This window comes from Dermacentor andersoni, chromosome 6 (assembly GCF_023375885.2).
Source record: "Dermacentor andersoni chromosome 6, qqDerAnde1_hic_scaffold, whole genome shotgun sequence".
NCBI classification, from domain to species: Eukaryota; Metazoa; Arthropoda; class Arachnida; order Ixodida; family Ixodidae; genus Dermacentor; species Dermacentor andersoni.
Window position 1 is genome coordinate 65,427,883 of NC_092819.1, and position 144,179 is coordinate 65,572,061.

General features: G+C 47.6%; 5 protein-coding genes and 1 long non-coding RNA gene across 6 annotated transcripts; 1 reads left to right on the forward strand and 5 right to left on the reverse strand.

The window, feature by feature from the left end:
* The first annotated feature begins 10,990 nt into the window (after positions 1-10,990).
* On the forward strand, positions 10,991-12,213 carry LOC126522725 (very long chain fatty acid elongase 1-like). Its single transcript, XM_050171512.3, has one exon. It carries the CDS (start codon positions 11,040-11,042, stop codon positions 12,012-12,014), a length of 975 nt encoding a protein of 324 aa, XP_050027469.1. The 5' UTR covers positions 10,991-11,039; the 3' UTR covers positions 12,015-12,213.
* A 20,969-nt stretch (positions 12,214-33,182) lies between these two features.
* Positions 33,183-36,757, reverse strand: LOC126522720 (neprilysin-like). Its single transcript, XM_072288934.1, has 2 exons — positions 36,707-36,757; positions 33,183-35,222 (listed from the first exon to the last, which is right to left on the reverse strand). The coding sequence occupies exons 1-2, from the start codon at positions 36,755-36,757 to the stop codon at positions 33,183-33,185; spliced, it is 2,091 nt and encodes a 696-aa protein (XP_072145035.1).
* Positions 36,758-39,390: 2,633 nt separating this feature from the next.
* LOC140218749 (uncharacterized) lies at positions 39,391-72,351 on the reverse strand. Its single transcript, XR_011894921.1, has 3 exons — positions 72,164-72,351; positions 66,447-66,557; positions 39,391-40,163 (listed from the first exon to the last, which is right to left on the reverse strand). It is a non-coding gene; the product is annotated as an uncharacterized lncRNA (long non-coding RNA).
* An 8,319-nt stretch (positions 72,352-80,670) lies between these two features.
* LOC126522722 (endothelin-converting enzyme 1-like) lies at positions 80,671-82,672 on the reverse strand. Its single transcript, XM_050171510.3, has one exon. The coding sequence runs from the start codon at positions 82,630-82,632 to the stop codon at positions 80,671-80,673; it is 1,962 nt and encodes a 653-aa protein (XP_050027467.1). The 5' UTR covers positions 82,633-82,672.
* A 19,521-nt stretch (positions 82,673-102,193) lies between these two features.
* Positions 102,194-104,044, reverse strand: LOC126522723 (endothelin-converting enzyme 2-like). Its single transcript, XM_050171511.3, has one exon. The coding sequence runs from the start codon at positions 104,042-104,044 to the stop codon at positions 102,194-102,196; it is 1,851 nt and encodes a 616-aa protein (XP_050027468.1).
* A 32,971-nt stretch (positions 104,045-137,015) lies between these two features.
* LOC126522721 (endothelin-converting enzyme 2-like) lies at positions 137,016-138,992 on the reverse strand. The gene has a single exon (XM_050171509.3). It carries the CDS (start codon positions 138,990-138,992, stop codon positions 137,016-137,018), a length of 1,977 nt encoding a protein of 658 aa, XP_050027466.2.
* Positions 138,993-144,179: the final 5,187 nt, after the last annotated feature.

A 144,179-nucleotide genomic window follows, 5' to 3' on the forward strand; every position in this document is an offset into this window, starting at 1 on the left:
AAGACTACGCATCTGTTCTCAATGCCGTATATTTACTGTTCTTTTATGGAGAAGTTTGGTACCACTGATTTGCATGGTTTCGATCTTCATTGCTGGCGGTGTATGGCCTGCCTGCTACGTGCTTCATTTCATTGTTCTCTCCTGGATATATATTTTTTTTTCAATCAGCCCCATTTACATAAGCAAATGTCGTGCCAAATTGTGCTTGTTCGGTCGGCGTAAACATTCACGTTATCTCTGGGCGTTTCATGGAGAGCTGTGCATTCAAGATTCTGGCCATTAAGTATGCCCCCAAGCGTTCCCCGCACAAATGAATATAGCATTTAGGCGGGTGTGCTAAAAAAAGAAATGTGGGGTTTTACGTGCCAAAACCACTTTCTGATTATGAGGCACGCCGTAGTGGAAGACCCCGGAAATGTCGACCACCTGGAGTTCTTTAACGTGCACTTAAATTTAAGTGCACGGGTGTTTTCGCCCCCATCGAAATACGGCCACCGTGGCAGGGATTCGATCTCGCGACCTCGTGCTCAGCAACCCAACACCATAGGCACCGAGCAAACACGTAGGGTCCGGTTCTGCTGCTGCTGCGTCTGCTTATCGCCATCATGAACCGCCAACAGGGGAGCGGGCGCCAATCGCTCAGCCAACGCCTTCGTCACTGGCCTGTCGCCTTGTAATCGGCAGCATGCTCTGCTATGTTCGTTTGTACGCGGACAGTTTGGGAGCGGTGCAATCACGGCGCGCAAGCGGGTGTGTCACGTGGTATGTCTTTTTTTTTTCTTTCGCAGGCATCCGCAGTAAGCTGAAGAACACTGATACATAACAGACAGAAAGTTAGAAACTGTCTAATCGGACGTTTTGCAAGGCGCTCTACAACTTTCTATTTGGAATTTTTTGACTAACTTCGTTGCTTCAGAAGTTGGTTAATTAATCTTGAATAATTATCTAATTTAGCGAAATGCAAAAACTAGCATGACACACTACATACAAAAGTGAGCAACATGCATTTGATCGCGTCCTCTGGAGTGCATCGGCATATTTTTAAACTCTGGCTAAAGTTAGCTGAAACACCCTGATGACCTAGAACAAATAACTGACTGCAGACGTACTCCTGTTCGCCGACGACACATGTGTTATTGCAATAGCGGATGATGTCGATTAACTTAGTAAAAATGGAAACATGGAGCTAAAAAAAATTTAGGCCTGGTTCTTAGGAAACAGGTGAACAAAACACAAAAAAAACTAAATATGTGGTATTCCCGTCTCGCTTCAAAATTGTAGACACCACAACAATAAACCTCGAGATAAACAATGTCTTACTGGAACGAACTAGTTCATTCAAGTACTTTGGGGGTGATTTTAGATAAACACTTACAATGGGAAAATCACACAAACAGCGTTTGCTCCAGGTCAGCGTCTGGGTGCTACGGCTTAACTCAAGCTTGCGAGTACTTTGACGCCCAAGCTGTGCGCCTTACGTACTTTGCTTTTATAGAAAGTCATTTAAGTTACTGTATAAACTCTTGAGGCTGCTCATATAGAAGCATGGTAAATCCTATTAGGAAACATCGAAAATGAGCGATTAGACTTATGTCTCACACGAAACATTCTGATCGCATGGGCCCATTGTTCAACCAGTATCACGTACTACCATTTGATCTACTACGCGAATAGAGCATATCAATTTGCGTTTATAGGGTCGTGAGATACAACCGCCCTTTCAACGCGCTTCAATATTTTATTCTTCACGCGGAAGCAGAAGTGCTAATGCAGGACATCTTAATCTTGTGCCATGTATAATGCGTATGGAGAACGTCTTCTAGAACTTACCGGTATAAAAATTTGGAATTAATTGCAAGAGGAAATCATTAATTCCTCAAACCTCCAAAGTGCTCTCAAACAATACTACTTAACCTTGTTAACTTCGAAATAAAACATCCAGATGCCATAATCGACTTTCAACGCACTGAGCCAATAATCAAATTTTTTAATTTATCCTGTGGTCATATGGAGATACACTGGTGTGTTTGTTGCGCTAATGCTCTAACAAATTTTGCGTTTTGGTATCGATACGCTTGAACTATAAACTTCATTTTCTACTGTACACAGCATAAAAACTTGAATCACTCTTCTCATGTGGTAGGTAATTCACATAACATATGTTATCGTTTGTTATTTATTCGTAATAGATACTATTCTGTATCCCATTCTTATTTCATTCATTGTTGTCATGACATGCGTTACTTCGAACTTTGTTTGTTTGTTTGTTTGTTTGTTTGTTTGTTTGTTTGTTTGTTTGTTTGTTTGTTTGTTTGTTTGTTTGTTTGTTTGTTTGTTGCTTTCTTGGTAAATTCGTTCTAGTCATTTTCTTACCTATTATATTGCTGCTATGCGAGGTGTTGCCTGTATTTTGTTTATCGGACCTTCAACTAGCCTTTGGCTACAGAATCAACACGTGCTTGTTGAGTGAGTGAGTGAATAAACTTTATTGTAGGTCCGGCGAGGACGCGAACTCGTCGCGCACCCGACTAGTCCCACGTCGGGACCGGCAGGTCTAGCCCACCGGCCCGGTCGCGGGCACGCCGGACGGCCAGGATTTGCTTTTCTAGAGCGGGGCTACGCAAAAGCGAGTCCCACTCCTCCTTGATGAACTTGGGGTATGTCGACCCGCACTCCCAGAGCATGTGAGGTAGAGTGGAGGTCTGGCCGCAGGACGGGCAGGCGTCGTCGCGATACACGTCGGGGTAAGCCTCGTGGAGAGCGGACAGACACGGATATGTGCTGGTCTGTAGGAGCCTAAGTGAAACGGCTTGCGCCCTATTCAACTTGGGGTGAGGGGGTGGAAAGACCCTTCTGGACATGTAGAAATATTTAATAATCTCATTGTGAGTAGCGGGAGCGTCCCTGTGACCGTAGAGAGGAGGGGAGTCAGTGCTCCTTATAGAGGAAGCGCGGTCGGTGAGGTCACGCGCAGCCTCGTGGGCAGACTCATTGAGGTTCGGGGGAGCACCCTCGACCGATCCTACGTGAGCGGGAAACCAGTGAATTGAATGGTTTGTGAGAGCATGTGGACTCGAGCCGCTAAGAAGACGAACAGCTTCCTTCGCGATGCAACCCTTTTGAAAAGCCCTAACTGCCGTTTTGGAATCACTATAAATTTCGGACCCACGACCGTCTAGCAGGGCGAGGGCGATGGCGACTTGCTCGGCGACTCCGGGGTCTGAAGTGCGAATTGAGGCGCTATTGGAAATGTTGCCGCCCGAGTCGACCACAACGACGGCAAAGGTCTTCCCGTCACTGTACTCCGCAGCGTCGACGAAGCTTGCGCTAATGTCGTGTCGCTTGATCTGTTTGAGGATGGCGGCTGCTCTGGCCTTGCGTCTGCCCTCGTTGTGGACGGGATGGACGTTTCGGGGCACAGGGGCGACTTCGAACTTGTCTCGAATGCACCTAGGGATCGGGGTACTGACCATCGGGAATCCCGCAGGGTGGTAACCCAGCTCTTCGAGGATGCGTTTACCTGCTGCTGTGGTGCCCAGGCGAGTGAGTTGCGCGCGTTCTTGGGCTTCGGCAATCTCCTCGGCGGTGTTATGTACCCCCAGCTTCAAGAGATCCTCGGTATGGGTCCTGATGGGTAGCCCGAGAGCCCTCTTGACTATTTTGGGGATAAGAACATGCTTGTTTACCTACGTTTTGTGATATGAAAATAAAGAAATCAATACTTCTAGTCTGGAAAGGCTAGAGGCAAACTTGGAAAGAGAGAGAGAGAGAGAGAGAATGAAGATGAAAGGCAGGGACGTTAACCAGATATGAGTCTCCGGTTTGCTACCCTACACTGGGGATGGGGGAAAGGGGTTAGAAAGATGACAGAGAGGAAAACGAAAAAAAATAAAAAATAAAATAAAGTAAAAAAAAAGGGACGCGCACACACGGAGACACACACACAAAAGGCGTTCCAGTTAAAGTCGTTCACACAGGCCGGTAGATCGCAAGAAGCGCAAAAGCGCTTGCACGGCCTTCTTCTGTGAAGGTAGGTCCTTTCGATGTTGTAGAATTCTTTTTTCGGATAGCGGTTGGTCGTCCAGTTGGTCAAGTTCGTGGCTAAGGCATAACCTCTGTGTACTGTACTGCGCACAGGCGCACAAAATATGGCCAATTGATTCTTCATGGCCACAGTGGTCACAGGTTGGTGTGTCGGTCATCCCTATGCGGAAGGCATAGGCTTTAGTGAAGGCAACGACCAACCAAAGTCGATATAAAAGCATGGCGTCTCTACGGCGAAGCTGTGATGGCGCTCGAAGACTTAATGTTGGATCAAGTGAGTACAGTCGCGTATTTCTTAAATGTGGCTCATTCCATTGCGACGCGTCAAACTTGGAAAGACTATGCTACTCCACGGTGTGAAGGGATTTGGCGGAATAGCAAACATAGGATGTGAAACGGAAGGAGTGTGCTGTTACAGTGAATATGATAATGAGTTCTGCACAGCATACTTTTTTCTGTGCAATGCGTACGTGCGCGCTTCAGAGCACAGTTATCTTCGCAGGCATAGGTTAGTGCAACGTGACTAGGAGACTGTCTATAGCTAGCATAATTTTCGCAGCTGTTAGTATCACTGGCGTTCTTAAACCATGCAGCAGCGACTGCAGGGCCTCGATTATTTGTAACTGCTAATGCCATAATTAGTCCGCACATTTTTAACCTCGCCTAGAAATTGCCATAACCTACCTCTAATTAAAAAAAATTAACGAGGTGTCTTGTTTAGTTCACCGAGGGCACCAGGCCGACCTACTAGTAATCTCGTATAATGCCAGAAATGTAATTACGGAAATGTAATTACATATAAGTAATATGTAGAAACGTAATTAAATGGTAATTATTTACATCGTGTCCAACTAGGCCAGCTTTACTGGTGTTTCGCCACACTATGTACTTAACATGGACCCCAATTGCGCAAAATATAAACTTTGTGTAACGTACAGTTATCCAGGGACATTGATAAGTATAGCTGAAAAACGCTGTACGAGTCTTTCAAACCCTTGCTGCAGGCTTTCTTTTTCAGAAGCTACAGTCGATCCTGACGCATTTAACTGCAGACTTAGCATATCGGTAGCATTCCACCCATTTTCACTACACCCGACCTCGATGGCAATTGTCGCTCTGCCAGGACAACGAGATCAATTCCGTGCGGTTCGTAAAACACAACGCTGCAGAGTGCTTGCGTAGAGTAATTTACTAAAAAAGATGAAATTAACCAACATACTTCAAATTTTGCCTAACCAGCCGTGGTTGCTCAGTGGCTATGGTGTTGGGCTGCTGAGCACGAAGTCGCGGGATCGAATCCCGGCCACGGCGGCCGCGTTTTGATGGGGGCGAAATGCGAAAACACCCGTGTACTTAGATTTAGGTGCACGTTAAAGAACCTCAGGTGGTCGCCGGAGTCCTCCACTACGGCGTGCCTCATAATCAGAAAGTGGTTTAGGCACGTAAAACCCCAAATTTTTAAACACATTTTGACTACACATTGCCCATTCCCTGATACTTACATTCATTGAACGTAACCAAGGTCCCCCCTTTATTTCACGGAGAATATTGGAATAAGCTCGTATAACCCATAGCAAAACCGACAGAACGATGCTTCAATAAATATTTTTGACGCTCCTAATTCAGCCAGAAACCTTAAAATTTCGCGACACATTGTACTTAAGATAGCCGCCATTTCAACGGAACGTAAATTTTTTACAGCAAAGAATTGTCTCAGGACATTGGGAAACGTAGCTAATAATAACGATACTTGCATAAGAAAGCTTTTTGCAAGTATTGTGTTTGAATCGCTGGCATTAAAATTTGTACACAGATATGTCATTACAATCAGCACCAGTTTTTTGTTTGATCTTAGCGACACACTTGCATACCTATTTTATTGCAAATGCAGCGATTTACCTAAACATTTTGAACTTGGCCTGTACATTGCTCAAACCATGCCCCTTATTTTCGCTTAAACGCAAACGAAGTGTGTTGTCTAATTCACCGAGGACACCAGAGAAACCAACTCAGAACTCCTCAGGACCCATCAAAATAGGAAAAAAAAAACGAGAGCTCAGTAATGATTTACAACACTTTAAATTAAGCTAAGAACTAGGAACGTTTGGAAAATATTAACAATTATGTTCCCCCATATATTCTCGCTAAATTTGAAGTTTATGTCTTCTAAACGTGTTCGTGAATTCTGCGAAATACTGCAGATAACGGCAGTATGACACCTTTAAACACCTGAATCGAACGTTGTTTGCAAAGGCAGTAATTAACCTGCAAAGCTTAACCATTTAAGGCTCGTCGCGCAGAACATGCTTTCTTCTTTAACAAAATATAAACACTGTGCCTAGGATATTTAACCAAGGAGCCTAAGAAAAGCGACTACATGCCTCGTATAAGGCAGAAGACGTAACACAGTAACACTTGTAACAAAGAAACTAAAAATTCGTTAACATAGAAACTAAAATTCGGCTGAATACATTGTGAGGGCGCTACAAAATAATGTCAGAGCATTTGGAGGACAATAGCATGCGCAAAAGATTGTATCTCGATGATCAATGTGAATACAGGCGCATATGACTTCTGGAGAGGAAACAAGTGGCATGTATGAAGACTGCAGATAGTAAGCGAACGCTACAAGAACGCCTCCTCCTGTTCGGTCACCGCGGTCACATCGATATGTAGTGGAATTCTTTTCGCACTTTAGTATTTCACCATCAGATATCTTAGAATTCAGCCAGGTGTCTGTGAGTATCACTATGCCTGCACTGCACGTGTCAACAAGATTACACAAATCATCACGCTTATTAACAATACTACGAATGTTAGAGAACAAAACACGTATGTTATTTGTAGGTTCAGCACCTCAAACAGATAGCTATGCATGGGGCTGTTCGGCTGGCAGGTTGTTACCGTCGAGGCTGTGTGAAAATGCTTTGTTATTTGTGTGATATTCACAGGCCCTATCTGATGGTGAAATGAAGAGGTAACACTTATTCTTGATGACGAACTAGTTCTGACGAAGAGCAAGCTTCTCCCTTCTTGCCTGTCTAAATTCGAAAAAGTTTTTTACGCGAAGTCCGAGTTGCCACGCAAAAACCTTCTGTAACCTTTACCCCAAAACTTTTCATTTTGCTTCTGTTGGTAAAAATAGTTTCCCGGATCTTGAGAGTTCGAAAACTTTACTATGACAGGACGAGATAGATTGGATGAAAATTTAGCTAGCCGATGCGCACGAGCTATTGCCTCATTGGGTAGCTGAAGGCTCATTGCAGAAAGCAGCATCTGACACACAAACTGTTCGGACTCGACCCACGTTTCGTTGATCGTGTCAGTTAATCCGTGGGGAATTAGACTATTCGCCTTGTGACCTGTCTTCGGGTTTGTCCAGTCGTGTATGAAACGCCTCTGCTTTATTCTGCATGACATCTGACACTTCCTTGGCATTGTCGAGTGCATAAAAGGCTTGCGAAGCAACTACTTTTTCTTCAACGGCAACAAATTTATCGTTCATACTAGTCATCAGTTCACCAGAGACATCGTGCGCAGGATGCTGTAGGGACTTTTCAGAACCGAGCTGAGTTTGCCTTTGTTTGGGTGCCGTGGAGTTTCATACACTGCTGATTCTCCGATTTGAAGGCCGGTGGGAATAGACTTGCGGTCGAAGATGATCTTGTTTTTGCCTTGGTAAGCTAATAAGTTTGTGACTGCCTTGTTCGTTGTCTCTTCAGCGATCTCGTTGGTATTTTGGAGGAGTTGAGGATATGACGGAATTCCGTACAATAGAAAACATGGAGGGCAGCGGGTTACCCCGCGTGGAGTCTTGTATCTTCAATTACATCAGAAAGATAGTGCGTCTACGCTCTTTGAGGCTGTATATTTATCGTGCACTTAAGGCGGGTGACTGTTGAAATCGACGATGGTGGAGATATGGGCTTGCTGGTCGGTCATCATTGAAAGGTATCTGCATAGCGCAACAGAACGAGGACACAAGAAGAAACGAAGACGAAGACAAGCGCGAACTATCAACAACGAAAATTCACTTCCGGGATTGGTCACACACCCCCAAACAACCACGTGTACAGCGATATCAACCATGAAGATACACTTACGTGCATGACGGTATGAAAACAATCTAAAACCGGTACATCAAGAAAACACAAGAAAACATAAATGACATATCGCAAATGCGGTCAGCCTTCATACCATGCGCAAATAATCGAACTCTTTCGCGGACAATGATAGTGACAGTTTGCTGACGCATTGGTCAGCGGCCGAGAGGATTTACTCCGTTCTTATTATTAATCTTACGCACTCGCGCTTATCCATATCTATAACAGGGGTGTCTTCTAGAAGTGGGCGACATGGCTGACATAGGCAGGTTTTGCAACGGAAAGCAAGAAAACCGTCGCCTGATACACTGTGACACTTTTTTCAGTGTTTGCTTAAGCGCTCATGATGCATCTTCCTGTTTGGACAATGTAGCATTTACCACATGACAGCGGAATGCGATAGACCAGCCCTACCGCGCATCCTACGAACTGATCTTTGTGATTCTTATCACACACCAGCCTTTTCGTCCTCATTGGTTTAGTGGTTTACGCCAGGTACTTAGCTTATTTGGAGCTGAAGAAACAACCCGTACGTTAGCGCGACCTCCTATCCTTTTCAGGCTATGTGACACCTGGTGTATGTACGGAATCAGAGTGGTTATCACTTGGCAGTTTCTCGAACGTTCCACAGGAATAGTGTGGAAGGGGGACGAAGAAAACGTAGAAGATCATAAATAGCCTCTGATAACGTGATAAGCCTCGAAAGGTGGATTATTACCTTTGCTAACAATAGGCATAAGCTAACAAGCGAATTCTGGTGAATTCTGTGCCTAAAGAGGCGTTGTATTTTGCTTTATCTGCCCGCTAAATATTATTTCTGAATGTTACTAAAAATGCGTCACCTGTAAATCTTCAAGAACGCTGCAACGATTCCTCAACAAAGTAACAATCCATGCATTTCACTGTTTTACCATGCTTCTTTTATCACATCTTTGCCCTCAGTCTATGGTCTATTGGGTTCCGTTGCTTTGTGTAAGTGCGTATGACGAACAAATAAGTAGTTGTCCAAACGGTATATTACGTCAGCTCAACCATAATGTTAAACATTATCGTGATGTCCATCTTTCAGTACATTACCCTGATGCAGTACAGCTCTGTTTGCCCAATGAGTTGCACCGGCGCGCCGCAAAGGCAAAACGGTGCGTGAAATAATTGAAGTGAACTTCATCAGCAGTTCAGAATCGTCATGTGTCCGCGTCACGTCCGCGGTTGCATGATCGCCTAAGAAAACGCCACATTTCACGCCAAGTTGACGAAGGGGCTTCAGTAACTAGGAAAAGGAATTAGGCTAATTGAAGTACCTCTGTTTTCCGCAATAAATCACTTGCAAGTGCAGCATCGTAGTGTTTTTTCCGCCTCCTTCTGTAGCCGTCCTATTCGCTGTCAATGTTTGTCGAATTACGAGTGCTCACAAAGCTAACTATCACTTGTCGTGGCGCCAGCTGTCTGCTCTCTTAAATCCATCACACTTTGTTTTAGCTTAGCGATTACGGTGCTCAGGAGACTACGCCCGTACGATCACTTTCGTAGAATATTTTTAGCTCGCGTGACATTTGGGGTCCAATCCACGCTATGCATAATATAGCGAGAGCATATTGTCAATACGCTTGACGGCTGTAGGCCACATGAAGATAGCGCTGATAACGCCCTTACAATGCCCGCCTTGAATAGGTCGTCACTCTGCGCTGCTGGGCAAGGTCTGGTAGTTTGATCTTTTACGAAGTTTGTTCACTGACTAATTCCGAAAAAGTCAATTAAGCTTCATCAATGATCGATGGTTTCCCCTATGATTGTGGCTGAAATCGGGCCCCCTAGCTCTGTTTGCCTTCCTCCCTTTCATCGACGCGAGGACCACAAGGATGCCTCAGACTGATTCCCGGCTTCGGAACTGCTTTACCACTTCTTTTTTCTCGTAGTGCTTATACTCTGTGTGTCATGTGGTGTGTTGTGCTGTGGCTTCTTCTTGCTTCCCCACTCTTCATAGGGGTTGGTGTGGTGTCCCTTTCAGAAAATAATTGCTAACCTGTTTCACTTGCTCTCTTATGTGTTGTTAATTTGTTTCCACTAATAATAACTAAACTTAACAAATTAACGTGCGCTAACATTAAAAAAATCGCAGAAAGTGATCGAACGAAGATACGGCCCCTGCTACTCAGCAGGAAGTCATGAGTTCCATTTATGGCCACGCTTATGTAAGGCCGGGATGCAAGAACACTCCTGTATTATAAAGTATCAGTTCATTAGAGGAACATCAGGCGGTCAACATCCCTCCAGAGCCCTCCACTACGCAGCCTCTCAAATCTACAGGTGTTGTATTGGGACGTTGTGAGCTCCGTCAACTGCCCACAGAAATGGAAACGACAAAGAGTAACAGCGGCACGGTGCCCCTCAATAACGCGCACCGAGTCCCGGGATTAGCGTACGTCCCGGCGACGCCGCACTTTACGACGGCAACCAGTTTGACCATTACTAAACCATATGTTTCCGTCGCGCTTTAAACCTCGCAGAGGCCGGTTGTTGCGCATGCTCCTTGTTTGCTACCGCTAATCACGTTCGGTGTACGGGAATCCCCGCGAGCAAACATTACTTGACATATTTTGCCGACAAGACGTGTTTCTGCGCGCACGTCTGCAGATCCTTCGCAGAGCACTCTTTTGCTGGACGGCAGCGTAGCCATCGCGAGGGGATGAGTTTTACTTTTCCACATTAGTGCAGCGCGATTCCTTCCGTTGGCCTCGAGAGGAAGGGGAAGCGATGGAGAGAAAGGGGCAGTGATTCCGAGCCTTCGATAACAGGCGCGCCATCAGGAAGGGGAGAGGGTGAACGCGAGAGAGAACGCAGTGCCCGGCACAAGGCGTTGCATAACGACATTGACCCAGGAAGGGTCTATAAATGGGCGGCTGGCCTAGTTCGGCAAAAAAAGAGGAAAGCCCGGCCTTGGCTGCTTTCTCCGGCGCAAGGTGCATTGACTTCGAAGGGAGAGGGTCCGATCGCTGGCGCACGCTCGCGCCGTATAAGAGGCGCGGGGGGCCCGATCTGGGCCAGTCGAGCATGGCGAACTCCGAGGACCTACCCGCGCAGCACCACTCGCTGTCGTCCATGCTGTTCTCGGGGGGTGACCCCCGGGTGCGGCATTGGCCCCTGATGGGATCACCGGCGGTCATCGTGTCCATCCTGGCCGGTTACCTCTACTTTTCGTTACGCCTCGGGCCGGCGCTCATGAAGAACCGGAGGGCCTTCCCCATCCGGCCTGTGGTGGTGGCCTACAACGTGGTCATGGTGTTGCTCAGCGTCTACTTCTTCTGCCTCACGCTACGGCTCACCTACCTGCGCGACAGGACGCCGTCCCTGCAGCCGTACGACCTCTTCTGCCAGGGCACCGACACGACGGCTAGTGCGGGACCGCTGCTCTACCACGGCTGGTTCTACATGCTCATGAAGGTCGGCGAGCTGCTCGACACGGTGTTCTTCGTGCTGCTCAAGAAGAACAGCCACATCAGCTTCCTGCACCTGCTGCACCACTCGCTCGCGCTGTCCACCGTCTGGATGGACATCAACAACGGCATCACGGGACAGGTGGCCATGTTCCCCATCCTGAACACTGCAGTGCACATGTTCATGTACACCTACTACGGCCTCGCCGCCCTGGGGCCCTCGCTGCGGCCGAACCTATGGTGGAAGAAGTACGTCACCCAGCTGCAGATCATCCAGTTTTTTATGCTCATGGTGCACGGCGGGATTCCCATCTTCTATGACTGCGGCTTTCCGCGCATCATGTCTTACTTCATGGTGCTCGAGACGGCCCTGTTCACGGGACTCTTTTCGGATTTCTACTACCGCAATTACCTGCTACGCAAGGACGAGTAAGCGCGTCGTGGCAGCCCCTGCCCTCAAGGACCTACTGTCGCCGGTGTTACGGTGTGTCGCCGTGTCATGGCGTCTCACTCTCCCCCCGTCCTCTTGTACATAGTTCACCGCGCGCGCGTGCATGTGTCGTGTTCCATGTTCCGGTTTATTTCGTTTATTTTTTAGCCCCATTACAATAAACCAGTGCTTGTACATTTTTCGTCATCGTCGTGGCTGATGGATATTAAGCCACCCGTGCTGTGGTATCGCGTGTGGTCTGCCCAGGCCTCGTCCCTCCAGATACGTCACGGCGGTAAGATCATTATTTCTAGCCATCTGCTGGTATCATCTGTTGGGTTCGACGCGTAATCGGCCAAGGCCGTGTGCTCTCTTGCGCCGCGCTCCTTTTTACCGCCGATAGGAAACGTCGTGCCGCGGTGCGCCCATGTGGCTTCTAGGCCAAGGAGGCTTCCCAACCCGTGCTGCTGCTGCCGCCGCTGCCTTGGGCGTTCCTCGGTTTCCCCTGTCGTTGTCGGACAGCCGGACTCGTCGGTCGCCATACTGGGTCAGGGAGTGGTGTTGTATATCCTGCTTCCCCCGATAGTTTTCTTCGCGCAACGTTTGGGCTGGAGGGGGTAGGCGGTGAACGCGCTGGCAAAAGGGGGGTGGTTGGGGGGGGGGGGGAGAGGCGCGCTTCGCGACAGCGGGTGGGCGCCATATATGCGTACATGGCGCCCACAGTGGTACTGGCGCACGTGTAGGCATCCTGTCCCGTCGGTCGGTGGACAGTCTCCCCGTTGTAGGGCCTCGACATTCCACGCGCAGTCCACCGGCGGCGACCGGAATGCGCCTTTTCCCCCAGCCAGGGGGCCTCCCTTCCTGGTCGTCGGACCAGGTGAAGAAGAGCCCACGGTCAGACACGTCCACGCCGGAGCAGGAAAGGGCGCCCGCAGACTCCGTTCCTCCTCCCAGAAGAGCTGCCCCGAGAATGTTGCCAAATTTATCGCGTCACCCGGCGCGTACACGACCACCCGCCCCTCCCCCCATCTCGGCGCGTTCTCAATCGCGGCAGCAGGAAATCCTGAAATAGAAAGCGAAAGCTGCTTCAGAAAGTAGGCTAGAGAGCCGCCAAGGAGGAAGGAAGGATCGCCGAGGAAGGGAGAGGCCCCCGTTTTTTTCGTTTTTGTCAACGGCGGCGGCGGCAGTGGCGGAAGAGGAGGCTGGGCGCGGGACGATCGAGACCTCGTTCTGCGCTGCGCCGGCGGCGGCCGGACCTCTTCCGACAGCCGCCGGCGAACTTGCAGCGGGAGGCTGCGTCGCATCCCGCACGCTACACCTAGCCGCACCGCTAGCAGCCGGTTCTGGGCGGCGCACTAGGAGCTCGGCGTAACCACGTGCGTACCGCCAACGTTTCCGCGTGACGGCCAGGTTCGCCGAGGTGCACCTCGGGCGGCGCGGCCTGCTTCGGCCTGCTCCAAGCTTTCCCTTCCGGATTCACTCACTGCGGCGATGACCGCGGGCGTTTGCCACCTTGAAGGCCGTACGTCACGAAGACCTTGACCTTTGATCAGAAGAGAAAAAATAAATAAAACGTGCGGAACTTGGATTTCCAGTGCGACATCACGAGGTAATAGGTGTCTCAAGTAAAAAAAAAAAAACGCTACGATTCGAATGGTACGCTGCGGGCGATTATGTAAGTCACGTCAAAATTTCGGGCTGACAGATAAAAGATGGGGAAGGTAATAAAGAAAGAGAGGGTGATGATTTAGCCCCAGAAATATCCTGCGTAAATTGTGCAGGCGCCTGACAGCAGCCTGGCTGTTGCGCAGTAAGACGCACTTCAAGCTGCGTGCGCATGTGCAACGAGGGATCCTCTGCAGATAAATAACACCCAGCTAAAGGCATCTCTCTAATAACTGATGGTGACTGCGGACTGCTCCGTGGATAAAAATCTTGGTAAGGTTTCCCATTGCCAAATAAACAAACTTGGGCAAGGTCTTTACACGCACGGCGCTTGAACGCCGCGCTGTGCATCCTGAACCTGAAGCTGATGAAATTTGTGCTCATCGCGGTTGCGTCAGCGCCGCCTTGTAAAGCCGTGAGAGTGTAACTATTACACGGCCACAAATCGCGCGATCTTATTTGCTTTAGCTTCATTTTTCATTTTCTTACAGCCTGCTCCCAGGGTTTACGTAATAAGACCGTTCGTTCGCGCCACCGAAGTTATGCGAAGTAGGCATGCAAATAGGAGCACAGATGCAAATAAGGTGAAAGAATTGAGAGAAGGTACAGACCGCACAGAAGTTATCTGATGTTATATTAGCACGTAACTGTTGCGCTGGAGCAAAGCGAATCTGCGTGGAGTCTTGGTTCATAGCATGTATGACAGCCTGAACTGGAAAAGTGCCACGAGATAATTACGAAGAGAAGGGTGCATCGTTACCTAAAACATTACTACTTGCTCTTGCGAGGTGTCAGCATTTGCATATTCATTGCGTCATACCTTTCGGGCCTTAGTTTTCTGTTCTCACGCCACTGAGTTTGTACCGAAGAACCGGAAGTTTCGTGAACGTGGCGCGCGAACCGCCTGGAGGGTCGCTATGAAAATTGCGTCATTTTTCTCTGCACATAAAGCAAGTAACGGGTACCCGGTAGAAATAGGAAGCGTGCTACATGTCTCTCGTCAGAGGAGGGTTTGAAATGTACGTTGCATTAAGAGGGGCAGGCACGGGAAGAGCCATCTGTTTTTCATGCGAGCTTCTCAAAAGAACTTGATCCTGTCGCGACCGAATCCCCCGGCAACCAACGTTGTCGATTCTTCTTTCCTGACGGAAAAGCCATATCGCATTGAGGCCTTGCGGCCGGAATGGTGCATGTCGTTCGTACATATAGGTAAGTGTATGTAAGGTAAGTGCTATGTGGTTTCATCAAGTCGCTTGTGACTGACGCTAATCTTGAGGCATCGGTGTCCAGCTTGTTCCGAAGATTAACTAGTATGCGCGCAGCTCCCTTCTTGGCGGAGCTCGAACGCGTTCGCAAGCGACCTGCACTTACATAGGTTGCGGAAGCGGATCGTCTGATTTCCATCGGAGCTCAACAGGATGGTGTCAGCGCAGAGTTCGCTACCGTGGAGGAAAAAAGAAAGGAATATGGGCCGATCCCAGAGATTGTGCCGTCTAAAAGGCGAGTCAACGGGACACCGAAGGAAGACAAGGTCTCTCTGGGCGCATTAGTGCATCGTGTGGTTCGTTGTTAAGACTGAACTACCTTCGGGAAATACCTACATTTTTAGACTGCACTATCTCCTTAATCGGGCCACATATTTTGTTGAGTAAAGCCGCACTTCCGGTCCCGGTTTTAGGTGCGCGCACTTTGAGCGAGTGCACCTGGGTGTTGCTTCGGCATTCTATTTTTTTTTTGCATTTCGTACACACCTCTACGCTAACTTGGGGTGTCTTTTTCGTTCCAAGATTCATTTGGACGCCTTTTTTGTTGTCCTATACGTGCACTAGAAGGTCTCAAATCGCCTTGCTTTGACGAAAGTGGATACGAAATTGTTGGCCACACACCCAGGCCCTATGAACCTCAAATCGACTTGAAGTCTCTAACGAAGGCCTTGACGTCCAAAAAACACAAGCAAAAAAAAAAAAAGATGATGAAAAGGGCATTAGGAGGGAGCTAGCGTGACGTCGGCAGTCAGCCTTCGCGAGGCAGCCTCCTTTGACACCGTTCCCTTTCTCTGCTTTCATTCGTCAACTGCACTGTACACGTTGCTTGATTCGTGGCAAGCTTGAGCGACGCTGGCCGCCGGCGTTGCCGCGTCTTTCCCCAGCGAAATGCCGTTCTCTTTCTGCTCGCCGCCTTTGAGGCCTTTGTTCTTGGCCTCGATAATCTGGAAACGTTGTTGCCGTTGCAAAGGCAACGCTTGCTCCGGAGGCCCCGAACCATTAGCTGTGCATTACAACTTCCGAGCGGCGCAGCAGACGACGAGCCCGGGAAAGCTGCGCGGGGTGATTACAGAAGTGACCGCTTGCCATCACGTCTGCACGGGTGGCCTTGGTTTTTCTACGATTTCTACTTTTTAAGCGAGGCTGTCTCTGCCTCTTCGACTTTCCGCTGTTGCTGCTGCTGATGTGGTCCTGCATGCCACTAACGCCGGCCACGCCGGGACGTAGTAGAGACGCGCGCCTCTAACGCCGGCCACGTCGGGATGTGGTTGGGACGAAACCGTGTCACAAAAACATAAAAGGCATGCGCTGTCGGTGTTTTGTTTCATGATGTTTGCTAATGAGCTGACATTCTCAAAATTCCGGGGAATAACTTGGTAAAGAACGAAAGACTAGATATGCGCCACGTGGAGGGCCTGCGCGGTTGTTGTTCAGAATGATTATTCGCCAAGCGACGCCCGCGGCGTTGACAACAGATTTTGCGCGACACGGGGCCCTTAACGCTATCGCGTTAGTACATGACGGGAGTGCGGAACAAAGGAAAGACCACCTGAGAAGCTCGTGTCAACATTTAAGCCGCGTAGCGTGTGCACAGTGCCCTCTTGACGCCGTAACTAGGCGTGACCGCCCACAAATGCAGTGCAGGCGCTGCCGCGCTTGTCTCCGTGCTCACCCGCAACAGCAACGACAGTAGAAGTAGGGGGCGGGAATAATGTTAGCGAGGGAATACAGAGAGAGAGAGAGAGAAGAGGCAATTTTGTGAGCTACAGCGCTACAACCCAGAATGGCGCCGAAGCGTGCATTTAGTGCCGAGGAGACTAAGGCTCGCTTAAAGCATCGAGCGGAGCAAGCATATACCTGTGGCACGGGTATATGACATTCACGGGTACAGAAAATAACATTCAGCAGTTGAGGCCTTAAGTTCCTGAATGACATCTTTTTCGGTGGAGCTGCCACACGTCCAAATTTAATTAAATTTGACCCGATCATGTCGATGACAGCGTCTTCTGAAGTGAGCAATGTTAGGGTATGAAGTAAAAATTAACTATGCATTTCATCATCATTTCATCACTTCATCATCATCATCATCAGCCTAGTTACGCCCACTGCAGGGCAAAGGCCTCTCCCATACTTCTCCAACTACCCCGGTCATGTACTAATTGTGGCCATGTTGTCCCTGCAAACGTCTTAATGTCATCCGCCCACCTAACTTTCTGTCGCCCCCTACTACGCTTCCCTTCCCTTGGAATCCAGTCCGTAACCCTTAATGACCATCGGTTATCTTCCCTCCTCATTACATGTCCGGTCCGGCCCATGCCCATGCCCAACCCTGGCATCATACAAGATGTAGACGTGCTCGGCAAGGTGCGCTGCAGTGACCATAGGATGGTAAGAACTCGAATTAGCCTTGACTTGAGGAGGGAACGGAAGAAACTGGTACATAAGAAGCCAATCAATGAGTTAGCGGTAAGAGGGAAACTAGAGGAATTCCGGATCAAGCTACAGAACAGGTATTCGGCTTTAACCCAGGAAGAGGACCATAGTGTTGAAGCAATGAACGACAATCTTATGGGCATCATTAAGGAGTGCGCAATAGAAGTCGGTGGTAACGCCGTTAGACAGGAAACCAGTAAACTATCGCAGGAGACGAAAGATCTGATCAAGAAACGCCAATGTATGAAAGCCTCTAACCCTACAGCTAGAATAGAACTGGCAGAACTTTCTAAGTAAATCAAGAAGCGTAAGACAGCGGACATAAGGAACTATAATATGGATAGAATTGAACAGGCTCTCAGGAACGGAGGAAGCCTAAAAGCAGTGAAGAAGAAACTAGGAATAGGCAAGAATCAGATGTGTGCGGTAAGAGACAAAGCCGGCAATATCGTTACTAATATGGATGAGATAGTTCAAGTGGCTGAAGAGTTTTATAGAGATTTATACAGTACCAGTAACACCCACGACGATAAGGTGAGAGAGAATAGTCTAGAGGAACTTGAAATCCCACAAGTAACGCCGGAAGAGGTAAAGAACGCCTTGGGAGCTATGCAAAGGGGGAAGGCAGCTGGGGAGGATCAGGTAACAGCAGATTTGTTGAAGTATGGGGGGAACACTGTCCTAGAAAGATTGGCCGCCCTATATACACAATGCCTCATGACCTCGAACGTACTGTAAACTTGGAAGAACGCTAACATAATCCTAATCCATAAGAAAGGGGACGCCAAAGACTTGAAAAATTATAGACCGATCAGCTTACTGTCCGTTGCCTACAAAATATTTACTAAGGTAATCGCAAATAGAATCAGGAATACCTTAGACCAAAGGACCAGGCAGGATTCCGTAAAGGCTACTCAACGATAGACCATATTCACACTATCAATCAGGTGATAGAGAAATGTGAGGAATATAACCAACCCTTATATATAGCCTTCATTCATTACGAAAAAGCGTTTGATTCAGTCGAAACCTCAGCAGTCGTGAAGGCATTACGGAATCAGGGTGTAGATGAGCCATATGTAAAGATACTGGAAGATATCTATAGCGGCTCCACAGCCACCGTAGTCCTCCATAAAGAAAGCAACAAAATCCCAATAAAGAAAGGCGTCAGACAGGGAGATACGATCTCTCCAATGCTATTCACAGCATGTTTACAGGAGGTATTCAGAGACCTGGAGTGGGAAGAATTGGGGATAAAAGTTGATGGAGAATACCTTAGCAACTTGCGATTCGCTGATGATATTGCCTTGCTTAGTAACTCAGGAGACCAATTGCAATGCATGCTCACTGACCTGGAGAGGCAAAGCAGAAAGGTGGGTCTGAAAATTAATCTACAGAAAACTAAAGTAATGTTTAACAGCCTCGGAAGAGAACAGCAGTTTACGATAGATAGCGAGGCACTGGAAATGGTAAGGGAATACATCTACTTAGGGCAGGTAGTGACCACGGATCCGGATCATGAGACTGAAATAACCAGAAGAATAAGAATGGGCTGGGGTGCGTTTGGCAGGCATTCTCAAATCATGAACAGCAGGTTGCCACTATCCCTCAAGAGGAAAGTGTACAACAGCTGTGTGTTTCATCACTTAATGGTCCTTAAAGAACCCTGGAAGGGGTATTACGTAAGGGGCGGCGGAACATCGAACACAACAACGTAGGTCACTGTCAAACATTGTCACAATCAGTGATCAGCACGATATATACAGAAAAAAAGTACAAAAACCCTTTAAATAAGCATTAAAAAGTATAAAAACAGCAACAGTAAAGTAAACAGAGGCAACTGTTGTCAGCAACTGCCGGAACTTATATGGATCGCGTTCTATTACAATATGGTCTGGTAATGAATTCCATTCTTCAATTGCAAGAGGCAGGAATATGACTTGTTAAATGCGTTAGAGGAGCCGTGCAGACGTAGAATGCTCATGGAGTTGAAGAGACGGCGTGATGTTCGGAGAGGTGGAAGCAGATGAGTCCCGAAGCGAAGGAAAACAGAAGTATAGCTTATGAAATAATGACAAACGGGCGATTTTTCATCTGTGCGTCAGAGGCTCGATGTCAAGCAATAATTTTATATTGGTAACACTGAAGTGGGTGTCGTAGTCGGATGAAATATATCGGGCTGCACGGTTTTGAATGGCTTCTAGGCTATCGATGAGGTAAGCCTGATGTGGATTCCAAATTGGGGGAACCAAATTCTAGTTTGGTTCGGACAGACGTTTTGTAACCTAGACTGCGAATAGAGGGAGGGGAGAAGCTGAGGTGCCGTCTGATGAAACCGAGTAATTTCGATGCATCAGCTGCAATCTTCGTGATGTGCTCGGACCAGGTGAGTCTGCTGGTGATGTGAATTCTAAGGTAATGGTAAGATTCAACTTGGGAAAGGGTGGTTGAGTACAACGAATATGCTCAGCTGAGGTTAGTGCGCTTGCGTGTTACCTGCATGTATTTGCACTTAGATGCATTCAGCTTCATTAGCCATGTCGAACACCAGTCTTCAATTCTGCCTAAGTCCTTTTGGAGCAACAACTTATCATTGTATATGTGGTTATGCGGCGGTACAAGACGCAGTCATCAGCGAAAAGACGAATGCACGATGAAATGCTGGAAGCAAGATCGTTTATGAAGATTAAAAACAAAAGTGGGCCGAGCACGGAGCCCTGCGGGACACCAGAAAGAACTTCAGTTGTGGGCGAATGATTATTATCGATAACAGTGAATTGACAACGACCGGATAGAAAACAACGAATTCATGTTAATATCAGCGGATCAAGACACAAGCATGAAAGTTTGGCTAAAAGGCACTGATGGGGTACACGATCGAAAGCTTTCGAGATGTCGAGATATATGAGGTCCGTCTGAAATGAGGAATATAAATTTAGGTGAAGATCGGTTGTGAAATGGAAAAGTTGGTTTTCGCATGGGTAACCGGATCTGAAGCCGTGCTGGTTGGGGGAAAAAAAGCTGTTGGAATTAAGGTGAGATGCAACTTGTGAATATATTATATGCTCTAGTAGTTTGCAAGCAATGCATGTTAGTGAAATGGGTCGGTAGTTAGAAGGATCAGAACGGTTACCTGCTTTAAAAACCGGTACTACCTTGCTCATCTTCCAGTCCTCTGGAATTGAGCCGGTAGCAATCGATTGCACAAATATTATTTGCAGAAACTGGCTTGAAGCATTTCAGTAGCTTAGATGTTATATTATCCGGTTTTGGGCGCTTGAAACTCTAAGCCTTTCAATAGGATTTATGATACCATGTGTAGTGATGATAAAGGGCGGCATCTGTGAAAACGGAAACTTATATAGGGGAGATCGGTTCATTAGTAAAAACTGAGGAAAAGTAAGAATTCATTACATGACTGCGTTTATCTGGTGGAACTTCGGAACCGTTATCGCTACCAATGATATATTATGTGATGACCTAATGCCGGGAGTTAAAAGTTTCCAGAATTTTTTTGGATTGGAGCGAATAATGTCCTGTAGATCCCTATGATAAAATTTTCTTTTTGAGCATCGCAAAAGTTTTGTGTAATCGCGAAGACAAGAGAAATACCTTTCCCAACGCAAAGCGCTAGCCGAATGTTTTGCTGCCCCGAAGAGTCGTTTCTTTTTATTTGAAAGTTTTCTAAGGGCACTAGAAAACCAGGGTCTGCTGGCATCGCCTCGAATGCAAACAAGGGGTACATATCGGTCAACGAGTGATAACAATTTTTGTTTGAAAAGCAGCCAATTTTCATTTACTGTTCTGGAAGTGGAGGACATGCGGAAGTAATGAAGAAACTTGTCCAGCTCGGTGATAATATTCTGAATGTCACCCTTCTTATAGTCTCGGATATATTTGACAGATGGTTGACGAGTAGGGATGGGTAAGGACAGTTTGAACAATAAGGTGCAATGATCGCTGAAACCGGGAATGCATGATAATGACTGAATGGATTCAGGGTTCGAAGCAAGAACAAAGTCAAGAGTATTTGAGTATATATTTTGGCGGGTTGGTATGTCAACTGTTTGTGTAAGATTGAAGGTAAGAACTAAATTAATAAACTCCTTCGATTGGCCACTGTGCACCGATAAGTCAAGCCAGTTAATGTCAGGGAAGTTGAAATTGCCACAAAGTAAGCACCTCGCGCGGGGATAGCGGGCCTGAAGATCCAGTAGGATTGAATACAGTTGTTTAACAAATGAAATGTCGGCGTCGGGGCAAGATAGCATGCAATTAAAATGGTTGTACTGGAAGGAAGTGTTAATTTCAGAGCAAATCTCATGATTACTGATTTACTGATTTACAAGTTTAAACTGCCGTAATAAACAGTGAAATATAAAAGTAAGCATACTATGGCATGGTTAGTTTGAGTTTCTTACTGTCTTTCAGAATCGACCATAGCAACTGTGGCCAATGTATGTCAAATCCGAAGGCCAGAAACAAAATGGTGCCTGCCACAGCGAGACCGTTGCAACGCCTACCTGAGGAAGTTCGTCGAGCACAAGTCCTGACAGCTGCATTGATATGCCTCCGCGCGAAAGACCGTGTGTAACATTGCAGGCTCCAAGAGCAAAGAGAAGCTCTGAGACGTCAAGTCCGCGACTTAGAGCTTCAGATGTTTTCGAACATGTTCAACTTGGTTGCCGTCGCTACCATTCTGAGCACGACAGCCAGATCTCGATGGCGCTTTCCTTGCAGCCAGCAGTGGTTTGAGGACACCCTGCCTAATTTGGGAGAAGCGCACTTCAAGAAGTGTTTTCGTGTTTCGCCAGCCACGTTCAAGTATATCGTGGAGTCTTGTCGCAGCGATCTGTAACGTGTAGATATTGTAATGAACGAAGTCACTTCTGTGGAAAAGAAGAGTCGCCGTCACGCTCTACCGTTTGCGTTCTACCGCGGAATACAGGAAAATTTTCACTTGGCCGTTCAACAGTGAACAAAATATATAAGGAGTTCTGCACAGCTGTTCTGAGAAACATTGAAGAAGCCTGGCTCAAGATGCCAGCACCCGCAGACATTGAAGACCAGATCAGGGAGCTTCTTGTCATTACTGGGTTCCCACAAGGCGTTGGTGCGCTTGACGGATGCCATTTCCCTGTGTCACCTCCGAAAGAACATGCTTCAGATTACAACTACAAGGGGTGGTGAGTTGAGATTTTTCCGACGATGCCCTCATACTTTCAGATCAATAACCTGATTACGCAATTTGTTCTCTCAACGGTTGTTTACTATTGCTTAGTTTGTTGAATAGTGTAGAAGTTGGTTTATTTGAAGTATGAACATATTTTCGAATGCTTGGTTTTGTTTGTTTGTTTTTTTTCCTTTTGCTCGCTGTTTGAACACTCACTTCGTTCTGCCTGCAGGCACAGTATGATCTTGCTGGCAATGGTCGACCACCGTTACCGATTCTGCTACAGAAATGTCGGCTCTCCTGGGCGGGGCCATGATGCATTTGTTTATGGCAGGTCGACACTTTGGAAGTTCATTGAAAGTGATTTATTTCAACATCCGACAGCTGTCATTGAAGGTGTTCATGTACCTCCTATTATTTTATGCGATCAAGCGTTTTCACTGACATGTAATCTTCAAAAGCCATACGCCAATGCATTACCCAACACACCTGAATATGCATTTAATTACAACTTGTCGAAATCGAGAAGAATTGTGGAAAATGCTTTTGGCCTAATGAAAGCCAGATTTCGCTTTGTTATGAAGCGCATGGAGTGCAGTCTCGACACTGCCAGATTAGTTATTAGGGCATGCTGTGTTTTGCACAATGTATGTGAGGAAGTTAAAGAACGAGTGGAGCAGCAATGGGAGCAAGAGGTGGCTATGTAGGATGCCACCCATGAACATCCTTCTCATAGTTTAGAATTATATGCTAGTAATGGCCAAGCTATAAGGGTGGCACTGGCAGAGCACTTTTTTGCAAAAAGCCAGCAACCAGCCCATCTAGGCTAGACTGACCTGCTAAAGCTCCTTATGTGTACTATACTAGGACAGACACTTCACTTGTATTTACATAGGCAGCCATATTTTAGCACATCTCTATTGCTCTTTTTTTAATTTCTTTAGATATACAAACACAGATTTGAAAGTTTGTACCTGATTGGTTCTATTTTAACGAAGTTGTCAGAAGGTCGTACCATTGCTTCCGCAACGTTGTACATGGACACAGTATCTAGTTGGTGGCCTCCTTGGCTGTAAAAGCAAACAAAGCATTTCCTGTTTCGTGCAGAATACTTTGGCAAGGCTGTCGGGCAAACTTCCATTTCTTTTGGGCTGTAATTATTAGATTTCAGCCACCACTGTGCATACCTCGCAATTGCAGAACTTACATGCACAAGAGCTCGTCGAAGGCAATTATGAAACCACGTATTCTTATAGGAAAGTGTGGACTCCCGTACTCATGTTTAATTTTTGAGCATTGCCATTTGTTGGGCATGTTGGTAAACTGACTTGGAAAACATATTTAGCGCCAGTGAACAAGGAAAGAAGGATGGACAGTGTTATGGTGTCATCTCCCTTCTGTCCTTGTTCGCTGGTGCTAAATATGTTTTCCAATTAATTTTTAAAGATGTCAATTTCATTGCATATAACATTTGCACGGTCTTTCATTCTGGGTCATGCAACTATTGAATGCACTGCTTCATCGTGAGAAGTCGTTACTCACAAGTGAAATAAAGAAAATTCAGTGGTTTTAACTATGAATTTTATTAACCTTCTAATAAGGAACACTTTCTGCAACAGCTTCGGGCCTTGAAGGTATTGAAATAAAAAATAGCGCGCACACACAGAGAATATTCTAACGGGAAAAAAATCCTTCAACACATCAATTAGTTGCGTGTCCCTCTTTGCAGCTTCCTCTTGCAACTGGAGCTGCCGCTTATAAAGTTAGAGCTCCTGCATTTTCAAGTCGTACCAGCTTGTCCGAAACTTCTTTTGTTCATGGACAATATCCCCCAGCACGCCGTCCCTGCTTCTTTTTTTTTTTCGCCTACAGGTGATTTGGCAGGGGTACAGCGGCTTGGGAAAGGTAGGCCTAGGGTGGACTGGTTGGGGCATGTCCGGTCTGTGGACGGCTGGCCAAGCCCATCGACCACTTCTGTTGGCACTGACTCGTAGAAAATGCATGGTGGTGGGCTGTTTTCGCCGTTTCCTAGTGGTTCCAGGCTGTCTAATGGAGCGTCGCATGTCCATAACTCATGTTCCTCGCATGGCTCCCCTGTTTCCATGCTTCAGACAACCTGTAAAAGGCTACAAAAGCATTGCTGACATGAATAGATCCAGTCACAGATACTGAATGTATATTTTATGGTCGTAATAACCTAGGTGACACTTTGAACAGCTTGATACAATTCAACCGAGGGTGTTGAAAGATCCGTGCATGCTTACTTCAGAGACTGTGGGCTCTCCACAGCTGCTTTCAACAGCAAGACTGGTATTATTTGCTGGCAATGATCCCAAGAATTTATGTATCTTCCAATAAAACTTCCATGGAACGGCTCCGGAACCTGTTGTTCGGTTCTCCGTGTGCAATGTATATGAAAAGAAATGAAAAAGACATTGACAAAAAATGACAGAAGCCATAAAACATGCATGTGTACACTGACATTGCAAAATTTTAGCTCTCATAGGGCATTAATGGTGTATCCACACGACGGACGGCTCCACGCAAATCTGTGCCGCGGACGCTTAGTCCGCCGCCCGTCCGGCTGCGAAGCGCATCCAGACGACGGACGGACTGAGTAGACGACCGCGCCGGAAAAATAAAGATGGCGGCTACGCCTGAAGCGACTGCCGTCCGCCTCGAACCTGTCAAGTCGTCGTCGTCCACTGTGTGGCCCGTAACTTTCAAACTGAGGATTGTATTTGGTTTAAATTTGTGTCCAGAAGCTTCGACAGCAATGTATTCGTGATGAGTGGGCACCGTTTCCGAAAGAGATACTCAGATTCTCGGCGTGTAGGCTTAGAGTGGCTGTATTGGCTGAACATGGCCTCGAAGATGTTGCGGCGGCCCGGGCGGATCTCAGTGGCCGTAAGTTATTATAATTGTTGTTTTTACTCACTCTAGATGGCGCCATCGGTGTAACAAAGACTTTGTCATAGGTGTTTTCAGTCTGAATGAAAATGGAGATCGAAAGGAAACGACGGTTGGCCGCAATGACTGTTGTTTTGTCCGAATTGAACACGAATGGTGTCAGCAGCGATGAAGCTGTTTCAGAAAGATCCCAAAGCTGCGCTTGTTGCCAGACTGTAGAGCATGCTAGGCTAAATCCGTAGCATTCGACCCCCAAAATCCGGATGCGAAAAATAGCTCGGCATTTTCCGTCCGTGGGGGTCGCGGACGACGCGCGGACGGCACAAATCCGTGACGCGTAGTCACGTGATGCGCAGTCCGTCGCGAAAAAGACGGATTTCGTCCGTCGTGTGGATCCACCATAAATGGGCGCTGACGCTTTCGAATTATGTATTGAAAACAGCAGACGCACACGATTGCCAAAAGTTTCGTGACTAGGCCGCTTGTATTACACGCGCATTACCGAAACAGTGCGCTGACGGGAACACAACTGCACTACCGTTATCCACATAATAGACGAGCACTGTTTTCATTTCCTTGCTTCAGAACAGCACTTAAAGCCACCAGACACAACGTCCAAATTCGTGGGTGCTCTAAGAAGTTTTTTGGTAGTATTTCGTATCCGCCGTGTAGGGGTGTACGGGCTTTCCGCAATATTTACTGTGTTTCCCTGAATGTACCACATTTAAACGAGCATCACCTGTACAGGCTACATATACAGCAGACACCCTCCTCGCACAGACGAACACCCATCTGTGCCACGTGCACTACTCAACTCCCATTGCTACATAGGCGTAGAAGAGAAAGACACACACCTGTATTTGTTCCACAGGTTTTCCATTTTAGAGTGGACTTGCACTCGCGTCTTCGCAATTCCGCAGCTCACCAACGCGGCTGTAATGGCTTCATATATTTTCCCATTTCTTTTCTGGCCGCGAAGACCGTCCAAGTTCTCCTCCCACAACCTTATTAGTACATCTGTCTCCTTGTCAGTCTAAGTGGCGCGGAAAATATGACGCTGCATTTTATCTTACCACGTGGAGTCTGTAAACACAAAGACTGCATGTGAACGGCCTGCACACGACGAAAGACTACCGTGCAACAAATACAACCCATCCCCACGTGATCTTCATCTGCTTCACAGGTTGCCAACCTTTCGTGCAGCTTCGCTAGCAGCAACAATCCTTGTGTTCTCAAAGGTTGTTTACAATAAATCAAAAGGTTCTTCTCGTAAAGGTGCCGATTGTACTTCTAATCTATGTATAAACGTTTTCTTACAGGTTTAAACGTTTCAAATACGTTAATCACGCTTAGAAATGCGTACTCTCGACGCCGTGGCTTGCGAAGCTACGTCGTCGAGAGTACGCATTTTTCAGTCGAATGAATTCTGGCGAGCCCATTACATAACCAATGGCATTAAGACGAAGGACACTTGAGTTGCTCTTGTGGCACCACGCAAATGACATTAAATAATAAGGCATTAGAAAGTTATTACCATTTTCTGTGCCCGTGTGGCACAGGTATAACATTTCTAATCGTGTCACGACTGTCGTATGTCGTCAATATATCAGCGCCAAATAACGTCGATGAACGTAAATAGCAGACAAAGTTTCGCTTACATCGATTCCCACAGTGCGGGGGATCTCCATATTTTTTCTTTCTATCTTTTTTTTTATGACTATGAGCTTCAAGATTGTCCCGTGACGCTCCCTATTAGTGTTCTTTTGTTTTGTTTTCTTTTAAAGCGTAAGCTTTCTTTGGCGAGCTCCCCAGCCCTGTTAAGCGAAAAGTGTAATATGTTGTGTCTGCACAAAAATGTGTAATTCGAAAAGTTAGTACATTTAATCATTTTGATAGTGTTGGAGATGCTGCCATCTGGTGAAAGCGGGGCGATATAGTTCCCGTGACGGCGTCTGGTCGGCGGTCTGGCAGAGCGTGCTGCTTCTTCTTCTTTAGATAGAACACGTCCGAGAACAAGCTCTTAAAAACCGGAAGATGGTTATACCCGAGACAACATTAGGCCAATGGCACTCACATCAAATTTTGTAAAGTTTATAGAAAGAGCCTTACATGTTCGTGTTCAGAATATTATTAATAAGAGAATGCTTCTTAGTCCATGTCGAATTGGATTGAGGCCGGGTGCTCAATACGACAGGCGCATATTGACCTGGAAAGTTGTATGCGACTTGCACGGCGCCAAGGTGAGTACGCAGCATCGGCTGCGCTTGATATCACGAATGCATACGATAGCGTCAAACACGGGATATTGGTAAGCCGGCTGCGAGAAATTAAGTTCCCCCAATATTTGCAAGCATGGATTACGCAATTTTTAAGTGGCAGAAAATTTTATTGCATCCAGAACGGCTTTTCATCGAGTACATAGAGAGAGGCAAAAGGAGTTCCACAGGGCTCAGTGCTGCCTCCGGTTTTATTCAGTATTTTAGTGAGCTCCATTCCATCCCAAGAGGACGTGTACACATGCGTGTACGCTGATGACATTGCATTCTTCTCATCGCAACGGATATACAAACACTTTACGAAAACCTGCAACAGTATTTATCAGTTCTAGAAGCCTGGCTAAATTCCATTCGTCTGGCTCCAAACGTGAATAAGTGCTCATTGCTCGTATTTCCTCTGAAGGACCCATTACATATACATCTGTCCTACCAGCTCGATTTCATTCCACAAGTAGATGCTGTTAAGTATATTGGTGTTATTTATGACAGCTAGCTCTCTTTCGTGGCGTGCACACATAGATTATATTGCAGCTAATTGCATTCGAGTGGTGGGATTGTTACGTAGACTGAGCAACAGTCGATAAGGGATGCGCAGGGCCACCTTGTTATCAAACTACCGTATGTATGTACGCCCGGTCCTGGAATTCGACTGTGTACTATACTCTCGGGCGCCTGTATATAAGCTTCGTCCCCTTGTTCTTCTATAACAGCAGGCATTAAGGATATGTTTAGGGGTGCCTGTATTTGTAGCAAATGCGATTTTTTTATCTAGAAGCAGGAATTCCTTCTCTTGTAACTCGGTTTCGTGTGCTCGCGATACAAACATTTTTTAAGGGCGTACGAATCACCAGTATGACCTTGCCAAACAGTGTCAATTTCTCAGCCTAGTATGGTTTTCGATGTACATTGCTCTCAATTCCATACCCCTCAAGTTCTTTTTGTACAAATTATTCTCGATCCGTCGAACGTTAGAACCAAAGTAGTAAAGCCCATTTGTGAAGGGGAACATTTTCTTAGCATACAATTTGATGATATTTTTCCAAGAAACGCAAAACACCTACCTGACCGAATCTTAAAAGCTATTTTACAGGATTATTTAATAAAATCACAAACAGATGTACTCATAGCGACTATTGCCAATCAAAACCAAGAAAAATGTGGTAATGGTACATTCAGCCCTATTCTTGGTTGGTGTTTTTGCTGCGGCTTCCAGACTTTGCACCAATATTTCTTGCCCAATTTTTAGCAGCAGTACTGGCTCTTCGTAAATTAAGCCCAGCAATAGATTATGTAGTAATAACTGATTCTTTGTCCTTGTGTACGTCCCTCACAGCACCTAAAAAATCTCGGGTTCTGGGAGTGTTTAAATCCTTAGTACCTCAACACTTAAAGGGACATTAAAGGCAAATACTAAGTCGACGTGGACTGTTTAAATGCCATTCCAGAAACCTCGCAACGCTTTTCTCGTACCAAGAAAATACGTTGTTTGCGAGAAATTTACATCGGAAGGGCCCGAATACCTTTTTTGAAATTCAAATCTTCTGCCACTCAACCGGGGGACTGGTGACGTTACATACGCCATCACCACTGATTGAAACGTTTATTGGAAAGGGTGGCCTAAGAAGGAGGTGAGGGATCAGGTGAAAGGCAGGATGCCTGGCTCCTTAATAAAGGAGAGCAAAGCGTTAATTCTTCGGGTGGCTTCTGCTTGCTGTGTGATCCAGACTTCGTACGACGCCACCCTTAAAAGTCGGGTGTGCTTGTCCCTGAGGCTGGCTGTGGCAGGGCAGGACTAGATCAGATGTTTGAGATCGACGTTGGTCGCAGGGCAGTTGGGGTATTTCAGTTGTGTTCCTCCTCTCCACTTGCTCAGAACACGCAGTGTAATGGATGCTTTAGCGGCGGATTCGCCGCTGCTGCTGCTGCTTGTTGGTCAAGTGGCCTAGACCACTGGGGCATCCCGCGACATCATCTGGAAGTTGAATTTACTGCTAATTGCAGTTTGTGCGAGTTTCGCGAGCCAGCAAAACCAGCGCAGCACCACGCGGTAGCGAAACTACTGAAACGCGAAAGCGCGGGCGGCGCAGAGTCGAGCGAAAACGAAACTTTTCTACCACCCGCGACGTAGTCAAGAGTAAGTTGAATGAGTTCTCTTTTTCTAAAAATGAAATAGAACTATGCAAGTAGCATTTTATTTCGTGTTATAATAACATACATCTCTTTTTTTTTTTTTTTTTTTTTTTTTGCAACGAGTGGTTGAGTACTAGCGACAAAATTTAACCGAGGGCTTTCGTCATCGGGTAAGTACTTGAATGTATCGGGGGAGTCTCTAATCATGTCCTGCATTTACCTCAGTTTCTCGATCACTAAGGCTATGTTCACGATAATATCGACGTCTGACAGATTCTAAAGCCTTAATCTATAAGTTTTTCTTGACCTAATATTTGCATTTATTGTCCCTTTAACTAATATCCATTTAGTCTGGGTACCTGGGCATACAGGCCTAGTTCTAAATGAAACGGCTGACTCATTGGCGAAAATGTCGCTAGCTGGCCTAGCCATTCAAATTCTATTCAAACTCTGAATACTAAATTGTTTAGCCTCCTTCTCTTTCACCGAAATGGAACTTGAATTGTGTTTACTTTATGGTCATGATCGAGTGTTCAGTTTCATAAAATAGTGCACGCTCTACAATCTCTATCTTTCGATTATAGCTTACCTATTATAGAATTTTGACTTATTTTACACTTTACTATAACCTATACCCGATTCTTGGCCAATCTACACGAGTGGGTACGTTCCAGTAAATCCCAAGGACCTAGATCTACGTCTGAGAGACTAATACACGTATGGTTATGCGACTCCTCGTCTGGCCGTCTCTCTCTCCTCTCCTGGTTACGACATGGTGTCAGAATAACGGGTGCTACCAGCGGACATCGGCTCCTAGCCATCCTCGGTGCGAAGGATGACGTCAGCAAAGAAACGCCGGTGAGCTGCTCCCTGTACGCCCATATCGGAACTCAAGTAACGAGAACGCCTAAAATTCGAGGGCATCTTGTCATTTGTAATTCTACCACCGGACGTCTTCAAATTTCATTCGCCGAACGAGTGGCCGAAGTGGAAACCAAGATTCGAACGTTTCCGAGACTCCTCCGGGTTGTGCGTGAACCCCGAGAAAGATCAAGTCGACACGCTATACTATGGGCGAGCGGGCCGAGGAAATCTACGCGACCTCTGCTCTCTCTGAAGAGAACTCCAAGAAATTCGATGCAGTTGTAGAGCAGTTAAACAAACACTTAATACCGCGACGCAACGTAATCTTTGAACGAGCCAGATTCAACACAAGAGTGCAACAAGACGGCGATACCGATTCTACTCAACCGATTAAGTAGAGCGTTACTGTTGTCGATTCTTTTATTGAGTGGCACGTACACATCGAGGGGGAATCGGCCAAGGTAGGCGCTTGCTTTCTGCTAACTTAACGGACTGTGTTACTAAGGTGTGAATTTTAGTAACTAAGATGTATTACTGAGATGTAGAGCTGTTTCACTGCGCGATTCCGTAGAGAACAGAGCAGGGCGCCGTCACATTTGTAGCGCTACAAGGATGGCGACAGCACCTTGCATTTCCATGCTTCTGCATCTAAAACACAATAAAAAGACAGCTGCAGCCGCATTCAGGAAGGTGCCGGAGGGTACCACAATAGTAGGTTTCGTTTTGAAAGAAGCTCGCTTTCTTTGGCGGAGGAGGCGCAATACTCACTGGACGAACAGGGTCGGGCACTAAAATGCACACTGCCGCCCGAAACTGAAAGCCCGCACACATACAAGCCATAGCATACAAGCCATATTTTGCCACGGGCAAGCGCTGTCTGAAAAAAAGCAAAAAAAAAACTAGAGAAAGACGGCAAGACAACCAATAGAAAGAACCAAATGATAAGTTTCCTATAGCCCCGGAAAGGTTAGCAAAGTATGTCAATAACTATGTAAGAACTTACAATGTTATTGCGCTACGTACAGCACACAGTAACGGATGCAAGATGGACACTTGACTGGGAGCGAAGATGCAAACTGACACGAACAAGTTTGCGCCTTCGTTCTCACTCAGGGTCCCCCTTGTCCCCATTATTTTGTATACTGTACATAGCGCAATAACACTGAACGGGCACCAAATAGTTCAATTGATCGCCCTGTTGTATGAAATAACTATACGAATTAAATATGAAAGAATCAAGATTGACAATTTCCTAGCCCCAGAGAACTAGGAAGCTATGTCAATTTTGGTTCTTTCTGTTAGTTATTTTGCCTTGTTCTTTCTTGGAAATTGGAGCCAGGCGTTTTACGCACCAATGCCACGATCCAATTATGAGCCACGTGGTTGGAGAGGGGGGCACTCGGGAATAATTTTAACCATCTATGGCGTTTTAACGTGCTTGCTCTGCTCTGCACTGTTTGCTCGTGCAATAAAAAAAAATCCCGTGACCGTGACTTGTGTTTAAGGTGTGAGTGATTTTATTACAACTTCCAAATTGCTAGCGTGCTTCGCTTTCTCTGTGGGATGTTCGGCTGTGTTTATGCGCAATATTAACTACATTCTAGTGCGTATTCGTGCGTCATTACGCAAAACGCAAATACCTCTGCGTGTACTTACAATTTCGAAGGCGCAAATAAACACCTCAGCGTGTACATACTCTCGTGACTATCGAAGGCCGTCTCACTTTGCTCTTTAATGGCCCCTGTAGATTCGAGCTAGATATCGCAGGCAAATAGAGGATCTGCATTTTCCACTTGTTAGACGAAGCAAAATATACCGCGACTTCCCGCGAACGCAAGCTGAGGAGATATTTTTTTTTTTTTTCATGAAATGGACTACATGGCGATCTAGGCATATACGCGGCATGTTGCTATAGAGAGGTTTGTTTACTGTAAGAAAGCTTTCCCCCTCGTTTCTGCAGGCTCAGCCTTCGCGTTGTCGCTCTCAGGAGCCCTTTTTCTTTCCTTTTCGTTTCGACAGCCTCCGCGAATATAGCGATTGTCACTCTTGCGTCCTCAAGTGCATCGACTAGAACATTGGCTCTCGGCAGTGAAGAAGTCATATTCGATGACAGGCCGGAATCTTTAGTGAACGAGTGTCCGTAGGTGCGAATTCGTGACAGGCACCGCGCGCGTCGAGTGGACGCGCACATACGAGATATGCTTTAAGTCCATTTTGGCCGTCGTTGTGTTACCGCGAATAAAGAAAAGTGAGAACACGTGATGCGTATCTAGAATAAAATACAACCGTTAGCTATCAGCTGTCTATACGAATACAGTAAGAAAAAAAAACGTACAAAGAGTTCCCGCGATAAGTCCACTTGTCCTTGCCAATCGTGTGCAAGCGTTAAAATTGCGAACTCAACTAGAAGAGAAGAAAAATGGGCAGAACGAAAAACAGCACTGGCGGTGCCGGTTCATTCGAAAAACAGACACTTGTTCGACGGGTTCATGCGGCTATTCACCTCGCATTGGAAAGCGGCGGCAAAATTGATCGAATGCTGGAGGGGCACATTGCACGCGTCGCCGCTGCTGTTGGCAGCGCAGGTGGACAGGCAGTAGGTGAGGAAGAACAGCTGGTCTTCGGAGAAGTCTTCCAGGCCCCGCAGCCGAAGCTCGTCGACGGCGTACTTGATCTGGTACTGCGACGCCACTTCGCTTCGGTACGCCGCGTACACGACGGCCAGCCCGGTCGCCAGCGGGAACAGCGCCGACTGGCGCCGCGAGCCGGGCCCTCCGGTCGGGCCGCCCTGCCCGTGCAGGAAGTCGCAGTTGACGCGCTTGTGGTACTCCTCCGACGCTCCCCACCAGGCCTCGTTGTCGCCGGCCTTGCTGACGAACGCGCCGCGGCCGTCGAATGAGCGCACCATGCACTGCGCAAGCATCGGGCCCAGCGACCCGTACTGCATGGAGGGCGTGCCGTCGCCGTACAGGATCGGCGGCTCCATGGCGCCCAGCGCCACGAAGGCGATGTTGTAGTAGTAGTTGTAGCGACTCGCGTCGCCGCCGCCCAGCCGCTTCGAGAAGATGCTGATGAAGCTGTCCTCGCCGATGACCTGGCGGTACGCCTTGGATATGGCGATGAAGTTCTCCACGAACTGACCGCGGATCCTGGGGAACTTCCTGTACAGCTGGTTCAAGTCGATCTTCGAGAAGAAGCGGTCTTCAGGCATCGCGTTGAAGCTCAGCTCGTCCAGCTTGGCGATCGCCTTCGTCTTGACGGTCTCCTCGATCCATTCGCTGCGACGGAACTGCTGCTTCAGCTCCTCCTTGATGAAGTCGTAAAACTGTTGCAACGCGGCGCGGACGGTGGAGTTGTAGCGCTCGTATATGTGTCTGGCCGAGATGAGGAGTCCGAAATACGACTGCACGTAGTTCAGGCAGGCCCTCTTCATGGCCATCTCGAGCGCAGCGGGGTCAAGCTTGAGGACCAGCTCCGGCTTTCTGGCGATCATCCACAGGTTCTGCCGGACAAACACCCACGCCAACCCAGTAAGCAGAGACGCCCTCTTTTCTGCGTAGTTTTTCACCAGGCGATCGAGTTTCAGGAGGATGGTGGCGTCCTCGAGCGCCACTGGACTGTACAGCGTCCAGCTGAACTGGGGCCCGTGGAGTTCGTTCAGCTGGTCCCGCCACCAATTCGACGCGGGCTGTATGAAGTGCTCAATCTCGTTCAGCGCAAACGTGGTGTCGTTGGTGGCATCCCGCGGCACGCTGATGGAGGCGTTCATGAGGTCTTTGACCACCGCTTCCAGTTCCGCGTAAGCGCTGTCCGGAAGCTTGGCCTTCAGAAGTCTGCAGTGCTCCCGGACGTTGGCCATCCACCTTCGCGGTTCGCTCAGGTCCTGCCATTTGGGCGTCAGCAAGCCGCGTCTCATGTAAAGCGTCTGGCTCCTTTTTCTGTACACGGGCATGGCTCGCAGGTTAAAGAACACGTGAAAGTTCCAGTTGATGCTCAAGTTCAGCAGCAACGTCAGCGGATCGACCACGGCGTTCTGCACCTTCTCGGGCCAATCCAGGCCAAGGTCGCGCTTAAATTTCTTGAAGATCTCCAGCTCGCTGTCCATATCGATGCGAGCCCCAATGCAACTCTGGTAGTACTGGGGCGCCATCGGCACCACGGACAGCTGTGGATCCGCCTCCATCTCCCTCATCGCCATGGCGGCCGACGAGGTGAAGACGCGCGCTATCACGGATTTCTCCTTGCCCACGGCCTTCCAGGAGCCGCAGGCGAACTTGTAGAAATCGGTGCACGGATCGGCGCTCCTGTCCATGGCGGCCTTCAGCTCTTCGGCGTGCTTCCGGCAATCGGGAGTTTCGCAGAAGCCCACGACGGGCTCGTAGGCCAGCCATCTGCTGATGAGCAGCACGACAGCGGCGACAGCCACCGCTGTCAGGAACAACGCGATGGCGGTGTGCGTGTTTGCCCTGTGCGAGCTTAGATGTAAAGGGTTCATCTGCATACAATGGAAAGCAGAAAAAAAGCAAGACACCAGTTGCAACCAACTTGTTACAATTAAGCGATGCTTTCTTGAATTGTTCCGACAGATTTTTTTGCAGAGGGACGCGTAATTATGCCTAATTGTAGTTAAAGGACCCGTCACCAGGCCTGGCCATTTTGAGCAGACGAGCGCAGTGCATACAATGCGCACTAACGATCGGTTCTGCTAAGTTTTACGTCCCTGGGAGCCGCGGAAAGAGTCTGAATCCAAACGCCGTTTGCCCTCCTCCTCGCGGGCGCCGCGCTCCCAGCCGGAGAGTCGGCGTCGATCGGCGCCTACGTACATGGCAGTGTTGTGTCGCCACTCTAAGTGAGACGTGACTTGGAGAATTATTCGAGGCAGCATCAGTTATTTGTATAATTGGTTGCTCTAATAGACGAATTAGGGTTCACAGAAAAATCGACAGTCACTTGAGCACACGCTAAAGAGGATGAAGGCGAAATCCTGCGCGCTCACGACACATTCATTAATTCTCATTTGAATGCGTTGTTACTTCCTATTACCTGTTCTCTCTGCACTTGTTTTAATGCGAAAGCATTATATGGCTCATGAGGCGGAAAATCTGGCAAAATATAAAGGTCGAGGGTTCGACTCCCATGAAAGTTAGTGGGCTCGAGTGTCCTAAATAACTCTACCTTCATTAACTGTGGCTTAATTTCCTTCGCCTTAATTAACACAAAGGTCACGGGCTTAATATTAGTCGACCAACTTTTAAGACGTGCATTAGTACCACCTAGTAGCGCCGTGAAGGCGCTACAAGGTGCATGTGACGCTTATCGAAACCTTTTTCTTTCAAATTTTCGCAATCAAAAGTCTGGGTGCAGGCCTTAGACAAGGGCTGGCTTAACACTAGTAAATGCGATATGTCCTACTAACATAATTATTTACTGCAGCTGTGTACAAAAGTCCCTGCTACGTTTATTCAGCGGGATTTCGACGGCAAACACTGAGTAAAAGGCGGAGGCACTAGGTCCACGTGCTGTGGTACTGCTGAGTGACTGCAATGAGATAGACATAAGTATCAGAATTAGTATGTTTGTTGGATGTATACTTTCCGAGGTTTGTCAGGATGTCTACTATTATTGTGTGGTAATTACGGAGCAACACTTCAGAACCAAAAAATGAAAATAAAGCTTTGAGTCCTCTCTCTTTCATCTATAGCATCAGATCGTGTCCTGTAATGACCTACACGGAGTCCATCCGTCTCGAGTCAGCCACAATGCTTGAAGTTTTGCGACGTCTATGTTAGCGACACGTTTACCTTTAGAGGTATTGAAATATATTTCCTCCTTTTCTTTCTTTTCTTTTTTTGCACCGTTGCAACTCAATGCTTCTAAAACGAATGCATCAAGCAGCACCCATATTAAAGGATGACGTTGCCATAGGACCACACTGAATATCAGACACATTACAACGTTTGTTGCATTTTCATAACCTACCGAGCCCACAGACACTTCCATTTCATGCTGTAAAGCTTGAATTTGCAACATGTCTAGGAAAGCTGGATATGCGAAGCAAGTAGAAGGCACAATTTTCCGACAAACATCTAGTTACTTGTTTGTATATTTGATTGATTGATTGATTGATTGATTGATTGATTGATTGATTGATTGATTGATTGATTGATTGATTGATTGATTGATTGATTGATTGATTGATTGATTGATTGATTGATTGATTCCTTATGAAATCAGTACAGAGGCTACGAGAGAGGCCACAGTTGAGAGCTCTGGATTATTTTTTACCCCTAGTGAATGCTTAACGCTACTTCCTTAACGTACACTTCCTTAGTGCATCCTTAACTGGGGCGTCCTTGTGTTCGCCCCCTTTGGAATGCGCCAACCTCGACATGTATTTCAACCCACGACTTCCGGTACCGCACGTGAATGCTGTATTCACTGAGTCACCGTAATTAGAGCTAGTGACAACATTGCATCACTTATTAAAAAAAATTACAAGGTCTCTTAAAATCTCTCTTAAGAGGGTAACGGCGAAAGCCTACTCTTCCTCCTCTTAGCATTCGCCTCTTTCTTCTTGCCTCTTTCTCTCCTTTCTTTTAGTCATTACTGCTCACTACTAAGCATGTCAGTCATTTGTAATCAATTGTCATTACAAGCCGTTGTTATGCATGTTGGTCATATCATAGTCAGTAGTAATTACAAGTCATTCCAGTCATTATTAGTCATTACTGGTCATCACTAAGGATTTGTAGAAATTTCTAATCAATTGAAGTCGTTACTAGTTCTTAGACATATTGGTCATTTCATAGTCACTACTAGTCATTGCAAGTCATTTCAGTCATTATTAGTCATTACTGCTCACTATTAAGCATGTTTAGTCGCTTGTAATCAATTGTGGTCATTAAAAGCCGTCGTTAGACATATCGGTCATTTCGGAGTCATTAGTAGTCATTACAAGTCATTAGTAGTCATTATTAGTAATTACTAGTCATTATTAACCTCTACCAATATCTATTATAACATTATCATTCACTGTCACTACCAATCATTTTTTATTCTTGAATCTATCTTTAATCTGTCTTCATGTGGCGTGATGACGCTTCGGCGGACACTCCGGCGGTCAGGTGTGCTGACCGAAACTTCACCATGAGCCTAGAAAGGCGTTCGACCTAATAAAAAAAAGATGTGCCTGAGTTCCTTCTGTGGCACTGCGGGTTGTTTCGCTCATAGAAGAAGCGGAAGCGGAAGCCATAAAGGAGTACTGAGATGATTTTGTCGACTCTTGGATTTTTTTTTTTTTACTATTAAGTGAATGTCCTAGACCTCTAAGCACGAGAAAAAAGACGCTACCACTAAATAATTTAATATAACGGTTTTCTGTAGCCGGTTTCGGTTTTGTTCCCCAGGATGCGACGGCGCTGTGACGTCATGATGCAGAAAGGGGTCGTGTGAAAGCAGGGCATCGCGACGTTTTGACACTCGCTCTAGCTCACTCAGTCTAAACTGCTATGCTGTTTTCATGTTTCAACAAGAAAAAAATATATATCTTGCGGACTCTCTGAAGGTGGAAACGTCGTGCAATGCATAAGCGTAAGCCGCATTTTCCACCTTGTGTCAATTGATATTTTTTTTTATGCTGAAGTAAAAGCGTGCGCCGAAAAAGTAAGCTCGGTTCCGATGTGCGGAATTGTTTTCCTATTTGGTGTAAAAATGTCGCAGAAATAAGAAATATAGTCCGAAGCTCCCTATGACTGTCCACATCTTAACCCACTCAAAGAGGCACCAGATAATTGCTGCGTGTGAAACGTGCTCTATGTGTCTGCAATGACGTGTAAGCGCCACTCGGCGGCGAGCCTGTCGAACAAAATTCTGATTTATTATTATTATTTGCTTGTGCTGTCAGCCTTTCGGCTCTTACAGTGTTAGTGAGAAGCATCACGTACAATAACAATTAAATTCGTAAGTAATACAATCACAAGCTATTAAAACAAATATATAAATATGAACAGAGAAAAGAAAAAAATATGTAGTAAGCGTATTAAAAGGGGGCAAGCGCGGTATAAATGAATCTGTACAAAAATATACTCACGGTCAAAAAATCTAAAGGAGAGAGTTCGAGCAGCATCAGACACGAGAAGTATACTTTTCGAACCCACCGCCGTTGCTTAGTGGCTTTGGTGTTGGCCTGTTGAGTGCGAGGTCGCGGGATCGAATCCCGGCCACGGCGGTCACATTTCGATGCGCGCGAAAACACCCGTGCGTTTAGGTGCAGGTTAAAGAACCCCAGGTGGTCCAAATTTCAGGAGTCTCCGGGGACACTACGGCGTGCCACATAATCAGGTCGTGGTTTTAGCACGTAAAACCCCATAATTTAATTTTATTTATACTTATCGTGTCTGATGCTGCTCGAACTCTCTGTATTGTGAAGGAGATGTAAAGAGTGCCTTCACAACACATTAATTTAGATTCAAGCATTGATATAGGAGGGCCTTTCCATTCCTTGTTTGTTTTTTTATTTATTTTTTTTTTTTTTTTTTAGTAAGAAGCAGGCATAGCTTGTTAGATGTGATTGCGGTTGTTAAAAAAATGAAGAAATAAAGACCGTGCCGCCTTCTTAACGTTCTACCTTGTTGTGCTGTTACGTGTGGTTTTAGTGAAATAACTTTGTTGTAATCAGGAAGAGAGACATTAGCTGAGCTGCGCACGTCCTTTCGGCTAGCGTTGGCAAGTTTAGCCGGCGTATAGCATTTCGGAAACAGAGTGTGTGCGGGTGCAACCGGAAAGTGTAAACCCGGCTGCCCTCCGCCGCACCTTTTCCAATTTATCGGTCAATCCAGTCTGAACAGGGTCCCATACAATGGTTGCGTATTCAAGCGTCCGCCTCACGTGTTTCAGATAAGCAGTTATAGTTGTTGTTGACTGGGACGCTGGTTGCAGAAGTTCGTGATGTGGTCGTTCCAACTTAAGCTTCTTCCTTTTTTGTTATATTTAGCTCAAAGCACTTAAAGGTGTCTGCCGTGGGAAGTACTGCAGACTGCACTGTGTAAATGTGTTCGACCACATACGTTGTTCGATATGCGCAATGCAAATGTATTGCCCTAGTTTCCGTTACATTTCCATATTTCGCATCATCTTTCAATACTCGTTAGAGCTTCACTTGACGACTGCTAATCTCTCTTGCTTTATTTTTATATACTATCGTATGAACCAAGCTTTGACAGTTCCCACCGCGATCGTCTCCGTCATACCCTAACTAGAAGAGAAGCTTGCGCGAGTTGGGGGTGTTCGTGTTGCCTGATTCATTCACCGCAAGGACGGTGACTTCGTCCTTGTCCGTGTTGCGCTGGTAATTTCCCGAAACGTGAATCTGTCATACCCGTCGTCGTGACGATTGCGATAATTGCAAGGCATCCCGATCACCAGTCTTGCTGTGATCCTGCATAATTAAAAAAGGAAAGAAAAGAAAGATTATTCAACCGCTCCTGAAAAAACACTACGCCTGTCTTCACGCTACTATTTATAGATTGGCATTTACCGAGCCAGCGAGCACGTCACAATGCACGACGCCATCTAATTAATAAAAACACAATTATTTAAGGTGTTTTACGTGTCAAAACCTCGATATGATAACGGGGCATGCCGTGGCAGGAGACTCCGGATTAATTTTGACCACCTGGGAATACACGTTATTGTGCATTCCGCCCCCATCTAGATGCGGCTGCCGCGGCCGCGATCGAACCCGCGACCTCGAGTTCAACGGTTCGACGCCGCAGCGACTCGGCTATCGTGGCGGGTGCGATGTTATCCGATCGTGTGCAGTGCTACGCGGCTATGCGTACAGCGACGTACGTTCGTTTCCATGCGAAAAATCGGCGATCCTTATGCGAGTCGTTGATGCAAGCGCACCGATTAATCGATTATTATTATTATTATTATTATTATTATTATTATTATTATTATTATTATTATTATTATTATTATTATTATTATTATTATTATTATTATTATTATCGAGATTGTTCCAGGGTACTTCAGTATACACATTTTATTTATTTATTTATTTATTTATTTATTTATTTATTTATTTATTTATTTATTTATTTATTGGCATCCCCTTTGAAACGGGTCGGGGGACAAGGAGGCCCCTAGCCTGCTTTATTTAATCTGGTTTACTACATCTATCACTAAATACCCTTTTGCCTATCTGATCTCGATCTTGAATTTCGAATTTAAAACCCTCTATCACTGCACCGTACCATTACTTACACTTGCAATGACTCCAATTCTAACAATTTCTTCTCTGCTTTTCTTCCACCAATATTGTAATCGTCTCGTATACTTATCTCGACTGCCGACCTGACAGTTATTCTTTCCACCTTCGTTGAATCCCGACGCTTCTAGAAGTTCCACACTCGCTTGGTCAATATCATGGCGTTCCAACACGAGTTCCCGAGTGATCATTTGCGGGCTTTCTTTTTTTTTTTTTCAGCACACATGTTTCATGCTCGGCGCATATTTGCTCCAAAAGGTTCTTTTTTTTTTTCCTCAGGCAGCCAGCTCGGACCTCAAATAGCAAGGTGCTCCCGTTTGCGTTGTCTAAAGATCTTGCATCCTGATTTCTTTCTCGCCGTTTTATAAATTTAGATGTCTTTTTTTGTGTCCAACCTTCGCATATAGCTTGCCGTCTCTTTCTCACTCACTTTCTTTTGTGACGACTCCTGGTTGTCTGCTTATACTTGTACTTGGTTGCCAACTTTCTTGATCTCTTCGTGCATTCCGTGTCCACGCTTTTGAGGTACAGATATTTGTGCACTTTAGCCAGCTAGCCATTTCTCTTCCTCCATGTTCCTTGGTTTTTCTTCAAAGCTAATCTTCTCTGCGCTTCCCTGACTTCAAAAGCGGCCCAACCCGTGTCACCTTGCACTGCTTAATTTGTGGTTTTACCCTGGGGCCTCTAAAGCCAGTCGGCCCACCGCCCTCTAATTAATCTCCAACCCCTACAAAATTTCTGATTTATAAAGCACAGAACTGCATATGCGAACGCTAGCGCTGACACCATTACACCTGCCCAAGTTCTCCGCACCACCCGTATTTATTGTTGCTCCAAAGTGCTCTGTTTCATTATTGCTACATTCCGCTCCCCTTTCATATTTTAGATTATCTTGGTGGGTGCTTGAGTAGATCTTTCCTACGTTTATGCGTACACCCAAGTATTTCTATTGCTTGACAATGGGTGTGACTTCCTGTTGAATTGATACCACGTTATTACTCGTCTCTTCATTGAAGATCATAATTCCCCATTTCACTGTACCAAACTTAAGGCCCAGATTCGTCGCTACATTGTCACTTATATTCGCAGCTCTCTGTAAATCCCTTGCGTTGTCCGCCAGTAGCACTATTCCATCCGCACACATCAGCCCAGGGGCCTTCTGTTCCACTCTTTGCCCATTACGGATGCAATGTAGATCGAAACCTAATTCGCTGCTTTCCAGGCGTCTTTTTATGCCCTCAACATAACCCGCCGTGGTTGCTCAGTGGCTATGGTGTTAGGCTGCTGAGCACGAGGTCGCGGGATCGAATCCCGGCCACGGCGGCCGCATTTCGATGGGGGCGAAATGCGAAAACACCCGTGTACTTAGATTTAGGTGCACGTTAATGAACCCCAGGTGGTCGAAATTTCCGGAGTCCTCCACTACGGCGTGCCTCATAATCAGAAAGTGGTTTTGGCACGTAAAACCCCATAATTTAATTTAATGCCCTCAACATAACGCGTGAACAGTGGCGACAGAGGACACCCTTGCTTCAGTCGTCGGTGAATTTCCGCAGCTTCATTGCGTTACGGCCTCCCCATACCACTTGTGCCCGGTTGTCACTATCGACCTCATCAGTTCCACGAAATCATCATATATGCCTTCTAGCTTGAGAATATCCGATAATATATTCGCTGTCTGCGTTGACGCAGCCTCCCTCAAGGGAACAAAAAATAGAAAAATTATTTCTTCTGTCAGTATCAAAAACACGACTCCCATCACGATAATACGCTTGGTATAAGCCAGAAAAAGCGCAACAACAGACGGGTAGCGGCTCCGGCTTGAAGTTGTCGCACCAACTCGCTGCGACGTCATCATGCATTTTGACTACGTATTCTAGGACCATAATAGCAGCCGCGCAAGAGCGCCGTCACGTGTTTTTTGTTTTTTTTTTTTTTGTCTGTGTGTGTGGGTTTTTCGCAGGGGCTTTCTTTTTCTGCAACAACAACCAGGCAAATTTTAGCAGTGAAAAAGAATGCTTGAATCCGAAGTTGCTTAAGGCGCTCGACAACTTTATAATCGACACGTTAGAAATTCAAGCAATAATTAACAATTTGACCAAATAAAAACAATTAATTAATATTTAGTGATGAAAAATACTGGTTGCATGTACACACGACGGCGGCTAATATACAGCTGGTACAGTTTCCCTAGATGTCTTGCCTGTTTCTTTTTTTATCTTGGTTCAAGTTCGCTGGGACGCTCGGTATATCAAACCTCTAGTATAGCGTGCCAAGCCTTTTAATCGGTAAACTTCTCCAGCTATCGTTTCAATTACTAGCACGCACGTCTTTTGACGTGTACGTACTGGTTGATCTAAAGGGTTTCCTCGTGATACGTTCTTGGAATAGGCAATTGGTGTGTACATTGGGCAGGCAATGCCGTGTGAATAAATTATTATGGCAGCGCTTGTTCAGCAGAATGTTGTCACTGGCTAGCGGTGTGGCTTAATGCAAGCAATATCTGAGCAGGTTAGGTTAAGGCCCAAAATGAAAAAAAAAAAGAACTTAAAGGATGCTTAAGCTCCGCCTTTAAGAGCGGAGCGCGATAGCGTTGTCGGGCTCCGTCCGCATCGCCTTCTCGTTCCCTTGCCATGACCTTGAGTAACATACCTACGTAATTACTACGAGCGCGTGCTGTGCCGTTTTATGCCCTAGCGCTGACGTCATCGCTTCTCCTAGGGGCCTCCGCGAGCAGTGGAAGCATTCCGCTCCTGTGATGTCACGCCCGCAGGAGTTCCTTAATTCCCTGACGGCACGGCTGACGTGTCCATCGAGAAGCGAAACGGTTACTTCGCCTTTCCTTTTCTCCAAAATTGAATGTTTATGCGATACAAGCGCATCCGATTGTTCAAGTACAATGAACTACGACAATCGTAATTAATTTCGCATAATTACCTCGTTCGTAATTGGGATATTCATAATTACTCACGTACGCATCAGTATACGTCTCTAGCACACTTCACTAAGTTAAATACAACAACCCACTCACTAGATATATCTAATATCCACACCTACCGTCCGCGGCCACTAAGACACACGGCAGCTGGAAAAGGGGTTTGTGTTTGAGTTTCCGCGTAACAGAATTGTTGTCTCGTATATTCAAATTACAGACCGACGCTGCCATGTCTGTAGGTTGCGTGTAAGTTGTACTTTACGAATTTTCTGACGCATTTTACTCTGAGGAATTCAATTAGTTCAGCCACGCATATGCGCCACGCAGAGAGCCTGCGTGGTCCTGGATGATTTTTCTCTCACGGGCAACGCCGTCGACGCCGACACCGGGTTTTCTGCTACACGGGGTCCTTAACGCTATCGCGTTAGAATATAATCTGTTTGTTGACTACTGTTTGTTACGCAGTCTCAATCCGTGAGTTTTACGCTGCAGTGGACACGAAGATTACGAGACGATGACCGGAACATTCTGCAGCAAGGCCCGCGTTGTGGGTCTGCTTTTGCAAGACAAAAAATTATATATTACATTCTGGGGTTTTACGTGTCAAATCCACTATCTGGGGTATGAGGTACGTCATAGCGCAAGACTCCTGAAAAATCTTGATTCCTGGCGTAGCAGCTAAATTTAAGTATGCATGAGCGTCTTTGCATTTCGCCCTCATGGAAATGTGGCCGCCACGGCCGGGATCGAACGCGCGACCTCGTGCTCATACGTGCAACGCCGTAGCCAATGGGCTACCGAAAAATGATAAACGTGATCTCTGCAACCCGCCGAAATGTATTAGCTCTTTTCTCCCAGCCTTCACTCATGACGTCACCTTTCGAGCGTGGGCGTCTTCTGTTGTCCATAGGAGATTTATTAACTCATCCATGCTCCTAAGTCAAAACACCTGTAAGAGTTCAGTAGAAGCCCCGCCCACATGAGGATGATGATGATAATTGGCATCCCCCTTTAAACGGAGTGGCAACCAATAGTCACTTAGCCAGCTTTGACTAGACTGCTTTTGCCACATTCATCGCAGTCTAGCATTTTGCCTATCTCTCCTTAATCTTTTCTCTCTACCTCAACACCTATATCTGCCTATGCCCGTCACGAATCCAATCCTATCAATTTCTTTCCTGCTTATTTATCACCAGTACTCTAAATGGCCCTTGCGTATATCGACTGTTGGCTGGTTAATGCCTCAGTCCGCTTTAAAACCGCGCGCTTCTGGAAGGTGTACGCTACCTACGGGTCTCATTTCACACTCCATTAGGATTTGTTCAGTGGTCTCGGGATTTTTGCTGCAGTATACGCATGACTCATCGTGCTGCGAATGTTTGCTTCGGTGTGTTTTTGTCCTTAGGCAACCAGCTCGAGCCTCAAATAGCAAGACACTGTCATTCGTATTATCGTACAGATGTTACCTCCTAATTTCTTTTTTCTCATTCTTGTTTATCTCCATGGTCTTCTTTGTTTCCATTATTTGCATCCAGTTCGCTGTCTCTCTCTCTCTTACTTTCTTTCCGATGACTCCTCGTTGTCTAATTACGCTTTCCATTACCCTGTACTTCGTTGCCAACTTTCTTGACCGCTTCCTCCATTCTGTGTCCAAGCTTTTGAGGTGCAGCCTTTCTTCGAAACTAATTTTTGCTACGACTTCAAAATAGACCCAAACCCATGCCTCCTTGCACTGCCTAATTTGTGGTTTTACCGTGGGCCCCTAAGGCCAACCGGCCTATCAACCTCATTGAAGTCATGGTAGACTTCACGGCCACCCGTACTCCAGCTGATAAACTGGAAGCCCCTCTCTATCTAGCGTATTATTCTCTTCGAGGGAACCCTCGCTATGTATAGCTAGCTGTCCTGCTTCAGGTGTTAGTCGCAAGTGTAATAACTGCTTTCCAAGTGTGCACGTGGTTCTTGTTCATTGTTTCTGCTAAGTTGAACCATGCCGCGGTATGTGGTGCACGCGTGCGCCAACCGCGTCGCGCGGTGTACCGAGGCGTAGCGCCGTTGGCAACCCCTTGTCATAGCATGTGTTAACCTGAATGCTATAATGCGATCGACGGCGCGCTTTGAAATGTACAGTACACGGCTACGCTTTAAGGGCTAAAGTTATGCTGATCTCTTTTTTTGAAGTAAATAATTGCCGCTACCTTCCTTCAAACAAGCATTGACATAAAGAACGATGACAATAGCCACCGGCGATTCACGTCCTCCGCCTAGCAACTCCCATGTCATATACGTTCTTCAAGTCTCGCAATTCATATGGGAGGAAAATTGTTTCCCCCCTTAGCCTTAGTTGGATCAGAACCACATAAAAAGCGCAGCTCAAGCGCAGACAAGGCTGGTCGCGTAACCAGTAAGCCCCAGTCACGCGGATATACACCCAAGATCAAGTGTATACCGTGATACGATACGAGTGCCACACCGAAACGAGTGAGCTCCACACCATCTCGTTCATGTTTCGTGGTATCACAGAGGTTATCGAATGATTAAGACATCGCGAAAGAAGTCACTAAAGAACTACACTCGTGACTCGCTGTGCCGGCTAAAGGCCGCATATCTGCCTGGCGTGCTCCCGGCCATCTGTCGACATTCATGTCGTACAGCGTAAGAAACAGTCATAGTAACGTACGCCAGCAGTGACATACACTGCAATGGCTTAGCTATATACAAGGAAACAACACGTTTTTGCTAATCTGCAAATACTGCAATGCATTTGCAAAATCTGCAAATGCCAAGATTGTGGCAACAAATGTGAAAGCATTAAATAACAGTCAAACTGGCATCCATTAGCAGTGATATGCATTGCAATGGCGTAGCTATAATAGATAACCGCACGTTTTTGCTAAGATGTATGAATATATGCAGAGGCAGAGGCTGCGATAAGAAATGTGAAAATAATAACGGGCAACAACAGAAAGCATGTTTAAGTTTGCATACGTAACAGCAAGTACATTTTCGAACTTTTCTTAAAACACTTGAGCAGACTTCACATCATGGGCTAGGTGAAAATTGACGGTGACCTATTCAGAAGCGCTTCGATGGCATATACTGTGTCAGCTGAGATCCGCACGGCGATCTAATACGAGGAGAAACAAAATATCACCCGCCGTAACTGCTTAGTGGCTGTTGTGCTGGGCTACTAAGCACGAGGCCGGGGGGATCGAATCCCGGCCACAGCGGCCGCATATTGATGGGGGCGAAATGAGAAAACACTTGTGTACTTAGGTTTGGGTGCACGTTAAGGAAGCCCTGATTTTAGCACGTAAAACCTGTGGGGATTTGGGGAATTCGACGCGCCATTGCGCGGGCGCATTTCACCCATGTCTGCAATCCTTTTTGCCACGTCGTCCTTGCTCCGAACCAGTTTTGGCGGTGGCGCTCCACTTGCGGTGGTTCGCGGTGAGGGCGGAGCTGGATGGATGGATGGATGTTATGAGCGTCCCCTTTGGAACGGGGCGGTGGCTTGCGCCACCAAGCTCTTGCTACTATGCTGCCTAATATCCTACCTAGGTTCACCAATGAAAAAAAAAAAAAACACTATGAACTACCACGTCCAAATTTTCTGATACCCTATTGCGAACTGTGCTTTTGTACGTCTCCGTCTTTTGTCGTTTCCCTACTTTTCTTCCACCAATCCTCCAATCGCCTCTTACTGATGTCTATTGCGGACCTGTTTGCTTTACCACTGCTCCCGCTGAACCCAAGGGCTTCAAGGAGGCCAGTGGTGCCTAAATCGACCGCTGGATAGACGTCTTCACATTCTAATAAAATATGCTCCGTCGTTTCCCTAGCTTTACCGCAGCAAGCACATGTTTCTTCTTCCTTCTTATATCTCGCTTTATAGGTGCGTGTTCTAAGGCATCCCGATCTCGCTTCGAAAAGTAATGAGCTTCCCTTTGAGTTATCATAAATGGTTTCTTTCCTAATTTCGTTTTTTCCCCTTAAGTAGTTACTCATGGCAGGTTTCTTTTCCATTGCCGCCACCCATGAGATTAATTCAGCCTCTCTGACTTTCCGCTTGACCTTCTTTGTTGCTGTGTTGCCCACCCCACAGGCCGCATACTTGCTGGTAAGCTTCCTAGTTCTTTTCCTCCACTGTGAATTAATGTTTTGCCTGTACAGATACCTGAACACTCTCCCAGCCCATTAACTTTCCTCCATATTCCTCAGCCGTTCTTCATACTCAATTTTACTGCGAGCTTCCCTCACTTCAAAACTAGTCCAGCCCATATCCCCTTGCACAGCTTCATTTGTAGTCTTCCCGTGAGCGCCCAATGCGAGGCGACCCACTGACCTTTGGTTCCCGTCGAGTCCTGATTGTACCCCTGATTTAAAGCAAACAACCGCATTTCCAAAAGTAAGTCCTGGAACCATTACCCCTTTCCACATACCTCGGAGGACCTCGTACCTATTGTATCCCCATAGCGCTCTGTGTTTCAATATGGCTGCATTTCTCTTCCCCTTGACTGTTATGGTTTTTTCCTGTATTTCCATATATCCGTTGCCTTCGTTTATCCATATACCAAGGTATTTATATTCTGTTACCCGAGGTATTTCTTGGCCCTGTATCTCCACTGTCTGTTCACTGTGACGTCACGGAGCGGCCCCTGGTGGCTACTGCCGTGACGGTAGCGACTCTCTTGCTCCTTGGGACTGCGCCCGGTACGTACATGCTTCCTCTCGTCCGCCGACACCTTTGTGACTAGGACTGAGCTCACGCACGGTGCCTTTGCCCGTGCGGGGAGCGCGTACCTCGTGTTGTTCCTATCCCGACGCTAAGCCGAAGAACGCGTGCCTAGTGCTCGCGCGAGGTCGTACCACGCCGAGCCGCACTCATCGGAGGCCCAAGCCGAAGGAGATTGCCCGAGCTCTCGCGAGTTGGCCCATCGGTTATCGCGAGAGCAAGTAGCATAGCCGCCGGGACTTTTCCTAGCGGCGCGTCCCAGCTTGAGCCTGTGCTCTCGCAGCGACGTGCTACAGGCGCCCCTAACTATTTTTCGCCCTTGGTGCGGGACCCCTTTGGTTCCCCGCCGTCCCGGGACCGGGCGTTCGTGCAGTGTTGGGTGCCGAATAAAGGGAAAATCAGACATCCACCCGTTCGTAGCAATTGCTACGAACGGGTGGATGTCTGATTTTCCCTTTATTCATTACTTCTCTCCACCTTGCGGGTTTCCGCAGAACTACTACGTCAGTGTTGGGTGCCGTTGGAGACAATAAACGGTTTCCGTCAATTTAGGGCAATACTGTGTTCTTGCGTGCGTCGCTCGGTAGCCCCTCGTGGCCTGAGCTCGCGCGCAGCGGCGCTACAGGCTGACGGCTGACGCGGCCCTGTGGCTCGCTAAGCTCGAACCCGCGGTGGTCGTTACTCCTGTGAGACCCAAGGACCCCACACTGGCGCCCAACGCGGATTCAAAGGCTCATTAAGCTTTTGTCTGTGCTTAGCCGAGTCAGTACGCCTTTGCATATTGTACTCGCCGCGTTATGTCTGCGAGGCCTAGTGACCTTTGTCATTTGTTAGGTGACTTTGCCCTTTGTTACCGCGAGCAGACGCCGCGTTGCTCGATAACGGGGCCAGTGCTCCCCTTGAGCAGCGAACTTATGCACCCTCACCTGTCGCAGCCCCCTGTGGGGACGACAACACGAGGCGCTACGTACCAGCTCCCATTGGAGCAGTAGCGTTGTTTGGGAACGGGGCCAGAGCCCTCCCCGAACAGTGCACACCAGCACATTCGTCTGCCACGATTCCCTTCGGAATGCAAGGCAGTGCGATGTCGCAGCGCTCTCGATCGGCTCCCTGTGGAGTTTACGGAGCGCAGCACGGAAACGGGGCCTTAGCCCTCTCCGACGTTTGCCCGCTGGCTGCTCCTCAAATGAGCAGCCAAAACCAGTGGCCTGCCACGGCCCCCTGTAGGGGGCCGTGGTAGCCACGAATGCTGCAGCCACGAATTTCGCTCACTCGTCTTCCTTTGGAGTGCATTCGGTAGTGCCCAGTGGCGCAACCTTCGAGCGCGCACCTGTTTTGTCAACGCTGGCTGCAAGCGGCCTAAGCCATTCACGTATAGCTGCCTCAAGTGGCGGCTGTGAACGACAGCAGGCGCACCCCGCTAGGAGCCTGTTTTGCTCTGGGGCTGGCGGCGCCGCGGCCGGTATCCCTGTGGAAACCGCGCCACTAATAGAGCTGGACGACTGTTCACCCTTGCTCGACCACGCCACTAACGCGCCAACGTTTCCCTTTGGAGCAGGCGCACAGACGCTGTTGCAAAACGCCGCTGAAATGATTCAGTCACTCTCGGGGGCAGTTAAGGCGCTTTCGGCTGTTCCGAAATGCGCGCACCCCGCTGTACGGTTGGCAGTCCCGACTTACAGCGGATACGGTGACCTGCTCAGTGCCAGGGATTATTGTGACTCCCTGGTACGTACGCTACCAAATGGCAAATCGTTTGGAGGATCAGGGGGTGTTAGAACGCGTCGTTCCCGTAGCACTTACTGACACGGCGGCTAGGTGGTACCGGCTTTCCGGATACCGTGCAACAACCCTCGAGGAGTTCCGCGTGGCATTCCTGCGCGAATTCCTACCCGCTGACTACTAGAGTAGGATGCGGCGAGAGCTTGAGCTACGTACACAAGCTCCTGACGAGTCGCTTCAGAAGTACGTACGCGCGATGCAAGACCTGTTCTTAGTCGCCGAGCCCAAAGCTTCGACTGAGGAACGCGTCGAGCGGTTGATCAGGCAGGCACACCCGACCTTTTCGGCGTACCTGCGCGGCGGCCGCTTCCGAGATTTAGAAGAATTGGCCGCCGAGGCAAAGCGTATTCAAGGCGACATTCTCGCCGCGCGAGCCTATCGCCCACCGCCGCCCGCCAGCGAGGCCCTTGAGCCACGCTGCGCGTGGGGAGGGCCTGTGCCCCTCCCCCAACGGCAACAACCCGGCCAAGCTGCCTTTGCGGCTACAAGCGGGTGTGCATGGGAGCTGAGCGCGCGCACTCTAGATCCCTACACGTACGGGAGGCGGGCAGCCTGTGCTGCACCACCGCCCGAAATGCATGCGCAGGGACGCACTTCGACCCAACGCATGGCAGAGGCGGACGCTCGTGACAACAGGCCCTTTGGTCAAGCAGCGAGTCGACCCCGGCAGGGAGCTGAGGCCGCTCCGCCTCGGGAAAGGTACCGCGGCGGAGTGCGCTGTTTTCGCTGCCAACAACGAGGGCATATAGCAAGGGACTGCACCGCGCCCAGGCCTCCTGTGAGGTCTGGAAACGGGAGCGCGGGTCGCTCGTGAAGGCACGGGTGACCGAAACCTTGCTTGTCCCCTCGGCGTACCGAGCAGGTTGTGTTGCTGGGGCGCACGCGCCCTTTATTCCGGTGCCCATTGTCGGCCGCGAATTTCCTGCGCTGCTGGACACAGGCGCAAGCGCTTCGTTGTTCGGCGAAAAGGTGTTAAGGTACGGACACACTGGCGTCAAAACGCGCGCGGCACGCCGCCGGCGGCGCGCCGCGTGCCGCAAAACCTGCCGCGGAACCGGTTTGGTCTGCCGCGCAGAGGATGGGTCGAGGAGCCATTTTCGGCGGCTTGCCGCGTGCCGCGAACCAATGAGAGACGTCCGGGCTTTCTCCTAAGCGCCACCTCTTGGCTACTGCCGAAGTTAACTTCCAGCGGCGGCGGCGGAACCACGATCGACGACCGAGCGCTCCGAGCTAGCCGCGACAAACAGCGCTAGTGCTTCGTCTGCGCGCCTTTTGCGCGCGCCGCCGTCGCAACAGCAGAGAACACACAATGACCAAAACGCTCATCGTCGTCAGAACATCGTCGTCTGCATCTGCCATTGCAGGAATCAACGCGATCAGCGCGGTATCTGCTAACCGAGCAAGGAAAAAGCGCGCGACAACCGTGATATCGCGCCTATGCTCGCGCAGTTCGAGACAAGGCGAGATCAGCGCTGTCACGTGACTCCGCGGCGGCCGCCGCGCGCACGACTGATGTGGCCTCTCTGCCGCGCGGCGTTCTTGCCATCGGCGGCGTGCCGCGCGTGTCTTGCCGCCAGTGTGTCCGTACCTTTATCCCACTTGCAGAAGCACTCAGAGCGCTTGCGGGATTGCCGAACGACATTCAATCTTGCGAAAGGCGTGGCCCATTCGGCGGGCGCCGCAAGGCTGACTGTCAGGTGGGGAGAGCGAATGAGACGCACGCGTTTCGTTCATCTCCCCGGGCTCAGTGTTCCTGTGATCCTCGGAAGGGACTTTCTCCTTAAAACAGGAATCGTTGTGGACATTGCGAATGGCGGCTATCGCGACGGACCGTTCACGTTGCTCATCAGCCCGCCGGCGTCCGATCTTGCCTGTGCAGATGGGGCGTCGGAAACGTGCCGCGCGCCAAGTTCGGGGGCAAGCCCTCGAGCTGTGCGCTCGCCTGCTAAGACTCCCCTTTGGGAACGAGAGGCACGGCACGAACCGCGTCGCGCGCAGAATTCGGGGGCAGGCCCCTGCGCTTTGCGCTTGTCGACTCAGTCCCCATAGGGATCGAGCGACACGGCACGAAGAGGCACCACATCCTCTGGCCGCCTGTGCGGTTCATTTGGATGATACACAGAAGGCTCGCTTGTCGGCACTGTTATGCCAGCACGAAGAGCTCTTCACCGATCAACCTGGCTGTACCGATTTGGCGAGCCACGCGATCGAAACTGGAGACGCGCTTCCTTTGAAGTGTAACCCCCGGCCCGTCAGCCTGGCCAAGAGGCAGGTGATCGATGGCTTGCTGGACGAGATGCTATCGGCCGACATTATCCGCCGCTCGTACAGCGCCTGGGCGTCTCCAATTGTGTTGGTGCCTAAGAAAGATGGCAGTCATCGCCTGTGCGTAGACTACGGCCGTCTGAACGGAGTGATTCGTAAGGATGCCTATCCGCTCCCCACGATTAACTCCATCGTAGGAACCTTGGGCAGTGCGAGGTACTTTACTACGCTGGATGCCTCCAAAGGTTACCTACAGGTCCGGATGGATCAGCGTAACAGGTGCAAAACCGCGTTCACGTCCCACAGAGGGTTATTTGAGTTTACTCGTATGCCCTTTGGTCTATGCAACGGTCCTGCGACCTTTCAGAGACTCATGGACCGCGTCCTCGGGGAAGCAAAGTGGTCATACTGCATGTGCTACCTCGACGACATCGTGATTTATTCACGAACCTTCGAAGAACACTTGACCCATGTTGCCGATGTGCTCGAGAGGGTGGGGGCCACCGGGATGACTTTGAATCCTGCGAAAGCCCAACTAGCGCAAACCCGAGTTCAGTTACTGGGGTTTACGCTGGGCGGAGGCTCCATTGAGCCGGACCGGGAGAAACTTCGGGCAATCCTCATTTCCCCGCGCCCAAGGACGTACGTGGCCTTCGCCGCTTTTTGGGAATGACCAACTTTTACCGGTCATTCATTCCGTCCTGTGCCCGAGTGCAGGCACCCTTGAGCAAGCTCTTGGGTAAGTCGGCCGCGTGGCAGTGGGGACCTGAGCAGCAGCAGGCCTTTCGCCAACTGTCTAGCGCCATTGCGGAGACAGCGCAGCTCAGACTCCCCGACCTGACCAGACCGTTCGTTGTCCAGACCGACGCGAGCGATCTGGGTTTAGGAGCAGTCCTCCTACAGGAATACGATGGTGTGTTGCAGCCGTTGGCCTTTGCCAGCCGCTCCTTGATTCCGGCAGAGAGGAATTATTCCGTGACCGAGAAGGAGTGCCTCGCTATCGCGTTTGCACTACGTAAGTTCGATGTTTACCTTGATGGGACGAAATTCGTAGTGCAGACGGACCACAGTGCGCTCAGTTGGCTGATGCGGCTCCGTGAGCCTGCGGGCCGGCTGGCGCGTTGGGCTCTCCTGATACAGTATTATGACTTTTCAGTGCAGTATCGAAAGGGGAGCACGAACGTGGTAGCTGACGCGCTATCCCGTGCCCCATTGTCCACCAAGAGCATTCCTCCAGGTGTTACAGCCACTGCCGGTGCCTTTGCGCCAGCAAGCGTCGGGGGCGAAACGAGCACAGAGAGAGGTGAGTCCGCAAGCGGGCAAACCTCTCATTCCGCTCTCCAGGCAAGCAGCGCGCCGCAAAACGAGCGAGCGGGGGAGCTTCTCGAAAGCGAACCTACAACGCCGTTGGCTGCAGTCCTGAGTGGGGACGAGACCAGACTCCCCTTTGGGAGAATTGGAATCGCATTCAGCAGGCAAGAGCTACTGAAGGCCCAGCAAATTGATCCGTTTTGTCGCGGAGTGAGCGACGGTCTCAGGGAGACGGAGCGCCGAGACGCTGCTGGTAGTGCGGCGGGCGCAGGGGGACCGGAACCAGCGTGTGTCGCTGGGTCTCCCGCGGATTCATATTTGCTGGATCACGATGGGCTCCTGCTGAAATACATAGCCACCGATGACGAGGCTGTGGACCCGTTTAAGGTGGTTATCCCCAAGAGTCTGAGAAGCGCACTGTTGCGATCATCTCATGACGAACCCTTGGCCGGTCATTTGAGTGGCTCCAAAGTTTTTGCGAAACTAAGCCAAACTGTGACCTGGCCTGGCATAAAGCGTGACATTTTTCGCTATTGCCGTTCCTGCCATGTCTGTCAAACGGTGAAATCAAGGGGTGGCAAGCCGCCCGGGTTGATGAAACCAATTGACAGTGAGCGTCCGTGGCAAGTGGCCACCTGCGATCTTATGGGGCCTTTCCCCAGGAGTAAGCAGGGGTTCACACACCTGATGGTAGTCGTCGATCATTTTTCGAAGTGGGTGGAGTTGTTTCCGCTTCGAAAAATGACCGCGCGAGCGGTGCTGGAGAGGCTACAGGAAGTTTTTTGTCGGTTCGGCTTTCCGAAAAGACTAATTACGGACAACGCGTCCTATTTCACGGCTCGGGTGTTTGGTGCTACGTGCCGTTCCCTGGGAATTAATCACTGCACCACGTCGCCCTACCATCCCCAGTCCAATTTGACGGAGAGGGTCAATAGAACCCTCAAACCAATGTTGGCGGCCTTTGGCGTGAGTCAAAAGGATTGGGCAGACCACTTGAGTGAGCTCGCGTTCGCAATCCGAACCGCCGAGAATCGCTCGACTGGTTTCTCTCCCGCTTTGCTCAATTTTGGAAGGGAGCTGGCAAATCCGGTGACCAGTGTCATTCAATGTCAGCTCGGGGATGAGGAGGCGCCGGCAGACTGTTCTGCGTACGCTTCAGCACTTCGGGACAGGCTTTGTCGGGCTCTCTGTAGAGCAAGGCAGAGTTTGACTTCGGCCAGGGCCCAGCAGAAGGCTCAGTACGACCGGAAGCATCGCCATCTTTCATTTAAGGTAGGTGATTTAGTCCTGAAGCGCAACCACGCTCTTAGCGACGCGAGCAAGGGGTGCTCAGCCTCGCTCGCTCCTAAGTGGCTTGGTCCGTACCGAGTAGAGAAAGTTTGGTCTCCGCTCGGGTACTTGCTGAAGGATTCCCCTTCGGGAAAACTCAGCCGTGCCCATATCGCCGACCTGAAAGCCTTTGCGTCGCGGTCCGACGAGCTCGCGCCGGTGCCCAGTGGCACCACGCGCAAGCAACAGGGCACACCCGGCGCGAAGGACCGCATTCGGACCACGCACCGGTACAACCTGAGGAAACGGTCACCTGTGTGATATCGCGCCTGACGGCGGACTCTTTCCGCCACCGAAGGCCCTCAGTAATATTGCTTAGCCTCAGCGGGCTAGCTTCTTTGCGGTCAGTGCGCGAAAAGAAGCTGGCCCCTGCCCAGCTCTAGTCTTGTTAGCAGTGTGTTGTAGCAGTGTGCATTTTTATTTTTATTTTTGGGTACGCATGCTGAGTGTAATTATTGTGTTAATGTTTTAAGTGTACAGTTGTATAGTTCATTTTTTTTTTTGTAACTTATAACTTGTTTTCTTGTTTTTTTTTTCTCTCTTCTCGTTTTCGCTTTTTTTTTACCTTTTCTTTTGCCAAGAAGGGGGTCATGTCGTGTCGTGTCGTGTGTAATTGGCGTGTCGTGCAGCGCGGGGGGGGTGACAATGGTCACGTTGCCTCGTTGGTGCGGGGGAGAGGGAAGCTTCGACCCTGGATCGGCGCGGCGTGTTGTGAACAACGGGCGGCATAGCGGACGTTGAGGAGTGATGCGCGGTACCACGAGGAGAGCGTGCGCGTGCGTGTGTGTGTGCGTGCGTGCGTGCGTGGAGGCCGTTGCTCGTTGCCGCACCAACTCCATCGGATCGCCGCGGATACCGATGGTGGACGGGACCCTATGACATCACGCCAGGAGCTCGGCTCTCTGCAGTCGCCGACGCCGTCCGAACGCCCTGCAACCGTCGCTGTGGCTGCTCATCCATCCTGCATACGGCGGCGTGGCCAGCTTACCTGGCAGTGTCCTGCCCCGTCCACCTGGAGTTCGGGACCACCACCACCACGAAAGCGGTACTCATCGGGCTCGGGGGCAACTTCGACGGAACAACGGTGAGCCCGTTCCTGCGTTAACGTGGCCTGCAATCAAGCCTACGCTCGCAGCTCCCGCGACTTCGGCCACCACCCTAGCCACAGAACTATACGCGCCGCGTTCTCTTCGCACCCCTGGACATTGCCCCGCGCTAGCAGCAAACTCTTTTGTTAATATTTCTTCCCCCCTTCGCGGCGTCATTTTCTTGTATTTTAGAGTGTATGATCTTTTATTTATTATTTTTCCATTATCATTGTATGTATGTTTTTTTTTTTTGTACGCATAGTGCTTGCTGGGCTGAGGTAGCAATTAGCTAGTGCATGAAAGGCTCAGTTGTCTTTGGTGCATTAGCCCCTACCAGCTTCTTCGCCAGACTGGTAGGGGGGCAATTAAGGAGAGGAGGATGTGGGGATTTGGGGAATTCGACGCGCCATTGCGCGGGCGCATTTCACCCATGTCTGCAATCCTTTTTGCCACGTCGTCCTTGCTCCGAACCAGTTTTGGCGGTGGCGCTCCACTTGCGGTGGTTCGCGGTGAGGGCGGAGCTAGTGACGTCACGGAGCGGCCCCTGGTGGCTACTGCCGTGACGGTAGCGAGTCTCTTGCTCCTTGGGACTGCGCCCGGTACGTACATGCTTCCTCTCGTCCGCCGACACCTTTGTGACTAGGACTGAGCTCACGCACGGTGCCTTTGCCCGTGCGGGGAGCGCGTACCTCGTGTTGTTCCTATCCCGACGCTAAGCCGAAGAACGGGTGCCTAGTGCTCGCGCGAGGTCGTACCACGCCGAGCCGCACTCATCGGAGGCCCAAGCCGAAGGAGATTGCCCGAGCTCTCGCGAGTTGACCCATCGGTTATAGCGAGAGCAAGTAGCATAGCCGCCGGGACTTTTCCTAGCGGCGCGTCCCAGCTTGAGCCTGTGCTCTCGCAGCGACGTGCTACAGGCGCCCCTAACTGTATTTCTCGCCCTTGGTGCGGGACCCCTTTGGTTCCCCGCCGTCCCGGGACCGGGCGTTCGTGCAGTGTTGGGTGCCGTTGGAGACAATAAACGGTTTCCGTCAGTTTAGGGCAATACTGTGTTCTTGCGTGCGTCGCTCGGTAGCCCCTCGTGGCCTGAGCTCGCGCGCAGCGGCGCTAGAGGCTGACGGCTGACGCGGCCCTTTGGCTCGCTAAGCTCGAACCCGCGGTGGTCGGTACTCCTGTGACCCCAGGACCCCACAAACCCCACAATTTAATTAATATTAAACAAAATGTGAAGTTCTAAGGTTGTAGACGTCTTAGTTTAAAAACTGATTGTTAAATGCTTCAAAGACAGAACGAACTTGTTTATGAACAGTTGAATGATTTAACGCGATCGACGGCGCGCTTTGAAATGTACAGTACACGGGTGAACAGTTGTACATGAAAGATTAGGGGCAGTGCTGTAGCTCTAATAATATAAGGCAAAGTGAGACCAGTTCGTTGTAGCCCATAAAACTTTGAATTCCATGGTTTTACAGCTTATGTAATATATGAAAGCTACATTATGACGTATAATTCCCATCCATACAACAAACGGTACTTTAGGAGGGAATACCATAGCGTAGTATTCAGCCATAGGGGCCAGCAATCTTTACATCTGTTCGAGACCTGATGCTATTGAGATGGATGGACGTAGGACCACCACGCGTGCATTCCCTGGGGTAAGATTCTAATAAGATCTAGCTCCTACATAAACTTATGCGCTGAAGCGTGCTTTGGAGCAATGTCTTCCTATCGTACTTTGAAGGACGTGGATTCCTTTTTCCTATCGGCCAGAAGAACAAGATATTTTGTTTCACAAACGTTCAATTGCAGTTTGTTTGCATTTATCCATACATATAGCTGCGCGAGCCAGTGTTTGCATTCTCTTTCAAGGTATTACTGTTTTCTTCTGCGAAAAACTAGTATCATCTGCATAACAAATGGATTGCGCGTTAGTTATGTAAGTGAATTGCGTTAAGCAAAAGTAAGATGGGTCACAGAATCAAGCATTACTTTATGCACACCTATTTACGAATGAATCCTGTTTACCTCAGCATAGTGGCAGTGATTGGTGAAGTAACCGCCTTAAGTTGCTGAGTTATCCCTAAATCTTTGTTAAACATAATAAAATATCGTGGCTAACAGTATTAAACGCTTTCTTTGAATCGGGACATATACCTACAGTGGAAAGCTGCTCATCTAAGTTCTTTGCAATACATGATGTCTCCTGCGTGCATAAGCACATCTTCTGCTATTCTTCTTTTCTGAAATCCACACTGTTTATCGGTGATTACATTGTGCTTAACAAGAAAATTTGAAAATTTCATGTTGATTAGGTGTTCTGCGACCTTGGAGAAGATAAGTAAGACGGAAATATGGCACTACTATTACAGCACAATTACTACAGCGCAAGACCGAGTACTTCTGTACATCGTCAAAAAATTCGCACCCTAGACCGGAATTTTTCGTTACTCTCGCTCCCGTGTTCAAAGCAAGCACACCTAATCCCGACCCCAGTCGCCATTGTAGTGCCATACCACGTGCGTATCATCGAGGCGGCGGGAGCTGCCATACTACGTGCCTACCATCGAGGCGACAAGAGCTCCCACTTCTCCGCGACAAATCAAGAATTCGACACGGGAGGGGACTTCAAAAAGCACACAGCCATTTCCATGACGAACCAAGAATTTGACGCTAGTGACGTCATCACCCACCCCGCCTGGTTTCTGTAGACGAGCAGTCGCCAAACTACAGTCGGACACAACTTTAGAAAAAAGGAGGCCTTTACTCCTCCCAGGCGGAAATAATTGCACAGAGAAGAATAAAGAGTTAGTGGAATGCATAAGCGTTGATATTAACGGTTTCGGGAATGGTACTGAAATTGTCCTATTAGGTGACATGAATGCCCACATACAGGATTTAGATGGCTATACCGACAATAACGGGAAGTCAATGCTAGACCTTTGTGAGCAACATAACCTCGTTATCGTGACCAGAGGGCCTAAGTGTGAAGGGCAGATCACGTGGGAAGTGGGAAACCGGCAATCGACCATTGATTACTGTCTGATGACAGAAGGAATTCATAAGTTGAGAGAAATGGTCATTGATGAGAAAGGGCATAGCAGCATAGGGAGTGACATAAACGCTTCATTTTGAAAATGGTATATGTAGTTGGGAAAGAGAGCAAGGAGCGCAAAATGGCCAGTTCAAATTTGAACGCTGAACAAATAGAAAATGTAGTCACTAGAGTCGAGGAAGAACTTGGCAAAAGGCCAAATAAAGAGTGGGAATATGGTGAGCTTCTAAGTGTAATAACGACAGAAATACGGAAAGAGAAACAACATGTTTGCGAAAAGCTGGTGGAACAGGGAGATACGAGAAGCGATCGCCGAACAACAGAAAGCATCTCGAGAGCACAGGCAGGCAAAGAAGGCGCAGTTGCCGCAGGATGAAGTAACCAGTAAACGGGAAATATACCGGGAGAAAAAGTCTATGGTTCAAATCAGGGGCGTAGCCAGGGGGGGGGCTTATGGGGCTTCAGCCCCCCCCGAAATTTTTTCGTGCTGTCCATGCACCGCCTACCAAAGCAACCCCCGGCGCCGGAAATCATTCTGGATTTTGTCTAGAGCGTCTTTTTCACGCTCGAAAAGCCATTTCACCGCGAAAATTGCGAACTCGGGCTGAATTTCGCGGCAACGCCCATGCACCGGGAGTCACATAACGCAAGTAGCCCCATCCGAGCACAAAGTTTCAAGGACGTTTTGATGGTGAACGGGCTCGCCGCGGCATCTCGCGGAGGCCGCGGAATCTACACTCTATCATGGAATTTACGGAGCGCGTGGATATCAATCCCGAAACTTTATGGGTATAAAGTTCTCATAAACGTCTGATGTGAAAGGTGCATTGACATTTCGAAACGTGCGCTTCAGATTTTCAATTGCGGAACATTGTAAGCTTAATGCTCCCATAAATATTTGACGCCAAAGGTGCATTGACTTTTCCAAAGTCGTACATCGGGCCATACAACGAGACAAGCCAAATTAACACACTATCAGACAAGTTGACAAAGCCCGCAGCGTGGCCTGATGAGACGAAGCGTTGTGGTGGTTCATTCGTGCCATCATGTCACATAAAAAAATATCAACATTTTTTTTTCACCTGCGCTAAAGCATCCAGTGAAGACACTAAAGCCAGCAAAGGTAACTACGTTCTTATTTATTGTTTCTACTTTTGCTTTTAATCGAGAGGACACGTTGAGCCTCTTCAATTTTTTTGTTCTCGCTCCCCTACCCGCGCGCTGCCAAAGCCAGCCAGAGCGCATGCGCTTTTCTCGTGTTGCCCCGCCCATCAAGCAGCGCAGTTCGGTGCGCGTTCGGTTTTCTCTGGCCGAGTGCATTTTCGCCTGGCAGAGTTTTGGATGCTTTCTGGCTAGCAGACGAGAAAAATAAACAATGGTCGCTAGCCGCCATCACTGTGGGGGCTCGACGGATTGTACCGCGTTCGCTTGAGCGCAACCTCTCCAGAAAGTCTTGTCTCGCCGGTGTAGGATACCGAGCAGTATGCGCATGGTTCTTGGTGGACCAAGCGTCTCGTGTTTTCTTTGACATTCCTTTAATAGCCATATTAGTTGCCCAAAGTAAGCATTCGATTGTGACCAACATACTTTGCGTTTTTTTTTATTACGGTGCCCCCGCCTCACAAAAGGAAAAAAGCGTTGTTGCGGTGCAGCGAATTCTCGCATCGTGAAAGTTCTATTTTGTTACTTCTTTTGCGGAAAGAAATGGGCCATTGGACGCTTCAGTTTCCGGATACTCTTACTATATTATTGCGATAGCAATTATATGGACACTCTAGGCGCATTCCTGCTGTCGCCGTCGTCCTCATGTTCCGCATAAAGTCCAAGTGCGATAACATCGTGACCCCGCGCCGCATGCTGTATGTGCAAGTGAAAGCGTGCGGGGGGTGGGGGGGGGGAATGGGTGAGCCGACGATCGTGGCTGTCTTGTGTGCGCAAGGGAGAAAAGTGAGGAGCAACCGCGCCGCCTTCCGTCGCGCGCGATACATCGGATGGAGTGGATGGAATGGGGCCAGGATCTAGGATTCTGTGAATCTATGATTGCGCAACATGTTTATTTGCCTAGTTTGACGCATTATATACCGTGACTTTTTCTTAGATACGTAGATTTATTAGAGACTTATTTATACGTATGTTTAAATATTTTGTTGCGAGGCGTTGTGTATACGTGCAGTGAACTTTGTTTCCAGTGGTACTTTTTTGCCCTTTATCAAGCTCTTTCTTCCCATTTGTATATTCCATTGTATCTTCGCATTTCTAATGTACGAGGGCGAGTCAAATGAAAGTGAGCCTACCCACCGCGCGCAATTATGGTTCTGTTGATTATCTGCAAGGCCTGCGCCTAGCACACAGGGATCTCTCATTTAAAAAGTGACACGCAGGTGTGAGGATAAATGTTCTTTAATGCTCTCATACACTGGGTTGTACATGGTTGCGTGCCGTAATGGACGTTCCAGAAGTTGAGCAGCGTGCTGCCGTGAGGTTTTTGACAGCTGAAGGTGTTTCTCAAAAAGAAATTAGTCGCCGTATGGCTGCCGTGTACATGGGATATTGCATTTCATTGGCCACTGTGAAGCGTTGGAACAAACGGTTCAAAAAAGGACCTGAAAGTTGCAAAGACGATCCCCGACCGGGCCAAAGCCATCGTGCAATCACCCCTAACAAAATTGCAAAGGTTGATGAGCTGATGAGACAAGAACGGAGGATAAGCATCGATGAACTGGCTAAGCGTGTGAATATCTGTCACGATTTGGTTCGCGCCATAATTCATGAACATCTCGGTTATCAGCTCTTGTGCGCGCAGTGGATGCGCAAGATTTTGAACTACCGCCAGAATACGGAGAAGATCGGCGTTGCCTTTACTCATCTGATCCGCTATCACAATAAGGGTGATGATTTCTTGTCTGCAATTGTGATCGGAGACGAACCATCATGCCACTACTAAGAGTCTGAAACACGACGGCAAAGCTGACAATGGAAACATTCGAACTCACCACCCCCAAAGAAAGCAAAGGCCGTTATTTCTGCCAGAAAGGTGTTGTTGACTTATTTTTCGATCGTCGGGAGCCATTACTCATAGAATTTGCTAAATCTTGAGGGACTATCAATTGTTTCCGATATTGTGAAACGCGGGATCGGCTGTGTGCCCCAATCAAGAACAAGCTACGTGGAAAATTGACGAATGAGGTCATCTTGTTCCATGACAATGCCCGTCCCCACGTCGCTGATGGGGTTAATACAAATGTGGCAAAGTTCAAGCGGGAAACGCTGCAACATCTGCCACACAGCTAAGACCTGCTGCCTTGCAACTTCCACATTTTGGGGCAAACGAAAAAACAGCTCAAGGGAACCAGATTCGTCTCGGACGATGAAGTGAAAGTCAGTTGCAGAGGTTTTGAAGGAGCAACCTAAGGAGCTTTATGAGACGGGAATTGCGCGACTCGTTAGTCAATGGGACAAATGTCTAAATGCCCATGGGGGCTACTTTTAATTATAGTACCCCGTTTGTCATATATTCGCATTGGCTCACTTTCATTTGACTCGCCCTCGTATATTCTGCAGAACTCCTGCTTTTTATACGTGCTCTGTTGCGACTATAATTTCGGTGCAATTACGATACACGTCCGGTGACAGCTGCTGCTGCGTAATACGCTGGAACAAATGACAGAGTCATTGAGATTTTTCACTGGCCGTTGCATATGTACAAGAATGTAAACAAGGATCTTGTATGACAAAGTGTCATTAATATATTTGTTCTCAACTTGTTCATTTCATGGCCTTTACATTTTTCATATCAGCGGAATGCACTGCTTTGCTGGCTTCGAACTGATGTAGTTCTAAAGTTCGTGTGATATTTTCTTTCCTTATTAAATAGACAAAACACATGAAAGCATTGACATCAGTTATGTGGGGCACAATTTTTGGCACATACGAATATATTCTTTTATGAAAAAAATACATATTTTACTTGTATTGACAGTGCTTAGCGTTCAAGAATTCGTTTGCAGCATCTTTGGCAATTGCAATGCAGTTATTATTCATGTATTTGATCCCTAGGCAAATTGTTTGAGAGGAAGCTTTAGCTCGGGCCCTACTCCGACGCGGCCTATTCAGATACATGTAAAACGCAGAAACGCTTTTCTGTGATAACTCCTGAATCGCTTTTAACAAAATGTGTTGCATTTGAGAGACTTCTAGTGTCTGTTGGAAGCGGAATTTCAATTTAGGGCCTGAACTTTGTTTAAAGTATTTTGAAAAATTTGAAAGTTCGAAAAACATAGAAGCACGAAGTTTACAAATTAATAGCTCTGCATCAAGAACAGATAGCGCGGTTCTGTAAACGGCATCCATTACACCATTCAAAGCGCACAAATTCGATATGTCAATTTGTATCTTACGAGGATTAGTAATGTTATGTACAAGGGTTCTGCAAAAGCCGTACTTCCATAATACTTAATTTTTTGAGACTCATGTGTAACATATCAATATTGTCCGCTGTAGATGTACTATTATGTGCGATTCACACAATTGTGATATCAAATTTCATTGCTGATTTACAGAGTTCTAAACTTAATTGTCTCGTTTTCTGAAAGATTTCGATTTTTGGCACTTTCAATAAAATATTGACGACCTAAATCGAAAATTCGAAACAAACGTTCACTAGAATTTAAGTTTTTCTTTTAAATCCAACAAACCTCGTCAAATTTCGTGCAGTGGTTGCCGAGAAAAACGAATTCTCCTTCTACATGTATTTAGACAGGAGCATCCGACCTAATGTTTCCTCTTAAGTGGGAGGCCGAGCTACAACGTGAGCCCCCCCCCGAACAAAATTTCTGGCTACGCCACTGGTTCAAATACTGGTGCAAGCGAAATTAAAAGGTGAAAGTGAACGTTGGTTGTGAGAAATACGTGAGAAAAAGAAGGCCGCACCTAGAATATTTTGGAACCACATAAAACTATTAGGCAGGAAGTCAACAACAATACAACAACATATCCTAGACGAAGACGAAAACAGACTGGAAGGAGAAGCAGCAATAAATTACATCCGAATAGTAACAGCCGAATCTTTCCAAGGCAATGCGAGGTTGTATTTGAAGAAAAAAAGAGCATGAAAGAGACCCAAGTGGAAAAGGAGCTGGTGCTGGCAAAGTTCAACTGGAAGAAAGCGGAAGAGAAAATTCCTAAGTGCACAGCCACAGGGCTAGACGAGGTTCCCGTTAGGCTGATTAATGAACTAGGACCAAAAAGTAAGGAAGCTCTGGTACAAAAGCACAGTTCGCAATAGGGGATCAGAAAATTTGGGTGTGGTTGTTCATAGTGTTTTTTTTTTCTTTTTTTATTATTTAACCTCGGTAGGACATTCGGCAGTATAATAGCAAGAGCTTAGTGGCGCAACCCACCACCCCGTTCCAAAGGGGACGCTCATAACATCCATCCATCGATCCATCCGGATGCACACGAGCATCCACCAATGGGCGCGCACTCTGGACCGACGTCGTGAGCCGGACGGCCGGTGACCCTGCGGTAGGAGAAAATGGCCGCCCGGGCTTCGAACTGGGCCAAGTCGCGTCAGCTGTGCGCGTCAACGCCTCGTCACAGTGAATTCCCAAACTGTTTGTGATTGTCTATCATGCCGAAAATATTACTGCGAGCTTATGATGCGGCATTTGTGCCGCGTGCGTTTATTCTAAGCCATGATCCTGCGATAGTTCCTGTCGTTACAGTTTCTGTCGTTATAGTTCCTGTCGACGAGAAGTCGCCAAAGGGATTTAAGCGAGAACCGGCCCATTATTAAGAGAGAGAGTCGCCTCCAGCCGCCCAGTCGATCTGATGCGCTCTTACAGCTACATGTCTGTAATTATTGTATGAAGTTTTTCGTTTCTTCTTCGTCTGCGGAAAGAGTCCGCCTGTCGTACTCCACCCCAAAGTCACAACACCATCTAAAGGCAAAGCCCTGTGTAGGCACTGCGGGTTTGATGACTTGGCAGCTGATAGCGAGCGATAACTCGTGACAAGCATGCGATAGGAAATGGCTGAACGCTATCATGGCCGTTAATTCCGCCTGTTCAGGCACTCCCCGGCATAAGATGGCTGCCACCTACAAGGGCTGAAAATTATGGCCTATATAGCATCTACGACTGCGCTACAACCATGGAATGAGCACTCTTATGGGATATGCACGCCGTACGCGCACAGGCAAGCACGCGGCTAGCAGAGGACGCGAGCCGCCATCAGCACTATGCGTGGTTCAGCCAGTGTCCGCCAGGCGGCGACTCCGCTTGATCTCCGTTTGTCTCGCATTGACAGAAGCGATATCATTGCAAGCGTAGGTGACGGTACAATATAGTGATGGAGGTTTAAAACACGAAAGCTAATGTCGAGATCAGACAGGCTACAAGGCCACGTGGTGGTAGGTGTAGTAAAACATGATTAAATCAAGCAGGGTACGCGACGATTTGTCGCCGTCCCCTTTCAAAGGGGATTCAAATAAACATCATCATCATCATGAGCTTCAGAGAAGGACTGCATATGCAGCGTTGCATCGGCTCATCAACGGTGTTCACCGCGACAGTGACTCTGCCGGTGAGGCTTTCATTCCCCAACGAGCGAAAATGTGAACTATGAACATTGCCTGAGGCGATGTACCCAGAAGTAATTGATCGCGCTGTCTCAAGCTGTGCCCGCCGCGGTGGCTTAGCGGCTATGGCTTTGCTCCGCTAAGCACGAGGTCGCGGGATGAAATCCCGGCTGCGGCGGCCGCCAGGGGCGAAATGCAAGAACGCCCGTCTCCCGTGCGTTGGTAGCGCGTTAAGGATCCCCTGGTGGTCAAAATTAATACGGAGTCCTTCACTACGGTGTGCCTCGTAATCAAATTGTGGTTTTGGCATGTAAAAACCTAGAATCCGTTCATTCATGACTCAAGCTATAGGAAAGCTTTTTGCGTGGGACGCACCTCTTTTGTGTTACCAGTAGTAATCTCGACATTGGCGCGTTCTTTGGGCTGCTTGATCGGCTGAATTTGCTCGGACGCCTTTCTCGTCCTCCCGGGCTTGTCGGCACCTTTCTGTATTTTCGAAAGAAAAAAAAGGCTTAGTTCCACCAGGTGCAGTTTCAGTGCTAATTCCGCAGTGCAACGTAAAATAAGACATGCGTCCCAAATAATGCCACGCTAGTATGATTAATAAAACTTGAATTGCATTACTACATATATCAGCGTCCTTAAACAGCTTGTAGACGTGCTACCACTCTTGTGGTCCCGTGTACAAACACAATTGCAGAGAATGCTTCAGGTGCACCTTTGTGAAGCGGTGCACATAGCTTTAAAAGAGGCGTTAAAAGGACATGACAATAATATTTGTATTTGTATTAATCATCGTTGAACAATACCAGAGCAAAAGAACACTCTCACCGTGAGCAGAAAACACAAAACCGAAAAACGTGCGGCGGCGACGCCTTGAAATTCCCGTACCAGCTGGCCATGACGTCACAGATTTTTACGCCGTCTGCTCTGATCTATGTTGAATTCCAATGGCAGATTCAGATCAAGTTTATCTGCTCTGAATGGAGAGATCCTATTCCAGTGGCAGAATGAGAGCCTAAGTTATGTGTTCCAATCGCATATTGGGACCAGCCACCGATTCCGGGTCAAAAATATTTGGCGGAGCAAAAATATTTGCTCCGCCAAAATCCGCAGATTTGACCGGAAGTCCGCGTTCACGTATTTCCTTCACCCGCCTCTGTTTCCTGTCAAGGTCGCCTGTTTCCGGTGGCGGGCAGCTATGGATGGCATGGAAAGCATCGACGCTACGTTACGGCTAGCCACCGTAACTACGTAGCTCCGACTCAGACGCCATAAGTTCCCAAGTCCAGTGATGATTCTTCTGACACGGAAGAAAGACAAACGCACGGAATGCCGGGATGATCCAGATGATGGTGCTGATGGTGATGTGGCCTACCCGACCCACCTCTAGTCTAGCGCCCTCTCACTTGATTTCCCTGTACTAAGTGACACCGCGGGAGCGCACGCATTCCATTCGCTGATTTGACGAGAGCGATCTGAGTCGGAACGACGCGCTCCGTTCGTGCTCCGGCCGAGCGCTCGCGATCTGCCATTGGAGTTCAACACTAGTAAATTTTTTTACAGCGAAGCTGTATAGGACAATGATCCGGGATTTCGTGGCATCTGTGTGCAAAAACTATCATCATGTGGGCCTATCCTCGTGATACTCCAGAAAGGGTCGAAGTTCGGGGACCTGTAACGCGCCCTTGAACTACCCTTGTCACACCTGGGACCCAAATTATCATCATCAGCAACGGCTCGAGCGTCGTCGTCGTCTTCTACAGCTGGCTCCGTTGCCGCGCATCATTCCAGCGTAGAATTTCACTTCTGTCGTTTTAATCGGGAGGCCGCGTTTACGGGGCTATGAGTCATTGCTCAATTAAAGACAATGAGCTATTCAGTCACTAGGCAGTCACTATTCACCGTGTCACGTGACGGACACATTTAGTAACAGAAGTGATACGCGAATGTGCGTGCGCACTTATATCATAACGATGACCACAGGTCAGGACAATAAATACGTTCGTACATCTGTTCGAAATTCTTTGTCACCTCTATGTCGTGCGCTAAACGGCTTCGCTGGTCATCAACCTTCACAGAGTGGAATGGCTCATGAGTGTTTATATGTCATCATCATCATCAGCCTAGTTACGCCCACTGCAGGGCAAAGGCCTCTCCCATACTTCTCCGACTACCCCGGTCATGTACTAATTGTGGCCATGTTGTCCCTGCAAACGTCTTAATGTCATCCGCCCACCTAACTTTCTGCCGCCCCCTACTACGCTTCCGTTCCCTTGGAATCCAGTCCGTAACCCTTAATGACCATCGGTTATCTTCCCTCCTCATTACATGTCCGGCCCATGCCCATTTCTTTTTCTTGATTTCAACTAAGATGTCATTTACCCGCGTTTGTTCCCTCACCCAATCTGCTCTTTTCTTATCCCTTAACGTTACACCTATCATTCTTCTTTCCATGGCTCGTTGCGTCGTCCTCGTTTATATGTAATGGACCTCAAAGAGGCGCGACGTGATCCTAACGCATTTCGCTTGCATTTAGCGCTAACTCACTACTGAATCATATGTTTAGGCGTGGATATAGCTTATCTCTGCTCCGATTCTCATTATAGTGTATGGTTAAAATATTCAAATGCTCAAAAACCTTCAGTCGAGTCTTAAAAGGAAGCTCCAGCTCGGGGCCAACTCTGATGCCGGCAATTTAAACACATGCAAACCGCAAAAACGGTTTTATGGAGCAGCCCCAGGATCAATTTGAATGAAATTTGTTGCATTGGAGCGGTAAACTTAAATTCTAGTGAAATTGTAGAAAACCGAATTCTGATTTAGCGCCTTGGAATTTCTTTTCAACTTGCCAGAAATTACTATGTTTATGTCTACAAATCCTTAACTCTACAGCAAAAACAGATATCGCAGTTCTATACAATGCATCAATTAGAGCATTAAAAGTAGACAAACTTGATGTATTAATTTACAACTTACGTAAATTTATTACAATGTTTACAAGGGTTTCGCAAATGCTCTACTCACATATTAATGGCATATATTTCATAGCGCTGTATATTATATCAATTTTGTCCGCATCAAATGTTTTAGGAGCAGTTTACACAACTCTGATACCATTCTTCATTGTGGAGGTACAGAGTTATAAACATAATAACGTTTCGAACTTTTGCTTTGAAAAGCAACCAACCTAATAAAATTCAGTGCAGGGTTGCCGAGAAAAAACGGCTTTCTGTTCCCACGTATTTCGATAGGAGCCCCTGTGCTAAAGCTTCCTCTCAAGCATTGGCCACGGCCCCCGAAGCCTGTTGCATCCTTACTACACACACAAGGCAACGCAACACCATAATTCACCTCAGTCAAAAGCAACCACTTCAATCACCATAAACCACTTCAGGCGTCAGCAGTTTTACAATTATCTGCTGTAGTAATATACTTAATAAAGCTGAGATGCCTGCAAACGCAGATCTTTGAGCGCGGCCAACAAAGCGCCGACGGATACATTTTGTTTTCCTGATTGGTCGAGGCACCCGTAGCATCTGCAGTGCTGTACGGAACTGCTGAGACACAGTGCAGAAAGTGAGTCGAACTCCAGGGTCGCTTAGTTTCTAGAAGTAGTCAGTTTTCTGAATGTAAGTAATCGAAATCATCAAATGGGAGCAGGCACATTTGAAAAACAAACGAATGCTTTGGAAATATTAGTATTCGAGCATTTCATTCAGTGCAATATCCTGACAGATAGAAGGGAGATTTAGAAAAAGTAAACCTAACTTGGGGATGTTATTGGCCAGGCGTACGAATGAACACAAGAGGGCACAAGAAAACGCAAAAAGCTCTAAAACTTCGTAGTAGAGCTTTAAAAATTGCGTACCCAAGCGACCTTGCGTACCCTAAAACGCAAACTCCTTCGTACGCCTTTCGCGTTCTTCTGTACCCTCCTTTGCGTTATTTTCTACGCCTGGCCGATAGCGCCCCTTAACTTTAGGTTCCCTTTATCTAGAACTCCCTAATATTTCGTCTTTAGTCTAGTATGTATGAAGCGGAATGCAGGATTACGTCGGGGTGGGTACATCAAAAGTCGTCCCCTCAAGAACACAATTCTTGTAACGTATTGTGGTTCACCATAACATCTCGAGGTGCCTCGCCCAATTCTTCTCTTCGCTCTTTAACGTTGGATATCTTTTATCAATTTCTGCGCAAGATTTTTCGCTAAAACCTGTTGCGCGCAAATAAAACATCAGAGTCCGCACAACACTGCCACCTGCCTGTCAGTCGTGCATGTCGACAGTATTTGGTAAACCGCCGTGAGCCTCCGCTAGGCCTATAGTGCGCTAGCCCTCCTTGTATTTTTTTTCATTGCCAGCCCAGTCACACCACAACCGGCGGCCACAGAGAGAGCGCCATTGTACCGCTCGCTACCTGGTCGCAGTTTATGGGGAAAGCTAACAGTCACAAGTATCAACCTTGCGTCACTCGGAAGTCGAGAAGCCATAGAGTTTCATATTACTATAACAAGAGGGAAATCTGGCTCTGCGATCCTTCAACCATCAGGGGAACGATGGGAAGTACAGGCTACGGATTCGTATTTTGCTGACTGGCGAACTAGTCTACAGGTATCTTTCGGCAGTTTTGGTTTCGCTCCAAGTGCAATTGCTATAAGCCGCAGTGAGACGGTGGGACGCAAGGCTCTCTGCCTTTGTTCTGTTGCTCGAAGTGAGGATAGCGCACTGGGCCAGCGGCTGGGCCGATGTTTGTGTCGTGGTGTGGTGTCGAAGCTCTGACGAGAAAGCGACGGCATTGTAAACGTTGAAAGAACGTGTTTTGACCGTTTTGACCTTGGTTTGTTAAGTGTGTTAAGTTAGCGCTGCAGAGCAAAGGGAAGGCACAACTGATATAAGAACCAGACAGTTGTAGTTCCAGTGGCTTAACAATCAAATTTTATTGTGGCCTTTGTTACGCATTGCTCCTCTATGTGCTCATTGAAATGTGTGTTTTAGGACTTTGAAACACAAACTTACTTGTGGTATGAAAGGATGCTGCTTCCTGGCTGTAGTCTGCTGTCACAAAATGGGTAAGTGCAAAGCTACGCCATAAAAGCTACTGGCGATCGCTTCAGAGGCGGTATACGTCAATATAAAATATAACGAAGCATACTCGTAGGAGACCACAAGCGTCCTAGCTAGCACTGTAGCAGATGTGCTTAAAAGTACTTGAAGACGTTCAGCAATCGTGACAGCCGACGCAGCCTTTCGAAAGAGCGACAGAGTTCGCAAGTGCCTGTCGTCTGCGAGAAAAATATCGCGTTCGCAGCGAGCAGGCGCCGTAGCAGACAATTGTAGCTTTCCTCTCAAAGGCGCAACACTTTCTCCACAATACAAAAATTTTATTTCCATAAATACTTGATGAGTATGTTTATATAAGCACATGCACGGTTGTTATTGCTGTTGTAAAAATAAATAATTATTCTCTGGCGCTAAATCGAGAACAGTATTGCAGAAGAATGCATACCCTGGTGTGCCCTGGTGGCAAACCGTACTTCAATCTCAAAGTCATGCAAAGCTTATGTAATGTGTTGTGCATTACGTAAGATACTGCAGAAATAAATTAGGTTTTATGCGAATAATATTTGAGTATGGTTTCGTTTACTGCACCGCAAGCAGACGCCGCTAGTCTAAAGATCGAAGTCAATCCGAAGCCGGGACTTCCCAGCATTCTCATGTAGGTTGATGCAACACTCAGGACACTAGCGCCACATTTCACTCTAGGGTATTCATTTAGAAACTCTATGCGAGAAGCGGACTCAAGCGGACTTGAGCCGGCAGCAGCACCCAGCTAAAGTTGTCCACGCTCCAGCAACAACACGTATGAAATGACCTGAAATCGTGGTGCCGCCACAGTAAAACACTGGCACCCACGCATTGCGGAGCTACTGGGCAGGCATTGTAAAACACTGGAGGGGGCTATGTCGGCAATGACACCGCTGTAATGAACTTCAGATACGCGGCTTCCGCTTTCCATTCACGACAGGTGACTAAGTGCGACACCAGCAGGTCAACCCAAGAACACCGACGCGTGCGCAACGATCCACTCGCCTTGGAAGACCGTGACGAATGGCTCAAGCTGCCCTGGGACAACTTCCGGCGCTTCTGGTGCGCCTTACCCTCGTGCCTCGTGCCCGGCTTGAGAGCCATGGAGACGACTGCCCGTATGCCTGCAGGGAAAGGATAGAGGGATGCGGGCAAGCACGACGTATATAAGCTATGCGGGAACGCCTCAGCGATGCGAGCCTTGTGACAGCTAGGCCCTCAATTATGACGCATCGTCACGTTAACCGCGTGGCACGCGTCCTGCTGATACTGCTGCTGCTGCTGCTGCTGCTGCTGATGATGATGATGATGACGACGACGATGATGATGATGATGGTGGCCTCATAATATGGCTCGTACCCGCACGGAGGGATCGGCCAAGAATTGTGTGCTTGAACTTTCACTTAATGTTTTGAAGCGTTACATATTTGATTAAAACAAAAACAAAAAAGCACGCAAAAACAAACAAAAAAAGCAAGAATGAAGCATTCAAAAATTTATTCTTTTAGTTGATTGTATGTAACCGCATGCAAACGGCATCAAACACGTCCCTGTGGCTAAAAGCCAGAACTGCCACCAAAGAGGTGACGATGGACAAGTTTGCCTTTCTAGACAGTTGTAGGGAAGTTGATGTTGATGGCCTTAAGACAAAGTCGGATTGTCTGCACAACGGGAAATTAAATAGGAATACAAACAAGTGACCAGTCAGCAGACTATGAACGGTTTTATTGACGACAAGATCCCTCTGGCCACTTATGCAACTTATTTACGAAGGACTGCACACATTTATTTCTTCATAATATTCCGTATGGACAGCAGTTCGCTTGAAGCAAGCCAAATATTGCAAAACATAAAGGGAATGCTGATGTTCGGCACACGAGCGCTGACTATGCACGGTTTTCTTCTGATTGCTTTTTCCCCACACGCAAGAAAATTCACTTTTCAAGCTCCAACGTTCAAATTGTTAACTCCCTTGCTTTTATACACCTAATTTAACCACCCGATTCACGGCCAATCCCCCACTGTGGATATGCGCCACAGCCACTCATGAGAACAGTAGATAATGATTATGATTAACTTAATCGTCGCTTTGATTCGTTGGTCTGTGATAGTGCAGCCTACTACTTATGAGTCATGAATAGGGCAGTAAGAGTGAACAATAGTGCAATAAGAACGTTGTTAAAGAATAGCGATAAACGAATACTAGCCATCAGGCCCAAGCCGTGGTTGAAGCCATGCTTTCAGCCTCTTCCCACTCCATAAGGATGACGGCGTTGACGGTGGGCCTGTGACGGATATTACGGATTCGGACATCATTTATTTAGTGCAGGATAGGATATTGTGGCAGCGGGTGAATGTAAAATAATTTAAAACCCGCCACGTTAGCTTGGTCACCCTGGCATGCTTATTAGAGTGTTTTATCGTGCCAGTACATGTGGTGCAGTTTCACGGAACAGTGGGACAACGCAGACGCGCGCGAGAGCAGCAGCGCTATGTAATAGCGTCATCCTGTAGGAATTCATTCAATCACAAAGCGTCGGGAACCAAATTTTATGTGCGCGCTTTTCTCGTAGTTCTAAGGAAATTTCGGAGGCATACTAAAGGGAAACGGTAAATCAGTTTAGACTGGCAAGGTATTCTCTTAGAACATGATTGCCGATAATTTCGTTGCAAGAGCGTGATTACTACAATAGAAGTTAGTCTAAACCCCCATTTTCTCAATTTCGCGCCCTCGTCGGGGCGCGCGAGCGCCCAACTGCAGGCATAAATAAAGTTTCTCCAATCCAATCCAATCAATTTCGCGCCGAAAAGACTCCCAGCACATCATCGCGGCGGATCACGTATTTCACATTGTTTTCTTGTATTTTGGCTGTACTGGCGTTGTAGAAATTCTCAAAACGTACCAAGTTCAGCCTCTGACTCATTTTGAAGGCCACAAATGTATATGTCCATCTTGTACAGTCGAAAAAGTTCGCTAGGCCCGAGCAACGGACATCCAGTTTCATGGCTTCACGGCGGGCTGATGAGAGACACTCAAGGTGGTCTCACCCCAAGTTTAGTTTTTCGCGCCTTTTCCGTTCTACTAAGCCTCCTCTTAGGGTAAGAGCGACGTTTTTGGCATTGCAGATGGGCGATTTACTAGCTAGACCTATTCTGGTCTGTAATGTATTTTGAAGAGATAACTATACCTTCATGATTACGCTGCTGCCAGCTCTTTTACGCGCGCAAATTAGTTCCGAACTGAAATGTTCCGTATGCCATTCCAAATGATTCGGTATGTTTCCGTATAATTTTTATAGAATCTATAAGGAATCTATAGATTCCGTAGCAGTTCCGTAAAATTCTCAAAAATTACACGGAATTGTCTGAATGCATACGGAAAGTTTTCAGTAGGAATGGCTGAATTCTACATCAAAAGAAGGCGCTATCAGCGCTGCTGCTCTAAAGCCCCTTAAACTTCGTAAAGTAGCGACACTCTCCTCCTCTGCCTTCACTCCTCCTCGTTTCTCCTCTCTTTCACGCTCCCTCCTCGACCGTGGCGCCACCTAAACTGCTCGAGCGTAGCAACGGCGCTAACATGCGCTCCTCGCCACTCCGTAGACGCTTCTCGAGCAAAAATGGCGCTGAAGCAAGGCGCGAGGGCCCACGTGATGCTATTAGGCCAATAGCGACGCGGCGGCTGCCTCGGCCAGAGCGCGCGAGGAGAAGGCGGCATTCTTCAAAGCGTGGCACTACCTTACGAAGTTTAAGGGGTTTTATGCTGCTCATGTCTTCGTTACTCTGCGCGATTTCAGTATTGCGCGAACGGCAAAATATGCTAGAGGGCGCTCTGGTGCTGCGATCCTTTTATAACTCAAAGGGAAGCTCTTTACTTTTCGAAGCGATATCAGAATGCCTTAGAACATGTATCTACAAAGCGAGGTACAACAAGGAAGAAGAAGCGTGGGCTTACTGGGGCAAAACTAGGGAAAAGATGGAGCATGTTTTTATTAGAACGTGAAGATATCTGCCCTGTGGTGGATTTAGGCACCTCTGGCCTCCTTGAAGCCCTTGGGTCCAGCGAGAGCAGTGGGTAAGCAAAGATGTCTGCAGTAGAGATTAGTAAGAGGCGATTCGAAGACCGGTGTTAGAAAAATAGGGAACCGACAAGCAACGGATGCGTACAAAAACAACGTCCCCAAGAAAGTTTGGTTATGAGAATTCTTCGTGTTCTGTTTCTTTTTTTTTGTAGGACATTATGCAATATAGTAACAAGAACTTGCTGGCTCAACCCACCGCAGCGTTCAAAAGGGGTCGTTCATAGCATCCAACCACCCATCCATTCAGCACTCTAGAGAATGGCGGATAGTGTACATGCATTTGCCAAATGTTCGTGCTTTTGGTTTCAGACGTTCTTCAGCCGTTACTTATTATGCTTTGTCTTTGGAAATTTCCAAACAATCATACTTGTTTTCTAAAAGCATCAAGGCAATTAGCCTCGTGCGCGACCAATGGCGACGCTGCGAACGGCGCTCCCATGACGTCAGACAGGGGACTCGCCTTTGTCGTTGAGTCCCCTGTCGAGTCCCCTGTCGAGTCCCCTGTCGAGCCCTGGCCGTTGAGGCCGTGAAGATTCACCGTCCTCAACGCGCGGGGACTGCTTCGTCCTCCCCCCCCCCCCCCCCTACCTACGTGTAGAATAAGAGGCGGGCACCCCAGCTCGGTGGAATAATAAAGTTTTCAATCAATCAATCAAATCGTATTTGTCGGCTGCTACGCTCCGGGGGGCCCCAATAGTTTGGGGCCCCAAACAGCTTGGCGGGTGTTAGCGTTGGGGCACGCATATGGATGAAGAGCTTTAGAATAGGATTTTGCGTTTTGCGGATAGTGTCTTGCGCTGACAGCGCCATTACGACGTCAAAATTGCTATTGGAAATTAAATAAAGAGAGAAATAAACTTTATTGTGAGAGAGACAAGGCTTCTTGAGCCCAAGGGTGGGTGGCCTCCTCAGTCCAGGTAGCCATGGCTCGCTGCCGCCGCTCGAGCCCTGTTCACCAACCGCAGCTGGCTGTCAGGGTCTTGCGTCACCAGCAGAGCTTCCCACTGGTCTTCCAATTCTTCTTCTGAATCCGCCTCTTTCTGCATGTTATCGCCTGGTGGTGATGATGATGGTGGTGCTTCTCGATTATTCCTGCATCCAAGCACCACATGGCGCAAGGTGTTGGGCGTGTCCGGCGGGCAGAACTTGCAGTCTCGCCCGTAGATGCCCGGGTACATGGCGTGCAGCAGTGTTCCGTGTGGGTAGGTTCCAGCCTGTAGTCTTCTCCAGGTTACCGCTTGGTCCCTACTCATCGTCTTATGCGCGGGCGGGTAGCGACGCCTCTGCTTCCTGTAGTGCGCCAAGATATCCGAGTACTTCTTGGATACCCGTTCATCATCCTCGTCACAGTCGTTGGTGCGTGTTCTCTACACGTCGGAGATGGCTCGGCGTGCATGATCTCGAGCCAGGATTTGTGCTGCTTCTATCTTGGTGTTGTTCAAGACCTGAAGTGCTGCCTTTTCAATCCGTCCGTTCATATACCTTCTGCATGCTTCTTGCGAGTCCGTCACCACGGTAACCATGGCCTTCTTGCACGTTGCGATGGCCAGGGCTATGCCCACCTCTTCCGCAGTGCTCGCGTCCTTGGCACGTATGGATGTGGCTGTAAGTTGTTCGCCCTTCTCGTCGACCACGCTGATTGTGAATCGGTCGTTGGTACTGTACGCAGCTGCATCCGTATATCTCACGTTTTCTTCTTTGCTGTTGGTGCGTTCGAGTATGCGCTTGACCGCCTGTATTCTCGCCTGTCTCCTTTCCTTGTCGTACTCGCGATGCATGTTTCTAGGAATGGTACTTATGTGTAGCTTGTCTCTGATCTTGTGTGGGATACGCTGAGGTAGGTGCCTTTCATCCTCGACTTGGTAGCCCAGATCTTGCAGCAGGGCTCTTCCCGTCTTTGTCAGCTTTAGTCTCTCCAGTTGGTTGACGTAGTGCGCTTCCACGAGCTCTTCCCACGTGTTGTGAACTCCCATTTTGAGTAATTTCGCTGTGGACGTGGAGGGGGACAGGCCCAAGGAAATGTGTATGATTTCCTGATGAGGGCGTTTACTTTGTCTCGTTGACTGTTCTTCATGTCAACGTATGGGGTCCCGTACGTCACGATGCTCGTGAGCAGCGATTGTATCATTTTCGTGCAGCCTTCTTCCTTGAGTCCGTGGCTTTTGCTCGTCACTATTTTGATAAGGTGGGTTATTTGTTGCACTGTTCTCTGAATTTTTTCCAACTCTGCTCCCCCGGCCCCGTCCTTTTGAATCAGGAGTCCGAGGATGCGGAGCGTCGTAACCTGCGGAATCATGATGCCTCCCACCTTTACTACCGGGTCTGGTATCTGCTGCGGTTGTCAGCCTCTTGTGCGCTTTCTTAGCACTAAGAGCTCCGATTTTTCAGGTGCGCACGTCAGTCCACATGCTTCCAGGTGCTTTTCCGTAGTGTCAACCGCTTCTTGCAGCGCGTCTTGCTGTTTACCTGTCGACCCTCCCGTAGTCCAGATGGTGAGGTTGTCAGCATATATTGCGTGACCAATCCCTTCTATTTGCTTCAGTTGCTTGGGTAGTGAGCTCATCGCCAGATTGAATAGCATCGGCGAAATGACGGAGCCTTGTGGCGTTCCCTTTCGCGGTATGTCGAATTTCTCAGAGCGTAAGTTGCCTATCCCCACTGTGGCTGTCCGTTCTTTCAGAAAAGCTTTGATGTAATTATATACTTTTTCGCCGCAGTTATATACGTTGAGGTGGTGCAGTATGGCTTCGTATGACACGTTGTCGAAAGCCCCTTTCACGTCAAGTGCGAGGATGGCTCTTTTGCTGTGCGTGTCCAGCTTGTCGATGACTTTTTCCTTGATGTGCAGCAACACGTCTTGCGCGGACCGGTGAGCTCTAAATCCGAACATAGTGTTTGGGACGTGTTCGTTGTCTTCGAGATAGTCGATCATGCGGTTGTGCACCATGTGCTCGTAGAGTTTTCCAGCACACGAGGTTAGGGATATAGGTCGAAGGTTCTGCACGCTGATGGGCTTGTTGGGTTTAGGTATCATGGTTACCTCGGCATGTTTCCATTCCGGTGGTACTTTACCGTGTTCCCAGCACTCGTTGATGTATTTTAAGAGCGCGTCTACAGAGGGTCCGTCAAGGTTCGGGAGTGTCTTGTTGTTTATTCTGTCGTACCCCGGCGCCGTGTTGCGGGTGAGCTTGCTCAAGGCCCTCTCGATTTCGGCTTCTGTGAAACATACCATTTTACAAGAATAGTAATTTTGACTTTCGTGCGTTCGCTTTAACTACAATTTAGAGGTCATTCTGTAAGCAGCAAACAATAGTTGCCCTTAGTTAAGCCGTGTTAGGCCTACGAGCCATAAAATCCACAGTCGAATTCGGAATCAGCGGCATCTCATGGAATCAGTCTTCATAACACACGCTAGTTGAGAGAAAACCATAACCGCAGTCACTTCTCCTAGCTTGCAAACTTCACGCGTTACCGCGAACCGAACCCGGTTTGGTGCTACATTAAAGCCGTCGCTTCGATGGGTGCCGCCATGTTTGTTTACGCAAATCTTTTGGGGCTCCCGCAAAATCAGTGAAATAGCGCGCCTGACGCAAAACCCAAACGCAATCAGCGTCTGGCGCATACGCACTGGCTTCGACACTATTTATTTGGGTCCCAAAACGTTTGGGGCCCCTATTCTAAAACTTCCTAATGTTTCCTTTATACGTAGAGGAGGAGAGGGCCGGAGGTGTGAGAAAAATTCATTAAATATATAGATTATTAGACACTGAGGGTGAACTTGGTGGAATGGTACCTAGCATTCTATATCCCTCTTTGTAGCGTCACCCTAGCTCACGGAGCATTTAAATTTGTGGCAATGTTATTCCCGCACTTCGTAAAGAGCGATACTCGGACGCAACGGTTGTTCGCAGGCTTTAACAAGGCTTTAGATTAAAACGCAGCAAAACCGTCCCTCAACTGCTTAGTGGGCTTCAGTCTCGCTTAACGTGGTACATAACCAGAAACTCGGCGTGCCTTGCGGGGTCAACGCTATAAACCACATCCAACGCTCCAGTATACACTCGAACGTCGCGGCTGCGAAAAAAACCTCACTAATACAAGCCGATGTGGTTATTAACCGCCACGTAACGCAAATTTCGTGTACGGTTCACAAGGTTGCTCTTCTTCTTGTTGCCCAACCATCACGTGGCTCATATACAAAGTGCAGGGCATTGGCCAAGAAACGGGGCGATTTTTCGAAGTTACAAAAATATCAGAACTGCTATACAGCAAGCGCTGCTGCAAGTTTGTAAGGTGAATTTACGCGTTAAATTAAAAGCATCAGTAGCTGCAAGAATCAATAAGTGCTCGAGAAAGTCGTTTGTCTATCGAAGCGCAACTATAGGTCGAACCAACAAAACAGCAATCGCAGCGCACGACTTGCTTTTGCCAGGAAATCTGGGATCTCGCGTTTGGCGAAGAGAAGATGAGCGAGATGTGGTAAGCTTCAGACATACGGCGAACTTTCTTTTTTAAGTATCCGTTTATTTCAGGCTTTCAAACAAGGTCGGAAAGCTGCAGGGATGTATTAAAAAGTTGAAGGTGGCGTAATATATAATTGATTGCCTTTCTTAGCGATGCGCAGATACTTCTGCCGGTCTGTTTTAACATTTTTGAACGAAGTAATCGGTACTTATTTTCTTTAATGAGTACAAGTCTGAAGAGAAAAGGGCTGCGTTCATGAAAACCAGCTCACAGCCCACAAATTAACGTTTTCGCAACTTTCATTGAAAAAGGCTTGTGTTGAGTTTCAGCGATACACTCCTAAAATAGTGAGAACGCGCTTGATGGAGCATAAAATAAGGGTTGCAACAAAAGGGCGAATGAAAGCTAAACAGTACAAGCGCAGCAATACATTACAATGAGACTAGACTGAATATGCTACTTAGCATAACGCAGTGCAGTTCAGATGCAATAGTGCTGTCTTTTCTGACAAACGCAAAACCACGAATTGTAACAGGAGAACGAAATCGGGCACTTCTAATCCACGTACGCACACACTAAAATGAGAGAGAGACATGCCTGAGCGAGAACTCGACTGCGCTGTGAAAAGTACTCTACTAAACGGCTTCATCGCCTTATTTTACAACTTTCTTCAAGAGTACTTGAAACACAAATGAGCATGGAGCTGACAATCTCCGAGTAAACTTCGCTTCAGGCGGATACTTTTGTTAACAGTAGCGTAGACCGCCAAGCACCTTGTGTCACCCTTCAGCAGAATCAGCAGAATCTTTGAATCTTTATCTGCTAATGTCCAATAAAAGTTTATTAAATCTGAGTGCTCTGGCGCGCACTAAATATACGTGAAACTTATATCCCGCACCCTGAAGTCAAGTAATATTAAGGCAGATTAGAATAAGAAACAGAGAGATAAATGTAAACGGCGCGCGCTCGCTAGAAGAAAGCGCACTTTTCGCTGGGGTTCATGGGCGTCCCGTCAGCGCACTGGAAGGCCTGGGCGAACTTGCGCATCTGACGCACGGGCACATTGCAATCGTCGCCGTTGTTGCCCACGGCGCAGGTCATGAGGCAATACGTCATGAAGAACACTTGTTCGTCGCTGTACGCCTCGAGACCCTTGAGTCGGAAGACGTCCACTAAGCCCTCGGCCTTGATGGCCGCACGGTACGCCGCGTACGAGGTCCTCAAGCCCAGCACGGGCAACCACAGCGAGCTGGCGCGAGCGGCGTCGTCGCCGGAGCGAGACGTGCCGGCTTTGAGGTCGCACTTCAAGCGGTCCTCGTAGGCGTCGCGGCCCGAGCTCCACCACGGGGATTCCTCTCCTTTGTCGTACATGATGCCTCGGTCGTCGAACGCCCGAGCCATGGAAGTGGCCAGCAGCGTGCCCAGCGAGCCGTACGTGATGGCGAACGAGCCTTCGACGTGGAAGAGCGGCGGCTCGAGCGCCCCGACGGCAAAGTAGACGCTGTTGTAGTAGTAGCTGTACGATGTGGCCACGCGACCGTCGCCTAGCCCTTTGGAGAAGGTGGTGACGAATTCGTCCGAGGCCAGCTTCTTGCGAAAGGCCTTGGCTACGTTGACGAAGTTGTCGAAAAACGAGCCAGCCGACTCCTTTGGGAAATCCTTGTACAATGTCCCGGTGGTAAAGTTGGAGAAGAATGCGCTGCCGGGCAAAGAGTTGAGGTCTAAGTTTTCCGACATCTTGGCTCTCAGCTTTGTCTTGACTGATTCATCGATCCACGTCGCGTCGGCGGAGTGTTTTCGGTACTGGGATTTCACGTTTTCGAAGACGTAACCCACGTAGTCGCGTACTTGTTGTGAAAAGCGTGCGCGCAGGTGACGGGTCGAGACAACCAGGCCGAACGTGTGCGCCACATGAGCCAGGCAGGCAGTCTTTCTTCTCAACGCGAGCTCGGTGTCACTGCCATTGTAACGCAGACGCGCGTTTCCAGTGACCGTCCAAAGGTTCATACGGATAAACACCCAAGCGATGCCCAACCGGAGCGGCTTGTCCTCCATACTTTCCAGCAGATCGTCGATGCTGCTGAGTATGTTGGAGTGCTGAACCAACACGACGTCTTGGGGTTCCCATTTGTAATCGGGAAAGAAGATCTCGTTCACATATAACTGCCACTTGTCTTTCTTAGACTTCGTACGTTCGTCAATATCTTTCAGCTCCATCCTCTCCTCATCTCTAGGGTCTGGCGTGAAGCTCAGGGTTGCACCGACCACAGCTTTGTGCACATCTTTTAGCTCATTTAACTGATCTAGCGTAGGCGCAGGGGCTTCGAAGTACGCGCAGTGTTCTGTGACCGACCGGTTCATTTCTTCGACCGTCTCAATCCCCCACTTGGGATTCAACAGTCCTCGCTCGATAAAGAGTGCCTTGCGCCGACCTTTGTACCCTGGCATGGCCCGTACCTTGAATATCAGGTTGATGTTCCAGTTAATGCTCATATTTATCAGCACCTTGAGAGGGGGCACGGCCAGACTGTCATTCTCGGGCCATTCCTCGGGCCAGAAGAGGCCGAGATCTCGCTTGAACTGCGCGAACTTGCGTACCTCCTCCTTTAACGAAGTGTCGGAGTGCTTGGCAAGGCAGCTTTGGAAGTACAGCTGCGCAATAGGAAGGTCGGAGTCGTTGGCACTCCTCTCCAGTTGCTGGACCGCGATGTCGAAAGAGCGGGCAAAAATCGTTTCGATGACGGAACGGTGGTGACCGACGGGCTTCCACGAGCCGCACGAGAAGCTGTAGAAGTCGGAGCACGGCTTGACCGATGAGTTCATGGCGTCCTTGAGCGCCTTTGCGTGCTCTATACATCCCGGCGTTGTGCACGTGCCCATCTTGGGAGCAAGCCACCATATTTTCAACAACGCCACGCTGGTAAACACCATGAAACAGAAAACCACCAAGAGTACAACGACGGACACCAACGTTTTCTTTGCTCTAGCACGAGGTGTAGTCGATGGCAACGCCTGAGAGGACGAAGAGAAAGAAAGGCGAATTTTTCAAATAAAAAACACATCAGACGTAGATTAATAAACATAAATGCTTAAACAGATAATAAATACAAATGTTAGGTCAAGCTAAAGTGATAAATTCATGTTTCGAGGAGGGTGAGAAGCTTCACTTTAACCGAATACAGAGCTCCCGTATGATGAGGTATAAACTTGGGACAGCGCTGACAAGGCCACTGTGAAAACATGTCGTCGGATCCTGTGATGTATAGTGTCACGGTTGCGATCTGTAAACTGCGGTGAAGAGCACTAACAGCAACAGCAATTATTCACGTAACATATTCACACCAAAGACTATGCCACATTGGGCAAGCTTTTCGTTAGAACTCACTGAAATCAAATTCTCTCCACATAGGCGGTGTTTGCGAATGTTTGGCGCCTAAATATGCAAAGGCTCGGAAAGAAAGCATGAAAACGCTGAACAATTCTGAACACCTGGGGTTCTTTGACGGGCACCGAACGCACGGGCACTTTTGCATTTCGGTGCCACGGAAATGCGACCGGTGCATTCGGCATTATATCCCACTACGTCGGGCCTAGCAGCGCAGTGCCAAAGCCGCCACACCATCAAGCAGGGTCTTTGGATGGTGCTAATCGTTTCCATTGCTTGTCTATGTCTTTGACCATCGCCACTGCTGTTGCTGATGAACCTATGATTGCTATATTTTGCGCACTGTTCCTCCTGCGACGACGCGTTTGCGCAGAAAGAGGATATTTTCACTTGCGTTCAGTTTGGATATTCCTTTCATCTCAGTCTCGGTCAGTGTAGTGGCGCTTTTGAGCGGGCTTACAAATCGATAAAAGACACTCAAAGAACAATTTTAAAAACAATTCTAAACTGTAGAAAAGGGCTAGCCCAGTGGCGTAGAAGCGCAGATTAAAAATTAACAAGAGGTTGTTTTTAGTACCAGCTCTGTAGGGGAAACTTCGCGAGATAAGCAATCTGCTAGAAACAGTGTTCAGTGAGAATAATGTCCAGCACCTGTCATCAGACACTTACGACGAACTTAGTAACGTATTGCAGAAGTGAAAACAGGATCGCGATTTGTGTGAACTGCAGCGCTTCTGGGAACCTGTTGAAAATTTGGAGGACGCTCAAGCTTCGCCTTTAAGAGTGGAACGCGATATCATTCAAAGATCTCGGACTGCTTACCACGCTTCCCGGGAACTACCCAACTATCTAACCGTAATGTTTACCGGGAAACGCTGGCAGCGATCGCGATGCACGAAGGGGCGAGCAGGCGAACTTTCTGATAGAAACGCGGCCTCTTGCGCGGGCCGCGAATGCGGGGAGGCGAGCGCCATCTTGATGTTGTTGTTGTTGTTGCTATGAACCGGGTGGGCCGCGCCGCTCTATTGAATGGTAGAAACGCTGGAAAAGTGGGTTATGTTTGAGCTTCCGCGTAACAGCATTATGTTTTCTGATATGTTCAAATTACAATCAGACGCTAACATGCCTGTAGGTCGTGTTTAGGTTGTACTTTGCGATTTTTTTGACGTATCTTACTTTGAGGAATTCGATTAGTTCAGTAACGCGTTTGCGCCACGCGGAGGGCCTGCGTGGTTGGGGTTCAGAATGTTTTTTTTTTTTTTTTCGCCAAACGCGTCCAACGCAAGACGCCGTCACCGGACTTTTTTGTGACACGGAGCCTTTAACCCTGTCGCGTTGAAAGTCGATAGATAAAAATCAATTTCACAACTAAAGCAGCAAATAAAAGAGATTGGGCACTGCAGCCAAAAAATTGGGATTCATCGTCTTCTACGTACTGAAGGGAAGAGCTTTCTGAATGAAAGTAATAAAATTGGTCGGAAATTATGTGTTAGAGTTACTACAGGAACATAGCAGCGCTTCACCACCTCCCTACCCGCCATGGTGCCTAGCGTCTGCGGCGTTGCGCATGCTAAGCACGATGCCAAGGGATCAAATCCCGCCCGCGGCAGCCGCATTTTGACGGAGAAGAAATGTAAAAACGCCAGTGAGTCGTCCATCGAGTGCACGTTAAAGATCTCCAGATGGTCAAAATTAATCCAGTCCCCTAAGACGGCCTGCCTCATAGTCATATCGTGGAGTTTAACTTGAGCTTCTTTTTTTCCCCTTCTAAGAAAGACAAAGACAACCGTCCCTATATTAAAGCTTTCCTCTCATGCTTGGAGGATGAAATTGCTTGAAAAGATAGAAGAATGGTCTACTCGGTCTACTAAAGACGGTCTACCAAGAAGAACTCTGTATGGTCCTTTTGTGCGAGTGAAAAAACCGTAAGGAGTTGTACTCGAGGAAGGGCACCGAACCTCTAACCAATCATTCAAAGAGCCTTTAACAGACGATACTGTATACGTGCCGACTGCATCTCACCTGTTGGCCAGAAATTGGTAGATTCTCCTTTGAACGCTTATTGTATTGTGGCTGGAACGGGAAATATAAAATGCATGATTCGTACTGTAAACAGTTAATGGACACACGCTCATACATTGCTATCGGCGCTCACAATTTGGTATCCCGCATTACTCGCTACTAGGTTGGTGACAAACTAAAACGGACTCATTTTATTAAGAAAGAACCGTAACGTTCGTTGGGATACCACGAACTCACCCAACAACTAAATAGGGGGTTTGATTTTTTTAGCTGCACCAATTTTTTTTAATTGCCTATGGTAGCACAATTCTAACTCCTGATTAAATAAATTACTCGAGGAGGCGGGAATTACTTCTACAAAAAACAAATTCATAACTGAATAATTAGCAGTTACGCTAACTAACTTATTTAATTAATTACCTCATGGCCCATTTTCAATCTACGAGTTATACCCGGTGAGTTCGCAAGGCGATGTATCCACTTGGAACGAATTCTCGGGACTGCACCAGTTTCGAGATAATAATTTTCAAAGTGTCCGACGAAATGCATTCGCGTTCCAGTTACTTGTTTTAATAAAACCGTGTTTCATGCGTTGAAGCACAAAAGTAACTGGAACACCAATGCATCTCGTCGGACAGTTTCAAAATTATTCTCTCAAAATTAGTGCGATCCTTAGAATTAGTTCTAAATGGATGCGCCTTGCGAACACGCTTGCTACAATTCATAGGTTAAAATATGTGACGTAAAATATTCTTTAGAACGGTAATAAGAGTAATTGTGTTAATCATTCAGATAAGCGTTTTGATTTCTCGTAGACGGAATGGCCCCCTCATCGAGCAATTCAGATCAAGGGTTATAATTGTGCCTTCCGCCATGTACAGGCGATTTTTTTTTAAATTTGGTGCAGCTAAAGAAAAGCTTTACAGACGCCAGCGCTGCATATGTAACACACGACACTGCTTGTCTTTTTTTTTACTTTCTTTCCTTTGTTTATTATTATTTTTGCGAATATTCCACTAGAATAAAATCTTAAATCTACTTTATATTGAGCTGTATATTTTGTCTATCCGTTAGAGACACCCTAAGAAACCTTTACTCGAAAAATAACAAAAATCTTCATTGGGCAATTTCGTCAAGAAGTCACATTATAATTTTTGGATAGTGAAAGTACATATTACATCGAGAGTCCGAGTGCACCACATGTATTGCTCGTACAAAGCGACAACTGAAGCACGGCTGCTCGATCAAAACGCACGTTTGCATTGAGTATGGGCGTTACTAAGGCACATAAATTTGTCTGTTGTAACGTTTACGTCGACACCGAAGATCTTGCTGGAAACGTTTCCATAAACAGTTCATATCTTAAGAAGCTGAAAGAGCTGGATGATATGTAAAGACACTTTACATTGGTGGAAATCCAGGGTTTGACGGAATCCTGTCTGGTCGGGAAGTGGCATGACGAAAAAAAAAAAAGGAACGATCGACCAATAAAAAAATTTAGTGAATAATTCTTTTTAAAAGGCGCTTCGTTTCCCACACAGGAGCTTGTTCACTACCCACACACAGGTTCTCAACAAGGCTCGCAGAGTCAAACTCCACCATGTTGTAGTTCTCAGCCAATGAGAAAGGTCATAGCAGCCCCGTGAACCAATCAGAGCGGATGAACTGGCGAATTTGCCAAAAGTAAGAAAAGACGCCTGTCATCGCGTCTTATGGTTTACATCTCCGCTGTGAAATGTCTTACACATTGGGTATTCAAATAAATAAAAAAATACTTAAGTAAACTGTACTATTGCCTAGCCAGAACAAATAAACCAGCCTTGCACAAAAGCATTGCTTGACGAAGAAAAAAGGAAAATATATGTGCACGGTCTGTACACATATCCCCGCGTAGTAAAAGGCACACAACAACGAAGGTGGCCGTTAACATCATGATGGCCTGTATTTCACCTGGTGACCTCTATATATAGCATATGACCTCCATAACATAAACCCACTGACACACGTGGGACCATAGAGCAGGCAATAACGCTACCCACGCCTTCTACATTACTTGGATGCTTCACCGCAGAACATTACGAGGTGGGGAAAAGCAAGCCATCTGGAGGTTGTCTCCAGTTCATCACTGGTATTAGAAGATGCCGAGTCGCGTGTTATGAAAAACGAGCTGTGATATCACATACTGAAAGCGTTCCTCATAAATTAACTTCTAGAACGCTTCACTAAAAATCTGTTGCTGGCTGATCCATTTCGTTTGATGAGCAGGAACGTTTTCATGTACTGCTGTCGCGAAGAAAAGGCGAGCTAAATGAAAACTTGCGTCTTCTTTTCCGTCCGTCCGTCCGTCCGCCCGTCCGTCCGTCTGTCTCTGTCTGTCTCTGTCTGTCTGTCTGTCTGTCTGTCTGTCTGTCTGTCTGTCTGTCTGTCTGTCTGTCTGTCTGTCTGTCTGTCTGTCTGTCTGTCTGTCTGTCTGTCTGATGCGCGCGTGCGTGCACGCGCGTTTATGCATGTTAGCTGTCTTCGGGCGGTCGGCTTTGCCGCTACTGGGGAGGCCTCCTTTCCCTTACCCTTCCCCAGCGCAGTGAAGGTACAGCGCCACACGAAGCTATCAGCACTCGGCGCACTCTGTCCTCATCGAAGATCGCTTTCAAGATAGGGCCCACGCGGCCGTGCCATACGCAGCCGCCGCAGTACGGTTTATCGCGGTTGATAATGGTTCGCGTCGAGAGGAGGCAGCGTCATCGACCACGTCTACGTACGACGTGTACCAAGTGTGGCACTGTTCATTTACGTCACCTACTACAACACGAATCAGCTAGTGCTCATCTTCCATGAAGCAACAGCATCACTCAAACGCATTTTCAGTAAAGTGGAAAGTTGGGCCAGTTGGTGAGTGAAGACAAACAGGAAAAGACGACACTCGAGCAGCGAGTGTCGTCTTTTCCTGTTTGTCTTCACTGTGTCCGTGTCAGTGCGCTGCTTCACCAGCAAGGTATGATGATCCAAACGCATCATCATCGAATTTCAAGATGAAGAAAAAACGCAACAAGAACCAAACAAGAGACAGTGTACATAATAAATGTTGTATATATTTGCTTAATTTACAGAATATATCTCGCCATTTAATCCCACTTTCACATGCTCTGGGAGTTAAGGATAACATGAGTGAAAACATCGCTACTACTCGCCTCTTCTTAGTCGTCACATGATGGTCTCAGTTAAAATTTTGGCATAGCAACTGCACTTCTCCGTTTCACGATTCTTTCGCGGTGCTTCTCACAATTATACCAAACACAGCAGCATACGACGACGAAACAGCAAGTGTTAGTAGCCAATGCTTATGCATCATTTGGATCATTCCTGCAAGAGATGCTGCGTGTACTTCTTTTCTCTTCAGTTTCCTTCCTATGAATGTCACTTACTACTATGCTTGTTAGCCTTTCGCGATTGACGAAATGTTTTCGGGCGCAACATCCGCAGAAACACACCACGTAGGAGTGTAGTCTACACACTAGCGATGCATTATTATGCCCATCCCTGAACTTTCTAAGGAACAGCTGGGGGGGGGGGGGAGGAGTTGTTTTCGTTCCGAAAGGAATAAAATATGGCTGTCCACTGATCGCTCCAGTGGCGCTGATTTCTTCTGCCGGAGCAGATTGATTATTTCGCACATGATGAAAATTTTGCGCGGCAGTATGATGTTGCCGAGCCCTTTTGGCGCGTATAGGACGCCGCTGTGCCAAACATTCCTCCCTGAGCACTCGTTCTAGCGGCATTTTTAACGCACCGCTGCACGTCGCCGCTAATGTCGACGAGCCACCGCAAGCTAAGCAAGGGGAAGCGGACCAATCGGAGACGGCGGCACCACTTTCCTCACCCTGTTATCTACATTTACGGCGATAGCTCGGCACCACCGAAACCCACTCCTCTTCTGCGCGCTTTTCGCCTCTCGTCAGCCAATTAAATAAGGAAGAGATACGATGGTAGACAGCGATAATCATTTTGAAACCACACAAATTTCACCTCCCATAAACGTGAAGAGCGTTTGATTAGGCTGTTCAACCGTTAACCTTGCGGGTCACCGCCCGGGCTTGCTTCAGGGGTTACGTAAATTTAAAGTCAGATTGGAATGAAGTCAGTATGGAATAACTCTAGGTTCTAGCGCCCCCGCGATTAATCACTTTAGGGAATTGTTTTCCTTTTGCGCGACTGCGCAATGCAGCGCCGGACCTCCTTCTTCCTGGCTTAAGACGAACTCCAAAAAGGCACTCCCCTCGCCAAAACAGGAACTTGCCCCTATACCTGGTGCCGGTATGTGGCCGCAGCCTTCCTCATAAATCTTGCAAATAACCCCTGGCCAGAGGCCAGGGTTTGTTGACGCTTTGAGACGCTTGACGCGTCTCAACGCGTCAAGCGTCTTTTTGGCCTTTCACTGAGGCACAATTATAACGCAGGCGAGCGCTTGCGGGCACAGGGAACACAAGCAACCATAAAATTACAACTACTGCGCCTGTAAATAAGGGGAGATGCTTCTGAAAAGGACGCGTTGGAAAAAAGGCGAGCGTGTCGGTGGGCAAACTATGCGAGAAAAAATCAATACAGCAACATTTCTCTTATTTACCAAACACAGGATTGGTAGTAAAAGTGAGTTTAGTGGGGAGATCGTCATAGCGTGCATGGTGTCTTTAGCAGTTGGTTATCTCTTAAAATACGGCAGTCTTGATTTCAAGGGTGCAGTAAAGGCTCCAAAGTAATGATTATACAAAGAATGATATACAGCATATGACGATTCCCCAGTGGGGAATTTCCGTTCTAATTTTTTATACGGTCTCCAATTCACAAGGGCATGACGGGGAACAAAGCTGAGTACGCCTGCAATTAACAAAAGTACTTTTCTCACTGTCGTAGTCAACATTCCGAGTTCAGATAACCCAGATCTATTTATTTCGGCATTAAATAGGTTTCGAGAGGCGTACGGCTTCATAGACGGTGGGTTAACTGATAATATAGCGGTGGATTAACTTGATAATATAATGCGACGAAAAAGTCAACCTACTGACATTTGAGATCGTGTGCTATTCAAAAAAAGTTGAAGTACGCTGAGATGTGATACCCGCGACGTCGAAGTTACGGTAAAGCCAAAGTGGTCTGGGAGCAAACAAAAAAAAGGAAAGGAGAGAGAGAGAGAGAGAGAGAGGGGGGGAGTAAAAGCTTGGCCACCGTTTCTTGAACTACCAGTCAGTCTCATCCTGTCAAAAAAGATATAAATAAAGGCGCAAGTGAATTTTGGAAAGAATACTCGCAACAAATTCGAAATTTATTGGCGCCCTTTCATGCTCCCTCATTAAGTGTGGCAGACCGTGCCGGTTTACGCTCGCGCTTAAACTTGCGAGCGTAAAATGAAAATTAACATCTCTAAAATTAAAATAACTGGGCTCACATTTGCAGTTCTCGTAGAAACTTCGTCCTTGCTCTTGTCGCGTTGCTTTCCACGCTTGTCGAAAGATTTATCCGTTCCCTAAGAAAGTAAATGTGCCGAGCGAAGAAACGAAAAACGGTGTGATTAAATATGCACTAAAACAAAGTATTAATAGCATCTAGACAGGTAAATAACGTTCCTAGAATTTGAGTCACACCACAGGAAAATAGTTTGGCATAGGGTCATAATGGCGTAAGAACGAATGCAGGTGGCGACACCACCTTGAAGTTCCCGCATTCCCGCACTGTAGCTCTACTTGGCGCCATTGACAGGTTCAGCGCATGGCCAACGATAGCGAATAAAAAGAAAAAAAAACAAGGCTATATACTTGTTTATTGTTTTGTGGCGTTTCACGTGCCAGGACTATGGACGGCCGTTGTGAGTAAATTGTTAACTCAGGTTGGGTCACTTTTGTGGACATTCCTAGCGCAAAAAGCATTAGAATACGCCGAAGCATATACGGCGCGAAAGTTACGAGTTTATCCCTGCATTTCCTTAATCGAAAAAAAAAAGCACTTTTCCGGCTGAAAAAATGCGGAGACAGCCCTCGAAAGCAATCATGACCCTTGTAGTGTGGTTTTAAAAGAACGAGCTCATTGTTCCGGAAGCACGGAACGACAGCGCTGAGTCAGCATTTTAACGCAAAAAATCCGCGGTCAGCCTCCACAGTCAGCGGCGTTGTCCGTTAGAAAAAGTCATCCAGAACCACAACCACGCAGGCTCTCCGCGTGGCCCAGTGACGTTACTGAAGTAATTGAATTTCTCAAAGTAAAATGCGCCAGAAAAATCGTACAGTCCGATTTACACACAACCTACAGACATGATAGCGTCGGACTGTAATTTGAATATACGAGAAAACGTAATTCTGTTACGCGGAAGCTCAAACGCAAACCTTTTGTTCTTGCCTACGGGGATACGAACCATTGATAAGCCGCTGCTTGTAGCTTCTGCCTTAGCAAGGTATGAGCCATTGCTCTGCCCTGCACTGCCGCCGGGATCGGCCATTCTATCGGACGCCGTGTCGCAGAACATCCGGAGTCGATGTCAACGGGGCCCGATAACGCTATTGCTTTGCACTCTTGAAGGCGAAGATTAAGCATCCCTCAGTTTTTTTCTTTTCGTGAGGTCTAAGGGAGCCCGCACGAGCTAGCACCATTCCGGACTCACGTGGAAGACAACACAATGATGAATATCATATGAAGACTCATGGTGGGACCCACGGTGAAGCATTCCCTTGGGAAGTGGGTTGTAGCGGATGTCACTGAGCTCCTGATTTTTATCTTTCTTCTCCACTGATTGTCACAAGGTTCGTATGTACCCATGGTTCGTAGTGGAACCTGATAAAGATGCATTTTCCTAAAATCTGTCTTTTTTTATTAGTATCACCAATACGCCTATTTTCTTCTGACTACTCTCCACCGCCAGATTTATTAACCTTTCCTTTAATGTTATTAAACCCAGGGACTCTGGCAGTGCCATTAGGTCATCCCTGATATCTGGATAATAAGTACTGCAAGATGCTAAAAAAACATGTATGCCCTAAGGTACTCATGTGCTATTTCCACACGCTACTCATGTACAGCCGTCGTAAGCCCATTCTCTCGCATAACTCGGTGTACTCGGACATACTGATAGACATCCTGACCAGGTATCGTACCCGCGACTTCTTCCTCGTTAGCAGGACTCCATAGCCTTCGGGTGCAGTGCGCCTATCGACGATGCAATGGCTCGCCGATGAGCAGCAGTTCGCTGACCGGTGGTCTAGTGTGGCATTATCGCTCTACGATAAAATTAAATTATGGGGTTTTACGTGCCAAAACCACTTTCTGATTATGAGGCACGCCGTAGGGGAGGGCTGCGGAAATTTCGACCACCTGGGGTTCTTTAACGTGCACCTAAATCTAAGTACACGGGTGTTTTCGCATTTCGCTACCCATCGAAATGCGGCCGCCGTGGCCGGGATTCGATCCCGCGACCTTGTGCTCAGCAGCCTAACACCACAGCCACTGCGCAGCCACGGCGAGTTCGCTCTACGATAGGCAAAGTGCATCCGAAGGAAGCCTGCGACGGGAAGAACATGGGTCGATGCGCATGGTTGCAGCGGCAAAACAACTATCGAGCGCCTCGCAACGTAGTGCCCCGCGCGACGGGAGATCGTTGTTCGAAACGCGCGTTCGCTCTGCTTTCAGTTTCGCCTCACGCGATTGGCCTAGGCCGCGCCGAGTATGTGCGAATTTAGACCAATCGCGTGAGGCTTGACCAGGAAAGCGGACAGGCCACGGATCGCAGGTCGCAGCTCGCACCAAACACGACAGTGTATACTCTTGGATGGCTTCCGTACCTTGCCCTTCATCTTGAGATGCTGTTGTTTTTGATGCTTCTTTTTCTGCTGCTGTTGGCGGCCGCTGCCTTGTGACGCTTTCGACTTGCTCGCCATGGCGCCTAGGGGCCCTTGACAGTCGGCAGTGCTCGAATCGGGACAGCGAGGACTGGTGAAGACGTGAGCCTTGGTGCGGCCAGCAGATCGGTTATGGAGCGTGATCCTCTGGAATACTGGCTCGTGGCTGTGTCGCGAGCCGAGCGCGAGGTACTGGTTATGATCATGATGGTGATGACGACGATGACGGCGACCTCAAATAATGGCTCGTACACTAAGGGGGATTGGCCAAGAAGCGGCGGTCAGTCGGTCGGTTGGTTGTTTGGCTTGTTTGGGTACAGGTTCGGGTTTGGACTTGGGTTCGGTTTCGGTAGGTCTGCTTGGTTGGTTGCTTAGCACATTTGGTTTGATTGTCATGGAATTAGAACGGGGGTGGGTTGTGTTGGCTTTGTTCGATTTAGTTTGGATTTGGTTGGGCTATGTTGAAGTTAAGTTGGTTGGGCTAGGTTGGGTTGTGTTAGTTTATTTTAGTTTGATTGGTCTGTCTGTCGGTCGGTCAATCGACCCTGAATTATTCCTCTGATAACGATGATAATGATGATATTGCTGATGATGATAAACTTGATAATCTTAAATCTATTCGCACCTATCCTCTCTGAGAGATTGGCTAAGAGAAAGAGAAAACATTATCGAATCCGGCGGATTGGAGACGTCGTTGAAAATTTTGCTCTAAATACGGCTGATACCCATTACGGTGCATTGACAAACAATCGGATCGAAATAAGAAGGGCATTTAGTTGTGCCTAGTAATACGAAATAAAAGATTCCGGGAATATCAAAGGAAAAGTGAAATTGAATGTAATGTCCTAAGATTTTATCGAGCAAATCGTCTTTATTGAATTGTAAGTTCTACAACTTCTGAGTATGCATCCCAATGTCAATGTTCAAGAAAGGAAACTCCGAAAGACAACATGTTACATAGCAATCGGAAATATTCACTCCAGTATGACGAAAAGATACTTTCTCGTAAAGGTGAGAAACGGCTAGGTAATATAAAGAAATATTATCAAGCCGATAGCTTTGTTCGATGCAGATCTATGTCCAATCTTCATCAGTGTTCTGTATTTTGAGTGCTCCGAGTAATATAGATTTTGCTGTATGACTCGGGACACTCAAAAATCGTGAATTAAAGCGTTGACACCGCATGCCTGCTGGAGGCTACTGGGAAGCCATGCGAACACATGGTGGAAGTCGGTTCGGATGCGGATCGAGCGCTTTAAGAGGAGCAAATACCGGCATAATTTCATAGCTTCCATGATGAATGCTTTGCTTCAAAGAAGTCCCGGTGAGCAAGGTCCCAAGGAAGATGCAAGGGCAAGCCTTTCATAATCATGTCCTACATGCACACAGTATCACACCGACTGAAGAAGGTAGCCGCTAGGTATAGCGTACGAGTGGTCCTGGCTGCACCACAAAAGCTAAAGGGAATGTGTTCAAAAGTAAACAGAATAACCAGCGAAAGGAATGCCTGAATGCATGCACTACAAACCACATTAAAATATTTGTTGAGTGCAAGACGGACGTAGTCTACAAGATACCTTGGACATGTGGGGCTGATTACGTGGGCCGTACAGGCACGTGCGTAAATGAGCCACTGCGCGAAGATAGATGCAACTGCAGCTTGATATAAACACCCGGGCACCTCACGACACCATTGCGCTTCATGCAAGTGCAAGCCTATCTTCCACAAGACGGTGTTCTTGCTTATATGTAATAACGAAAGAAAAAGAGAAATCGTACAAGCCTACATCAAGATGGCCCCACAAGGCTCATGTGTCAACGCGCCGTCCATATCGCTCATCAAAAAAGAGATCAGCGTAATCACTGACAATAGAGGGCGTAGGTAGACTGGGAGCAGCATCGCTGCGCATGCGTGTAGGCTATACGTATGCCTCGTTCTTCCGAAAAATGAAAAAGTTGGTATTTTACGCACAGATGCCGTGTGTTGTTTTCGTCCCTTCGTCCCTTTGCGCAACAGTTTTAATTATTTCAAAGTTGGCCATACTTGATGCCAACAGATGAAGCACGCGATCACACCAAGAGTTTGAAAAAAAACTGCGATGTCATCTAAATAGGGCAATGCGAAAGCTTCTGCTCAAGCTAGGATTTGGTTCATTAGCCTCAAGAAAGCGAAACACGCATTCTTGTGAACAAAGGCAATCACTAAAGGCTGAAATGTACCAGAAGGAGTCACGAAGGTAGCCAAATTAGTTTCTCGCTTTGTAAGTGGCACTTGCCAATATCCCAGCGCCAGTTCCAGTGTAGAAACGTACTTTGGTTTGCTTACTTTCTGAAGGCATTCCTCTATGTGTAGTTAGGTAGGCTTTCGTCAATCTGGTAGCGTTCAACTTACGGCGTAATCGATACAAGGCCACGGGTCCCTGCCGTTTGCTTGTACGAATATCATCGAGGAAAGAAATTCGCCTTCACCAGGCGATTACATTTAGTGCCAGCATCTGTTCAACTGAATCTCTCATCAGTTTTTCTTGTCGGGGTGAACATCGGTAAGCCTTACTTCTCGAGGGGTCTTTTGACGTTAACTCGATGTCGTGAGTCATGAGGCTGGTGCCACCAGGCACTTTAGAGAACACTTGTTAACACACAGTTATTAAGCTTTTAAGATCGCTTGCCTGGCTCTCGTTCAGGGAGGCAAGGTCTACGGTGACGGCAAAAATTTATTCCATCAAAGGCGAAGCTGGGTCTCGGGCAACTTGCCTTCCACTTCATCTCTAGCATTTAGCAGCAGGCTTACGACACATGTTTGCTCTATGTACAGCTTCATTAAATTGCAGTGGTACATGCTAACTTCCTTTCTGCGCCCAGGCATTTGGACTGCGTAGGTAGTTTCGGCTAGTTTCTGCAGCACAGACGCTGGGTCTTCCTAGTGTACTTCCAACTTGCTCGCTATTGATAAGCGCAACAACAGCACTTCCTGGCCCTCTTTCAAGCTCAGGATGCTACTGTTTTTGCCATAGCACCTCTTCGCTTTCCCCTGAGCCTTCAGCGTGTTAGACTCAACTGTAGAATCCGTGTATCATGTGATCGCTGCAGCAAGTAACACACGTACTCGACTGCCGTTGTGTCGCCCTCCTGTTCTTCCCACTTTTCCCTCAGACGTCCAAGGGGTGAACGCAAGGCTGTTCAGTACACCAGCACTGCCAGCCTAAAACCAGTTGGCTAACGCGCTACCGACGGCAAAGCGAACGGCGTGGCAATGAGTGCGACGTCCCATTCCTTTTTCTGTTCGTAACACAAAGCATGCTAAACGCGTTTCATTGTGGAATGGGCTTTTTCCACGCTATTGCGCATGGTGAATCGAGCTGTGGCATATCTTGATGCCGCGCCTGTTTAGGAACGTTGTGGTCAGTTCGCTTGTGGAAACGCTACCGAGATCTGATTGTAGTTCGCTAGGGAAAGCGACGCGACTGAATATTGAAAATAAGGCGTCCGCAACTTTTGCTGACGAATGTGAACAATCAAAGTAATAACATAATACATAGGAACAACTTTACACTCAAACCAATAGGGATTGAAAGAATAAACATTCATATATAAAGCTTTAAAATGTTTCAACCTCTAGAAACAGCATCACAACATATAAAATTAGCGCCATACAAGTTGAATAACTATAAACTTCAAGAAGTCCTTCGTGAACAAATTACCCAAAACAGAAGAATCCGTGTACTGGACATTACGATATATCGCTGAACTTCTTTAATTGCTCAGGTAGGTATATTACTTTAATTCGTCTCTTATGTATGTAAGGTCGTTGCTAGCAGGAATTCCAAAGTTTGATTGTCATAATTAGCTCTTGTTCGAAGAATTGTCCACTCCTCAGTGCACCTGGTACGAAATACCTTTTTCCTTTGATTTTATGAGAGCACGGGATTTCAGACACTGTGTCATAGCTGGTGGCAAAAATCTAATGTAAAGTAGATCCTCGGTAAACGGAAATCGTTTAAACGGAATTGCCGGTTAACTAGAACAACAGCCTCTAATTGGTTAGTTTTGTATTTAAATAACGCAAAAGAAATACTTTCTTTAATCGGAACCAAAATGTTCGCAACTTTCAGTAAACGGAACAACAGACGCAAGCTCTAAATTATCCTCTAAAGATCAATGTGTGTATTTCTTTTTTTTTTTGCTACTCCTGCCATCTATGCAGAAAGCCATCCTTAAAAAGCAGTGGCAATAACTCAAGCAAGCAAAAAGTGGATAGGTATTTAATGCATAGCCCGTGCAATCCGGACAGCTTGGCGGCACCGCCACTCGCCCCATGGACGGCCGAAACTGAAATTTCGGACACCTTACAGCACGCCGTTCGATAATTTGCATGTCATGAGCACGAATTCGTCAGCTCTTCAAGTCGAGAAAGAAGATAGATGTTTTTGCTTCGACATGTCGCCAATGCTTCCTCTAAATTAAAGCTAGCGAAGACTAAAAACTGGCAATTCAAAAGTTGCCTTTACCGCACTCATCCCGTGGGACAACCTAGCTTCTATATGCATGTCCAGAAGTGTTAAGAGGGTATATGACACATGGCGCTCATCCTCTGTACATCTATCTCAGAAAATGGAACTCCTGTTAATGCGGACATATTTCTCCGATACATTAAAGTTCAGATTAACGAGGTTCTACAGTAATAAAGTAGACGATATTGCAATGTAGCGGCAATACGAATTATTATTGCGAACCATTCTTGGCGAACTTCAAGCGTTTTGAGTAAGACTGTCGGTTTGTCTGCTAGCCTCCTACTCCTGGGTGCTGGCGGTGCCTATACCAACTTGAGGCGCCTGGTACAGGCTCGTGTTCGCGATGCCGTCGCGGTCGCTGCATCGTCGTCATTCCAGTTTCGTCATCGGACTCTCGTCTCTGATTCTCGCCTACTAGCTGCGTTCGAGCCAGGTAGCGGGCGTCAGAAGATTCGGGCATCTCGACTGCGTAACACGTCGGGTGGTGGTTGCCACCGTAAGAAAATGCGATTCAAAAGCAAGTTTCCCACGAGCGGCGATTTGTTGTTGGCTCGTAAAATGGCTCGTAACCACGAGAGGGATTGGCCACACTGGACTGATTGAAAAGTACACCCAACAAAATACCAAAAGAGGTAAAAGGCAAACATTCAAAACGAAGCTTTAGCGTTGATCCCCGATCGCCGGGCATCAACGCGCCTCCTTCTCGTTCTTCCCCACGCCCGCGCCGTACTCTCCCGGCACTTCTTGTCCTTGCCAGGCCACTTGATCAAGCATCGAGGCCTTCTCTTTCGTGCTGCACATGGTGTCCGAGTACGACCACGCAGCGCCGAACTCCGCCATGGTCATTACAGCGACTCGCATCGGCTTTTGACTCTAACAGGGAATCTCTGCCGCAGCTTGGTCAAAAAGTGCGTCAAATCACACTTTGCTTTCCTGGGGGTTTACTTGAGCAGCTCGAGGATGGCGCACTGCTAAGGTACCACGGGGCACAAAGGAAGATGAATGTGTTGGCAATGATAGAACAACTAGGCAAGCCCGCGCTGGTTCTCACCCTCAGCATGTCCAAAGTCCACAAGTGAAAAGAGCTGGTCGGGGCAAACTACCGCAGGGTTGATGCCATAGCCAGCTAATTACAATATGCTTCGCCTAATTTCGATTGCCACAGTACGTGAGATCTGCATAATTTTATACCGAACAAAAAGAAAATTCAAGAGCCACTTCGTTGTCTACGTGGATGAATGCGAAAGCATTGCGACCACCGGTCAATGCTTAGACATTGTGCCACAACGCAAGGTCGAGGGTTCAACTCCTAACAAAGGTGATGGGCTCGAGTGCCTTAACTCTTCCTTAATTCACTGTGCCCTAATTAACGTCGCCTTAATACCAATGGTAGTGGGCTCGACTCCCACCGAAGGTCTGGTTTCGAGTGCCTTACTTAACTCTATCCTCATTACCTGTGCTTTAATTAACTTCGCCTTAACAACAAAGGTCGCGGCTTCGACTCCTACCAAAGGTCGAGGATTCGTAGCCCTTTTCGACGATCATTTGGTCACACTAACAATGCTGGATCTTCCGCCGCGTGAGCCATTTAATGCTTTCGCATTAAAAAAATCCGCAGTGCTCTGTAACTAATACAAGCAATATGTCTCACTGCTTTCTTTTTACAGAACTAAGAATCTGTTAAAATTCGTTAACTGCCGTGAAACCATCGTCATCGTCCGTATTCTGTTGACGCACACAGACTCTCGTCACACACACAACTGCTCGCTTTACGCGAACGCTTTGGCCCATCCGGCAACTGTTCGAAGAAGTCCAAATGATGCTGGACAGCCAGCCAACTGCAATATGCTTCGCATAACAGTGCTTCCTCCGGTGCTTGGGATCTGCGCGTTTTCTTTTTTTTTTTCATCTTTTAAACGATCCGTCTGTATACCACATCGAACTAAAATGGCACACCAAGCGTCACAGTGCGGTCCACTATTAAAAATAACAGACGAGCGAACAGCACGTGCGAATGCTTTCCCGCTTGCAAATGTGGGAGTGGCGAGCTGTGCAGCTGGTGACTTGCCGTTATACCCTTGTCTCGCGGGCAAACTTGAGCGCACTTGCTTCGCCGCTAGTGTCATTCGCAGGCTGCGGCGAATAACACTGAACACTCAATGAACGAGGCTGCACACTTCGCGGCGACGAAGTGTGCAGCCTCTTTAGCAATGAGCAAAAACGAGTAAAGTAATATAGGAGTAGCTTTTAACAACGTAGTTTTAATTGATAACGGTGCAAGGTAATAAAATGTGCCACACTGCAAAAAAAATTAAACAGCAAAAAAACTACTCTCGCTCTTGGACTGTTTATGGCCGCGCCTGGTTATGACCGCGCACTTGTTTGGCAGAACGCGTCGTTTGGACTGGTACTGGTCAAATCTTGTCTTGTCTTGGCTCGTGATAATTAATCTTGTTATTGAGGTTGCAATGAATGACTTCACTTGCACATAAGTTGATTGTAAATCATGTTTCTAACAATAACAAACTGTTTCTGTGCACGCATATTTAAGTGAACAAATACATGTTTCGCCTTCTGACTGTCGATCGCCATCACCGCCATATTGAAAGAAAATTTTTTCTCTCTCCTGTAGCAGCACACCGCCAAAATGACACTAAGCGCGCTGAAGTGCACTTGGTCAAAATACACTTTAGTTTGCCCGCGTGGCAGAGGTATTAGAATGCAGTGGAGTGAATCTTTCTACAACCCCGTGCGGTGCATTGTCATACGATACATTCGACTGGTTCTCAACGTGCTCCGATAGAGTTTGCAACGGAGCCTACGACATTGCGTCATGGGCTGTGTAACACTGTAATTACCGCATAAGTCCTTCGGTTGCGTAACGCATACAATCCCGTGGATGCGCATGTCGCTTTAAGTGTCACTGCTGATGTTTTCACACCCCTAAAGAAATAACGCAGAACGTTGATCACTGAGCTTTTCTTTTTTTTTTCTCTCTCTCTGAAGCAACCGTTCAGTGAAGAATAACATCGTTGTAAGAGCTGCAGGAAGGCGTATTAAACGTTGAATGTGGCGTAATATGTAATAAATTACTTTTCTTGGCAATTGTGCAGTTGCATATTGCGGGACAGAAATTGGTCTCTGCAATTACTTTGTTTAAATAAAGTAGTTGTAATCGAATCGGTTATTATTGATGTTCAGTAAAGTCCAAGCGCGATCACATGGTGGCCTCGCACCGTATGCTGTGGGTGTGAGGTATAGCCGAGGACGGTAGCTCGATCTCGTGCGCGCAAGGGAGGAAGGCGGGGAGGAAGCGCGTCGTCTTCCATCACGCGCAAGGCACCGGGAGGCGGGGAGGGGAGCCTTGTACTCCGGTGGCGGCTGTGTATGGCGCGGCCGCGCGGGCCCTATTTTGAGAGCGATCTGCGATGGGTACAGAGTATAGGCGCACCGAGGCCCGTTACCTTCGTGTGCGCTGTGTTCTCGCCGCTTAGTTGAAGCTACAGGCAGGCATTAGACATTACGCTCGCTGATGCTTCCGCTTTTCCTCACGCCGGCGTTTTCGACAGCGAGCGTTCGCGGTCATCGAGTGCGATGTGTTCATGTTTGCCTGGGCGCACGTGACACCATGCTTGTTAAGTTAGTAAGCAGCACTTTTTCTCTTGAGCGCGTATAACTCTAAACCTGACAAGGCTGCGTTTATGAAAACTAAGTTCACAGTCCATAAAAGAATGACAACGCTTTCATTAAAAAAGGAAGCGTGTTCTGTTTAAGCGATGCAATGCCAGAAAATTGAGCACGCGCACGACAGAGCAGAAAATAACGGTGACAACGAAAATGGCGAATGGATGCAATACAGTATAAGCAGAGCAATATACTACAATGAGACTTGGCAAAATATACAAATTAGCGTAACGCAGTACAACTCAAATGCATGGAGCAGTCTTTCGCGATATACGGAAAATGGTGTCTAATAAAAACAAATTCTGGCGGTCGCTTCTAACGCCCGCAATGTGCAATAAAAAGAGAAGAAAAGGACGCCTGCACCTGAGCGAGCCCTCGACAGCGCTGAGGGGTGAAGTGTTCTTCCGAGGTGCATTAAGCTGCCATTTTTACAAGTTTCCTTATGTGTACTTGTAACACAGATGAGTTCCGATGTCACAATCACTAAGTGCACTTCGCTTCACGCACATACGTTTGTTAATGGCTGTGTTGCCCGCCAAGCGCCTTGTGTGAGCCTTTGACTTGAAAAGCAGCGGCAGACGTGGCACAAGTGCGTCGCCCAGAATACTATATTCTCTGTATAGTTCAGTTAATTGTGCAAACGCTTAAAGATAGAAAAAACAATACAAATCTCGTCACCCGTAAACACGAAACACGACACGCCGACCCATGATGTCCACTCACGTGCCGAGAAAGACAAGACGTTCAGCCGTTAAGAACCAATAATATAAAGTGTGAATTAAATTTACGGGATACAAATGCCTGTAAATCCGAATCTTCGAGCTTTCAGCACTGTACCTTGGACACCTGTCTTTGATGATGTCGAATAAATGCTCATTCGATTTCCGTATGCAAGCGAGCACTAAATTAAGATACGTGAAACTTATACCCCGCACCGTCAAAAGCAAAAAAAAAAAAAAAAAGAGAGGAATTGGGATACGAAAAAATAAAAGAAGTTCACTGCACGCGTTCGCTTAAAAGAAAGGGCACCTTTTCTTTGGGTTCATGGGCGTCTTGTCAGCGCACTTGAAGGCATAGGCGAATTTGCGTGACTGGCGAACGGGCACATTACAATCGTCGCCGTCGCTGCCCACGGCGCAGGTCATGAGGCAGTAAGTCATGAAGAACACTTGGTCGTCGCTATATGCCTCGAGACCCTCTAGTCGGAAGACGTGCACTATGCCTTCGCCCTTGACGGCCTCGCGAAACGCCGCGTACGAGGTCCTCAAGCCCAGTACGAGCAACCACAGCTGGCTGGAGCGAGCGGCGTCTTGGCCGGGGCGAGACGCGCCTGCTTTGAGGCCGCACTCGACGCGCTTCTTGTAGGCGTCACCGTCCGAGCTCCACCACGGAGATTCCTCTCCTTTGTCGTACATGATGCCTCGGTCGTCGAACGCCCGAGCCATGGAACTGGCCAGCAACGTGCCCAGCGAGCCGTACGTGATGGCGAACGAGCCGTCGGCGTGGAAGAGCGGCGGCTCGAGCGCCCCGACGGCGAAGCGGACGCTGTTGTAGTAGTAGCTGTACGAAGTTGCCACATGACCGTCGCCCAGACTTTTGGAGAAGGTGGTGACGAAGTCGTCCGAGTTCACCTTCTTACGAAATGCCTTGGCTACGTTGATGAAATTGTCGAAAAACGATTCAGTGCTCTTCGGGAAATCCTTGTACAACTGACCTATCGTGAAGTTGGAAAAGAACTGGCTGCCGGGTAGAGAGTCGAGGTCCAAGTCTTCCGACATCTTAGCTTTCAGCTTTGTCTTGACCGAGTCTTCAATCCATGTCGCGCCCGCAAAGCCTTTTTGGTACTGGGTTTTGACATTCTTGAAGACGGATTCCAAGTAGCCGCGCACTTGTTCTCGAAAACGTACATGCAGGTGACGGGTGGAGATAGCCAGGCCGAACATGGCTGCCACGTGAGCCAGGCAGGCAGCCTTTCTTTCCCCCGCGAGCTCAGTGTCAGTGCCTTCGTAACGCAAACGTGGTTTTCCGACGATTGTCCAAAGGGTCATGCGGAGAAGCACCCATGCGATGCCCAACCGGAGCGACTCGTCATCCATACTTTCCAGCAGGTGGTCGACGTTGTCGAGTATGTCGGAGTGCTGAACCAACACGACGTCCTCGGGTCGCCAGGCGAGATCGGGAAAGAACATCTCGTTCACATACAGCAGCCACTTGTCTTTCTTAGACTCCGTACGTTCGTCAATTTCCTTCAGCGTCCTCTTCTTCTCATCCCTAGCGTCTGGTGTGAAGCTCAGGGTTGCGTTGACCACAGCTAGGTACGCATCCCTTATCTGCGTCAACTGCTCGGGTGTAGGCGCAGGAGCTTCGAAGTACTCGAGGTGTTTTGTGACCGACCGGGTCATTTCATCGGCCGTCTCAAGCGCCCACTTGGGATTCAACAATCCTTGCTGGATGAAGAGTGCCCTGGGCCTGCCCTTGTACCCTGGCATGGCCCGTATGTTGAATATCAAGTTGACGTTCCAGTTAACGGTCAAATTTATCAGCACCTTGAGAGGGGGCACGGACACATTGCTATTGTCGGGCCATTCCTCGGGCCATAAGAGGCCGAGATCTCGCTTGAACTGCGCGAACTTGCGGACCTCCTTCTTTAACGAAGTGGCGGAGGGTTCGGCAAGGCAGCTCTGGAAGTACAGCTGCGCAATAGGAAGGTCGGAGTCACTGGCTTTCCCCTCCAGTTGCTGGACCGCGATGCCGAACGAGCGTGCAAAAATCTGTTCGATCATGGAACGCTGGCTGCCGGCGGGCTTCCACGAGCCGCACGAGAACCTGTAGAAGTCGGAGCACGGCTTGACCGATGAGTTCATGGCGTCCTTGAGCGCCTTTGCGTGCTCTCTGCATGCCGGCGTTGTGCACGTGCCCACCGTAGGAGCATGCAACCACCTGCTGAGCAACGTCACGCTGGTAAGCACCACGAAACAGCAAAACGCCAAGATTGCGATGACGGGCACCAACTTTGTCTTCTCTGGAGCCGGAGGTTCTGTAGGTGGCTGCACCTGAGTGAACGGTGAGAAAGCAAGGCAACCTCACCAAATAAAAGCACAAATAAGGCGTCGGGTGATTATAAAACACAATTGCTTAAATAGATACTAAAGACAAATGTTAGGTCAGGCTAACGGTATAGATTAGTGTTCCGAGGAGGGCTAGATGTGTCACTTTAACCGAGGACAAAGGTTTGATGAGGTTGGGCAAACTTGAGACATGACTGCAAACGTAACTGTGAAAACGTCCTCGGATCCCGTGATGTATAGTGTACCGCTTGCAGTCTGTAAACTACGGACAAGACTGTGTACAGCAAGTACAACAACTTCTCACGTAGAATTTTCACATCAAAGACTCACACAACTCGCATTCTCTCACACAACTCACATTCTCTCCACACTGGATATGCTGTTTGGGAAAGTGTAGTACCTAAATATGTAAATACCGGGGGAAAACACAAACAAAACAGGTTCTCGCTTGTTCTGTGTTTTTTTTTTTCAGCAAATAACGACATTCAACATTTCATAAGAATCACCAAGCGTTATTAAGAATTTTCTGAAAAGTCCAGGTGGTGCACGCGCAACAGCAGTTTCTTTAAAGGCCCCATAGAAATTTTGGTTATACGCTGGGAGTTGTTACGTGTCCTCTAGGGAGCGTTCTGCCGAATATGTTTTTTTTTTCAAATCGGCTCATTAACAGCCGAGATAGAAATATTCCAGTGCCGCGAACCCATGATTCCAGCAGGAGGGCTCCACCGCCAAGCAAAACGCTCTCTCCACTCGCCCCGTCTAGCCTTCGCGAGCGAAATTTCTTTCCTGCGTTCTCCCATACCAAACCTCGAGAATCGCGTGACGTATACGTCACAGGCCCGACCTTCATTTTTTTTTCCTTGCTTTTTTTTCCCCCTGCGCTACGCATTTTCGCTGGTCGCTCCACGCGCGAGGTCTCGTTCGTGCAGCGCACCACATTGCGCGCTGTGCCCAAGGAAGCACGACTAGCGGTATAATTCAGTGCTACACGAATATGAGGTAGAACAAGCGAATCGCAGAGCGTGATCGCGCGCTGGAACACGGTAGAAACTTGAATAGTTTCGGTACCTCCGCACGTGACCGCACGACCGTGGGAACAAGCAGACGAAGCGCAAGAACATCTCTCTTGCTTCGGTGCGAAGTAAAACAACAGAAAAAAAACACGCAGACATTCCGTTTGTGCGTTTTATTATTTCTCTAAACCTCAGTTCAAGCAACAGATCACAGAAATAACAGATGTTGCCTTGAATAATTTTCGAAGTCACCTGTCACCACGAGCTACGTCACACTGCGGACACGATTACGAAGGCGCAGGAGCCCGGCTACGTCACCGTCCCTCTCCGGGCGGATTCGCCGCGAGTGAAGAGGGAAACGGCGTTCAGGTTGAAGTTAGGATGGATAGTTGTGCCTGTTGGTTAAGCATGATCTGAAGAGAAGGCGCGACAACGACGGTCGACGAAGAGGGAGCACACAGGGCGCCACATCCAACAATGTTTAATCATCAACAAACGCCACTATTTTATACAGGGAGCGCAATCACAGTTTCTCAGTGCGCATTCGCGTTCAATAAAGCAGTTCTTTGCATGATAGGGACTAATGGGCTTCGATTAATAATTGAGGCCAAAAGGATCATTGAAGCAGGTGATAACATCAATGTCCCTATCACGCAAGGAACAGCTTTACCTAAACGCGAATGTGCACTGAGAAACTGTGATTGCGTTCCTTGTATAAAATAGTTGCGTTTTTTCCTGATTAAACATTGTTGGAAGTGGTGCCCTGTGTGTGCGTGTGTGTGTGTGTGTGTGTGTGTGTGTGTGTGTGTGTGTGTGTGTGTGTGTGTGTGTGTGTGTGTGTGTGTGTGTGTGTGTGTGTGTGTGTGTGTGTGTGTGTGTGTGTGTGTGTGTGTGTGTGTGTGTGTGTGTGTGTGTGTGTGTGTGTGTGTGTGTGTGTGTGTGTGTGTGTGTGTGTGTGTGTGTGTGTGTGTGTGTGTGTGTGTGTGTGTGTGTGTGTGTGTGTGTGTGTGTGTGTGTGTGTGTGTGTGTGTGTGTGTGTGTGTGTGTGTGTGTGTGTGTGTGTGTGTGTGTGTGTGTGTGTGTGTGTGTGTGTGTGTGTGTGTGTGTGTGTGTGTGTGTGTGTGTGTGTGTGTGTGTGTGTGTGTGTGTGTGTGTGTGTGTGTGTGTGTGTGTGTGTGTGTGTGTGTGTGTGTGTGTGTGTGTGTGTGTGTGTGTGTGTGTGTGTGTGTGTGTGTGTGTGTGTGTGCGCGCGTGTGTGCGTGTGTGTGTGTTCCCTCTTCATTCTTCAGTTCAGATTGAAATTTCAAGCCTTTCCGCGGCGAGTATGCTGTGCGCTCAACATGACCAGACCTGGTGAGGGGCCCTTTAAAGCAATGGAAGGCACTGCTATGGAGCATCTAAAGCTAAACGTTAAAAATATATCGGTGGTCTCTCTGTCTCCCGTATTCCAGTCATGAACCCAATTCAAACTCGTTTGGTCCAGGACTGCGATGTGGCACTCATGTAAAGCAGGTGTATTCATTTAGCTGTTACAAGGTATTTTCTTCAATTAAATGATCACACCTCTCACATGTCAGCTGATACATAAACCACTAGCGCTTGCTATTAGCTGCAAATGAAAACTCAGTTTGGAAATGTGCGTACAAAGATTCGCCGCAGGCCCTCAAGATGGATAAGCACTTGCAGTCGCGTTCGTTTCTGTCAGGGTTCGCCGTTTTCTAATGTTCGAACGATCGCCACAGGTAGTTGAGATAATGTGTGAAGGTGAGATCACTGAGCATCTTGGGGGTCACAAAGCCGATTAGTCCTTGGAACCGAAAAAGCATATGGCAATGTGGGCCACTGGTATCAGCGACAGCTACCTTCACAGTTGCTTATCATGAAGCGCGAAATAACTACAAAAGTTACAGTACAGCTTGGACAGACCGTCACACACTCCGCAGTAGCCAGCGCACAGCCCTCTCAAAGTTTATAAAGGCCTTCGTGTAAACTTCTGCAAAGGTCAGTTATGTCTGTGAGGATTCCGGCGCCAGTTAAAAGGCGCATTTTAAAGTTCTCGCGCGCCTTTAGAAATATGCCCTCAGCTAACATCATCCGTATGTGTCTATTACTACTTTTCTATCGTTCAATAGTTTGTTTTCTTTTCGTCCTTTTTGACTGCATGCGTTCAGCCAGCGCAATGGTTTTATGTGCTATTTTTTAATGCGATTAGCATTCTCGTGCTACTTCACGCAGTTTTTGCTTTAGGACACGCCGTGGTTGCTCAGTGGCTGTGGTGTTGGGCTGCTGAGCACGAGGTCGCGGGATCGAATCCCGGCCATGGCGGCCGCATTTTGATGGAGGCGAAATGCGAAAACACCCGTGTACTTAGATTTAGGTGCACGTTAAAGATCCCCAGGTGGTCGAAATTTCCCGAGTCCTCCACTGCGGCGTTCCTCATAATCAGAAAATGGTTTTGGTACGTAAAACCCTATAATTGATTTTTTTTTTTTAGTTCTTGCTCTAGCACCATCTGAATATCTACCGCTTTCCCCGACCTCTTCAATAAAAAGGAAAACCTTCAATACTTCTCCCGGGCAGCGCGGAATTGAACAACGCACGTCAGGCAAGTTCATCTTACATGGGTTTGATTTCGCTGGGGATGTGTCGCTCTTCATTGAACCTGCTCCGTGACAACTTGGGTCACTGTGTGTCTGCCGCTGAGCGTGCGTGCAGCGTGGGAACGATTCTCAGCGTTCACATGCTACGGCAGAAGAAAGACGAGGAGAGGAGGAAGAAGAAGCATCGAAGAACATGTAATAAGATCGGCTCCCGCTTTCAACATCGGGTTTGACCCGTTAATAAGAATGTACCCTTGGCTGGATTACATCAATCGACGCTTCGCAAGCAGAGGATCACGGCGACACTACCCGCTCGCAGTAACAGCTGTCTGGCTCGCTGTTATCTGAACCCGCCAGCGATACCGCCGCCCGGCCTGCTGCCGGCGGCCATCGCTGCTCGTCCAAGTTTCGTGCTTTGATGGCCTCGCCGGAGCAGCCCGTGCTCCCTAACGATGTACCACTGCCCGATGACATGGACCCACAGGTCTGGGTCACTTCCACCGAAGGTATTCACACGGCGAGAGTCAGTCTTGCTTCGGAGAATCCAGACAAGCACCCTCCTTACTCCTCACTTGTTGAACCGTTTCCACAAGGGTGGCACACCACCACCCGTAAGTGGGTTCTGTTCCATGTGCACATGTCGTGCTGATCTAAACCACCTTTGTTGGGAGTGCCCCCTCTACATCCCACCAAGGCTTCGTGCCCTGGCCACCATACAGCGGGGACCCTGGCCTTCTTCTCTCCGGACTTGGGCTTGCCCGGATACCACGTCTCCGGACCATGCCATCGAGCTCTGGCGAGCACTGCTGCTGTTCCTTCAGGACCCTGCAGCACCACCCGTCGGCGATAGGCTCCGCGACAGCCACAAGCGTCATGACGCCCCCACTTAGCTGCCTCCAGGACGTTCATTAATAAAATGGAGGCAGCCTTACCCTTCCCCTTTTCCAATAACACCCCTCCTCTTTCCACCGCCGCGTCTTCGACGCATTTTAATGTGGAATAAACGTGGTTTCATTCATTCATTCATGCTACGGCACGCCTCGCATCTCTGAGGACACGCGCGGACTCATGGACCGGCAGCGCCGTTAGAGGGAAGCGAGAGAGGAGCCCCGCTCTAGGCAGTATAATAGCAAGAGCTTAGCGGCGCAACCCTTCGCCCCGTTCTAAAGGGGACGCTCATAACATCCATCCATCCATCCATCTGCTGCGGTACACGCCTCATTTGACACGTTTCTCAGCTTTCTCGCGCACCGGCACTCTATTTATTTCGGAGGCCACCATGGCCTCCAAGATTTACTCCCACGCGCGCGCGCTGTGGTAGATCTCGGAGGCCATGAGGCTACGCGAGTACATTGAGGCTGCACCGCTTGATGGCGCAGCGTGCTCCACAGCGAATAAAACCCCTCAATTTTCCAAAAGTAGCGCCATTCTTAGATCTTCCCGCCAACCCCCCCCCCCCCCCCCCCCGCTCTCCCCAACGTTTCCTCCTCCACGCCTCCGGTCGCCCCAGCCTCCTCCGCTCCCCCATTGACCAATCTGTGCCACGTGGAAGCAGGCGCCGCGCTTTTGTATATTTTTTTTTCTTTCCAGCGCGCTCCGACCGCCATTGTTGGCCCTGCACGACGAAAATACGCGCAAACGGACTGATCGAGTGCGTTAGCGGAACAAATCGAGTGTGTTAGGGACGAGAACTTAATTGTGATGCCGCGCTGCTGCGCCTTCGGTTACCGCCACCGACACAGCGACGGCAAAAGGCTTCTTTTTTTACCATCCGGCGAGAGCAACGCACAAAGAAGAAAAGTGTGGATACATAGCATGGAGGAAGGAATACCTAGTATCGGGCGGGCTGACTTCGAGGAAGTGGCAAAACACGCCCGGCTTTGTGAAGTGCCATGGTTCCTCAAAGCCTCTTCTTTTGAGCCTAGCTCACGCCTGCCGCTTCGAGAAAGTGTGATCATGCTGTGCGTGCTTTTAGCGCGTTTAAGTTTACTTTCTTTTTTCACGTGCTCTCTTTGCTTCGTGTAGTTTCGTCTTGCGGCGAAAGTGTACGCATCTGCAGCTGGCCTGTGACATAAAATCTTTATTCATGCTATGTTTTGAGCTCCACCAGAAGTTAGCACATTCTCGGCGCTTTTCAAGGCTTACTATGACTTACGGATGCGGTCGTTTAGCTTCGAATGTACGCCCGCATGTATTGATTTGGTTTGTGGTGTTTCACGTTTTTAATGTTCCGAAGCCACTAAAGCTATGAGGGAGGTCATAGTGGATGGCGCCGGATAACTTTATTTAGGTCGCCTGGGGATGTTTAACGTGCACTTTGATCGGAGTTGTACGTGGGCCGGTAAATTCTTCGTTGGCGTTTCGTAATTCTCGCGCGGGCGCGGCAGCGCTGCGCCAGAAGTTGGCGCCTCGGCGTGATTGTATTTATTTTTTATATTTTATTTACTAGTTGTAACAACGTGTCATAACCTTGATTTGGGCGAGTTGGCTTATCTTGACAGTTTTCATAAAAAAGCGCTAAGGACGAAGACGCTAGTGCTGTCGTATGTGTTCCTTCGACTTCGTCTTCGTCTTTAGCGCTTTTTTATGAAAGCGTGTCATTATTTCGTATTATTGACGGCGCCTCCAGGGCAACAAAGCGGCAACGGGAACACTTGTAATGTCACGTGCTTTCCAGAAGCCTCTGTTAGGCGCTACATGTGCCCTCCTGGAGCAGTACTTGTAAAAAAAAAAAAAGAACAATCTATCGTCGCGATTACCAAAGCACCCCGCAACGAAAAAAGCGCCCCGTGACTGCTGCAACATACCGCGCCCCTTTGAGGAGAATTAAGGAACACCAACGAGTAATCTCTCCACGGGCCTCTTGCATTTCGCCTCTATCCCGGCTGCTGCCGGACGCGTCCTCAATATTGGAGGCATGAACAGCGGCTACTCGCACGTTTCTTGTGCAGGATTATAATGGCCGAGAAAGGCCGCAAAGGACCGCAGGCCCGCTGATAAGGATTAACATTTCTACTGCTTAACGTTAACATTTTTATGCGTTCATTAAGCAAATGGATATCGCATGCGTCATATGCACTGTATGTGATCCTACGAAACCACGTACACATATTTTCACGCTGTCAAAACCTGGAACTCTGGTAATTACGCGCAAGATTGAGCACACCGCGTGCATGCGTCGTGTTTCAGCAACACGAACTCTCAATTAACTCTCAACTTTACGCCTTAAATAATGGTCCTTTTCTCTATTTTTTCCGCAATTCCAACACGACATTCTTACGGCCAGTTACCGATTGACGAAGCATGATCTCGATTGGAAAAACTGCTCCTCAGGACTCGAACGAACTTTTCCGCGGATTTCCTCCGGTATGTTAGCCGTCGTCTGCTACGGCAGGGTCAGCACGGGCGGCGCCACCATCGAGGCCGCGCCTCGTTGTCAATACGTTGTGGCCTTGCATTGCTTCAATGCGAGTCGCACTATACCATCGACAGTCATCGTTAAATGTGTTCAGTCGTAATTTTTTTCTTTGGTTCATATCATTGCCGATTGATTGATTGATTGATTGATTGATTGATTGAGTGAGTGAGTGAGTGAGTGAGTGAGTGAGTGAGTGAGTGAGTGAGTGAGTGAGTGAGTGAGAGTGAGTGAGAGTGAGTGAGTGAGTGAGTGAGAGTGAGTGAGTGAGTGAGTGAGTGAGTGAGTGAGTGAGTGAGTGAGTGAGTGAGTGAGTGAGTGAGTGAGTGAGTGAGTGAGTGAGTGAGTGAGTGAGTGAGTGAGTCGGTAGCATAATAGGAAGCACGTTGGGCACGCTACGTTATATCATGACAGAGAACCATGCCAACTCTATACGGTTCTTGCGCGAGCCCCTGATACCCCAGGAAGGGCACCAAACCACAAACCAGTCATTGAAAGAGCACTTAACAGACAACACTAAAGAGTGCGTCAATTGCCTCTCACCGGTTTGTCAGACAACGGTGGCTTCACGCTGCCCTGCTTGTACTCTGGTGACTGGAACGACAAATACAAAAGGCATTATTCGTATCGGAAACAGGTAACGCACAGACGCTCGTATATTTCTGTCGGGGCTCGCAGTTACATATTCCGCATTAGTTTCAATAAACCTAAGGGAAAGGTGAAACGGATTCGTTTCAGTAGGAAGGAACAATAACATTCGTGGTATGTCAAGGATATGTGTATGTCAAAATGGTTTATTGAAAACACTAAGGAATCAATACTTTACGAAGTAGACTCTCACCTCGAATACCAGCTGGATGTACAACTTTCTAAAAGTACCGAGACGCTAATTCACCGACTGCGCCTTGGAACAGCATACACCAAACATTTCCTGCATCGCATCAAACGGGCTCATTCCCCGGCTTGCTCCTGTGGCCACGACGATGAGGATGTTCGCCATCTACTCCTCGAATGCCCCATATACGAGATACAAAGACAGCAGCTAGAACAAGAGCTACGCTCCATGGATCCCCACTGGCCTTTCTCACTCGCAAAACTGCTGGGCCCATGGCCATAGAAAATAGCACAGCGAAAAGCATTGAACGCAATTGAACATCTTTATGAAGACACAGGCATCCTCAACAAATACTAGGTATTGCATTGAATAATCACCAGATGTCACTATAAAATTCTTCTAGTATTTGTAATTATTAGTGCTTGTACATTACGTGTTATACATTCTTTGTTGTTGTGCGTGATTATTAGTGCTTGTACACTACGTGTTACACATTCTTTGTTGTGCGTGATTATTAGTGCTTGTACATTACGTGTTATACATTTTTTGTCGTTGTGCGTGAATTATTTTAACACTGTAATTCCTCATCTGTTTATATGCTCATCGAAGTCTACATCATGGCCGTTTGTGTGTGTTTGTGACTGTTTATGAACTCATTGTAGTGCAACTTGCATTTGACTTTTACACTGTGATGTTCATAGGCGTTTAGGACTGTGCTGTGGCTTTCTCACCCTACGAAGTGATTTTTTTTTCATTTTCCAACAGATTTTTTTATAGCGTTGTTTCTGCTATGAGAAAAGGAGTAGCCGTCACCATTATAAGGTGATTACGTCTCTGTTTTTTATTCTCATTTCAATAAAAAAACATTCGTGGTGTACCGTGAACGCTTCAAGCAACTGTAAACCTGCGATCCAGTGAGTTAGCAATAACATTAACTATACCTTGTACATTACAAGGATGATTCACCTCAGTACAATACAACGTGCGGCAAAGCAAGCCATGAGGAGCATTTCTACTATTCCTTCTATTCCGTCCGTGCGTGCGTGCGTGTGTGCGTGCGTGTGCGTGCGTGCGTGTGCGTGCGTGTGCGTGCGTGTGCGTGTGTGCGTGTGCGTGTGCGTGTGCGTGTGCGTGTGCGTGTGCGTGTGCGTGTGTGTGTGTGTGTGTGTGTGTGTGTGTGTGTGTGTGTGTGTGTGTGTGGCCAAGGCGACTTACTCCCTCATAAATCAATTAACCACAACAATTGTAATTCATCGCAATGCAACCATTTAAATTAACCACTGGCCTCAGTTCCCCATCCTCGCAGCACCTAACCATGCAATGAGCCGGTCAGTCTTGCTGCGTAGCAGAGCATACTGCGAATTTCTGTGTAGACAGCCTGTCACTGGAAATTGAAGCTGGCAGCGCTCAACATGTGATGCCGATCCAGAGAAGTGGCTTATTTATTTATTTATTTATTTATTTATTTATTATACAGTCCCACATTCGCTGAGAGAGCATTACAGTGGGGAGGAAGTAATACATATGTTAAACAGTTGTAATTATGGTTACATAACAAAAAAAAACACGGTGACGAATAATGCAGTGCAGGCAGCATAACTATCCCAAAACAAAAAGGAAAAAAAAAGAAGAAATGGACTATATGTACATATATACACACATACATGGGCATACATGAACATATGAACACACATACACTCAGAAATACATATAGTAGGCAAGCAAACGCGAAAAATAATAAGAAAAAAGAAGAGAGAGAAAACATCGAAACACGCGAAATGATCACATGTCAAGCAGTTCATTGAAAAAGGCTGAATTTGATGTTTTAGAAACGGTATCCTGAGGCAGAGCATTCCATTCATTGATGGTTTTAGGGAAAAAATGCTTTAACAAGTTCGTTCTTGACTTCATTGGCCTTACTTTTAATGGGTGTTCACGGCGATGGGATATGTAATGCGGGTTAAGCATGTATTTTGATTTATTAATGCCAGTATTGTTGTAAAAGATCTTATGAAAAAATTTGAGACGCAAGCAGCACCGGCCTTCGGCTAACGTCGTAAGCGCTAGGCGTATTTTCATTTGTGTGACGCTACTAGATCTGCGATAGCTCCCAGTGATAAAGCGTGCCGCTCGGTTTTGCACGCGCTCTAAGATGTACTTAAGGTTGTCCTGACAAGGGTCCCATATCGTGCACGCGTATTCAAGAATAGGCCTTACGTATGTCGTGTATAATGACTTTTTGGTTGCCAGAGGACAGGGATGAAAATTTCGAGCCAAGGACATTAGTGTGTTATTCCCTTTCGCGGCAATCTCTGCAATGTGATCCTGCCAAGTAAGATCGCTTGAGAAGTGAACGCCGAGGTACTTGGCCCCTATTACGTTCGAATTGGTCGAATTATTTAGCCTGTAAGAATGGGAAACGTCAGTTTTTTTTTTTTTTCTAGAAAAGCAGACGTAGTTGCATTTTGATTCATTTAGTGTCATGCACCAAGTGGTACACCAGTTCGAAATTTTATTCAGGTCCGCTTGAAGGATTTTGTTGTCATTTGGATTGTTTATCGAGCGGTAAACAGCGCAGTCATCTGCGTACAATCGTAGGTTCGACTGGATGTTCTTAGCTATATCGTTAATAAAAATAAGAAATAATAAAGGCCCCAGAACAGGCCCCTGTGGTACTCCGGACGTGACTGGAACAGCTGATGAGCAACATCCATTTACCTCTGTTATCTGTCTGCGATTTACGAAGTAGTTAATTAACCAGTTCATTAGGTCAGCGGGAATTTTTAAATGCTGAAGCTTGTGAATTATACAATCATGCCGTACCCGATCGAATGCTTTTTTGAAATCTAAAAACAAACAGTCAACGCTAGTACCTTATCTAATGCAGTTGTTATGTCAAAAGAAAATTCCGTTAACTGTGTGTCACAAGAAAATCCGGCGCGAAAGCCATGTTGTTCTGTGTAAAAAAAGTTTTGCGAATTCAAGTGCCTTATTAGGTTGCTGTATACGATGTGTTCCATAATTTTCGAAGCGCCGCATAGGAGAGAAATTGGGCGATATTGTTCTAAATTATTTTTCGGTCCTTTCTTATGGACAGGAACCACATGAGCAAACTTCCATTCATCCGGCACGATTCCTTCGGATAATGACGTCATATACATTGTATGAAGAAGATTACTAAGAGAACTAGCACATTCTTTCAGCACGCGATTGGGTATGCCATCAGGATCTGTCGCTTTATTTGTGTCTAGGCTGGTAAGGATTAGAAAAATACCATGAATTGATAAAGTGATATCGGGCATTTCCTGAAGAACTGAGGCGCAAGACGTTAAAGGGATATTGCTCATCGCTGAATTAGCGGAAAAGGCGGACCTGAAATAATCGTTGAAAGCAGTGGCTTTCAATTCATCATTTGTTATCGTGCCATTGTCAGACGTGATACATTGTATACCAATTTTCTCTTTCTTGGTTTTTTTGGCAAGCTTCCATATAATGTTGTCATTGTTTCCAATCTTTGCGTCTAAAGTACTGAAGAAATAACGCTTCGCTTCACTAATTTTCGATTTACAAATTTGCTGGACAGAAAATAATTTTTCAGAAGTAACTGGCATTTGGCTTTTTCTGAGGTTCTGAAAAAGACGGCGTGTTCTTCTAAGGAGTTGACGGATTTCGGGGGTGATCCATGGTTTATCTTTCCGGCGTTTGGCAGTTAGAAATTTTGATGGTATGTGCTCCGAAATTAGTGCAACTATTTTATCTTTCAGTACGCTCCAAGCAATGTTGACATCTTTTTCTGAGCAAACCTGTGAAAAAGCTCGAAGAAAATCAGTTAATTCACTGTTCATTGCCTGGTAGTTTCCCTGATCGTAAAAGTATACAAGTTTTGGAGTAAGCCGAGCTCTATCTTGGTGTGGATAAGAAACGCTGGTTAAAACTACAGCGTGGTCGCTGATACCGGGAACACAGATAGGTGGAGACACCAGATCAGTTTCATTTGTGAAGAGGAGATCGAGGGTGTTCGATGACAGAGCAGTAACTCTGGTTGGGGACTCGACGCACTGAGTCAGGTTGAAGCTACTTGTGAGGTCAAGCAATGCAGAATGCAACGATGAGTGTGATAAATTGGTCGGCAGACCGCCGCGCCAGGACACGTCTGGTAAGTTGAAGTCACCCCCCAGTAGAACAACGTCACAAGAAACTGACGCCAGTGCTTCAGACAGGCTAGATATAGCTCTACTGTCATTTCTAGGTGGCCTGTAGAACGAAGCTATTGTAATTGTCCTACCAGTTTGTGAAGCAACTTTACACAGGACAAGCTCACAGTCTATGTTGCAGAGATCGATCGGCCAGCTTTGCAAGTTATTTGAAACAAGTATAAATACGCCCCCTCCGTGTCTGTTCCTGTCCGAGCGATAAACCGTGTAGCCTGTTGGGAACACTTCAGCATTTAAAACTGTGTCATCCAGCCAAGATTCAGTGCCAACGATAATGTCCGGACAATGCAGTGAAATTACGAGCGCGAACTCGTCAGCTTTATTTTTATGCTGCGACAATTAATTATAAGCTGCAAACATTGTTTGTCATGCGCAAAACGGTCAACTTCGTGGGTTTGCTATGTATTGCACTGTACTACCTATTTTGCCTCGTTATCAAAGATATAGGTGCTGTTTCCAATATTCAAACGGTTAAACCGAAGCTTAAAGGGGTGACTTTGCTTTTTGGCGAATGAAATTAGATGCCTTCTTTCTAAGCGAACCTGCGCGGAGTAGTCCTCACTCATGGCGTAGGTTGTTTCTTTAAGCTTCCGACCTTGAAGCAAGACCTTCTGTTTAGTTTTGTAGGACGAAAAAGCAACTAAAGTTGGTCGTGGCTTTTGCGTGCTGTATCGCCCTATCCTGTGAGCGCGTTCAATATCACTGTGACTGATGCTCACACCAAGCAGATCCTTACACAAACAGATAACATTTTTTTCTGCCTCATCCCAGGTTTCTCTTTCGGTATCCGTAATGCCATAGAAAACAAGGTTGCATCGCCTAGATCGGTTATCTAAGTCGTCGTTTTTTCCTGACAAAGTTTGAACTTGTTTTGTCAGAGATTCTACAGTCGACTGAAGGTTCGTGACAGCTTTCTGTGTGCCTCTGAAGGACTCAATCTCTTCGTCTACTTTGGATAGCTTTGCTGCCAAACAATCTAGTTTCTCCGTGAATTCGCATTGATTTGACTGGATAACTGAGACCTCCTTCAAAAGTTTTTGCTGGTTTTCTTGAATTACAGGAATGACATCAACAGCTTTGATGAGCTTTGCAACCTGAGCCTCTGTCAGAGGTCCAGGATTCAGCTCAACGTCTCCGGACAAAAGTACAAGCAGATGCATCACAAAGCTCGTAATGCAAAACCAGCAGGCTTTCTTGGAGATCTGTTATCACCTGGGATATCATGGGGTTTAGTGATATCATGGGGTTTATAATTGGTGAAGCACGGTGCTGACTTAGTGGTCCCGTTTTCCAAACAAGTGAATATGGTCTCTATTTCATAAGGACATGGCGGGGAAAGAAAAGTCAAATACGCTTGCAAATAATAGAAGAACCGTCACCATAATGAATATTCACATTTCATCTACCTCAGCTCCAATTATTTAAGCGTTAAATAACATGTTATGAGAAACGCACAACTTGAATATTTTACGTAGATACAGCGGGTAAAATTCCGATTATAACGCGACGAAAGAGTAATCTTGGCAGCATCTGAGAGCACCTTGTTTTTCCAGCAGCGTCCAAATGTGCAAAAATATATTATTGCGAAATCCGTAACGTCGAAGCTATGCCACAACCGACGTGATCTGGGAGCGAAATGTTAAAAAAATGAACTTGGAACTTTCGCTGCCGTTATTTGACCTACCAATCAGTCTCATGCTGTCAAAAACAAAAAGTTCAAGTGACGTTTTGAAAGGATGCTCACACCACTCAAAAGAGATTTTTTTGTCGCTCTTTTTGTCAGTTCAGTAAGTGCAAGCGTAAGCGTAAACCGGCATGAAAATAACCCTTAAAGATGAAAATAACTGGGCTCACTTTAGGGGCTTCCGCAGCAGCTTCGTTCTTGCGCTTCTCGTGGCGCCTGGCAGGTTTGCTGGGGGACCTCGCCTTTTCCTAAGAAAGGAAATGTGCCGACCAGCGAAAAGAAAACTGACATGATTAAACATGCCCTAAAGAAAAAAAAAACGTTAAGAACATCTAGATGGGTACATTACGTTCCTCGAATTTTAGTTATAACCACGGGATAAATAGTTCGGTGTGCAGATAAGACCCGAAAATTAATGACACGGGACGACACTGCCTTGAAGTTCCCGCAATATAGCCCTCCCTGACGCCATCCACCGTTTCAACGCATGGCCAAGGATGGCTAATACTACACGAATGGACCATACATTGGTCTTTGTAAACGAATTGTTCACTCAGGCTGGGCGACTTCTATCGACATTTCCAGCAGAGAAAGCATCACAATACGCGAAAGCATACGGCGCGAAGCTTGCGAGCTTATCCCACCATTTCCACAATGACAAGCACACTTTTCCGCTGAACAAATGCGTAAGCAGCCCTCGAATGTACATAGCTCTTGTGTCTCCCTTTAAACAAGCTAGCTCATTGTTCTGGAAGCAATGAAGGACTGCGCTGAGTCATCCTTTTTCACGAGAGCTAGGGGGAGCCGTATGCGCTAGCACCATTCCGGACTCACGTGGAAGACAACACAGCGACGAAGATCGCATGCGGACTCAAGGTGGAATCTCGGTGAAGTATTCCCTTTGAAACAGGGTGGTAGCGAATGCCACCAAGCTCAGGATTTTTATCTTTCTTCTACACTGTTTATCACAAGGTTCGTATATGTACCCATGGTTTGTACACCATCGAATTGGATCAAAATGAATTATCCTAAATCTATTCTTTATTTTTTCTTGCGTTAGCGTCATCAATACGCCAGTTGTTTTTTTACTACTCTCCACCGCCATAATTATTAATCTTTACTATCCTTAAACCCAGAGAGTAGGGCGGAGCCGCTACGTCATCCCCTATCTCTCGATAATAAGTACTGCGAAATGCTAAAATACTATGCGCTAGGTTACTTATGTGCTATTTCCACATGCTGCGCGTGCATATTTTTTGTAGGCAAATTTTCTCCTATAACTCAGTGCACTCGGACATCCTGATCCGACGTCCTGACCGGGTATGGAACCCGCGACTTCTTGCTCGGTAGCAGGACTCCTAGCCTTCGGATGCAGTGCGCCTATCGACGATGCAGCGGTTAGCCGATGAGCAGCAGTTCACTCACCGGTGGTGCAGTGCTGCATTATAGCCCCACGATAGACAAAGTACATCCGAAGGAAGCAGACGACGGGAAAGCACAACGATTGGTGCGCATTTCTGCAGCGGCAAAACATCTACCGAGTGCTTCGCAGCCACGTGACACATACTTGAGCAAGAAAGCGCTCATGCCACGGCTCGCGTGTCGATACTCATACCAAACATGAAGCACGGCATCCGTACCTTCATCATGCGATGCTGCTGCTGTCTGTGACGCTTCTTCTTGATTTCCTGTCTGCTTTCGTCGCCTGGTGATGCTGCCGCATTGCTTGCCATGGCGACGAGGTGCGCTTGACAGTTGGCAGTGCTCGGGCCGAGACAGCGAGGACTGGTAAAGACGCGAGCCTTGATGCGGCCTGCAGATCAACCATGGAATGTGGTCCTCTGGAATACCGGCCCGTGGCTGCCTCGCGAGCAGGGCGCGAGATACCAATTTTGATCACGATGATGACGACGACGATAACGGCATACGGTTGCTAATATCGATGAGCGATTAACTGATTAATCGAGTGAAACTATTCCGAAAATGATTAATCGTCATCGATGACCAGCATTCGTTTAAACGACCTCATAGATTAGACATACCCGATTAATGCTCGTTTTCTAGAGTTTTGACAGGAGTGGCGCGAAATTTTTGAAATCGTATCAGAATGGCGGCGCACGAGCAGTGACTGTGCGGCTGCGGTAGAGCGATTGTCGACTGTTTTTGCGAGCCCCGAGTGATACCGAACCGAGCGCTACCCTCTCTCTTCCTCCACACGCCACAACGCCGCCCGAAGCCGGAGGCTGGAAATGTCCTCGCAATTCAAGGCACACTGTAGCAACCCAGTCGTTGATCGTCCTGTTACTCCCAGTCCACTAAAGACGTGGCACAGCATTCGCGCCGGTTTGGAGCATCTATTTGACATAGCATTGGAGTTCGTGTCGATTCCAGCAAATCTATAGAGCGTCTATGCTCGCATGCTAGATGTGTGGACATTCTAAGAAGCTGTCGGTTTCACCTAAACATCCCAGCCAATTGGCATGCCTTCGCTCTGCAGGAAAGAGCGTGGGGCTTAAAATCCTAAAACAATAATTTCCTTTTCCCCTGGGCATATTGCAATTTCTCGCATACTTTAGTTGGACTTCACCTTTTTCATTTTTCCCATTTTTCTTATTTCTTGTTTGTACAGTACAGGTATTCACTAATGCCATGCAACTTGTTTAATTCTGCTCTAACTGCCATTTTATAAGATATATTGTTTATCGTTTCAAAGCCCAGTACTGTCAACTTTATTCGGTCTTTGACAAATTAAATCTTATTCATTATCAAACTTTATTTAGCGTCATACGCGGCCGATGGTGGCGCTGCGAGCGGCGCTCCGATGACGTAAGTCGCCGGAGCCGCCTCTGTTCCCTAGCTACACTCCGACTATAAAATAGCTTCGTTTTCATGCGTTTTCTCGCGCTCTGTCTGCGTCACGCGTAACACGGCGCTCTACAATTACTGTCTGTATTCTCTATTTCTTTAATTTTAGTTCTATAAGTGACAGTATTAGGACTACAATTGAGTAATGTAATGCTAGGGTTTTATGTGCCAAAACCGCCACTTGATCATGAGGCGCACCGTAGTGGAGTACTCCGGATTAATATAGACCACCAGGGAATCTTTAACGTGCCCCGCGATGTACGGCACCCGGGCGTTTTCGCATTTGGCCCCCCACCGAAATGCGGCATTAGCAAGGCAACAAACGTTGTACATCTAATAACGTATCTGCTATATCACCACCCGATGTGGTAGTAGTGGTTATGTCGTTGCGCTGCTAAGCTCGAGGTCGCTGATTTGACCCCGGCTGCGGCGGTCGCATTTCGATGAGATCGAAATGCGAAAACGCTCGCGTATGCTTAAATTTAGGTGAACGTTAAGGAACCACAGGGGGTCAGAATGAATCTGGAGTCCTCCATTCTTGCATCCCTCATTATCATAGGGGGGTTGTGGCACGTAAAATTCGAGAACTTCATTTTTTACTACAGAGTAACTTTTATATAGTAACAGCACTCGCGGGCAGGGACAAGATCTCGAGACTCAGTGATAAAATATCGTGCCGAGGGAGTAAATGAGAGTATACGCTGCTTATGAAATGAAGCATGATCGCAAGACTCATTCACGAAATTTCGCGTCGGCTAAGTGGCGTTGTAGCTGAGCATAAATTTTTAATTTCGCTCACAACTTGGCGTTGCATATATAAAACTTCTTCCGACCCAAAACTTTTTTTTTCAGTGACAAGCGGTTCATTTCGGACATTAGTTGAACCACGCTCTATCATGTTTCGCAATCGTCAAGCATGCTTTACGTCACTTTCTTGCAAGCAAAGTCTCATTAGCACTTTCTGAAGCAAAAAATATTATTTGTTTAGGTTAGCATAGGACTATTTCTGTCCTACACACTTTCAGACTACTATAGACCACTCGGAAGACAACAATTCATCAGCCTAAATATTAAAATATTGCTATAAAGAAAGGAAAACGCAGGCATGCCTGTGAACATCTTATTGCGCCTTTGTACGTCTACCCTCCCTCCCCCTGCCCTAAGCCTCCCCCCCCTTTCTTTTTGTTCCTAGTGTGTTTAGTGCTCCAGCTACTTGTTCGGTCAATTACCAGCCAGCCTGAACTTCTCTTGTTTCTTGTTCACTGAAAATTTCTTGCTTTAGTTTTAAACTCGTATGACGCGCTTACAGGACAAGCTATATTGAAAACAGGGATCTTAGTACCATGTCGTCACCTGTTTTTAAACGCTAATTCTCATCGCTTTCCACGTTCAGCACAGCAGCGCAAGACTACACAACGTTTGCAGTGCTTTCGCAGTAGCCTCCGGAAGTGTTGCAGGCTTCCATCTTTTTTTTTTTTTTTTTTTTTTTTTTGAAGCATCAGCTTTTGTTAGCTCGTTGCCCCGTTTCGCACCATGGGGGCCGTACGCTGCAACAGGAGTGAATGCGCAACAAAGGACACGCGACCGCGCTTTGCTCAGTTTCGCACCGGTGCCGCCGCTCGCAGGCGCACACCTCGGCAGCGCATCGGTCGCGGTGACGCAAAGCTCGGTTCCCTTGAACACCACCAGGTGATCTCGGTCTCAGCGCATCGCGGGCGGCGGAAACCGCAGCCCTCCGTAGAGGGCGCGCGGCATTCGTAAAAGTAAGCCCACAGACAGACAAACCACTGTATCGAGACAAGCCACTGTATCGAGGAATTGTCGTGGAGGAAGCAGGACCCTCAAGACCACAAACGATCCAGCGAGCTCGAGATCTCGAGCAGAAACGCCCGCTAAAACAGTCCGTCCGCATGCCGCGAAGGCAGCGGCACGGCAACGTAAACGAGATGACTCATTGGGTCGTGCCGCAGATGCTGAAGCGAAGCGACATAGACGCGATGACACTCTTCTACTTCTTCAAAGACACCTCTTCGAACGAGGACGAGGTGTGCGCAGTGCAACCAGACAATTAACTCGCCGTCGCAGTGGCCAACTTTAATCCCAATGCCATCGTCTCAAAGGTTGTCTCCTACCTAACCGATACATTGCTATCAGTATCTATCACACATTGGTTGGGCATTGGCCTCACGAAAATGTTTGTAGGAAACTCTGTGCTCGTAATGTAACCGTCACCAGGCTACCATCCTTGCGGCAGTGCTTTCCGGGAGTAGGTATTGTCACCCTTCATTATTTACACCCTTCATATTGCTCTCTGTGCTCTTGTCAACCTATATTACACCCTTCTTATTTACACCCTTCTGTGCTCTTGTCAACCTATAGCTAGCGTCCAGTCGGTTAAGTATCTTGGTGTGCACATAGACAGTGATCTGACGTGGAATACTCATTTGACCCACATTTGTAAGAAACTTAGAAGTGTTGCATGTTTGTTGTTTAATTTAAAAACCATGATGCCTTTCTCTATCAGAAAACTAATCGCCCAGGCTCTGGGGTATAGTGTTTTAAGATACGGTATGTGTTGTTTTTTTAACTGCTCTTTCACATGGAAATGTCGAGTTAATAGGATTTTGAAAAACATCGCTACAAGCGTCCTCTACATGCCACAGGAGAATTTGCCCAGCAGTGTCTTTAGAACAGCCGGTTTGCCTTCTTTTGAGAATCTTTTTAAACAAATCGTAGTACTTAAATATTTTTGGAGCAGTGCATACAGGCACATAAATACGAAACCGGTACCGTTGAGACATGTTCCTCGTTATCTTAAACCGAGAGTGCGCACTCACTACGGTAAAGCAACAAGACGCTATTATGTTCCTGCTATCTTCAATGAACTACCGGACGATGTATTTTCTTTGTCCACCCGCAAAACACTGAGAGTTGCTGTTCAAGCGTTAGAGACCCTTCAATATGTACTGATGTTATCAGTGCATCTTTGATAATGTGTGATGGTTGTGCCAAATGCGCAACCAGCTTCTGATGGAGTTCTGGTGTGGCGCGTAGATTGCAGCGGCTGCCGGTTGTCGCCGCACAAGCCCTCTTGTGGCTTCGGCGCTTCCGTTTTGTATACTGTTTTTACTATACTGAATAAAGATTATTATTATTATTATTATTATTATTATTATTATTATTATTATTATTATTGTTATTATTATTATTATTGTTATTATTATTATTATTATTATTATTATTATTATTATTATTATTATTATTATTATTATTATTATTATTATTATTATTATTATTATTATTATTATTATGTGCAATCTCTAGTTTACTGTACCCAGAGCCTGTAGTTGTGCGTCCGTGAAATTGCGTTGCGTCACTTAATCTGAATGATTTTTCCGATTAGGGCCGCAATTGCCTTTAGTTAGTTGGCAGCATCGACCGAATGCTATGATAGAAAGAAACCGAAGCAATTAAATCCCCACCAGAACACGCCAATGTTGTCAGCTCACGCGAGCCTTTTGTTCTTGATGGGTTATGAACAAACTAAAGCAACGAGACACAAGGAAACATGCAAAACGACGTGCGTACGTAGGCTCAGGTAGGCACTAACTCGCCGATGATTTTGGAAAGAAACTAAGCGCACTTTGCTCTGAAGGACGTCGCGCTAATTACGTTAAAGAAATGCGATCGTACGCAAATCGGCGGAGTACACTTGAGCGGTGTACGTACATGTTCAGCTGACCGCTTAATGCATTACACGAGATAACTAATGTATTCGGTGAATGCGGAGCAAGGCTGCGTTGTGCATTGCATTTTATTTTTGCGTTTTACCTTCCCACAGTGGGCGCACGCAAGTCAACGACACGGATCGTTTTTGGACGATGAAACGCATGAAACAGCAGCCATTTTGCTGCTTCGGGCCTAGTATCAGTTCCAGTCTTGCAGGGGGGATGGGGGTGGGGTCGTTTTTTTTTTTTTTTCTACATAGTAGACCGAGAAAGCACTTGGCTCCAAGTAGTACGCGACACCCACCTAATGTTTATAATTACTGCTTGTCTTGAATTTAACGCTTTAGAGCGCGGCGAGCTCAGCCACTAGGCGACTGAGCTGCGTAGAGAAGCCTACCTCTAATATCCTACGTGGATGTTAGGTGTGCGCTAAAATTGCGTGACGGCGCAAAGAAGATCGCTTCTTTTCTTATCTGAGCGGAACAAGGACAGCTCTTCGTTACATTCCCCAACACCCGCATTGCCGTGGCAGATCAGGTAACGGTTGTCTGCGCGCGTGCAAATGTCCAAGTGTTGGAATCACTGTGCTTGCACGCCGGACCACCTTCTACAGAGACATGTCGCCTACACGCAGCGCACATACGTGTACTCCCAAGCAGACGCGCAACACTGTTGCGGATAGCACACACCATTGGCTAAGACGTCCAAGTTTTGCGCTCGCTTTAAGATTGGAAGGGTATACTGATTAACTTTTCAAGTCACCAAAAATCTGTCCCTGCGTTTCATTCGCGGCCGCATTGCATTTCTCCGGTATTCGGTTTTGTGATTTCGCGTGTTTTATCCAATGCCCGTTGAGTTCCCAGATAAAGGTCCCACTATACTTGTCCTGGTGGGATGAAGCATCCGGAGCACGGAATGACTGGGAAGCACTTTGCATGCCACCGCACTGACTCGTATGACATCTAAAGAAAGGGATGGCAAACATCAGAAAAAAAAAAGAAGGCTGGTGATGTAAAATGCAACAAGTTCTCCTTTTCAGGAGTGGCAGTAATCATCCACAAAAGCCGAAGAAACTTCACTTGCTTATCAGGCGGGAAACTATGGGCACCACAAATATGTCTGTCATCTGGTAACCAGCACGCATTCGCCCACAAGCTCCAGATGTGTGCGCCTGCCACGCTTTTCTTTTATTTGAGGAAGGCTGCCTTAAAATAAAGAAATACGTGTGAAATGCTGCATACTGAAGGAAGTTTACTTAAACAACTGAAACGAGTCAGTAATCGAGGCCCCCTTGCTGCGTCAACAAATACATAAGCTTCACGACAACTTGCCTTTCAATGTTTATCTATGTTAGGTAGTGGCGCGCGAATAGTGATTTTCGAGAGCGAATGGTGTCGCACTGCTAAGCAGGAGGTCGCGGGATCAAATCCTGGCTGCAGTTGCCGCATTTAGATGGGGGCGAAATGCAAGAACGCCCATGTACCGTGCATATGGGGGCACGTTAAAAACCCCAGGTGGTCAAAATTATTCCCGAGTCCGCCACCACGGCGGGCCTCATAATCGAAATCGTGGTTTTGGCTCGTAAAACCCCAGAATCCATCCATAAGGCGGGTTCGTGACACAAGTGGCGCTTTAGGTAGCCTAAGCACCGGTTAGCTGATGAGGCAGTGTCATTAACATGTGCACGTCAAGACAAATCGTTAGAGAGGGTGGCACGAAAATATTTAAAATAAGAGACTAGTTGAACAGGCGTGTTAGCAATCGGGTAGGTATACAATAAAATAGCCCATTTTGTTTCACAGTTTAGGCACAAGAGCGATAATTCACGTGTGTAAATATGCAAATTTCATTTATTGGGTTCCAATTAAGTGGATCGATTTTTTTTAACTTCACTCCAAGTAGGAAACCATAGGGTTTCAACACTCCACTTTGCGCACACAAATATATTGGAGTAGTAGGAGGTAAATATGCCCTCCTACTACTGGAACGTAGATATATGAATTCAGTCGACTAAAATTCTTGCATAATATTTTGTCTGGAAAAATAAATATATCGGTACCCCCATATTTAAAGTCCACCGCAAGAAGACCAACACGTAACACTCACAAACACTCCCTACAACCAATTTTTGCCAAAACAGAGGCTTTTAAGCAGAGTTTTTTCCCACGCACAGTTTCGGATTGGAACAGTCTACCGGAGTTTGTTTGTCAGGCTGAAAATTTTGACGAAGCCCTTGAACTCCACTTGTCTTAAATATCAACGTAGCCAAACTGTTATTTCTGGTGCAAGTACTGTTGTAAATTATTGATGTGCTGTTCTTTTACGTGTGTGTATGATAAATACCGTCCCAGTGAAACCGATGTATTATATTGTCGTGCAAATGTTGTTGGAAATTATTTCTGTGCTGTTCTTTTCGCATTTCATTGTAATTCCACTCCTGCTTGGGCCACATTGGCCTGCAGTATTGTGAAATAAATAAATAAATAAATACATACATACGTAGACATAAGAACATTATTAACAACCATCTACAGCTGTCCCATAAGTGATCTTAATGGCACAACTACCTGTCAGGTATGTTGAAAATTTTGAGCTTGGCAGAGTCCACAAGAAGTTGGGCATGAGGAAGAGAGAGAGAGAGAGAAGGGAATACGGGAAGGCAGGGAGGTTAACCAGACTGAGTCCAGTTTGCTACCCTACACGTGGGCATGAGGAAGAGGTGTATAAAACACCCAAAAGCTACCTTACGTGTGTTTCAGCTGCAGCATGTGCATATTTGCAAAGAAAGTGGGGTCATCACTCACCTCATCTTCAGGCACTACTGTAGCCGATACATTTAAATCATTAATCCCCTCTAACTTAAGCGTGGCGTGGTTGGTATGGGTTCCAGGCCATCGTGGCATATTCTTAAATGAAATGGCAGACACGCTTGCACGGGTGTCTCTTGATGAACCAGCTATGTGCGTTATGCCTATTTCAGCTTATGCCACTGCGGCTATAGGTTTAGAAAGCTTTCTCTTTTCCAAGATTCTAAAAATCGAAAATCCAAATGTCAGAATTTAACCACTTGTCTATTTCATGGGACAATAAATGGCGATTCACACGTAAATTAGAAATATCCATAACAAATTAGGAAGGAACAGCGTCAACTAAGACTATCAGGAGAGGGAGAACGACACAGGACAAGCACCAACTTCATCTATCTTTATTCACCGAAAAATCAGCAAATATAAGGAAAATCACAGACATGTGCACAATGACAATAATGCATCATTTGCCAAACCGCTCTAGATAGAACATTTCGCTTTTGAAGAGGGTCACGGAAGTATCACTAATACAGTTCTTTCCTCTCCTCTTTATGTGGAATGCTTCCAAAACCTCACGTGCCTTTGTCTCCCTGCTTCTGCCAAGAATCTTTATCTCTCAGAACCATGGCTCACACTTCTTGCAGTACAGGCATTGTTTCCGTGGCGAATGTTCTGCCGCTCGGTCACACGCAGTGCAAGTTGCACAATGTTGCGAAAGATGCGCACCTCCTTCTTTCAGCGACCGCACATGCTCAGCTGCATGGTCGTTCACGCATCACGCATCCCGTTTAGCCCACATAGGTTTTCCCGCAGGTCAAAGGTATTTCATATACCACAATAGTGCAGCACTTTACAAACTGCTTTCCATGTTTTTTTTGTGCACCTGCTCCTCGCACCCTCGCTCGCGACGCGGGCGCAGAGCTGTGCTTGTTTCCGGGGAGCCGAAAACAGTGCCAAGTCCTTAGTGCTCGAACAATTAAATAAGATGCATGGACCACACCTAATAGTATTGTGATAGGAGGATGTGGGCCCAGGCCTCAAGCACACAGGGATGGCACAATGAACACAGAGAGGCTTTAATGACACGGGGACGGAACTAGGATAACGTACACGATAACACACACACAGTTCCTTTCATAAATGTCTGTCGCGTAAGTATCGTCACGCTCAGCGTCAATGTAGGAAGGCGTCCGATAGCGCGTCGGTATCACACACTCACGGCACGAAGAGGCGCAGAGATGAATCTCGAGCGGCGAGTGGCGCAGGTGCTGGAGGCCGGGGCGGGTGCCCGGCACACGACGAGCCACTCGCGCGACAGCAGGGTCGGGACGTCTGCCCGCCACAGGGTAGACCGTTCGGAAGGCTTAGCTGCACCGGAACATGCCGGCGTCGGATGCTCGCCCAGCAGTGGAGCAGGCCGGTTGAAGCCCAAGGACAGCTCGGCCTGTTCTGCCAGCACACCCAGGAACACCGGCCTTGGGTAGACGAACTGCTCGGCTCGTTCGGAAGGCCAGCCCAGGCAGCTCAGGCAGATCGCATGGCTGCCGTCTCCGCCCAGACACCGGCTCTTCTCTTCCTCTTCGTCCGTCGCCGCCGCACAGCAGTCACGCGCATTCGGCCGCGACATTCAAACAGTCCAAACTCCTATCACATTTCCCCCCAAGTTCAAGAAGTCGAGGAGGGTAGCACTACGGAGTATCACAAGTCACACAGTTCAAATTATTACTCTCATGACACATTAGTCCGTGTCCGTAGCTATTCTACTTAGATAGTCTGCACCAACGTTATCACATCCACGAATATACTCCACATGAAAGTCATAATCCATAAGGAGTAAACTCCAACGTAGTACGCGACTGTTGACGTGCTTCGCCGAATTTAGGTATCGCAGCGGTTGGTGGTCGGACTGCAGGATGAACGGTTTACCGTAAAGGTACACATGAAATTTCTGTACAGCCCACTGTTAGATATCGCACCGCTGGCACCAGCTGTTAGAATCTCGGCGCTGACACCCGTTGTTGCAATCGGGTCGCAAGCCCCAAGGGTAGCGTTGGCCTGGCGGCCTGGGGCACTGGAAGCATCCGAAGGTCTCGGCAAAGCATGAGTCGACTGGTAACAGAACAACTGGTTTATTCTAACATCGCAAAAGAGCGGGCGGTCAGGTCGACCGAAGTGAGAGACGGGAGAGCACGTAACTCGACAGAAGAAATCGGAGCCTCTCTCCCGGCGTCCGGGGGCAGCTGCTTTTATAGTCTCGGAGTCGAGGGCAAGAGGGAACGCCTCGATAGAGGCGCACGTGACGGGGCACGGACACGCTGAGAGACATGTTGAGACGAGTGTAGTGACGCATCCGCCAGTGGGGCGCCGATCAGACCTCCTCGCTTCACACTTGGGGAGCTCCTCTCCCCGGCTGCCGCGCTTTGACAAGCGTGGGCACACACACACACACGCACACACGAAGACACGTGGCACTGAAACACGCCTGGACGCGCTTGGCGGGGAGACTGCGGGAGCTCCGAACGGGCCCAAAATGTCCGCCGCTTTGAACGAAGCTCCGGCGTCCGTTGCATCCGCGCCGGCTATACCGCGCGTTGTAGGCGAAACGTAACAGACCGTCCGTTGCATCCGCGCCGGCTATACCGCGCGTTGTAGGCGAAACGTAACACCACACTATGGCGAGGGACTCCCTCTCAATTGTGGAGTAGGCAGCTTCACGTGGCAAAAGCTTTCGGCTAGCGTAGGACACGGGATGAAAATGCCCGTCGTGTTCTTGCAAAAGAACTGCTCCGAGACTTCTCGACTTCAACTTTGAGTCGCTGATCCATAGTCAGTTGGTTCGAAATGGCGATGTATTTTGATGTCTGCGTCCCGATGAGTGATGGGTAAAGCGGCGTTGTCTCTCCAAGCCCTAGACTTCTCGCGTCATCTGTACCCAGTGGGGCGCGTCCGACTAAATGGCGCGGCACCGTTCGTTGACAGACGTCGCACGATTTAACAAACCGTTTCGTCTCCGACTGAACCCCTGGCCAGTAAAATTCAGCAACAATTCGATCCACCGTTCTCGTCACACCCTGGTGACCGGCGAGGATCCCTTCATGAGCCAACTTCATCACCATGCCCCTGAGGTCTTTTGGCACGACTAGCTGATCTAGTATTTTCCCACCTGACACTGTGTGCTTCCTGTATAAAATGTCATCCTTTAAGTAATATTCGCTTGCGCGGCCATCCGCGACCATAATCTTGCCGACCTTTTCGAAGCATCTCCTCAGAGACCCATCGTTCCTCTGTAAAGCTTTTAATTTGCCTTGCTCTATTCCAGTGACTGCGGGTTGCGGGACAGGCAGTGTAGGCAGGGACTGTATCTTCGTTTCCTTTGTCAGGGCAACGAGCTCGGTACCAGACTCGTAGTCTTCTGTATGTCTCGAGGAGGCGGCTGTGTTTTTAGCTGTGGACAACGTTTGGCCCTCTACGTCTGGTAGCTCTGCTTGAGCGGTGGATGACATCGTGTTGGCAGGATAACTCGTCTTGTCGCTGTTATGTTTCAGCGGAGACCATGAATTGGCCGAGTCATCAGGTGCACGGGCACCTTCAATGTTTCCCAATACCACATCATACAGGGGGTCTCGCATACATTTAACTCGCGCGACGCCTGTAAAGAATGGACTGTCTAAGCATACTATCGCTTCCGGTAAGTAGTGAATTGTGCGGTCCAGCAACATTACTGGACTTTTTGTTCCTATCATTTTGTCCTCAGGTACCAAAGAGAGTCGCACGACTACGGTATTGCAGCCAGTGTCTCGTAAGACAGACACCGGTTGTGATTCGAGGAAGCCTCTTCCCACTGGCAGATTTCCACTGTCACATTTGGGCCCTTGTCGCATTAACGTCATGTTGACTATAGGAACCGTTTCGCCACCTTGAAGCATTACGTATCCGCCACCCTCTTCTGTCGGCTTTTCGGTTTGCGACGGAGCCAGAATACATGATGCTTGTCCTTGATTTTCCATTATTGAGGCTTCAGCTCCTTGTCCCTTTCTGCCGGACCATCCGCGACCTGTAGAGTTCTCTTTAGTCCGGGACCAGCACTCCGAAGCTCGATGTCCTGCTTTATCACAAAGGAAGCACCGATTAGTTGCGCGCGGCATCGCCGTTGGAGGTTCAGTCTTGCGAGCAGAGTCTAACACGACCTCCTTGGATAACTTTTCTCTACCTAGATTGTTCAGGTTTTGTGCCTCTATAAAACAATCGGCATTCTTTGACAACATAGCGAGGGTCTTACAGTTCCTTTCTTTCAGGAACACTCGCAGTGACGCAGAGCATCTTCTCAAAAACTGTTCAGCAATTATGGTGTCCCTGAGGGAGTCGAAGGTCCTCTCAATATGGGACATTTCAAGCCAGTGGTCAAAGTAGCCCGATAGTCTACCTGCATATTGTAGGCCAGTCTCATTGTCTTCAGGCCTTGAGTTTCGAAACTTTTCTCGGTATCCCTCAGCGGTGCACCGAAAGCGCTGAAGGAGAGTAGCCTTCTGGTCGTAGTCTAGGGCTGCATTAGAATCAAGCCGTCCTATGACCGTCAACGCTTCTCCTGTCAGGCAAAGGCTGAGGGAGAGTGCCCATTTTGTGCGGGGCCATTCCTGACTTGTTGCCACTCGCTCAAAACGTTGCAAGTAGGCGTCTAAATCATCACGGGCTTCGTTAAACGGGGGGATCAACTTATGAGGACTGAATAGCTCAGGAGCCGCCCTGGTAACCGACTGTTCCGTAGTGCTGTCACTCTGTGCGCTTTGTACGCCAGCAGTCTTTTCCTGGAGCTCGATCTTGAGCTTTAGCACTCGTTCTTCCGCTTCTAGTCGTAGACGCTCTTGTTCTGCCTGCGCTTCGGCCTCCAGCGCCTGCGCTTTCGCGTCTTCCCGATGTTGGGCGCGCTGGTCGCGTTCCCTCACGATTTCTGTATCAATCCAACGCTTTAACTCCGCTCCTGTCATTCCTAGCTCTTTCCCTATGGCGTACAACCTCTCGATCTCCATCGCTCCTCCTGTGCGTTTGAATATCCTGGCAGGCTCGCCAAAATTTGTGATAGGAGGATGTGGGCCCAGGCCTCAAGCACACAGGGATGGCACAATGAACACAGAGAGGCTTTAATGACACGGGGACGGAACTAGGATAACGTACACGATAACACACACACAGTTCCTTTCATAAATGTCTGTCGCGTAAGTATCGTCACGCTCAGCGTCAATGTAGGAAGGCGTCCGATAGCGCGTCGGTATCACACACTCACGGCACGAAGAGGCGCAGAGATGAATCTCGAGCGGCGAGTGGCGCAGGTGCTGGAGGCCGGGGCGGGTGCCCGGCACACGACGAGCCACTCGCGCGACAGCAGGGTCGGGACGTCTGCCCGCCACAGGGTAGACCGTTCGGAAGGCTTAGCTGCACCGGAACATGCCGGCGTCGGATGCTCGCCCAGCAGTGGAGCAGGCCGGTTGAAGCCCAAGGACAGCTCGGCCTGTTCTGCCAGCACACCCAGGAACACCGGCCTTGGGTAGACGAACTGCTCGGCTCGTTCGGAAGGCCAGCCCAGGCAGCTCAGGCAGATCGCATGGCTGCCGTCTCCGCCCAGACACCGGCTCTTCTCTTCCTCTTCGTCCGTCGCCGCCGCACAGCAGTCACGCGCATTCGGCCGCGACATTCAAACAGTCCAAACTCCTATCACAAGTATTCAACGCGGACTCTCTTGGCGTGTAACAAGAAGCTGGTGCTTTAGCTTATGTACTTCCGACTCTGGCAGCCTCGGGAACTGCCCGACTAGAGCGGGTCCTTTCTGTAACGGTAACCAAAACAATTTATTATTTATTTTCCTACTTTCAGTAGCCCGAAGGCGTTACAGAGGGGAGGTGCAAGAACGAATGAAAATGCTGGTGGTGGTCTTGAAATTTTTGGAGTTAGAGATGGCAGTGATTGAGGCACGGAGGTGCTTCCAACCTTCCGAGGTTATTGGTACAAATGGTCTTGAAAGGGAAAAATTGTCATCCACCTGAATACAGCACCAAGCTACAAAGGAAACACATACGGGTTTCTCAGAACGCTTCGCAATTGAGGAAAAATTCGTCCTGGTCCGCGATAGTCCTTTGTAGCTTCGTGCTACATTCGGGCGGATGACAATTTTTCCCTTTCGTGACACTTCCACCACTTTGCAGGACTCCGCAGAACTGGTTTGCCGTGATTTGGTAATAATGTGTCTGAGTACATTATTGTGCGACAAACGGGTATGGCTACTTTAATGGAATGATCCATGCGAGATGATACGTGCGATGACCGATGGAGTAATTCTTTAAGTAGATGATTGAAGTAAAATGTGTTACGGAAGAGACACAGTCAAGAGCCCTGCCGGCGCAGAGCGAGCTCATGGTAGGTCAAGAATTACTTTCGTTGAGGAGACACTAGAACAGCGACCATAGTTGGGAAGAATAAACCTAGTGCTGCGGTTCTCGATGAGCGCTAAAAAGTTTGTTAGCGTTACCTGGCCAGGGTCTCAAATTGAACAGGCATACTCAAGCTTGGGTCTGACCAAGGTCTTGTAAAGTTGAAGCTTTATGGTAGCAATGACGCGTGACAAGTTCCGACGCTAAGAACCTAGCATGCGATGAGCCTTGTTGATAATATATTTTACATGCAAAGTCCACAATTGATTCTGGGCTATAATGACGCCGAGATATATGTAAGAAGTCATGGCCGTTAGGCGTGTGTTGTTAAGAGTGTAATCAGCAAGGTTAGTTGAGTAAGGAAGTCGGCAGACGTGCATGCTTTTACACTTGTTAATACTAAGTTTCATTAGCCAATGAGAACACCAGCGGGAACACCAGCAGTATGGTCACAAGGGTTAGAATTTATGCGGTATATTACACAATCATCAGCAAACAATTTTATAGAAGAAGAAACTTGGGTAGGAAGATCGTCGATGTATATAAAAGTAGGGATCCTAAATCCGACCCCTGAAACACCACCGATGTTACTGAAGCGAAAGAAGAATTCCCATTAGCCGAAACATAATGAAGGCGGCTAGAAAGAACTTTAGTCCAACCTGAGACAGTGGTATCGAGGTTCAACCTACCAAGTATAAAAAAGAGTAACTGATGTGAGACTGAATCAAATACCTAAGCGAAATCTATAAAAATACAATCGATAACAAAACCATTATCAAGAGCGTAAAATAAGTCGTTTGTAAATAAAAGCTGTGTTTCACAAGAAAAATATTTCCTGAAACCATGTGGACAAGTACAGAAAAAGGAGTTATATTTAAGAAAACACACATGTGAATAGTTGACGTGTTCCATGAACTTGCAAGGTATACTCATCAACGATATCAGCCTATAGTATGCATTCGCTTGACAAACATATCTATGTGCAGATTTATCGTCGACGTTATACGAGTCAAGTAAACCCATTGATTTTTCGGCCTATGTTGACTTCAATATGAATAAGCCCCTGTTTAGAATTGAAACCTACGGCAAAGACGCCGAGGTCACTCCACAGAGTGCGTTGTTCTCAAAAATCTTCCCGCTGGCACACCGAATTTTCAAGAGAGGTGTCTAGACTCCTCCTGAATACTAAGATGTCACCAATCACTCGATGTAGTACTCACTGGGTGTACGAGGCGAACTTGGAGTGATAGCATTCCACATCCGTCTTTGTGGTGTAACTGTGCGACACGTTTATCCCCACACATTGTAAAAGTATACGCTCGCACGTAGCACTTGTCGGCATGCTTTTTCTGCAAGGCTATTGATCCATCCGTAGCTTACACCATCCTTATCCTGCATGGTAGGCTTCTGTCTAGCGATGAACTTCCGTTGTAACGCTAAACTTTGCCTTACAAGGCACACTCCACCCGGTGGAACGGAAGCAGATTTGTACGTAACAAATTACGCGTAACAACTTCATGTAACCACTTCATGTAACCAGTCCCCAATTTGAAGGTAACTACTCTGTGACATCTGCAGTTATGTTACGTATGTCGATCGCTTTCAGTGTCACTGCTGATGCTTTCACACCCCAAAAGAAATGAACGGGGCGAAATGGCCGGTGAAGTTTAGTTAAAGCAATCATTTAGTGAAGATTATCAGCGTTGGAAGGGCTGCAGAGGACGTAAAGGTAATATATGATCGATTTTCAGGAAAGAAGCGCTTGAGCGCCTCTTGAGGACATCGACAGCGACTGACAACGTTTATGAAACAATTCTAAAACGTCACTAATCGCTCGATGTTGTAGGCGTGTTCATGGGGTATATACAAGGCGAACATGATGGAGTGGTAGCAGTCTATATTTGTCTTTGTATCGTTACGTCTGCTCACGCAGTGTTTATTTCAGAGGTACATTTATCTCCGCGCTTTCCTGAAAGGGACGCTCGGACCGCAACCCTTTAGTGAAGATTAACAACGTTGGAAGGAGTGCAAAAGATTATAATAAAAAGTTGGTTACATAACACAAAATCGACTTTTCTTAGCAGTTGCACAGTTAATTTTGCGGAACAGCAACCGATCTCTGCAAATACATTTTAAGAGTGAAGTAATCATAATCGGTTACCTGTTTTATTTTCCTTTAACTCGCAGTACAAGTCTGAACAGAACAGAGCTGCTCTAAATGAAAACGACTTCACAATCCATAAAATTAATGTTTTGATAACGCATTCACTGGAAAAGACGTGTGTCGAGTTCCAGCGACACAATGACCACAGAGTGAGCGCACGCCTAACCGAGCACAAGATATGGGCGACAATCAAAATAGCGAATGAATGCAATACAGTACAAGCAGCGCAATATGTTACAAGGAGACCAGGTAGAATGCGCTACGTAGCACAACGCAGAAAAATAACCATGCATATTGCCGTCTTTCCCGGCAAACAAACAAATAAATGGTCTCAAATAAAAAAAACCCATCCGGCGCTAACTTTGTAACGTCCATATACAAGCACTATACCCCTGAGCGAGAACGTGACTGTGTTGATGGGATAAGCGTTTCACTGGGTGAATTAAGTCGTTTTTTTTTTACAAGTTCCTTTAAGTTTACTTGTAACACAACTGAGTTCCGAGCTGACAGTCACTTAGTACAAGCTTGGCTTCGTGCGCATGCTTTTGTTAATGACAGTGGGGCCCGCTACGGCTCTGGTCGCCGCCTTGAACGTCGATAGCCGCGACAGACGCGTCGCACGTCGCCTATAATAATACTTCCCTATGTAGTTCAGTTCGCAGTACAGTATAGGTGAAAAAAAAAAGCAATCCAAATCTCGTCGCGTGTAAACACGAAACCAAACCACCCATGGTGTCCAATCGCGTGCCAAGAAAAGCACGACACTAAGCAGTTATCTAAGAACCTATATTATTTAAAGAATTATTTAGATTTACGGAGGCAGGCCCCCGTCAGACAGAATCTTCTAGCTTTTATCCCTGTACCTTGGATATTTGTTACTGTCGATGTTGAATAAAAGTCGATTCGATTTCAGTACTCAAGCGCGCACTACATTAATTTTATACGCCGCACCCTGAAGTCAAGTAGAAAAAAAAAGAGGAGTTAAGATAAGAAAATAAAAAGTTCACTGCGCGCGTTCGCTTAAAAGAAAGGGCACCTTTCCTTTGGGTTCATGGGCGTGTCGTCAGCGCACTGGAAGACGTAAGCGAACTTGCTCGACTGGCGAACGGGCACGTTGCACTCGTCGCCGTTGCTGCCCTCGGCGCAGGTCATGTGGCAGTACGTTATGAAGAAGGCTTGGTCGTCAGTGTACGCCTCGAGACCCTTGAGTCGGAAGACGTCCACTAAGCCCTCGGCCTTGATGGCCGCTCGGTACGCCGCGAAGGAGGCCCTCAAGCCCAGCACGGGCAACCACAGCGAGCTGGCGCGAGCGGCGTCTTCGCCGGAGCGAGACGTGCCGGCTTTGAGGTCGCACTTAAAGCGCTCATTGTAGGCGTCGCGGTCCGAGGTCCACCACGGGGATTCCTCTCCTTTGTCGTACACGATGCCTCGGTCGTCGAACGCCCGAGCCATGGAAGTGGCCAGCAGCGTGCCCAGCGAGCCGTATGTGATCGCGAACGTGCCGTCGACGTGGAAGAGCGGCGGTTCAAGTGCCCCGATAGCGAAGTAGACGCTGTTGTAGTAGTAGCTGTACGACGTGGCCACATGACCGTCGCCCAGCCTTTTGGAGAAGGTGGTGATGAACTCGTCCGAGGCCAGTTTCTTGCGAAATGCTATGGCTATGTTGATGAAGTTGTAGAAAAACGAGCCTGACTCTTTCGGAAAAGCCTTGTACAACGGCCCGGTGGTAAATTTGGAGAAGAATGCGCTGCCGGGCAGAGAGTCGAGGTCTAAGCTTTCTGACATCTTGACTTTCAGCTTGGTCTTGACCTGGTCGTCGATCCACGTCGCACCGGCGAATTCATTTCGGTACTGGGATTTGACGTTTTCGAAGACCCCATCCAAGAAGCTGCGTACTTGTTGTGAAAAGGTTGTGCGCAGGTGACGGGTCGAGATAACCAGGCCGAACATGGAGGCGACGTGATGTAGGCAGGCAGTCTGTCTTCTCAAGGCGAGCTCGATATCACTGCCCTCGTAACGCAGACGCGGATTTCCAGTGATCGTCCAAAGGTTCAGGCGGATAAGCGCCCACGCGATGCCCAACCGGAGCGATTGGTCCGTGTTTCCGTCCAGCAATGTGTTGAGGTTTGTGAGTATGTTGGGGTGCTGGACCATCACGACATCGTCGAGGCCCCAGTTGAAATCGGGAAAGAACATATCGTTCACATATAGATGCCACTTGTCTTCCTTGGACCCCGTACGCTCGTTAACGTCCTTCAGCACCTTCTTCTCCTCATCCCTAGGGTCTGGCGTGAAGCTCAGGGCTGCGTTGACCACAGCTTGGTACGCATCCCTTACATGCGTCAACTGCTCCGGCGTAGGCGCGGGGGCTTCTAAGTATTCGCAGTGTTCTCTGACCAACCGGTTCGTTTCATCGGCTGTATCAACTGACCACTTGGGACTCAACAGTCCTCGTTGTATAAAGAGTGCCTTGGGCCGGCCCTTGTATCCTGGCATGGCGCGTATGTTGAAGATCAAGTTTATGTTCCAATTAACGGTCAAATTTATCAGCACCTTGAGAGGGGGCACGGACACATTGCTATTCTCGGGCCATTCCTCGGGCCAGAAGAGGCCGAGATCTCGCTTGAACTGTAGGAACATGCGGACATCATTCTTCAGCTCATATTCGGACCGCTCGGCCACACAGCTTTGGAAGTACAGCTGCGTAATCGGGAGATCTGAATCGTTGGCGTTGCTCTCCAGTTGTTGGATCGCGATGTCGAAAGAGCGGGCAAAAATCGTTTCGATGACGGAACGGCGGCGACCGACGGGCTTCCAAGAGCCGCACGAGAAGCTGTAGAAGTCGGAGCACGGCTTGACCGATTCGTTCATGGCGGCCCTGAGCGCCTTTGCGTGCTCTATGCATCCCGGCGTTGTGCACGTGCCCATCTTGGGAGCAAGGAACCACTTAGTGAGCAACGTCACGCTGGTAAGCAGCACGAAACAGCAAAGCGCCATTATTGCGATGAACAACACCATCGTTTTCTTCTCTCGAGCACGAGGTGTTGTAGAAGCTGACCCCTGAGAGAAGGGCAAGAAAGAAGAGCAACTTTTTCAAGTAAAAGAACACATCAGACGTAGATTAATAATAAAACATAACTGCCTAAAGATATAGGAAAGACATATGTAAGGTCAAGCTGAAGTGAATGATTAGTGTTCCGAGGAGGATCAGAAGCATTACAGAGGACAGAGCTCCCATGCGATGAAGTTTAGTACAGGATTGATATACCGCCACTGTGAAAGCATTGATTTTGAGCAAGCTAAGATTGTAGGGAAGAGCAGGGACCAAACTGCGAGTGAACTATTGGAAACGTTTCTTACGAGAAAGAAAGGACCAGCTTGCGTTAGTGACTCATTGTTTACGATGTTCTCTTCGGAAATGTGTTCTTTTTTGTGTGTGTGAGGAAAATTTCGTGATGCTCCGTTTCTGCGTCATGTATTCTCTGCACTGTGCGTGCGTGAAACCCTTCTTTGTTTTCGTATCTGCCTGCTGATAAGCAGTTGGTAATTGGCGCTTCTCTATCTCCCTCTTTTACTTTTTTCCTGTTCCCCAGCTACATATTCTTCTACAGTGCGCCAGGAACAATAGGCCTAGTACGCCTAAGCACCAGCTTGCCCAAGAACAAGTTATTTTGCTTTGGAAACAAGTTGTCGGATATCGTAGTGTATAGCGCCCCGGTTGCTATCGGTAAACTGTAGTGAAGAGCATTGATAACAAATAAAAATTAAGCACATCACCTTTTGGCGTCAAAGATTATGCCACTTTCGCCAACTTTTCCGTTAGAATTCACTGAACTCACGTTGTCTCCAGAATATTCGTGGCGTTTGCGAAAGTGTGGCGCCTAAATATGTAAAGGTCGCAAATAAAAAAGCACAAGAAACATATTTCCTGTTTTTACTTCTTTTTTTCTGCAGATAAAAACATATTCAATACTTCATGACAATTCTCTAATGTTATTAGCAGGGTGTTATGAACAGTTCAGGTGGCGCAGACCGAGCAGCTCATTTAACGCAATGAAAGCTTCGAAGCATCGAAAGGTACAAATAGGAAGAAAAAACAACTAATGTAATGAGGGTCTCATTACATGGTAGTGAGGGTCTCAGCCCGTTTTTCAGTCATGAACCCAATTCAAAGTGATTTGGTCCAGGACTGCGATATAGGACTCTGCAAAGCATATGTATCCATTTTACTAGTGGCAATGCATTTATCTCAATAAAACGCTTATAAGCTTCAGGCGTTGTCAGCTAATGAAAAAAACACTATCAATTGCTATTAGCTGCAAACGAAAACTCAATTCGATAATTTGCATAGTGAAGGTTCACAACAGGACCGCACAGGTAGATGAGCACTCCCAGTCAAAACCTGTCTTGCCCGGTCACGTCGTTGCTGTCGGGGTTCGCCGTTTTTGAATTTTCGAATGACCGCCACAGGCAGATAATGATGAAGGCGAGACTTTGCTGTAATCGAAATGACTGTTTGAACATAATAGGGAGAGCCTTAAAGACGGTTGTAAACAAAACTATGAAGCCCGCAATTAACTACCAAAGTTACAATACAGCTTCGATAGAGCTGGACGCGTTGCGGTAGCAAGTGGCGAAACTTCTCGAAGTTTATAAAGGCCTCCACGTAAGCTTCTGCGAAACAGTGATACCTGTGAAGATTCCAGCGTCAGCAAAAAAGCGCATAGGGAAGTTCTCGCGAATCTTTAGAGGCTCGCTCTTACCTTACGTTCTTCATTTGTACCATGATCGAGAATGCCTCGGAAAATGTGCCTATGAGATGCCAAATGTGCATTGCAGCAAATGGTGGCCTCTTCGAACACGCATTATAAGCTCTTACCTTACGTTCTTCATTTGTACCATGATCGAGAATGCCTCGGAAAATGTGCCTATGAGATGCCAAATGTGCATTGCAGCAAATGGTGGCCTCTTCGAACACGCATTATAAGCTCTTACCTTACGTTCTTCATTTGTACCATGATCGAGAATGCCTCGGAAAATGTGCCTATGAGATGCCAAATGTGCATTGCAGCAAATGGTGGCCTCTTCGAACACGCATTATAAGCTCTTACCTTACGTTCTTCATTTGTACCATGATCGAGAATGCCTCGGAAAATGTGCCTATGAGATGCCAAATGTGCATTGCAGCAAATGGTGGCCTCTTCGAACACGCATTATAAGCTCTTACCTTACGTTCTTCATTTGTACCATGATCGAGAATGCCTCGGAAAATGTGCCTATGAGATGCCAAATGTGCATTGCAGCAAATGGTGGCCTCTTCGAACACGCATTATAAGCTCTTACCTTACGTTCTTCATTTGTACCATGATCGAGAATGCCTCGGAAAATGTGCCTATGAGATGCCAAATGTGCATTGCAGCAAATGGTGGCCTCTTCGAACACGCATTATAAGCTCTTACCTTACGTTCTTCATTTGTACCATGATCGAGAATGCCTCGGAAAATGTGCCTATGAGATGCCAAATGTGCATTGCAGCAAATGGTGACCACTTCGAACACGCATTATAAGCAAAGGGCGCTTTTTGGATTGAATGTCACTGGAAAAATTATTCCGGTCCTAACGCCGCCTCCCCACCCAACCCCATTACACTCCGTCGGCAGGCTGCGAGCTCTTGCCCATTTAAAGCATCAAAAAATAAAGCTAAGTGCTTGCTCTCTTTTGTCTCCTTAGACGCTTTATCGCTTCGGCAACGCTCGGCAAGCAGCATGTATTTGCACCGTCATGTGATAAGAGCCGCATGCCCAGATACCTACACCTGGCGTAACGCCCTGTCGCGGGCCAGTCACGCTCCAGCCGACCTTGTTCATCCATCGCACGCTTGAGAGAAGCACAATAACAGTGTGCAAGCACCCCGTAACGTGGTATTCTTTTTTTTTTTTCATATTTCGCGGGCATTCTTTGGAACGCGGAAAAAAAAAGGACCACGCGAGATATATCGCGTTGGAAACAACTTATTGAGAAGATTCTCAAGGTGCTATACAACTTTACGCATTACACTTGGGGTCTGCAGCCAATACTTAAAAAGTTAAATCCGTTAAGGGGAAAATAAAAAAATTGCCTGAGTAACTCTAGGCCAGTTCCAAAATTGCGCATTCGATTCAACTCGCGTCCGGAGTGCATTTCCCTTTTAAAACTTTGGCTCAAGTTATGTGGGACAACCTGTATATAATATACGGGTTTTCGTGCGAGCCCGTGGTACTCCAGGAGAGATACCGAACCTCGCGAACCAACCGCTAGAATGCGCCGACTGCGTCTCACCTGTCCCCTAGAAGCCGATAGTTGGCCAGGTGATTTGTTGGCGGCCGGTGACGGGGAAAAGGAAGCCGCCTGCAAAGATCGCAATTCCAAGAATTTAATTAAACTCTGGTATTTCACGTGTCATAACCACGATCTGATTATGAGGTTGGCCGTATGAAGGGACTCCGGATTAATTTTAGCCACCTGCGGTTTCTTAATGTGCATCCAGTAGTAGACAGTACTACAGTTCTTTTTTTATTCATTTTTTTTTTATTCCAGCCCCATCGGAATGCGACCGCCGTGTCCGATATCGTACCCACTACCTCGAGCTCAGCAGCGCAACGACAAAGACAATGCGCTACCAAGGCTGGTAAGATTGCAATTATAATGCGACCAAAGAGCCAAGCTAGCAACATTTGAACGCATATTTATATTTTTCAGGAATGTCCCAATTACGCTAAGATATCGCGAAATCCGTAACGTCAAATTTACGCCACAACTGACACGTTCTGGGAGCGAAATTTTAAAAAGACAAATTAACGCAGAAGTTCGCTTGTAGTTTTTTAAGCCACTGATCATTCTCGTTCCGTCCGAAAGAAAAGAACGGTGCAAGTGGGGCTTTCGAAAAAATACTCACGTCATTCAAGATTAATTTACTGTCGCCCTTTGATACACCCTCGGTAAGTGTGGAAGATCATGCCGCTTTACGCTTTTGCTTACACTTGCAAGTGCAAGTCTAAACCGGCATAACAATAACCGTCAGTAGGCCAAGAACTATAGGCTCACCTTTGTAGCTTCGTCCTTGCGCTTGTCGCGCTGCTTTCCGTGCTTGTCCGAGGCCCTCTGCTATTTCGAAAAAAGAAAATATGACGAATGACGAAAGGAAAAAATTAAACAGTTAATTCAGCCCTAAATAAAATGCTAGGACCATTGAGATTTGTAATTACGTTTCTCGAATTTTAGTCGTACCACGGGATAAAGAGTTTGATGGGCAGAAATGACCCAAAAATGAATTACAGGTGGTGACACCGTCGTGAGCTTTCCGCACTATAGCTCTCCGCGACATCAATTGACAGTTTCAGAGCATGGCCACGAATGGTGAATAAAACGCGAAAGGACTACTCATTATCTACGTGAACGAATTGTTAACTCAGGCTGGTCACTCTTGTGGGCATTGCCAGTACAGAGGGCACTCGAACACGCCAAAGCATATGGCACGAAGTTTGTGAGTATATTCTTTTTTTTTTTCTAATTGAGGAACATACTTCTTCCGCCGAAGAAATACGTAAGCAGTCCTCGAATGTAATCATGGCCCTTGCAGTGTCCCCTTGAACAAACGAGCTCATTGTTCTGGAAGCGATGAAGCTTAGACATCGCCGAGTCGGCCTTTTTCACGAGAGCTAGGAGTAACCGTATGCCCTAGCACCATTCCGGACTCACGTCGAAGACAACCCAGTGATGAAGATTGCATGCGGACTCAAGCTGGGACCTCTGTGAACGATTCCCTTTAAAACAGAGTGGCAACGCGGATGCCTTTGAACTTAATATTTGTACATTCTGTGATAATTATCCCGTGGTTATATTACCCATGCTTTGCATTAAACCATCGACTGTCATAAAAATGCATTGTCCTAAAACCTATTAACGCGATAGCGTCAAAGGCCCCGTGTCGCGGGAAATCTGGCGTCGGCGTCGCGCGTCGGACGCCGTTTCGGCAAAAAGATTTTCGAACCACCCATACCCAGGCGCTCCATGTGGTGCGAGGAAATTACAGAACTAATTGTATTTCTCAAGCTAAAATACGTAGAAAAATCGTAAAGTACGACTTACACACAACCTGCAGACATTACAGCGTCGGATTGTAATTTGAATATGCGAGAAAACATA

Bases quoted from the DNA above. Each gene is read 5' to 3' on its own strand.
- LOC126522721 (XM_050171509.3), bottom strand. From the start codon at position 138,992: ATGGCGCTTTGCTGTTTCGTGCTGCTTACCAGCGTGACGTTGCTCACT.
- LOC126522725 (XM_050171512.3), top strand. From the start codon at position 11,040: ATGGGCGGCTGGCCTAGTTCGGCAAAAAAAGAGGAAAGCCCGGCCTTG.
- LOC126522722 (XM_050171510.3), bottom strand. From the start codon at position 82,632: ATGGTGTTTACCAGCGTGGCGTTGTTGAAAATATGGTGGCTTGCTCCC.
- LOC126522723 (XM_050171511.3), bottom strand. From the start codon at position 104,044: ATGAACTCATCGGTCAAGCCGTGCTCCGACTTCTACAGGTTCTCGTGC.
- LOC126522720 (XM_072288934.1), bottom strand. From the start codon at position 36,757: ATGTTGCAAATTCAAGCTTTACAGCATGAAATGGAAGTGTCTGTGGGC. The intron at 35,223-36,706 runs GTAGGTTATGAA...CATTGTATGCAG, and splicing joins TGGAAGTGTCTGTGGGCTCG to ATGAACCCTTTACATCTAAG.